Source organism: Zootoca vivipara, chromosome 6, assembly GCF_963506605.1.
Source record: "Zootoca vivipara chromosome 6, rZooViv1.1, whole genome shotgun sequence".
NCBI lineage: Eukaryota > Metazoa > Chordata > Lepidosauria > Squamata > Lacertidae > Zootoca > Zootoca vivipara.
This window is the reverse complement of record NC_083281.1, coordinates 84,674,917-84,819,095: the sequence shown is the minus strand read 5'-3', so window position 1 is coordinate 84,819,095 and position 144,179 is coordinate 84,674,917. Positions and strand designations below refer to the sequence as shown.

The following is a 144,179-nucleotide window of genomic DNA, read 5'->3' as shown; positions in this document are numbered from 1 at the left end:
TGGACTGCAAGAAGATCAAACCTATCCATTCTTAAGGAAATCAGCCCTGAGTGCTCCCTGGAAGGACAGATCGTGAAGCTGAGGCTCCAATACTTTGGCCACCTCATGAGAAGAGAAGAATCCTTGGAAAAGACCCTGATGTTGGGAAAGATTGAGGGCACTAGGAGAAGGGGACGACAGAGGACAAGATGGTTGGACAGTGTTCTCGAAGCTACGAACATGAGTTTGACCAAACTGCGGGAGGCAGTGCAAGACAGGAGTGCCTGGCGTGCTATGATCCATGGGGTCACGAAGAGTCGGACACGACTAAACGACTAAACAACAACAACAACAACAGCCAGTTTATTCCCATTATTTTAAGTTCTTCATATTCTTTTAATTTAATGTTTTCATTCGTTCCTTTTACCAAATCTCTGTAAATTGGCCAGAAAGTTTTCATGTTATTTTTTGATGTTGAGGTTGCCTACCTCGACATGGGGAAGTCTACCATGGAGTTATTTCTATAATTCTCTCTTTTCTTCTCTCTCATACCTCAAATAAGGCCTTTCTCACTAGAGGATTTGTGAATCATTTATGCATTTGTATTTTTCCGTAAAATAGATATCCATGCCAACCATGAATTTTGTCCCAGCCCTCCAATTCCAAGATTTCAGTATTTTTTAATAGCATCCACTCTTTCTGCCAACTCCAGCAGGCCGCTTCAAAATATCTTCTTAAATCCGGGACCTCAAAACCCTCGGATTTTTTTGGGCCCCATCATGGTTTCTAATTTTATTCTGGCTTTTTCCCCTTGCCAAATAAAATTGGCAAGGTCTTTTTGCCAGTCTTTCAAATATTTTGTCCCAATTATTATTGGCATAGTTTGGAATAAAAATAAAATTTTCGGTAATATCACCATTTTTATCATTGATACTTTTCCCCATATTGAAATTTTTAATCTTTTCCATTTTCCTATATTTCCTTTAATTTCTTTCCATTTTTTAATATAATTAACTTATAACTTGCCACTTGGCCAAATTCATTTAGTCTCTCTAATGCTTTTGGTAGTGATTCCAAAGGATTTTCTACTGTTAAAACTAAATCATTTGCAAATGGCTTCAGTTTATATGCCCTCGTTCCAATTGTGATGCCAGCATTTAGTATTTCTGACCATGGGATCTCACCCAGAACAGTGGTGAGGGAAATGCACCCTTTTTGTGCTCAGAATGTCAGAGGGATTTCCTGGGAACTGGGAGGGAATGAGGTTCCTTGTGGCTTTAACAGATATGTGTGTCTGGGAGAAATTAACAGGTTATGCTTTTCATAGAATCATAGAATCATAGAATCATAGAATCATAGAGTTGGAAGAGACCACAAGGGCCATCCAGTCCAACCCCCTGCCAAGCAGGAAACACCATCAAAGCATTCCTGACAGATGGCTGTCAAGCCTCTGCTTAAAGACCTCCAAAGAAGGAGACTCCACCACACTCCTTGGCAGCAAATTCCACTGCCGAACAGCTCTTACTGTCAGGAAGTTCTTCCTAATGTTTAGGTGGAATTTTCTTTCTTGTAGTTTGAATCCGTTGCTCCGTGTCCGCTTCTCTGGAGCAGCAGAAAACAACCTTTCTCCCTCCTTTATATGACATCCTTTTATATATTTGAACATGGTTATCATATCACCCCTTAACCTTCTCTTCTCCAGGCTAAACATACCCAGCTCCCTAAGCCGTTCCTCATAAGGCATCGTTTCCAGGCCTTTGACCATTTTGGTTGCCCTCTTCTGGACACGTTCCAGCTTATCAGTATCCTTCTTGAACTGTGGTGCCCAGAACTGGACACAATACTCCAGGTGAGGTCTGACCAGAGCAGAATACAGTGGTACTATTACTTCCCTTGATCTAGATGCTATACTCCTATTGATGCAGCCCAGAATTGCATTGGCTTTTTTAGCTGCTGCATCACACTGCTGACTCATGTCAAGTTTGTGGTCAACCAAAACTCCTAGATCCTTTTCACATGTACTGCTCTCAAGCCAGGTGTCTCCCATCCTGTATTTGTGCCTTTCATTTTTTTTGCCCAAGTGTAGTACTTTACATTTCTCCTTGTTAAAATTCATCTTGTTTGCTTTGGCCCAGTTGTCTAATCTGTTACGGTCATTCTGAAGTGTGATCCTGTCCTCTGGGGTGTTAGCCACCCCTCCCAACTTGGTGTCATCTGCAAACTTGCTCAGGATTCCCTCAAGCCCATCATCTAAGTCATTGATAAAGATGTTGAACAAGACTGGGCCCAAGACAGAACCCTGTGGCACCCCACTAGTCACTACTCTCCAGGATGAGGAGGAGCCATTGATGAGCACCCTTTGGGTTCGGTCAGTAATCCAGCTACAAATCCACTGAATGGTAGCATTGTCTAGCCCACATTTTACCAGCTTCTTTACAAGAATATCATGGGGCACCTTGTCAAAGGCCTTGCTGAAATCAAGATAGGCTACATCCACAGCGTTCCCTTCATCTACCAGGCTTGTAATTCTGTCAAAAAATGAGATCAGATTAGTCTGACATGACTTATTTTTCAGGAACCCATGCTGACTTTTAGTGATCACAGAGTTTCTTTCTAGGTGCTCACAGACTGTTTGCTTAATGATCTGCTCTAGAATCTTTCCTGGTATTGATGTCAGGCTGACTGGGCGGTAATTGTTTGGGTCCTCTCTTTTCCCCTTTTTGAAAATAGGGACAACATTTGCCCTCCTCCAGTCTGCTGGAACTTCGCCTGTTCTCCAGGAATTTTCAAAGATTATTGCCAGTGGTTCTGAAATCACCTCTGCCAGTTCTTTTAATACTCTTGGATGTAGTTCATCTGGCCCTGGAGACTTGAATACATCTAAACTAGCCAAGTATTCTTGTACTACCTCCTTACTTATTCTGGGCTGTGTTTCCCCTGCTGAATCATCTGCTCCATATTTCTTTTAGGAGATTCAGTTCTGGAGAAAAGGTCCACCTGTCCTCAATCTGTCTACAAGGTATAAAAACTATCAGTGTGGATAGACACAGGGATATTTTTGGGCCCCCAATGCACCTTAAAAGGAAACTCAACTTTGAATATGACATGAAGCATTTGCAAATTCTCTGCACATCTCTGCCCTCTTTTTAGAGTATGTTGGAGGGCCCAGTATATGGGTGCACCTCTAGATAGACATCTTGTAGGTTCACATTCAAAGACACTAAACAACAGGATTCAAGGCCATGATTTATTTGCAGTTGCTGGTTTTTGACAGGTCCCTTGAGGCAACTGGGGTGACTGCCCATGAAATCTGGATTCAGGGCTAAAGGAAGACGGGAGTGGAGTGGAGGTATCAAGCAGTGAATGTGTGCCTTTGAGATCTTTTGGTGAACCTGCTGAGCATCTGGGTTGAACCCAATCTGCTTCTCAGTTTTCTTCAGCCACAGCCACCTCTTCATCTGTGAAAAGAAAGTAGAGGGCAGGCGATTCATTACTCTGAAAGATCAGCCCTCAAAAAGGCAGGAATCATAGAATTAGAGATCTGAGAGGGACTTTGGAAGTCATTGAGTCCAGTGCAGTCCCTTTCATTATAAGCAACCCCAACATGTGGCTTTCTAAAAAAGGGAGGGCAGACTAGCTCTCTCACTCCCAAACATGACTCTGTAAGGATTGGGTCCATGGTAACACTGTATTTAACATCAGGAATTACTAAAATCTACCCTCTGGTAACTTAAGCCATAAGACCAACTCCTCTCCTCTGGGGCAGCAAAGGATGATTTTTTGCCATTTTCCAATTGACAGCCCTCCAGGGAGGTAAAGAGTGCTCTCCTCTCCTCTCCCCCCTCACCCTTCCCTTCTCAAGGCTAACCCAACTCTGTATTGTTTACCTGCATTCAATGTTAGTCATAGTTCAAGTAAGGCCATTGAAATTAATGAAAATGCCTAACTTACGTCCATCATTTCCAATGGCTCAGATCGGAATAGAACTCAGTTGGATATAACCTTTCATTGCTATACCATTTCCACCTAGGGCATTTTTCTGGGGTCTCTGCTCATCCTTATTGCTTGCCCTCCCCCAAACTCATCCCGAGTCCTCTATTGATTGCCTTCTCATCTTCCTAGAGCAGCATTCACCTTGTTGAATATTTGAGCAAAAGACAGGCATTCAGCAGGTCAGTAACTTCCCATCATAGATACTTCTTTGTTAGCAAAGTTACACCTGCTGAATTCTTGCCTGCTACAATTAAAGGATGCGGGTGGCGCTGTAGGTTAAACCACAGAGCCTAGGGCTTGCCGATCAGAAGGTCAGCGTTCAAATCCCTGGGACAGGGTGAGCTCCCGCTGCAAAACCTTCCCCTGCTCTGCCATGAGCCCTCAAGACAAAGATGTGCAGTGCCCCATGAATGGTGTTGATTTCATTTTTCAATGAGGAAGGACTTTTAAAAAATTCATTGAAGGAGAAAGGAAGGTTTACAAAACACAGAGACTATCCAAAAAGATCACCATCCTTTTGCCCCATCCCCCACAATCTTCTGGTCCATACCAACCATTTCTGCGCTTTCTGTCTCCTTCCGGAAATGTTTCCTCAGCACACCAACAATCGTTTCCGCCCTGGAAATAGAAAAAGATGCAGCTTAAGATCTGAGTATGAATCTCCAGCACATATTTAAAATGACTGAACATCTATGAAGCTTCCTCCACCGCAAAAACTGTGCCTCTGAATCCTGCTTTGATTGTTTGGATATCAGCCGAAAAAACTATCCTTAAAAATTCTTTAGGGGAATTCATGACACTAAGAACATGACTAAATAGATTCTATGAATCTAAGCCAACTTTTTTCAGTGAGTGTCCTCTGAGGTGGATGTAGGCTTACAGTGAAGACGTCGTCCATCATTGATGAGCAAGAAATCAACATCCATTGAATTAGTTGGTATGCAGGGGGATTAGCCACGATCTTACATGGATGCAGAGTGGTTGATTGTACAATGGCACGAGCCTTCCAGAATGTACAAAGTGCCCTCCAGATGTTTCAGACTACAGCTCCAGCCAGCATGACCAACAGCCAGAGGTGGTGTAGGATCCAAGAATCTGAAGGGCATCAGGTTAGGGAACCTGGATCACACTAATAACAGTAATCATCATGATAATAAAAGAGAATAAAGAATAGCTTCCTGCTTTGAGTGGCTCTAAAACCAGGAGAGCCTCTATATGTTTTCCCTGCTGAGAAATTTCCAGAAGGTCAACTGGGTGCCATTTCCTGTGTCCCTGACCCTCCACCCTCTTTGAACTGCTCCTTGTGGGATGCCAGCCTTCCTTCATTTAGGATATTATGATCTGCTACACACCAGTCTGCCATGCCTCTCCAGGTACAAGGATGTGTTCTGAAAAGATTTGCTTTCCCTTTCATACTTACGGACATCTTTCTACAGGGCATTCGATCCGGGCAATCAAGAGCCCTTGCACAGCAAATGAGTGCCATAACAGACAGCAAGATCACAAGATGCTTCATGATGGATGGAGTGGGTACTGGCTTTGATCAACTGAAAGGAGAAGGGGGAGGAACTTGTAATTATATTTTTACTGAGCTCCAGAAAACATACACTAAGCAAGAAGCAATAGAAGCCACTAGAACAATATCTACAGAAGCTTTTAGAGTTGTACTACAAAGTATAATTATCACAAAACATCCAAGGAAGTGAATCAAAATCAGAGAATAGTAGAGCTGGAAGGGACCCCAAGGATCATCCAATCCTCTGCAATTCAGGAATCTCAACTAAATCATACTTGACAGATGATTTAGACTAAGACTTAGAGCACATCTATGATATGAGCAAATGTTCTTGAGGAGCCTGTAGGCTACTGAGAGATGCCCTCCACTGTGCAGCTGGACTCATTGGAGGTTGTAGTCAATGTTCATTCTTGTTCACGTAAGTTGGCCAACATACTGTATCAGATTTGTCTTTAGAAACTTACTCCTCAATCCACCGGATTCGGATTAATTAATATTTCTGAGAATGCCACGCCCCATGTTTTGTCCAGCCACCCAACCCTTCATAGAAAGTCCAGCTGACTTCCAGCAGCTCTCTATCTCTAGCAGTGCCATTGCTCCCCCAAAGGGCCTTCAGGCCAGAGGGACAGAGCTGAGAGTCACCAGGAAATTGAATCATTCAAAGTGCTAGTGCTGGATCAGGTGGAGAGAGTTTCCTAAACAGGCAGCATCCCCTGAACTGACCTGATGCTGTGCAACTGTCACACTGAGCTTAAAAAAACCTGGCCTGGGCTGCTCTTCTGCTTACCTAAACTCCAGGGAGAGTCAAAGTAACGTTTAATCTGCAGAACAAAACACAACAAGGGGTTGGCAAAATGGAGAAACTTTTTGTTGCAGAGAATCACAATCCTAATTGCTGCTGAAAACAGGAACCATAAGGAAACACACAAACACCCTCTTTTGAATGTTTTTTAAAGATTTTCTTGGATTAGTACCGTATATTTATCAGGCAGGTTCTCTTTCTTTTCATTTATTAGTTTTCATTGGCATTGGGAGGCGTTAGTGGGGCTAGGGCATGGTTGATGGCCCCCTTCTTTAAAAAAAATACTGACCCTCTTCTGGAGAATTCTCAGACAGACATGCAGACAAAAATTGACTAGGTGCTTCCCTAAGCAAAAGGGACCATCTTTCATTAAGGAGTATCAACAAAGGCAAACTTAAAAAGAAGCATACATAACATATTTAAATAAGAAGATGTTTGAAAGATATGCTGTTATCCACACATTTAAAACACAATTATACATATAGTTCCATGATAAAATCATTTTCAGATTAAAAGAAAGGCCACTAATAAACACATCTGGCATTTGTTGTTGTTTAGTTGTTTAGTCGTGTCCGTCTCTTCGTGACCCCATGAACCAGAGCATGTCAGGCACTCCTGTCTTCCACTGCCTCCCGCAGCTTGGTCAAACTCATGTTCGTAGCTTCGAGAACACTGTCCAACCATCTTCTCCTCTGTCGTCCCGTTCTCCTTGTGTCCTCAAGGAGAAAACTGCCATAAAACCAAACACTCCACCAAGGAGATACTGGCCCAAATTTCCTCAACCCTCAGAGGATTTCTGTCTGCAATTTCATTTTCCAGGTATTTCTGGTGGTGATGGCAAAGAGAAAATGGGATTCTTACCAAGCTATTGGTCTTTTACTCTTCCTCCCAGGATGGAAAAAGCTCTCTTTCAGAGAAGTCAAGGGATGCTTTGAGCAAAAGAACCCCTCTTTGGCTGGTTTAAATAGCCAAGCGATTGGTTGGTATCTGTACTTGAAATCAAGATTAAGATGCTCATTGAAGTTTGGAATTCACACCCTCTTTCCGCCAGGGACAAGGCATTACAGGGCACAGGGAGTTACTTCCCCAATGCATTTAATAATTTTCATCACCTCATTGGTTCTCCAATGACAAGAGACGTTAGTCATGCAACTCTGTCCTTGAGCACAAGGTGGGGGTTAATATTCTCCCACCAATTCACAAATTGTTTCAAATGCAGCATGAGGCACCCCTGATCTGAAGTGGGAGATTAGTGGGGAATTGTGAAGATGATGTCAGGAGGTTACGAGTTGGTGTTTGGGGCTTCAAAGTCCTGCATTGGAGAGTTTCCCCTGCCCCTTTCCAAAAGCCCTTTGCTTCTCATTGAAGCTCAGCACTAGGGGCTTCCAGAGGGCCACCGAACAGCTGAGCCACTGTGGTGTAAAGGTTAAGAGTGGTAGACTCATAATCTGGGGAACTGGGCTCGAGTCTCCGCTCCTCCACATGCAGCTGCTGTGTGACCTTGGGCTGGTCACACTTCTTTGAAGTCTCTCAGCCCTACTCACCTCACAGAGTGTTTGTTGTGGGTGGGGAAGGGAAAGGAGAATGTTAGCCGCTTTGAGACTCCTTCGGCTAGTGATAAAGTGGGATATCAAATCCAAACTCTTCTTCTTCTGATCAGAGACCCCTTTTGGCCCTGCCCAGCCACCTTTGCGCCTGACCACACCTGACCTCAATAGGATGTCAGGTGATCGGGAAGTGTGTGCAGTTTGCCCAGAATTGTCTGGTGGGCGAAATGGGAAGGTCTGCTGGCCTCCTTGGGGCCTCCTTGGCGCTGGCACAATAATGTTTAGAAGAGAAACACACGTTTTGTGGCATGGGATGAGATAGCAAAATACCCTGCAAAGTTTAAAGTGAACAAGTAGGGAAGAGCATGATGCAGGCACACAAGGATGCTTTACAAAGGCAAGATAGGCCCAATCTCTGTGTGAACTTTGTTGGAGGCAATTGGGAAGAAGCCTCCCCGAATGTTTCACCTGCAGGAGACCCCTCATCAAACTGTCATTGGAAGGCACCAAGGAGTCCATGCCTGTGGGCTTCCTGGAGGCATCCAACCGATCCCATGATGGAATGTAGGTTCCAGTTCATCCATGCTCTCCTCAGTGCTTCCCTTCACCACCATTGAGTGTCAGGAAATGCCCTGCTCAATCCGTGAACAGCTCCAACCAGTCCAGGCTCTGATACCCAACAGAGATTGGAGGGGGAAATGGATACACTGGAACATACATTCCAGCATTGGGGGGGGGGGTGGTTAAGTTGAACCATGTGTTCCAGCTTATCAATATTCATCTTTAACTGTGTATCCCAGAGCTAGACGCCATCCAAGAGGTCATCTTGGTCACCCTCCTCTGCACACATTCCAGCTTATCAATATTCTTCTTGAACTTCCTGAACTAGACACAGAACTCTTAGTGTGGTCTGGTCAAGGAAACATAGAGAAGTGCTATGACTTCCTGTTATGTATTGAGCTTTCAATTTCTCTGCTGCAGCAGCACGCTGTTGACTCTAGTTAAGCTTGTTGTCTACTAAGACCCTGAGATCCTTTTCACCTGCACTACTGGCAAACCAGGTGCTCCCTGCATCTCATGTTTGTGCAGCTGGTTATTCCTGCCTAAGTGTAGAACCTTAGATTTGTCCCTATTTAAATTCTTTTTGTTAGTGTTTGGCCATGTTTGCCAATCAGTTAAGATCATTTTGAATCCTGATTCTGTCTTCCTTGGCATTCTACCTCCCAGTTTGGTGTTGTCGGCAAATCTGATGAGCATCCCCTAAGTTCCTCCCCAAAAGTCATTTATAAATATATTGATCAACAACATGCCCAGGACAGAACCCTGTGGCAGCCAGGCATTGCCCTTTTCCCAGGATGATGAGGAAGCATTTGTTTGGTCAGTCAACCAGCTACAAATCCACCTGACAGTTACTTTATTCGGCCCAACATTTACCAGTTTCTCCACAAAAATATCATCGGTGATTTTGTCCAAAAGCTTACTAGAATCAAGATACACTATGTCCATAGCATTGCACTGATCCACCAAGCAGATAACTATTAAGAAATGGAAAGAAATATATGAGGAATGGAAAGAAGCTCGCTTTCAGAGAACTCAAGGGATGTCTTCAGCAGAAGAACCCACCTTTGGCTGGTTTAAATAGCCAAAAAATTCGTATCTTAATTGTAATCAAGATTCAGATGCTCATTGAAGTTTGGAACTCACACACTCTTTCCGCCAGGAACAAGACATTACAGGGCAGAGGGGGTTACTTCCCCAAAGTACTTATCATTTCTCTTCACCTCATTGGTCCTCCAATGACCAAGAGAGATTAGTCATGCAAGTCTGTCCCTAAGTACAAGGTGAGGGCTAATATCCCCCCCCCCCTATTTATGATATTTCAAATGTAGCATGAGGCACCCCTTATGTGAAGGGGGGATTAGTGAGGATTTGCACGTATGATCATTTCCCTTTTATTTCCATTGCTTTCATACTACTTTTTGTATCTGCGTTCATCATCTGATGCCCTTCTCTGCGTGCCTCCCCCATGTGAGGTTCTGAGGGTGGGAACACGAGAATGGGCCTTCTCTGTAGTGGCTCCCCAAGGTTTGTCTGGCACCTTCATTATATATATTTTAGGCGCTGTGCCAAAAGGTCCCTCTTCAAGAATGCCTTTAGCGGATCAATATTCTACAGCCTTTTTACATTTATCTGTGGGAAGGTGAGTTTATTGTTTTGCAGTTTTGTTTTACTTATTTACTGGTTTTTAACCCTGTATTTTATTCTGTGAATTGCCCTTAGATCTTACAATGAAGGGTGGTATATAAATCTAATCAATAAATTATAATAATAACAATAATGTTACTGGTTTCTGCAGCCACAGCAGGCACTGTGATTCTCCAGCGGCTTGGCTTTACAAGTGATTTGAATGTGTTGTTTGGCCTTTGGGGTGCAGAACCAACAATGAGAAGACCTTTAGACCAGCAAGTCATGGGAGGCTCCCGATCATGTCTCCCTGGTTGAGTCAGCACCAACCTTTGGCAATAGTATTTGTTTTGATTTTCTGTAGAGATAACAATTGCTTGGCTATGGAACCCAGCACTTTGGTCTTCCAAAGGGCCACTGATCAGCTGATAGTTGGACCCCTTTTGGACACACCCAGCCACCTTTGCACCTGCCGACATCTGACCGCCACAGCATTCCACTGATCTACCAAGCTTACTCATGGTGGATCTTAGTAATAACAATATATTTTTCTAAGACCAACCATATGACTATCTGTTCTAGGAACTTTCTCGCTACCAACATAATGCTGACCGTTCGGTATTTACATGTGTCTTTCTGAAGATGGAGATAACGTTTGCCCACCTCAAGGATCCCACATGTCAAAACTCAAAGAATATAGACAGAAGAATATAGAGAATACAGACTGACATTACTTAAAGTTGAGATCATCCTTCTCTCTGTCATCAATAACATTCCCAAATCTTCTTCATGCAGAGGACCTACTACTTGCGTTTTCTTCTTCCAGCTTGAAACATAACCCCAAAACTGTTATTATTATTGTTCTTAACCTCTATTGCAAGCTTGAAGTCATTCTTAGCTTTAGCCCACCGGACTTTCTCCATGCGACTGTTGGCTACTCCATCGCGATTTCCCCCTTTTCCAATTTCTTATACATGCCTTTCTTAATTCTCATCTCATCTGTAATTTCCTTATGAATCCATCCTGATTTCTTTCTATGCCTCCCACTTCTTTCTTGTCAGAATTGCCTGCATTCGTGTTCTCAGTAGTTCACCTTTAAGAAATTCCCATCTATCTTGGACTCCCTTCTATTTAAGTACAATGTTAGCTGGGTTTCCGAACGTAAACCATTCCAGAAAACCGTTCGCATTCTGCAACATTTGAAATCTAAGCTGCGGTTTCCCAGCTGACAGGACTAAACGGGCTACAGTATCATGCATTTAGCAGAAGCCATGTGGCATGTTCGACTTCCGAGGCATGTTTGAAAACTGAAGCATTTACTTCTTGGTTAATGGCATTCGAAAACCAAAATATTCGCCAACAGAATGTGGCCTTTTCTACCTTTTACATACCCTGTTTCCCTGAAAATAAGACATACCCATAAAATAGGCCATAGCGGGATTCCTAAGCATTTGCGCAATATAAGCCATACCCCGAAAATGAGACATAATGATAGGCACAGTCCTGGAGGGCGCCAAGGAAGAGGTGAGGCTGGACGCGTAATAAAAATAAGGCCTTCCCTTGAAACTAAGCCATAGTGTGTCTTCTTGAAGAAAAATAAATATAAGACAGTGTCTTATTTTCAGGAAAACACAGTAGTGCATGTGCAAGGTTTTGGGCAAGTGCCATGTGGATAGGTTCTCTTTCCTTTCAGTTATTAGTTTTCGTTGGCATCGGGAAGCGTTGGGGGGGCTAGGGCATGGTCGATGGCCCCCTTCTTTAAAGAGAATACTGACCCTCTTCTGGTGAATTCTCAGACAGGCATGCAGACAGAAATTGACTTGGTGCTTCCCTAAGCAAAAGGGACCATCTAAAACCATTCATTAAGGAGTATCAATAAAGGCAAACATTAAAAAGAAGTATGCTCAACATATTTAAATAGAAAGATGTTTAAGTAATATGCTGTGAATCACTCATTTAAACACAATTATGCATAAAGTAACATGATGAAAGCATTTTCAGAATAAAAGAAAGGCCACTAATAAACACATCTGGCATTTGGGAGATTCTGGACCAAATTCCCTCGTCCGTCAGAGCACCTCTGCCTGCAATTTCTGTTTTCCAGGTATTTCTGGGGAACAGCTGGGACAGCACTGGGTTGAATCTAACTGCTGCAGGGGAATGAGAAAACGGGATTCTTACCAAGCTAGTGGTCTTTCACTCTTTCCCCAGGGATGGAAATAAGTTGGCTTTCAGAGAAGTCAGGAGATGTGTTGAGCAGAAGAATCTACCTGTAGCTCGTTTAAATAGCCAAACAATCAGTATCTTAATCTTAATCAAAATTAAGATGCTCATTGACGTTTGGAACTCACACTTGTTCCGCCAGGGACGTTACAGGGCACAGGGAGTTACTTCCCCAATGCACTTAACATTTCTCATCACCTCATTGGTTCTCCAATGACAAAAGACGTTAGTCATACAACTCTGTCCTTGAGTACAAGTTGGGGAAGTGATCGGAAGTGGGAGATTAGTGGGGAATTGTGAGGGTGATGTCAGGAGGTTACAAGCTGGCTTTGGGGGCTTCCAAGTCCTGCATTGGGGATTTCCCCCTTCCCCTTTCCAAAAGCCCTTTCCTTCACACTGAAGCTCAGCACTTGGGGCTTCCAACGGGACACGGATCAGCTGATGCTTGCTCCAGAGACCCCTTTTGCCCCCGCACAGCCACCTTTGTGCCTGCCCCCACCTGACCTCAGATTGAATGTCAGGTGATTGGGAAACTTCCCAGAATTCTCTGATGCTAATGAAACAACCCCTGTGTTGCAGACTTGAGTCAAAGTACCAAAAAAAAGAGGCAACACGTCGACCAATTCCAACTGGTGAAATGTCTGTTTTTATCTTCATAAACTATAACGACTTGCGAGACAGTGATCCAAGGTAATCATACTGTTTCGGTTTGGTCCTCTTCAGTTTTTTAACTACAAAAAATAAATAAAATATATATCATTAATTATGTCATACATTATATTAAGGCCAATGGCCAGCATGAACATGAGTCTATACAGTCCACAATATCTTAACATTGAAAAAATACAGACAAATACAAAAATAAAACATACCTTAGTGTTTGTATACAATCTGCGGAACAGGGGTCATACACATTTGTAAATGAAAATCTTAATATACAGTTCCACCACAGGTAACACCCTGGTTAATCAAGGCTATTGGAATTTTTAAAGTTACATGCAACCTCACGATCCTGAAAGTAATATAATTAGATGAAACAATTCAAATCCAACTCAGAGTTCAATCCTTCTGAATGAAGTGTTTTGAACATAAAAATGAATTGTGATTCTTTTTGTCATAATAATTTTACATAGTCATGTTTAGCATTCACCTTCCTCCTGTTAATCCACAATACAGTGTAAAGCAAGTCCGAGTCTGAATGATTGTTAGCTAAAAAATGCTCAACCAGGGGTGCTTCCCAAACCGCATTCCTAATTCCTAGTTCTTAAGACAATTAAATTGAAGTCCTATCAAAGGAAAATCCGAGCAACCTGGCACATTCCAAAGGATGTGCCAGTGCTTCCGTATCAGTCTAATGATTCCGTATCAATCTACCCTGTTTCTCATATTTTAAGACATTCCCATAAAATAAGCCATAGCAGGATTTTTAAGCATTCAAGGAATATAAGCCATACCCCGAAAATAAGACATAGTGATAGGCGCAGCAGCAATGCCAGCCGCGGCAGGAGGAGGAGGAAAAAAATAAGACATCCCTTGAAAATAAGACATAGTGTGTTTTTTTGTGGAAAAAATAAATATAAGACGTGTCTTATAATATGAGAAGCACGGTAATTGTGAAGAAGGCGCAGCAGAGACTGTATTTTTTGAGAATTTTAAGGAAAAACCATCTCCCCCAAAAGCTGCTGCTTGCCTTCTATCACTGTGCCATACAGAGCGTGCTCACGTACGGTTTATGTGTGTGGTACGGAAGCTGTACTTCCCAGGACAGAGCAGGGCTGTGCAGAATTATTAAAACAGCAGAGAGCATTATTGGCTGCTCACTCACCACCTTAGAACAAATCTACACCACCAGGTGCCATAGAAAAGCACTAGATATATCAAGAGATCCAACGCACCCTGGTCACCATTTCTTTCAGCTCCTGCCATCGGGACGGAGATATAGAACAATGCAGGCAAGAACGAGCCGTCTCAGGAACAGTTTCTTCTCTAGAGCGATTTTGGCCTTAAATGGAAAGCCTGGACTTTGAAGTCATCTTATTTTACTTGTTATTTTGTATTATATTTACTGTTTTTAAAATTTTGGATTATGCGGAATGCTTTATCGGAGTGGATGTAGCAACCGAGTAATTTCGTTGTTCCCGCAAGGGGACAATGACAATAAAGATATCTTATCTTATCTTATCTTAATTGTCTTAAGAACTTATTAGTGCATACTGACATCAACAGACCATCTTTTGATTTACTTATTTACTGGTTTTTAATCATGTATTTTATTCTGTGAACTGCCCTGAGATTTTACAACGAAGGGGGGTATATAAATCTAATCAAATGATGATGATGATGATGATGATACACGTTTCTGCAACCACAGCAGGCACTGTGATTCTCTAGCAGCTTAGCTTTCGTCCCGAACAGATACCAACAAGTGATGTGAATGTGTTCTTTGGCCCTTTGGGTGCAGAACCAACAATTAGAAGGCCTTTAGGCCAGCAAGTCATGGGAGGCTCCCGAACATGCCCCCCTGGTTGAGTGAGCACCAACCTTTGGCAATATTGTTTGTTTAGATTTTCTGCAGAGATGACAATTGCTTGACTAGGGAATCCAGCCAAAGGTGCATTTATTTTTTTAAGAAGTCTGCTGGCTTCTACCAAAGCGGTCGTGTTTAATCCCTAGAGAAACAGCGCTTGCTTGGTAAGAAATCCTTCCTTCCTTCCTTCTGCTTGCTCAACTAGTGCTGTGCTGAAAATTCCTCCTGCCTTCCACCCATCCCTATCCCAGACATTCCTCAGAACTGCTGAGAAAAGGAAATCGCATTAGAAAACAAAGGGGAGATGATATTATGATTATGATTATATTATTATGATTATGAGTATTAATATTAGCATTATTTTGCCAAAACCTTTCATTTCCTTACTTTAAAAGTGGCCCAGTGGCATTTGGTAAGCTTCCTTTTCTTCATTCTGCAAGCCCTTTTATAATGCTGTGATGTTTTTATTGATTTTATTATCTGTACTTTAACAGATTTTGTTTTAATTCTATTGCAGTTTAATTGCTTGTTAATGATAATCTTTCATATGTTTTAGCTCTCCATATTTTATTTGTATTTTGCATTTTTATCTGTAAACTGCCTTGAGTCTTGGGGGAGGGGGGGAGGTGAGATACAAATCGCCATATGAAGACTCCCCCCACCTCTCCCTCTTAGCTTCCTTTCAGCTGGTCTGAGGCAGGATCCAGTTCCACCCACCATGGAGCATCTGATGATCTTGGTATTTGTTCTGGCTGTCATATGCAGTGTAAGGACTCTGGTAACCCCAGAGCCTGTGGCTTTGAAAGAGAAGACATCAGTAAGTATGAAATAACCAACCAATCTTTCAGACTAATGGTTGGGGCATCCATCTTCCTTGAGAGGCACAATATTCTTTTTAAAATATAATTTTATTTTTCAATTTCAGTTTTTACAAATATTTTGACAATAAAAACAGAATCTTTCCTTCTCCTTGACTTCCCTCCTCTCCTTTCTGCCTTTATTTATTTCATATATTTGTATTACTGCATATCCAATTCAAATATATTTACAAATTCACCCTTATCCTTCCCTTAAACCGATAATATTTTAATTTGTTTACAATGTGTCTTCAAATAGGCAATACATTTATCCCATTCTATTTAAAGAAGTCTCTCTTCTAGATTTCTTATTCTTCCAATGAGTTTTGCCATTTCTGCATATTCCCTTAATTTTAATTGGCGATCTTCCTTGAGAGCCACAATGTTCTGGTGTGTAACAGGTTAAACAAAACTCCAAACTCTGGACACTAAAGTGTTCTGAGGAGTTGTCAAATAGAGCTTCCTGTGTTTCATCTCCAGAAGAAATGATTAAGAGGAGCAGCAGTAGCTGTCTACAGGGTTTTTTTGGGTGGTCAGTCTAGAATATGTCCATGGGTCCCTTCCGGGCATGTGATTCTGTACACAATGAAGATTAGAATCTAGAAGAAGAAGCTGGACCAGTCAAACCATCTTTAAATATGTGACTCACAGGTATTAAGTGATATCTCTCCTTACAAAGGGTTGTCCTTTTGGTACTTACCGAAGATCAGCTGCTGAGGGAGAAGATATGAGTGACATTTCAAGGGCTGAGAATGACAAGGACCTCAAGTTCTGATGGGAGCTTGGAGCAGGTTGGTTTGGACTGGTAGATTGTTCGGAATGGGATACAAGGGTGATGAGTTCACTGGATAATCCCCATGCATCCGTAAATCTTCTGTCACCTCCCATGATTAAAATTGAGGCCAAAAATTGTTCCTTGAAATTCTAAAGGGCAAGAGTGCATCTCACGGGGTTAAGTTATTGGTGGGGGGTGATTTTGATGGAATGCTAGGGGGCAATGTGTGGTGGTAAAAGCAGTGAGACAGTGGATCCAATTCCCTAAGGATGGATGTTTGGGGATGGGAGGGCGAGTCTGCACATAGTCTGGTTGACCAGCTGTGAGTGAGGGTATCATGCTACAGATTTCTGCCATGGGAAAGCATTAGACTAAAAGTCCCTCCCAGATCTCAAATTCTGTGGTTGCTGCTTGCTTGGTAGAGAATGTTTCAGCTGATCTCTTTGAGGTCTGTCTCCCCTCCCCTCTTCTTTCTCCTCACAGGTGAAGAGGAGAGTCTGGTCATGGAAAACTGAAAAGCAGACTGGAATCAGCCCAAATGCCAAGCAGGTTCACCAAAATATCTCAAAGGCCAAATGCATGCCACTTCTGCTCCCGTATTCCTTTAACCTAGAACCCAGATTTCATGGGTGCCCCAAACAACACCCCCATTGCCTCAGAGGACCTGCCAGAACCATGAAGTTGCAAATAAATCATGATCTTCAAACCTGCCTTTTGGTGTATTGAATTTAAACCTACAATATGTCTGTCCAGGAGTGCCAACAGGTTTTTCTGGACCCAATATGTGGGTTGGGCCCTTGAACCCACTCCCACATCAGGACACAGATTTTCCTCAAATTTGCTTTTCCTTCGTGTCATATGGAGGTGGTCAGGGGAGGTGGACCACAAGTTCCTAATTGGGCCCATTGGCATAGCTGTCAACCCTCCCTTTTTTGCGGGAAACTGCCTTATTCCAAGCCACAGCTGTCAACCTTCCCTTTTTTGCTGGAAATTCCCTTATTCCAGTGCCGTTTCCTGCTGCTATCGTGGATTGTTAGATATACCGTAGACGAGGCATAGGCAACCTTGGCTCTCCAGATGTTTTGGAACTACAACTCCCATGATTCCTAGCTAACAAGGTCAGTGGTCAGGGATCATGGGAGTTGCAGTTCCAAAACATCTGGAGAGCCAAGGTTGCCTATGCCTGCCATAGACTGTCCCTAGGACAGGTGAGGCTGCTGATCCCTTAGTTTCAAATCCGAAAGTTGACAGCTATGCCCATTTTGGGCATCCCCTCTGGGTCATCAGACCATTCTGAGCATGTCACATCCAGCTGTCAATCACTTGACATCACATATGCACTTTTATTCTGTGTAACTTCCCCAAGGAGCCCAGGGAGAGCATCTCCTTCCCTCCCTTGCTCTCCAACTCCCTCTCCCACTCGCTTGGCCAATCCCTTGCCCTTCTTTCCTCTTTCATTGATACCCCTGTGAGATTAGGCTAAGGGCAGCAGGAGATTAGGCTGAGGGCTGACAATTGTGCATCCTTCTTTTCTTGAGGTCTCCTTCTGCTCTGGCTGGTCTCCTGCACTCCTGGTTGGTTGGCTGTGTGCTAATTCAGAAAGAAAGGACCATGCGCTGGTGATGTGGCTTGAAGCAGGGTGGTGATGTGGGGACAGAACTGGGGAGGAGCAGATCTGAACCGAATTCCGTATCCCTCTAACACCACAGCTACACCACAGAACTTTGCATCTGCTCCACAGAATCTCCTTAACATTGATTGCCTACTGCAGGTACCCATGAAAGAGTTCTAGAACAGGCAACTTGAAACGTACTTTGTAAAATGGGCAGAATGGGTGTGTGCATCAGGTGGGTTGGAAACTTTTGCAATCCCACCTACCATTGAACCCAACATGTTTTGACTCCCTCCCATTTGACTTTAGGCACTGTCACTGGAACTTATCCCCATCATAAGTTGAGAGTCACCTGTACCTCCAAATGAGACATGACATCTGCTGAGGAGGTCTCATTCCAAACAGCAATGCAATTTAACAGACAAACCATAACACAGGTAGAATCAATAGCCAGGACAACCTTGGCAAGATGGGGATGATATGGGGTGTCTGTTACAGAATGTTTTTGCAGCTTCATTGGGCCAGAAATCGGGTTTGTTCCCTGCCTTGTGGTGCTTGAATGAGCTGGAAATTGTCTCCACTTTGCTGCACACAGGGAAATCCAGCAGAACTGAGAACACATTGTCTTCTTCCTTGTCACCAAAGAGAGGAGCAGAGGCTGTGTTGATAGATACCCCATGGACTGCAGGTGGGGGAGGACCTTGGGGTGAAGGAAGACTCCAGCCCTCGATCCTATACATTGCCCCTCTGCCTGCCTTAAGTGCCCATGAGGAGAGCTGCTCAACAGCTCCCAGCCAATTCATGGACTCTCCTTGGTGCCTGCCAATCACAGGTTGGTGGGGGGTCTCCTCCAGGTGATGCATTCAATTGGGGCTTCCTTGCAATTTCCTTCCACAAAGCTCACACAGAGGTCAGAGGATATCTGGCATTTATTAAGCATCCCACTGTGGTCTAAACCATGTCACCTTTTGCAGGGCATTTTCACCACAGCTGTCAAGTTTTCCCTTTTCTCGAGAGGAAGTCTATTCAGCATATTGGAATTTCCCTTTTAAAAAAGGAGAACTTGACGGCTATGATTTTCACATTGCAGTTCTATCCACTAAAAGTACATTTCTTTTCTAAAAGTTGTGTATGTGTGTGTTTGTGTGCCAGGGCAAGAGCAAGGGCAAGGGAACATACATTCCAGCTTATTGATATTCTTCTTTAACTGTGTTGTCCCAAACTAGACACCGTACTAGAGATCATCTTGGTCACCCTCCTCTGTGCACATTCCAGCATATCAATATGTTTCTTGAACTTCATGAGCTAGGCACAGTACTCTAAGTGTTGTCTGACCAAGGAAAGATAGAGCAGTACTATGACTTCCCTTGATCGGGAATATTGCACACAAGGATATCATTCACTTTTTCTGCTGCAGCATCACACTGTTGATTCATGTTAAGCTTGTTGTCTGTCTTCCTTGGCATTCTCCCTCCCAGTTTGGTGTCGTCGGTAAATCTGTTGAGCATGCCCTGGGTCCCTTCCCAAAAGTCTTATTTATTTATTTATTATAACAAAGAAAAAAGGGGGGGGAAGAAAATACAAAACAATACATAACACTGTACACAATACTATATGCAGACTTATATACCTATTTTCCGCAATAAATTCTAAAAAGATGATAGCAAAAGACTAAGAAGTGGGAAAAAAGAAGGAAAGGTGGATAAATAGACGTATGATATACAAAGGGAGAAAGGAAGGAAGGAAGGAAGGAAGGAAGGAAGGAAGGAAGGAAGGAAGGAAGGAAGGAAGGAAGGAAGGAAGGAAGGAAGGATAGAAAAAGAGAAGAAGAAGAGAAGAAAGGAAAGAGAAAATGGTAAGTTACTTCTCTTCACCAAAAACCGTTCTGTATTCATACTTCAGTCACTTCAATATATATATCTTATTTAAACTCTTAGTAAAGGACTTCCACCGCTTTCCCGCACAGTTCTTAGCTATCTTATTCGAAAAAGCATCTCTCATTCATTAATTTCTTTTCCTTATACAGTACTCTTTCCTGATCTGTCAATTTTTGGGGTTCTCTATATTCTTCACAAGGTTAATCTAGACACAACCAAATTTTTGTACTTCAGCCCTGTTTGCATAAATATTCATTCAAGCATTCCCATTTTTTTCTGAATTACAGTCTTTGGTTTTTGCCTCATTAAGTCTGTCAGTTTTGCTAACTCCAAGTACTTGCATAATTTACTTAACCATTCCCCCTTTGTTGGAATATAATTTCCTTTCCAATGGCTTGCTACTCACGTTCTCGCTGCCATTGTTGTGTACATAAAGATATTAATTTTATCTCTGAGGATATCATTACTCAAAATTCCTAATAAATATGCTTCTGCCCTTTTGGTATATGATGTTTTTATCAATTTTTTAATCTCTTCATGAATCATATCCCAAAAATTCTTGATTTCTGGACAGGTCCCCACATACCGGTATGATATAGTGTACCAGTCATTCTTTTTTTAAAAAAATAATTTTTATTAGTTTTACAAACAAAAGGCAATAATCTTTAGTTTTACACAATAAAGTACAACAAGACATACATTTCTTATTCTCTCGTCCTCTTCCACCCCACCCCCCCAGGCCCCCTCCTGCCACGAGAGGTTCCCATGAAGGCTGGACGGTCGAAGGTGTTTCATTTTATAGCCGGGTTTTATCTCCTCCCCCCTTCCCCCCCAGAGCCCCCCCTGCCACCAGTGCGCCCCAGGTCGATGAGAGAAGACAGAGGAGGACAACTGCCCAACTATCTATCCAGACATGTCTTTTGACCAAAAACAGAAATAAAAAGACTCTCCCCCTTGATTTTCATAGCTTCTCAAAATCATAATCATTCTATTGCATTTCCAGCATTTGTTACTAACTGATTTTTATTTTTTTTATTTTTTTGCCAATCTTGTTGTTTAGTCGTGTCCGACTCTTCGTGACCCCATGGACCATAGCACGCCAGGCACTCCTGTCTTGAACTGCCTCCCACAGTTTGGTCAAACTCAGGGTCAAAGTTAAATAAGCAGGGAGACAATATACAACCTTGTCGTACTCCTTTCCCAATTTTGAACCAATCAGTTGTTCCATATCCAGTTCTAACTGTAGCTTCTTGTCCCACATAGAGATTTCTCAGGAGACAGATGAGGTGATCAGGCACTCCCATTTCTTTAAGAACTTGCCATAGTTTGCTGTGGTCGACACAGTCAAAGGCTTTTGCATAGTCAATGAAGCAGAAGTAGACGTTTTTCTGGAACTCTCTAGCTTTCTCCATAATCCAGCGCATGTTTCCTATTTGGTCTCTGGTTCCTCTGCCTCTTCGAAATCCAGCTTGCACTTCTGGGAGTTCTCAGTCCACATACTGCCTAAGCCTGCCTTGTAGAATTTTAAGCATAACCTTGCTAGCGTGTGAAATGAGCGCAATTGTGCGGTAGTTGGAGCATTCTTTGGCACTGCGCTTCTTTGGAATTGGGATGTAGACTGATCTTCTCCAATCCTCTGGCCATTGCTGAGTTTTCCAAACTTACTGGCATATTGGGTGTAGCACCTTTGCCAATCTATCTGGTGCCAAATACCACCTGTGATGCATCTTCATATAATTCTCCCTTAATAGGTAACAGGCTGTGAAAATTATATTTTTTGTCCAGAATTTTTTCCAGTCTTTATATTCAGTTGTGTAACCTAAATCTCGTTCCCACTTTTGTATATTCTTTCCTTTAACTTCTTGTTCTGAATCAACATTATCTAATAATCTATACATTTTTGGAGAGTGTTTTTTGATTATTCTGAAGAACTTCTTTTTCTAGTTTTGATATTTTATTCCTAAACCCCCGGTCTTTATATCTTTCTCGTATGTAGCTTTAAAATAAAATATTCTAGCCAGTTTATTCCCATTATTTTAAGTTCTTCATATTCTTTTAATTTAATGTTTTCATTCGTTCCTTTTACCAAATCTCTGTAAATTGGCCAGAAAGTTTTCATGTTATATTTTGATGTCGAGGTTGCCTACCTCGACATGGGGAAGTCTACCATGGAGTTATTTCTATAATTCTCTCTTTTCTTCTCTCTCATACCTCAAATAAGGCCTTTCTCACTAGAGGATTTGTGAATCATTCATGCATTTGTATTTTTCCGTAAAATAGATATCCATGCCAACCATAAATTTTGTCCCAGCCCTCCAATTCCAAGATTTCAGTATTTTTTAATAGCATCCACTCTTTCAGCCAACTCCAGCAGGCCGCTTCAAAATATCTTCTTAAATCCGGGACCTCAAAACCCTCGGATTTTTTTGGCCCCATCATTGTTTCTAATTTTATTCTGGCTTTTTTCCCTTGCCAAATAAAATTGTCAAGGTCTTTTTGCCAGTCTTTCAAATATTTTGTCCCAATTATTATTGGGATAGTTTGGAATAAAAATAAAATTTTCGGTAATATCACCATTTTTATCATTGATACTTTTCCCCATATTGAAATTTTTAATCTTTTCCATTTTCCTATATTTCCTTTAATTTATTTCCATTTTTTAATATAATTAACTTAAAACTTGCCACTTGGCCAAATTCATTTAGTCTCTCTAATACTTTTGGTAGTGATTCCAAAGGATTTTCTACTGTTAAAACTAAATCATCTGCAAATGGCTTCAGTTTATATGCCCTAGTTCCAATTGTGATGCCAGGACTTAGTATTTCTGACCATGGGATCTCACCCAGAACAGTGGTGAGGGAAATGCACCCTTTTTGTGCTCAGAATGTCAGAGGGATTTCCTGGGAACTGGGAGGAAATGAGGTTCCTTGTGGCTTTAACAGATATGTGTGTCTGGGAGAAATTAACAGGTTATGCTTTTCTTTTAGGAGATTCAGTTCTGGAGAAAAGGTCCACCTGTCCTCAATCTGTCTACAAGGAATGAAAACTATCAGTGTGGATAGACACAGGGATATTTTTGGGCCCCCAATGCACCTTAAAAGGAAACTCAACTTTGAATATGACATGAAGCATTTGCAAATTCTCTGCACATCTCTGCCCTCTTTTTAGAGTATGTTGGAGGGCCCAGTATATGGGTGCACCTCTAGATAGACATCTTGTAGGTTCACATTCAAAGACACTAAACAACAGGATTCAAGGCCATGATTTATTTGCAGTTGCTGGTTTTTGACAGGTCCCTTGGGGCAACTGGGGTGATTGCCCATGAAATCTGGATTCAGGGCTAAAGGAAGACGGGAGTGGAGTGGAGGTATCAAGCAGTGAATGTGTGCCTTTGAGATCTTTTGGTGAACCTGCTGAGCATCTGGGTTGAACCCAATTTGCTTCTCAGTTTTCTTCAGCCATAGCCTCCTCTGCATCTGTGAATAGAAAGTAGAGGGCTGGCGATTCATTACTCTGAAAGATCAGCCCTCAAAAAGGCAGGAATCATAGAATTAGAGATCTGAGAGGGACTTTGGAAGTCATTGAGTCCAGTCCCTTTCATTATAAGCAACTCCAACATGTGGCTTTCTAAAAAAGGGAGGGCAGACTTGCTCTCTCACTCTCCCTGGGACAGGGTGAGCTCCTGCTGCTCGGTCCCAGCTCCTGCCAACCTAGCAGTTCGAAAGCATGTCAAAGTGCAAGTAGATAAATAGGTACCACAAAAGCAGGAAGGTAAACAGCATTTCTGTGTGCTGCTCTGGTTCACCAGAAGCGGCTTTGTCGTGCTGGCCACATGACCTGGAAGCTGTATGCCAGCTCCCTCGGCCAATAATGTGAGATTAGCGCCGCAACCCCAGAGTCAGTCACGATTGGACCTAATGGTCAGGGGTCCCTTTACCTTTACCTTTACAATTAAAGGAACAGGAGCACCTGGCATGAACAGAACAGCCAAAACAGTCAGCCATCTTGACCAGGAAGTTGCCAACAGGGTGCCGGGGCCTAGGTGTCCTCTTTCCTGGCCCAAATCATGCTTGAAAGGAGAATTCTACTGAAGCCCATAGAATGTGTTGCAGTGTGCAGGTGGCCTTCATTTGTGTGTAATGCCTGCAAAACCTTCCCCTGCTCTGCCATGAGCCCTCAAGATGTGCAGCGCCCCATGAATGGTGTTGATTTCATTTTTCAATGAGGAAGGACTTTTTAAAAATTCATTGGAGGAGAAAGGAAAGTTGACAAAACACAGAGACTATCCAAAAAGATCACCATCCTTTTGCCCCATCCCCCACAATCTTCTGGTCCATACCAACCATTTCTGCGCTTTCTGTCTCCTGCCGGAAAAGTTTCCCCATCACACCAACATGTGTTTCCGCTCTGGAAATAGAAAAAGATGCAGCTAAAGATCTGAGTATGAATCTCCAGCACATATTTAAAAAGACTGAACATCTATGAAGCTTCCTCCACCGCAAGAACTGTGCCTCTGAATCCTGCATTGATTGTTTGGATATCAGCCGAAAAAACTATCCTTAAAAATTCTTTAGGGGAATTCATGACACTTAGAACATGACTAAATAGATTCTATGAATCTAAGCCCACTATTTTCAGTGAGTGTCCTCTGAGGTGGATGTAGGCTTACAGTGAAGACGTCGTACATCATTGATGAGCAAGAAATCTGCATCCATCGAATTAGTTGGTATGCAGGGGGATTAGCCACAATCTTACACAAATGCAGAGTGGTTGATTGTACAATGGCACGAGCCTTCCAGAATGTACAAAGTGCCCTCCAGATGTTTCAGACTACAGCTCCAGCCAGCTTGACCAACAGCCAGAGGTGGTGTAGGATCCAAGAATCTGAAGGGCATCAGGTTAGGGAACCTGGATCACACTAATAACAGTAATCATAATAGCTTGCTGCTTTGAGAATAGCTTCCTGCTTTGAGTGGCTCTAAAACCAGGAGAGGCTCTATATGTTTCCCCTGCTGAGAAATTTCCAGAAGGTCAACTCTATACATTTTCCCTGCTGAGAAATTTCCAGAAGGTCAACTGGGTGCCATTTCCTCTGCAAGCAGGCCTTTAGCGGATCAATATTCTACAGCCTTTTTAAATGTATCTGTGGGAAGGTGAGTTTATGGTTTTGCAGTTTGATTTACTTATTTACTGGTTTTTAACCCTGTATTTTATTCTGTGAATTGCCCTGAGATCTTACAATGAAGGGTGGTATATGAATCTAATCAATAAATTATAATAATAACAATAATGATACTGGTTTCTGCAGCCACAGCAGGCACTGTGATTCTCCAGCAGCTTGGCTTTACAAGTGATGTGAATGTGTTGTTTGGCCTTTGGGGTGCAGAACCAACAATGAGAAGACCTTTAGACCAGCAAGTCATGGGAGGCTCCCGAACATGTCTCCCTGGTTGAGTCAGCACCAACCTTTGGCAATAGTATTTGTTTTGATTTTCTATAGAGATAACAATTGCTTGGCTATGGAACCCAGCACTTTGGTCTTCCAAAGGGCCACTGATCAGCTGATAGTTGGACCCCTTTTGGACCCACCCAGCCACCTTTGCACCTGCCGACACCTGACCTCCGCAGCATTCCACTGATCTACCAAGCTTACAACTATTAAGAAACTCGTGGTGGATCTTAGTAATCACAATATATTTTTCTAAGACCAACCATATGACTATCTGTTCTAGGAACTTTCTTGCTACCAACATAATGCTGACCGTTCGGTATTTACATGTGTCTTTCGGAAGATGGAGATAACGTTTGCCCGCCTCAAGGATCCCACCTGTCCTCCAAGAAATCTCAAAGAATATAGACAGAAGAATATAGAGAATATAGACTGACATTACTTAAAGTTGAGATCATCCTTCTCTCTGTCATCAATAACATTCCCAAATCTTCTTCACGCAGAGGACCTACTACTTGCGTTTTCTTCTTCCAGCTTGAAACATAACCCCAAAACTGTTATTATTATTGTTCTTAACCTCTATTGCAAGCTTGAAGTCATTCTTAGCTTTAGCCCACCGGACTTTCTCCATGCGACTGCTGGCTACTCCATCGCGATTTCCCCCTTTTCCAATTTCTTATAGATGCCTTTCTTAATTCTCATCTCATCTGTAAGTTCCTTATGAATCCATCCTGATTTCTTTCTATGCCTCCCACTTCTTTCTTGTCAGAATTGCCTGCATTCGTGTTCTCAGTAGTTCACCTTTAAGAAATTCCCATCTGTCTTGGACTCCCTTCTATTTAAGTACAGTGTTAGCTGGGTTCCGAACGTAAACCATTCCAGAAAACCGTTCGCATTCTGAAACATTTGAAATCTAAGCTGTGGTTTCCCAGCTGACAGGACTAAACGGGCTACAGTATCATGCATTTAGCAGAAGCCATGTGGCATGTTCGACTTCCGAGGCATGTTTGAAAACTGAAGCATTTACTTCTTGGTTAATGGCATTCGAAAACCAAAATATTCGCCAACAGAATGTGGCCTTTTCTACCTTTTACATACCCTGTTTCCCTGAAAATAAGACATACCCATAAAATAGGCCATAGCGGGATTCCTAAGCATTTGCACAATATAAGCCATACCCCGAAAATGAGACATAATGATAGGCGCAGTTCTGGAGGGCGCCAAGGAAGAGGTGAGGCTGGACGCGTAATAAAAATAAGGCCTTCCCTTGAAACTAAGCCATAGTGTGTCTTCTTGAAGAAAAATAAATATAAGAGAGTGTCTTATTTTCAGGAAAACACGGTAGTGCATGTGCAAGGTTTTGGGTAAGTGCCATGTGGATAGGTTCTCTTTCCTTTCAGTTATTAGTTTTCATTGGCATCGGGAGGCGTTGGGGGGGCTAGGGCATGGTCAATGGCCCCCTTCTTTAAAGAGAATACTGACCCTCTTCTGGTGAATTCTCAGACAGGCATGCAGACAGAAATTGACTTGGTGCTTCCCTAAGCAAAAGGGACCATCTAAAACCATTCATTAAGGAGTATCAATAAAGGCAAACATTAAAAAGAAATATGCTCAACATATTTAAATAGAAAGATGTTTAAGTAATATGCTGTGAATCACTCATTTAAACACAATTATGCATAAAGTAACATGATGAAAGCATTTTCAGAATAAAAGAAAGGCCACTAATAAACACATCTGGCATTTGGGAGATTTTGGACCAAATTCCCTCGTCCGTCAGAGCACCTCTGCCTGCAATTTCTGTTTTCCAGGTATTTCTGGGGAACAGCTGGGACAGCACTGGGTTGAATCTAACTGCTGCAGGGGAAGGAGAAAACGGGATTCTTACCAAGCTAGTCGTCTTTCACTCTTTCCCCAGGGATGGAAATAAGTTGGCTTTCAGAGAAGTCAGGAGATGTGTTGAGCAGAAGAATCTACCTGTAGCTCGTTTAAATAGCCAAACTATCAGTATCTTAATCTTAATCAAAATTAAGATGTTCCGCCAGGGACGTTACAGGGCACAGGGAGTTACTTCCCCAATGCACTTAACATTTCTCATCACCTCATTGGTTCTTGCCTTTCTTTCCTCTTTCATTGATACCCCTGTGAAATTAGGCTGAGGGCAGCAGGATATTAGGCTGAGGGCTGACAGTTGTGCTCCCTTCTTGTCTTGAGGTCTCCTTCTGCTCTGGCTGGTCTCCTGCACTCCTGTTACAGTTTAAGAGAGAATTATATGAAACTTCATTATCGCTGGTACCTGACCCCAGGCAGGTTAGCTAAAATAAATAAAGTTTTGAATAACAAATGTTGGAGGTGCCAGAACACGATTGGCACACTGTTCCACATGTGGTGCACCTGCCCAGTAATTCAAAGGTTTTGGGAAATGGTGCATGTAGAAATTCAAAAACTAATAAAAATATCATTCGTTAAAAAAGCAGAGTCATATCTCTTAGGAATTATAGGAGGTGATATTCCACGTGATAAAGTTAACATCTTTTTATATGCATCAACGGCCGCTAGAATAACAATTGCCAAAATCTGGAAAGATACATCTACACAAACAAAAGGGGAATGGTTAAGCAAAGTATGTGAATACCTAGAGTTGGCGAAACTTACAGCTATAATAAGACAGAAACCAAAAGAGAGGATCAAAAAGCAATGGGAATGTCTTAATGACTATTTAAAGAAGACGGAAATAGGGAACAGAATATGGTTATGTTTAGACTGACCTTGAGGGATATGGAAAGGAAGAAGATAATGTTAACAGATTAATTGACATATGTGAAATATATTATATATTATATAATCCAAGACCGGGGGGGGGGGGGAGTGAACTGTAGATTACTGTGTGGAAAGCGGTGGAAGTGTATCCTGCAGTGGATTCTTTTGCTGTATTCTTCATTGTATTTTCATCGTTTTTCTTTACTTCTCTTCTTTTATTATTTTTCTTATTTGTTTTACTTTTTCTTTATGTTTACTATTCTATATTTCAATTCTTTAAAGTGTATATATTCTTTATTTCTTACTTCATATACAGTTATATTATTTACATTTATATTATTTGTATGTATGTATTTGTAATGTAATTATTGTATGATTTTTTAAAATGTAATTTTATGATGTATAAATCGTTGCTGAAATAAATAAAATTTAAAAAAATAATAATAATAAAAAGCTCTGCTGAACCAAGAATCAAGATACACTATGTCCACAGCATTCCACTGATCCACCAAGCTGATAACTATTAAGAAATGGAAAGAAATGTATAAGGGATGGAAAGAAGCTCACTTTCAGAGAACTCAAGGGATGTCTTGAGCAGAAGAACCCACCTTTGTCTGGTTTGAATAGTCAAACAATTGGTATCTTAATCATAATCAAGATTAAGATGTTCATTGAAGTTTGGAACTCACACACTCTTTCCGCCAGGGACAAGGCATTGCAGGACACAGGGTTACTTCCCCAAAGCACTTATCATTTCTCTTCACCTCATTGGTTCTCCAATGACAAAGAGACGTTAGTCATGAAATTCTGTCCCTAAGTACAAGGTGGGGGCTAATATCCCCCCATTTATGATATTTCAAATGTAGCATGAGGCACCCTTATGTGAAGGGGGGAAATAGTGAGGATTTGCAGGTATGATCATTTCCCTTTTATTTCCATTACTTTCATACCACTTTTTGTATCTGTGTTCATCATCTGAGTTCTTCATCAGCTCTGCTGAATGAAGTTGATTGCGTCTCAGTTTTTTTTTGGGGGGGGGGTGGAATCCTGCGATGTGTTTAACTTTGTACTCTGCTGACTACACGTTGGGATTAGCTCTGGATCGATATGGAGCAGCATCATGAAAGGGCCTGCTACTTCACCTAAAGATAAGGTAATGACTTTGAATGTGACATGAAGCATATGCAAATTCTCGGCACATCTGTGTCCTCTTTTCAGAGTGTGTTGGAGGGCTGAGTATGTGGGTGCACCTCTAGATAGACATATTGTAGGTTCACATTCAAAACACAAAACAAGAGGATTCAAGGCCATGATTTATTTGCAATTTGCTGGATTTTGACAGGTCCCTTCAGGCAACTGGGGTTATTGCCCAGGAAATCTGGGTTCAGGGCTAAAGGAAGACGGGAGTGGAGTGGAGGTGTCAGGCCGTGAAGATGTGACTTTGAGATCTTTTGATGAACCTGCTGAGCAACTGGGTTGTGTGCAATCTTTTCAGGTTTCTATCGCTTTTCATCACTGAGGAGAAAGTAGAGGGCACGGGATTCATTCATCTGAGCGGCCAGTTACCAAGAAGGCAGGAATCACAGAATTTGAGAGCTGTGAGGGACTTTGGAAGTTATTTAGTTAGTCCAGCCTCATCCCAACACAGGAGTCTTGAAACTCCCCGAGATGTGGCTGTCTGGACAATTTGCAGCCTTGTTTTCTCACTCCAAAACACCACTCTGTTTTGGTTGAGTCCATTGTCCCACTGATTTTACTATCAGGAATTGCCTCCAAATATTCCCCCCAAATCAACCCTCCTGTAACTTATGCCTGCAAGATCCATGCCTCCCCTTTGGCCAGGAAACGATGATTTTTTGCAATCTTCCAACTGAGAGCCTAGAGGACGAGGATAAATTGAGATGAGCAGAGCAGTGCAAACAGATGGCCACATTCATCAAGATGCTACCATGCCTGGGTTCTGGTGTCCTTTCCAACGCCCAACAGTATGCTGAAAGGACATTTCTGCTGAAGCCCAAAGAATGGATTGAAGTGTGCCGGTGGCCTCTGTGAGTGTGTTATGCCTGCAACACTTTACCCTGCTCTCTCATGTGCCTTCAGGACAAATATATTTGGCGACTCATGATCAGGACCAGAAGGGTGGTGCTGATCTCATTTCTCAATGTGGAAGGGCACTTTTGTTAATATTATTATTATTCACTGGAGGAGAAAGGAGATATGCCAAAGCATGGAGACTATCCCAAAAGCTTACTATTGTTTTACCCTATCCCCTACAATCTTCCAGCCAAAACCAACCTTTTTCCACGTTCTCTGTATGTTACCTTCGCCATCAAGCAAATAGTACTTATCTGCACACCAACATAGGTCTGGAGGCTAGAGATAGAAAGAGACACATCTTAAGTCCTGAAAATGTAGGTTTACAGTGGATATAAATTTACAGTGAAGACTGATGAGCAAGAAATGGACACCCATCGAAATAATTGGTTTGCAGATGGATTAGCCACAATCTTACACTGAAGTCGAGTGGTTGATTGTGCAATGGCACCAGCCCTCCGGAAAGCACAAAATGCCCTCAAGATGTTTCGCGCTATGGCTCCAAACAGCTTAGCCAACAGCCAGAGGTGTTGTTGGATCCAAAGAATCTGAAGAGCACCCGGCAAGAGAGCATGGCCAAACTAATAGCAGTAATCACAATCGATGATAACAGAAAATAGTAGAGAATGGAGAATAGCTTCCTGCTTTGAGCACACATATGTCATGAAGACGGAGTCTTCCTGGAGCTCAACAAATCCCTACTATTGTCCTTTTCTTAGCTTTAAAACCAGGAGAGCCTCTGTACCATTTTGCTGCTGCAAAAGTTCCTGAAGGCCAACTGACTCCAGTTTCCGGAGTCTCTGAGCCTCTACCCTATTTGAACGTCTCCTTGCGGGACTCTGGCCTTCTTTTGTTTTGGATTTTATAATCTGCTACACACCAGTCTGCCATGCCTCTCCACAGTGCTGTCCTTCTAGAAAAAGAAGTGCCAGAACTCACCAAGAAGACCTCCCTTGTTCTCTTATAGTGGCAATGGCACCCACCTGAGAGGTGCCGAAACTGAGTTCTGGTGAGTTGTTGTTATTATTTATTTATTTATACCCCACCAATCTGGCTGGGTTTCCCCTGCCACTCTGGGCGGCTTCCAACAAATACCAAAATACATTAAAATATCACAGATTAAAAACTTCCCTAAACAGGGCTGCCTTTAGGTGTTTTCTAAATGTCAGGTAGTTGTTTATCTCCTTGACCTCTGATGGAAGGGCGTTCCACAGGGCGGGCGTCACTACCGAAAAGGCCCTCTGCCTGGTTCCCTGTAGCTTTGCTTCTCACAGTGAGGGAATCGCCAGAAGGATCTGGATCTCAGTGTCCAGGCTGAACAATGGGGGTGGAGACGCTCCTTCAGGTATATAGGACCGAGGCCATTTAGGGCTTTAAAGGTCAGCACCAACACTTTGAATTGTGCTCGGAAACGTACTGGGAGCCAATATAGGTCTCTTAGGACTGGTGTTATGTGGTCTCGGCGGCCGCTCCCAGTCACCAGTCTAGCTGCCGCATTCTGGATTAATTGCAGTTTCCGAGTCACCTTCAAAGGTAGCCCCACCTAGAGCGCATTGCAGTAGTCCAAACGGGAGATAACTAGAGCATGCACCACTCTGGCGAGACAGTCTGCAGGCAGGTAGGGTCTCAGCCCATGTACCAGATGGACCTGGTAGACAGCCGTCCTGGACACAGAATTAACCTCCATGACAGCTGTGAGTCCAAAATGACTCCCAGGCTGTGCACCTGGTCCTTCAAGGGCACAGTTATACCATTCAGGACGAGGGAGTCCCCCACACCCACCCGCCCCCTTTTCCCACCAAAACAGTACTTCTGTCTTGTCAGGATTCAACCTTAATCTGTTAGCCGCCATCCATTCTCCAACCGCCTCCAGACACTCACACAGGACATTCACTGCCTTCACTGGTTCCGATTTGAAAGAGAGATAGAGTTGGGTGTCATCCATATACTGATGAACACCCAGCCCAAACCCCCTGATGATCTTTCCCAGCAACTTCATATAGATGTTAAAAAGCATGGGGGAGAGGACGGAACCCTGAGGCACCCCACAAGTGAGAGCCCAGGGGTCTGAACACTCATCCCCCATCACCACTTTCTGAACACGGCATAGGAGGAAGGAGCGGAACCACTGTATGATAGTCCCCCCAGCTCCCAACCCCTCTAGACAGTTCAGAAGAATGTTATGGTTGATTGTATCAAAGGCCGCTGAGAGATCCAGCAGAACTAGGAAACAACTCTCAAATGTGGCCCTAGCCCTCCCTGATCATCAACCAGCGTGACCAAGGCAGTTTCAGTCCCCTGAAAAGGCATGAATCCCCATTCGAAGGGATCCAAATGGTCCGCATCCTCCAGGCGTGCTTGGAGTTGTTCAGCAACCACTCGCTCAAGTTCTTGTTAAAAAGGTTCCTGTTAAAAAAGACACCTGGCTCCTCAAGTACAAGGATGTCCCCACCAAGCATGTGAAAGGATCTCTTTTGCTTTTCATACTTACAGGTGGACTTGTACAGCCCAATTCCTCCCCCCCCCTCACATGTTATATTTGGCACACAGTTCACGAGTGCCAGAACAGACAGCAAGATCACAAGACGCTTCATGATGGATGGAGCTGGTGTTGGTGCTGACTTTGGATAATCTGAAAGGAGAAGCAGGAGGAACTTGTAATTATATTTTGACTGAGATTCAGAAAACAATAAACAAGGAGCAATGGAAGCCATGAGAGTAACATCTCCAACAGCATTTAGGATAATATCACAAAACATCTGAGGACGTGAATCAGAATCAAAGAATTGTAGAGCTGGAAGGGACCCCAAGGATCATCCAATCTTCTGCAATGCAGGAATCTCAACTAAATCATATTTGACTAATGATTTAGTGTAAGATGCAGGGCACATCTCTGATATGAGCAAATGTTCTTGAGCAGCATGTAGGATACTGAGAAATGCCCTCCACTGTGCAGCCTGACTCATTGGAGGTTGTAGTCAATGTCCATTCTTGTTTGTACAAAGAGTAGAAGGCAAATACGCTGTATCAGATTTGTCTTTAGAAACTTACTCCTCAATCCACCTGATTCCGGTAAGCTAATCTTTCTGAGAATGCCACATCCTATGTTTTGTCCAGCCAGCCCGCCTTTCAAAGAAAATCCAGCTGACTTCCACTGGCTCTCTAGCTCTAGCAGCGCCATTGCTCCCCAAAGAGCCTTCAGGCCAGAGGGACTGAGCTGAGAGTCACCAGGAGATTGAATCATTCAAAGTGCTAGTGCTGGATCAGGTGGAGAGCGATTCCTAAACAGGCAGCACCCCCTGTGCAAGGGTCGCCTGTGCAAGGGTCGCAACTGACCGTAAAAGATCTGGCCAGGGCTGCTCCTCTGCTTACCTAAACTCCAGGGAGAGTGAAAGCAACATCTTATCTGCAGAACAAAACACACTAAGGGGTTGACCCCTTGTTGCTGGAGAGAAGCTCAGTTCCAATTGCTGCTAAAAACAGGAACCGTAAAAAAAAACCCCACCCCGCTTTTCAATGTTTTTATTAAAGATTTTTTGGGGTTAGTGAAAACATAATTTCTGTTTTCAGATCATAAAGTCTGTTTTGCAGTTCAGTGATATTCTTTGTGAGACTTTAATGTATTCAGCATAAGTTGGGAGAGAGATGAAGGGGTAGTGAATCTTCCTTCTTTTACATAGTGTATGAGCAAGGTGTTGGGTAAGCATCATGTGGATAGTTTCCCTTAATTTTCATTAATTATTTTTCGTTGGCATTGGGGGACCTAGGACATGGTTGATGGCCCCTTCCATAAAGAAAAGACTGACCCACTTCTGGTGAATTCTCAGACAGGCATGCAGACAGAAATTGACTTGGAGCTTCCCTAACAAGAGGGACCATCTAAAACCATTCATTAAGGAGTATCAATAGAGGCAAACATTAAAAAGAAGTATGCTTAACATATTTAAATAAAAAGATGTTTAAGCAATATGTTGTGTGTCAGAGATGGCTGTGGCTACTCTTGAGTAAAGACGCTCCACTCCGTCTTGTCTTTCAGAGTTTTATTGTGCATACTATTTACAGTGCAAGAACATCAGCAAAGATGACTTCTCAGTCCATGTCAGAACCCTGCAATGGCTTCTTGCGGGTTTTCATCCAGCATAAAAGCCTGGGCACCCCAAAGCGCCGCCCCCTGGCCCTACGGGTGCGCGTGTGCCTCAGTTCGGGCATCTCTGTGCTCCTCCTCCCCTACCCCTCTCTCAAACCGGCGCTGGGGCTCTGGTACATGAGATAGCCCTCTCTCCACTCCGCTAACTTCCCCATTCCTTTCTCCTGACTCGCTGCTTGTGCTGACGCTGGGCAAGAAGCTGGTGAGGATGATTGGTGGGGGCTCTCTGTAGAGAGACCCCCTGACACTGTGAATCACTCATTTAAATAGAAAGATGTTTAAGTAATATGCTGTGAATCACATGCATAAGGTTACATGATAAAATCATTTTCAGATTAAAAGAAAACTAATAAACACATTTATTTAACTTATATGCAGAATTCATCATGCGAAAGGCTGGACTAGATGAATCCCAAGCCGGAATTAAGATTGCCGGAAGAAATATCAACAACCTCAGATATGCAGATGACACAACCTTGATGGCAGAAAGCGAGGAGGAATTAAAGAACCTTTTAATGAGGGTGAAAGAGGAGAGCGCAAAATATGGTCTGAAGCTCAACATCAAAAAACCAAGATCATGGCCACTGGTCCCATCACCTCCTGGCAAATAGAAGGGGAAGAAATGGAGGCAGTGAGAGATTTTACTTTCTTGGGCTCCTTGATCACTGCAGATGGTGACAGCAGTCACGAAATTAAAAGACGCCTGCTTCTTGGGAGAAAAGCAATGACAAACCTAGACAGCATCTTAAAAAGCAGAGACATCACCTTGCCGACAAAGGTCCGTATAGTTAAAGCTATGGTTTTCCCAGTAGTGATGTATGGAAGTGAGAGCTGGACCATAAAGAAGGCTGATCGCCGAAGAATTGATGCTTTTGAATTATGGTGCTGGAGGAGACTCTTGAGAGTCCCATGGACTGCAAGAAGATCAAACCTATCAATTCTTAAGGAAATCAGCCCTGAGTGCTCCCTGGAAGGACAGATCGTGAAGCTGAGGCTCCAATACTTTGGCCACCTCATGAGAAGAGAAGAATCCTTGGAAAAGACCCTGATGTTGGGAAAGATTGAGGGCACTAGGAGAAGGGGACGACAGAGGACAAGATGGTTGGACAGTGTTCTCGAAGCTACGAACATGAGTTTGACCAAACTGCGGGAGGCAGTGCAAGACAGGAGTGCCTGGCGTGCTCTGGTCCATGGGGTCACGAAGAGTCGGACACGACTAAACGACTAAACAACAACAACAATAAACACATCTGGCATTTGAAAAGTGCCGTAAAAACCAGCACTCCCCACAAGAGATTCTGGCCCAAATTTCCTTATCCGTCAGAGCACCTCTGCCTGCGATTTCTGTTTTCCAGGTATTTCTGTGGAACAGCCAGGACAGCACTGCGTTGAATCTAACTGCTGCAGGGATGGAAAGAAGTTGGCTTTCAGAGAAGTCAGGAGATGTGTTGAGCAGAAGAACCCACCTGTAGCTCGATTAAATAGCCAAACAATCAGTATCTTAATCTTAATCAAAATTAAGATGCTCATTGACGTTTGGAACTCACACACTCGTTCCGCCAGGGACAAGACGTTACAGGGCACAGGGAGTTACTTCCCCAATGCACTTAACATTTCTCATCACCTCATTGGTTCTCCAATGACAAGAGACGTTAGTCATGCAACTCTGTCCTTGAGTACAAGTTGGTGGGGGTTAATATTCCCCCACCAATTTTTGATGTTTCAAAATGCAGCATGAGGCACCCCTGATCGGAAGTGGGAGATTAGTGGGGAATTATGAAGATGATGTCAGGAGGTTACAAGCTGGCTTTGGGGGCTTCCAAGTCCTGCATTGGGGAGTTTCCCCTTCCCCTTTCCAAAAGCCCTTTGCTTCACACTGAAGCTCAACAATTGGGGCTTCCAACCGGACACGGATGAGCTGATAGTTGGTGCTTGCTCCAGAGACCCCTTTTGCCCCCGCCCAGCCACCTTTACGCCTCCCCCACCTAACCTCAGATTGGATGTCAGGTGATTGGGAAGCTTGCCCAGAAATGTCTGATGGGCAAAATGGGGAGGTCTGGTGGGCCTCCTTGGGGCTGAAGTTTAAGCATCCTTGCCATGGCACAATAATGTTTAGAAAAGAAACACATGTTTTGCAGCAAGAAATCAATGTCAAAATACCCTGCAAATGTTTTGCCTGAAGGAGTGTGGAATAGGAAGATGCAGGAACACTCTGCAAAAATATATATTCATAAGGAATGCAGGATGAATGCTCCTTGTCGTGTAACATCAACACAACATGCACACCAAGGATGTGTCATAAAGGCCAGATATGCCTTTGGGAAAACCAATATACGCAACACAATGGGAATCTTTATGGAAGGGGTCAATGAGATTTACAGCCAGCATGGGGATAAAAGAAAATATGCTAAAACTTGTTTATAGATGGCACCTAACCCCCGAGAAATTAGCAAAAATATATAAGAAAGAATCTGATAATTGTTGGAAATGTGACGAAAAAGGAGGTAACTACTTTCATTGTTGGTGGGGTTGCAGGAAAATTTTTAAATTCTGGGGAGAGATATATGAAGAGATAAAGAAAATGCTGAAAATTACTTTTGGAAAAAAACCAGAGTATTTCTTATTAAGCATAGTACCGGAAAATTTACCAGTAGGCAAGAGAAATATCTTCCTATATGCTTGCGCAGCAGCGAGATTATTGATTGGACAAAAATGGAGAAAAACTGAAATCCCCACAGTTCAAGATTGGCATATAAAATTAATAGAATTCATGAACATGGAGAGAATGACAGCCGCAATTAGGAATACATCTAAACAACGGTCCAAATTGGAATGGGGGTTGGTCGAAGACTATTTCAAAAAAAAAGGTATAAAAACGGAATTGATGATTTGTTTAAATTAAGGGGTCATGGGGAAATAGACAGAAAGTTGAGTTAAATAGAAATAATTTAGATTGGAGACGTAATATTTAGAGATAGCAACGCAAATTAATGAGAATTTGTTAGCTAAGCGATGTGGAGGGATTGGGAAGTTTTGTTTGTTTGTCATCAAATCTTATTATGTTATTTGTTTATGTGATATATCTGTTTATGTATTATATTTTAATAATTTAAATAAAGATTATTTTAAATTAAAAAAAAAAAAAAAAAAAAGGCCAGATATGCCCAATCTCTGTGTAGAGCATGATATAACAAATGCCACCCCTGATCTGAAGAGGGAGATTAGCGGGGATTTGCATGTGTGATCATTTTTCTTTTATTTCCATTACTTTGATACTACTTTTTGTATCTGTGTTCATCATCTGAGGCCCTTCTCTGTGTGCCTCCCCCATGTGAGGTTCTGAGGGTGGGAACACGAGAATGGGCCTTCTCTGTAGTGGCTCCCCAAGGTTTGCCTGGCACCTTCATTATATATTTTTAGGCGCCGGGCCAAAAGGTTCCTCTTCAAGCAGGCCATTAGCAGATTAATATTCTACAGCCTTTTAAATGTATCTGTGGGAAGGTGAGTTTGTTTTGCTGTTTTGATTTACTTATTTACTGTTTTTTAATCCTGTATTTCATTCTGTGAACTGCCCTGAGATCTTACAACGAAGGGTCAGGGCCGGCTCTAGGTAGAGCCCCGGTGGCGCCCTGTGAGGGGGGGGGGCGCCGGAGGAGGGGCGCCGGAGCAATCAGCACCAGGGCGCGCGACCTGCTTGAGACTGCCCTGCGAATGGTGGTATATAAATCTAATCAGATGATGATGATGATGGTGTTACTGGTTTCTGCAACCACAGCTGGCACTGTGATTCTCCAGCGGCTTAGCTTTCGTCCCGGACAGATGCCAGCAAGTGATGTGAATGTATTCTTTGGCCCTTGGGGTGCAGAACCAACAATTAGAAGGCTTTTAGGCCAGCAAGTCATGGGAGGCTCCCGAACATGTCCCCCTGGTTGAGTGAGCACCAACCTTTGGCAATATTATTTGTTTAGATTTTCTGCAGAGATAACAATTGCTTTACTTGGGAATCCAGCCAAAGGTGCATTTACTTGTTTGAGAAGTCTGCTGGCTTCTACCAAAGCAGTTGTGTTTAATCCCTAGAGAAACAGCACTTGCTTGGTAAGAAATCCTTCCTTCCTTCCTTCTGCTTGCTCAACTAGTGATGTGCTGAAAATTCCTCCTGCCTTCCACCCATCCCTATCCCAAACATTCCTCAGAACTGCTGAGAAAAGGAAATCGCATTAGAAAACAAAGGGAAGACGATATTATGATTATGATTATATGATTATGATTATTATTTTGCAAAATCCTCATGGGTGGGGTGCAAGGCTTTCATGTCCTTACTTTAAAAGTGGCCCAGTGGCGTTTGGTGAGCCTCCTTTTCTTCGTTCTGCAACCCCTTTTATAATGCTGTGGTGTTTTTATTGATTTTATTATCTGTATTTTGTTTTAATTCTATTGCAGTTTAATATCATATGTTTTAGTTCTCCATATTTTATTTGTGTTTTGCATTTTTATCTGTAAACTGCATTGAGTCCCGGTCTTGGGGGAGGGGGGGAGGTGAGATGCAAATCATCAAATGAAGACTCCCCCCGCCTCTCCCTCTTAGTTTCCTTTCAGCCGATCTGAGGCAGGATCCAGTTCCATCCACTATGGAGCATCTGATGATCTTGGTATTTGTTCTGGCTGTCATCTGCAGTGTAAGGACTCTGGTTACCCCAGCGCCAGTGACGTTGAAAGAGAAGAAGTCAGTAAGTATGAAATAACCAACCAACATTTTCCTTGAGAGGCACAATATTCTTTTTCAAATATAATTTTATTTTTCAGTTTCAGGTTTTACAAATATTTTGACAAGAAAAACAGAATCTTTCCGAATAAAATTTACCTTCTCGACTTCCCTCCTCTCCTTTCTGCCTTTATTTATTTCATATATTTGTATTACTGCATATCCAATTCAAATATATTTACAAATTCTCCCTTATCCTTCCCGTAAACCGATAATATTTTAATCTGTTTACAATGTGTCTTCAAATAGGCTATAAATTTATCCCATTCTATTTAAAGAAGTCTCTCTTCTAGATTTCTTATTCTTCCAATGAGTTTTGCCATTTCTGCATATTCCCTTAATTTTAATTGCCAATCTTCCTTGAGAGCCACAATGTTCTGGTGAACATCTAGATGATGTCCGTGGGTCCCTTCCAGGCATGTGATTCTGTACACAGTAAAGTTTAGAATCTAGAAGAAGAAGCTGAACCAGTCAAACCATCTGTAAATATGTGACTCACAGGGATTAAGTGATATCTCTCCCTACAAAGGGTTGTCCTTTTGGTACTTACCGAAGATCAGCTGCTGAGGGAGAAGATATGAGTGACATTTCAAGGGCTGAGAATGACAAGGACCTCAAGTTCTGATGGGAGCTTGGAGCAGGTTGGTTTGGACTGGTAGATTGTGTGGGATGGGATACACGGGTGATGAGTTCACTGGATAATCCCCATGGGTCCGTAAATCTTCTGTCACCTCCCATGATTAAAATTGAGGCCAAAAATTGTTCCTTGAAATTCTAAAGGGCAAGAGTGCATCTCATGGGGTTAAGTTATTGGTGGGGGGTGATTTTGATGGAATGCTAGGGGGCAATGTGTGGTGGTAAAAGCAGTGAGACAGTGGATCCAATTCCCTAAGGATGGATGTTTGGGGATGGGAGGGCGAGTCTGCACATAGTCTGGTTGACCAGCTGTGAGTGAGGGTATCATGCTACAGATTTCTGCCATGGGAAAGCATTAGACTAAAAGTCCCTCCCAGATCTCAAATTCTGTGATTGCTGCTTGCTTGGTAGAGAATTTTTCAGCTGATCTCTTTGAGGTCTGTCTCCCCTCCCCTCTTCTTTCTCCTCACAGGTGAAGAGGAGAGTCTGGTCATGGAAAACTGAATAGCAGACTGGAATCAACCCAAATGCCAAGCAGGTTCACCAAAATATCTCAAAGGCCTAATGCCACTTCTGCTCCCTTTAACCTAGAACCCAGATTTCATGGGCACCCCAAACAACACCCCCATTGCCCCAGAGGACCTGCAAGAACCATGTAGTTGCAAATAAATCATGATCTTCAAACCTGCCTTTTGGTGTATTGAATTTAAACCTACAATATGTCTGTCCAGGAGTGCCAACAGGTTTTTCTGGCCCCAATATGTGGGTTGGGCCCTTGAACCCACTCCCACATCAAGACACAGATTTTCCTCAAATTTGCTTGTCCTTCATGTCATATGGAGCAGGTCAGGGGAGGTGAATCACAAGTTCCTAATTTGGCCCATTCGGCATCCCCTCTGGGTCAGTCAGGTCATTCTGAGTATGTCACACCCAGCTGTCAATCACTTGACATCACATATGCACTTTTATTCTGCCTAACTTCCCCAAGGAGCCCAGAGAGAGCAATTTGAAAAGCAGAGCAACGCAAAAACATTCTAAAACAGTGAAAATATCACCCAGTCCTCCAATGCCCTGGTATGCTATGAGCCCCAAGCTTGTGGGTGGGGCAGTTCCCTTTCTCTCTGTTTATGCCAGGCATCCCCAAACTGCGGCCCTCCAGATGTTTTGGGCTACAACTCCCATGTTCCCTAGCTAACAGGACCAGTGGTTGGGGAAGATGGGAATTGTAGTCCAAAAGAATCTGGAGGGCCGAAGTTTGGGGATGCCTGGTTTATGCCATCTCCGTCCCTCCCTTGCTCTCCAACTCCCTCTCCCACTCACTAAGCCCTTCTTTCCTCTTTCATTGATACCCCTGTGAAATTAGGCTAAGGGCAGCAGGAGATTAGGCTGAGGGCTGACAATTGTGCATCCTTCTTTTCTTGAGGTCTCCTTCTGCTCTGACTGGTCTCCTGCACTCCTGGTTGGTTGGCTGTGTGCTAATTCAGAAAGAAAGGACCATACGCTGGTGATGTGGCTTGAAGCAGGGTGGTGATGTGGGGACAGAACTGGGGAGGAGCAGATCTGAACCGAATTCCGTATCCCTCTAACACCACAGCTACACCACAGAACTTTGCATCTGCTCCACAGACTCTCCTTAACATTGATTGCCTACTGCAGGTACCCATGAAAGAGTTCTAGAACAGTCAACTTGAAACGTACTTTGTAAAATGGGCAGAATGGGTGTGGGCATCAGGTGGGTTGGAAACGTTTGCAATCCCACCTACCATTGAACCCAACATGTTTTGACTCCCTCCCATTTGACTTTAGGCACTGTCACTGGAACTTATCCCCATCATAAGTTGAGAGTCACCTGTACCTCCAAATGAGACATGTCATCTGCTGAGGAGGTCTCATTCCAAACAGCAATGCAATTTAACAGACAAACCATAACACAGGTAGAATCAATAGCCAGGACAACCTTGGCAAGATGGGGATGATATGGGGCGTCTGTTACAGAAAGTTTTTGCAGCTTCATTGGGCCAGGAATGGGGTTTGTTCTCTGCCTTGTGGTGCTTGAATGAGCTGGAAATTGTCTCCACTTTGCTGCACACAGGGAAATCCAGCAGAACTGAGAACACATTGTCTTCTTCCTTGTCACCAAACAGAGGAGCAGAGGCTGTGTTGATAGATGCCCCATGGACTGCAGGTGGGGGAGGACCTTGGGGTGAAGGAAGACTCCAGCCCTGGATCCTATCCATTGCCCCTCTGCCCGCCTTAAGTGCCCATGAGGAGAGCTGCTCAACAGCTCCTGGCCACTACATGGACTCTCCTTGGTGCCGCCAATCACAGGTTGATGGGGGTCTCCTCCAGGTGATGCATTCAGTTGAGGCTTTCTCCCAATTTCCTTCCACAAAGCTCACACAGAGGTCAGATGATATCTGGCATTTATTAAGCATCCCTACAGGGGATGCTGTGTGGACAGTGCATGACAATTAGCATTCATCCCACATTCCTTCCCTTTTTTTTTTGCAGGGTATTTCTACACTTTCCATTTCCATTATTTGTCCATGTCACACTTTGCAGGGCATTTTCACGTTGCAATTATAGCCACTAAAAGTGCATTTGTTTTCTAAAAGTTGTGTGCTTGTGTGTGGGTACCAGGGCAAGGGCAAGGGTGGCTACCCTCCAGTATGGAAAGACATGTGAATCTGACCTTTGAAGAGTTTGCAAGTAAACAATTTTTAACTGTGGAAGGAACTTTGGAAGGAACTTGGTAGGGGGTATTTTAAAGGTCTAACAGCCCTTTTCATGCTTGACTTTGCTGTATATTTTGCTATTTTAAATCTCTGTTGGTATTCTCTTGCCAAAGACCTGGATCTAGGCATTCAAGGAATGCTCACTTTTATTATTTTAACAAGAATCTTTTTTTAAAAAAAAAAGCCAGCAGCAACAACACTGAAAACATACTGTACATCACAGGTGTCAAAGACCAGGGTAATAAGAATAATAAGAATAAGGGAAGGGAGTTCCACATCTTAAGGGCTGCCACAGAGAAGGCCCTTTCCCAGGCCACCACCCCACAAACCTCTGAGGGTGGTGGAACTACTGATACCAAGAGGGCCCCACTGCAACTGAGAGTTTCTGTAGGGAAGGAGGCAGTATTTCAAGTATTTGGAGCCTGAATCATTTAGGGCTTTAAACACTAACATGTGCACCTTGAATTGAGCATGGAAATGAACCACCAAACCAATGCAGCTGTTGTCAGATGGGAGTTATATGTGATTTAAACAGAACTCCAGCCTGTAATCTGGACACTGCATTTGGTTACACCCTCAACCCAGCCTCTGTCTAATGCTCCTGTCCTTATTATTTTTAAACCTGCATGTCAAATGAGAAAAAAATGCATTCAACTTGCTCATCTCGTCAACAAGAGCTTTCTTCCTCTCTTTTGGGAGGGGGAGTGAAGCAGCTCTCTCCAAGGTGCTGAAACGCTGTAATTTCAAAGACTGCCATCACATTGCCTTTGGGGCATCTTAACTGTGGGAGTCTCTTATCTTGACACTGCTGTGGAATGGAACAGGAGGCAATATGCGACACAACTGCACAAATCTGACTCTAGACTAGGGCTGGCTAGATTGACATCTGGTACAAAATAACATCATATCACAAAATCAGCATCACATTTAGTAGAAAGTTTTACCTCCAGTCTACTCAGTGCTTCAAATACTCTTCTTTTCAACCTTGTTTCACTGTGTTAAAGGATGGATGTTTGCATTTTCATGTTTGTTATAATTCATAAATGGCTCAGAACCCTGCTTTGCCATCAAGTGATATATACATTCATAAATTTATTGATTTATTTCATCTACCAAAATTTATATATGGCTTGGCTGTAAAAAAAATAAACAAGCCTCTAGGCAATTTGCAACAATATGAAATAAAACATTAAAGTTATTGATTAAAACAGGTATTAAAGATATCTAAAAGATTATTAAAATCGACAGTGGCTAAAAACAATAACAATGCAGCAACAACGGCAACAATAACCCACCATGTATCCTTTATATTTCTGGATAAAGGTAAAGAGACCCTTGACCGTTAGGTCCAGTCGCGGACGACTCTGGGGTTGTGGCCGAGGGAGCTGGCATACAACTTCCGGGCATGACTAAGCCGCTTCTGGCGAAACCAGAGCAGCGCACGGAAACGCCATTTACCTTCCCACTAGAGAAACTATTTATCTACTTGCACTTTGATGTGCTTTCGAACTGCTAGGTTGGCAGGAGCTCACCCCATCGCGGGGATTCGAACCCCCGACCTTCTGATCGGCAAGCCCTAGGTTCTGTGGTTTAGACCACACCGCCACCTGCGTCCTAGACATCTGGAAAGGCTTGCCTTTTTTAAAAAAGTTTTAGGTGCTGAATAAAACACTGTGAAGGAACCTGCCATGTGTCAATGGGCAGGGAGTTTCAAAGTGCAAGTGCTGCCACACTAAAAGATTGGTTTCTTACAACTGTAACAGTAATAATTTTGGGTTTTGTCCAACCAAATCTTACGCTGAAGCCCATTTAAATTAATGGGCATAAGTTAGCCATGGTCCATAAACTTCAGTGTGTTTACTCTGAGTACGATCAAAACTGAATACAGCCCCTTCTTAGCAATGATTCCCAAAGTCTTCATTCCTTATGGGTAGCATATTTTTTATATGCATTGAGCAATCCAATTATTTCCCCCCTGCTTAGCTGGGAGGCAAATTTGCAGTTGGTCACCCAGAGTTCCCCTTTGCTGACTCAAACAATAAGCTTGAAGGTAAGCCTTGCAATTAATTAAATATGCTAATTAACCCGCAGCCCTTCATCATGCCCGTTATTACGGGGAAAGGCGGGGTTCTCCAGAATCGCACAGCGTAGCTATGCAGTTGTGAACGAGCGAGCTTCCTGGTGCGTTGATGTCTCGGGAATTGGCATGCGAGAGGGATTCCCCGTAGCACACGGGTCGTGGCAGAGTTCCACATGACACATTCAGCCAAGCCAGAGGAAGGACTGAATGCTATGGCAGTGAGAGCACATCTCCATGCTTTAGCTGAAGGCTAGAAAAGACAGCAAATATACATAGGATGATATATGCTTCCTTTTCATATAACAGGCTCAGTATTATCAATAATAATAATAATAATATTTATTTTGTTTTTCAAATTAAAATTTTACAGAGATATATCAAACATAAATCATAAAAAAACAAGATTCCCAGGAATCTCCTGGACTTCCATCCACCCCTTTGGGGGGGTCCTATTATTTATCATTTCCTTCTGCATCTTTTATGATAGTCCAAAATCTTTTACATCTCCATTGTATCCAGAATTCACCCTTAAACTACAAGTGATATTCCAATCCAACTAACGGTTTTAACTGTTTACAATGGTCTTTAGGATAGGCTATACATTTTTCCCATTCCTTATTAAAATTTTGGTCTTCCTGATTTCTGATTCTTCCCGTCATTTTAGCCATTTCAGCATAGTACATCAACTTCATCTGCCATTCTTCTCTGGTGGGGATTTTGTCTTCTTTCCATTTCTGGGCCAATAACATCCACGCAGCCGTGGTTGCATACATAAATAGTCTTTTATGCTCCCTTGGGATTTCGGTACCAGGCCCAGTATTGTCTACATTGACTGGCAGCAGCTCGCCAATGATTCTTCCACAGCACTACCTGGCTGCAGACTACAGGTAGGTAGCCGTGTTGGTCTGAGTCGAAGCAAAATAAAAAAATTCCTTCAGTAGCACCTTAAAGACCAACTAAGTTTATATTTTGGTATGAGCTTTCGTGTGCATGCACACTTCTTCAGATACACGAAGAAGTGTGCATGCACACGAAAGCTCATACCAAAATATAAACTTAGTTGGTCTTTAAGGTGCTACTGAAGGAATTTTTTTATTTGGCTGCAGACTTTTAGCCTACCCAAGGGATAAGGCACCAGCAGTCTCCAGCCAGCGCCATATAGGTGACACTGACTGGTAGCAGCAATCCAGGGGATCAGACTGGGGTGCTGAAATGCTGAGGGTTGAACAGGAGACGTTCTGCATGCAAGGCAGGTGGTCTACCACTGAGCTCTGGCTCTTCCTTGAGGAGGCGTGTGCTGAATCAGACCATTGGTCCATCTAGGTCAGTTCTGTCTACCCTGGTTGGTGGCAGCTATCCAGGATTTCTGATCCTTATCCCAGCCTTACCTGGCAAAGCCAGAGATTGAGCCTAGGGCCTTTTACAAGCAAAGCAGAGGCTCTGCCACCGAGGCACAGTCCTTTCTCTGAATAAAGGAGGCTGCCTCCTCCTACCTACCTGAGTCCACCATTGGGTTTGCAGGAAATGTGGGTCGCCAAGAAGGCTGCAGAGTCCAAACCACCAGCGAGGCGGTTTATAGAAGGAAAGGCAGGACATTCACAAACACCCCTTGGCCATTTTGAAAGTAAGGCAAGTGCAACAAAAACTTTGCACCCACCCATAATAATTTCGCCAACATTTCCTTTCCCCTTTGATGGTTTCGGAATGCAACCTATTTTAACAGCAGTTGCTGGGCGGAGGTAGGGTTGCCACATTTCAAAAAGTAAAAGCCAGGGCACTCCTGGTTTTAGACAAACCCCAAAGTTGTTGAGCCAAAGAAATGTGATTTTTTAAAATAAAATAAAATAAAATTGACTTGCCTAAGATCCAGGACAAAGTGTCGCCTTTCGGAAATTACGTCTTTGAAATCCCTATGCAGAGGGTTGCAGAAGAAGGAGAATGCCGAGAGAAGTCTTTGGGCACAGCACTGTACTCCATCAATCCTCCTCTCCTGTGTACCTGTCATCCAGTAGCCACTTGCCTCCATAGGCTCTCGGTGGTAAGCAGAAGGCTCGTGCCACCAGCTCTTCTGAAAGACCACCTCCATCAGGGTCCTCTTGCTGCTCAGCTGGTTTCCATCTCAGCTGTTCATTACAAGAACTGCTATTTTACTTTAAGAATTGGTGCTTGAGTTTGATTTTTTTTTCCTCCCTGTCTCTCTTTCCTTTCATGCTGTGCCCTTTAGATAGTAAAACTGCAGAGAATTGTTTTGCTCAATTGCAGGTAGGCTGGTCTGGGAGTCTTTTTGGCTGAAGAGTCCAATTTAAGTGCTCTAAACAAATACCTTGTTAAGTGAAGGATCTTTCAGAAGCACAACTAACCCCCCCTTCAGACTTCTCTGGTTGGGACACGGCCAGATGAGCAGGCACAATATCAGGACTGGTGCCCCACTCACTGCAAGCAGATTAAGGTTTTGCACATGGAATAACTCTCAGAAGGCACTGCAATATCGTGTGTGTGTGTGTGTGTGTGTGTGTGTGTGTGTGTGTGTGTAAAGAAACTCAATTTAACATCCTACTGGGACATCTTAGGTAACTTCCTCTCATTTCCAGGCCTCCAGTTATTGAGTATTTTTAATATTTACATTGCAATCACGAAAAGGGCAATATTCTTTAAAACCTCTATTTATATGCAAGTGCAATTTGCTTTCATACACTCTCTTTTAATAATTAAAAAAACAATAACTTTAGCAGCCGTGCCTTGGATATCATTTGCTTCATTTTACAACAGGAAGCACAGTAGTAATTTTATAAATAAAAATAAAAAAATAAAAAGGTGTCATCATGGTGCAGATGAGGAGGGAAGCAGGGGCCAGTGGGGTGTTCATGGGTGCAGAAAAACAAACCTAGGCATTGCTCTCAAAAGATTTCCAGCCTAAGGGGGAGATTGACAGATTATAGAGCCTTTGTTGCACATTAAAGGGAGATGGTTTGAATTGTATATGGGCTTAAAGCTGTCTTCCCCAACCAACCTCCTTCCCTGGCCAGATCTTTTGGACTACTGCCTCCATCCGCCCCAGCCAGCACAAGCATCTGGAGGGTGCCTGATTACCTAAGGCTGATGCAAAATAATGAAATATGTTTTTCTCAGGAAGAAGAAGAAGAGAAGAGGAGTTTGGATTTGATATCCCGCTGAGTCTCTAAGCAGCTAACATTCTTCTTTCCCTTCCTCCCCCACAACAAACACTCTGTGAGGTGGGGGGGGGGGCTGAGAGACTTCAAAGAAGTGTGACTAGCCCAAGGTCACCCAGCAGCTGCATGTGGAGGAGCAGAGACGCGAACCCGGTTCACCACTACACCACACTGGTGGAGAGCGTTGTGCTGTGTCCCATTGGTGTAGTAGTGGGGGCACCTGCCCTTCTTCTGATAGGAAATGCTGTGCAGGGGGGGGGCAAAGAAATGAGGGTTGAGGGGGGTCAGTTGGGGGTGAGTGAGAAATGTCCCTACAGTGGTACCTCTGGTTACAAACGCTTCAGGCTAGAAATGCTTCAGGTGACAGACTCTGGTAACCTGGAAGTAGTACCTCAAGTTAAGAACTTTACTTCACGATGAGAACAGAAATCGTGCGGGGGTGGTGCAGTGGCAGCGGGAGGCCTCATTAGCTAAAGTGGTACCTCAGGTAAAGAACAGTTTCGGGTTAAGAACGGACCTTCGGAACGAATTAAGTTCTTAACCAGAGGTGCCACTGTATTTTCATCTGAGCAGTATTGGAGGGCATGGCTATGCGAACTCTTTCCAACTTCAGATGTATTTTAGGAGAGGCTAAGTAAAATAAAATGATTGCACATCTCCCTCTGTTGTTGTTGTTGTTGTTTTCCCTTATTCTTTCAATTCAAAATGTGCCCCTGGACTTGTCTTCCCTCCGGATCACTAGTCTTCACCCACGGAGAGGCTCGTGCTGACTATCCACCAAAGTGCCATTGGATTTGACTGCCTGCGTCACTCAGGCACCGCTCAGGGAGGGCTTTATAAAAAGCAGGTGCTGCATCCCACTCTTGAGGACAAGACCAGACTAGGGAACAGCTCTGTCCCTCTCAGCCTTAGAACCAAGGAGATTCCAGGGGAACCTCCGCCATGCAGCTGGTGGCCAGGCTCATCGCTGTTCTGCTGCTGGTGTGGAGCATGAGAGCATCCGCCTTGCCTGGGGAGGATAAGTTTTCTGTACAGAGCAGCAGGGTGAGTTGAAAAAGGACAGCTTTCCTTAAAAAAATTCTAGGGTTTTGTGCAGAAGACTTTTGATGTTTCTGGTGCTTTAAAAGATGGGCAAAGCCGCCTGGTGGAGGAGAGGAGACTGTACACAAGAGGGAGGCTTTTGGAGGGGATGGAAAGGGAATGGGAGAACGCACAGATGTAAATAATGGAGAGATCTGAGGAATAAAGAAAGTGAACAAAAGGGGAGTAAGTTAAATAGCAAAGAAGGGTGTTTTTTTTTCAAGGTTGTTATCTTTTTTCTTGAGTACATAATACCAAACTCAAACTAAGGACTAGCTGCGGAATGCAGAGAGAACGAAATATTTTGCAGTGCAACCCCAGAGTTCTGCCTGGCTCAATCAACAGGACTTATTCCCAGGTAAGTGGAGGCTGGATTGCAGCCTAAAAGGCAAGGAAGGAGAGGAGAAGAAACAGAAAGAAGGAGAGGGAAGGTGAGTGGGTCCATCAAAGCAAAAGAGAGGAGAGAAGGGCTTTTAGTTAAATGCATGCCTCTTGTTTAGAAAGGATGTCAACAGTGGCAAAACAGTCCTCTGGGGAGGTGCTGCAGCTGAGTGGAGTTCCCAGGTTCAATCTCCGGCATCTCCAGGAAGGGCTGGGAATATCCCCTGCCTGAAACCCTGGATAACTTCTGCCAGTCAGTGTAGACAATACTGAGCGAGACAGACCAAAGGTCTGATTCAAGATAAGGTGGTGTTCTCCTAATGGCTGCTGTTTGTTTGCTCCTTTTCCTGACCAAAATCCAACAGGCGTGGTTCCCCCCAAAAATTGTTTAGAGAGGTGGGGACTACACCTGTTACATTTCTCCCTGTGGTTAAATGCACTGCTAGGAAGTGTGTAGGAAGGGGGGGGGTACACAGTACAGCCCTAAACATGTCAACTCAAATGTCCTATTGAATTCAATAGGGTTTGCTCTCAGGTGTTTGAGATTGCAACCGTAATTTACGAAGGCACAAAGGGCTAAAATAAAAATTGACTCACATATACTGAGGGTAGTGATATTAGCTTACTGTTGTGTGACAGGGAACGAGCTAAGCTATTATTATTTCAATTTTAAATACCTTTTTCACTGTTACGCTGCACAATTTAGCTCTGACTCTTATGAGCTAGCATCTTTATTTGATCAGGGAGATTAAACCACTAGGCAGTGAAGCCTGCATTCCATTTCCCTTCCACCCCACATGCATTCTTTGCTAAGCGCAAGTCTATGAGCCCTTAACAGCAGGGTTGAAATGCAGAAAACCCATCTATGTAGCTTCCTGGGGCCATTGCCTGTGTCGAATCCCTGTCTGCTGTACTGTTCAGAAATTTTATTTATGTTTCTAAAAACCATTTGCATGTTTCTTCTCAGTCCAAAAAAGCAGCCCCCACCAAAGTGGCTCAAGTGAGGTGGGGGGAATGGATATATTCTATAGGATAAAACCAGAAACAGGATAAAACAAGCAAAGCATGAATATCAGGCACAAACGTCAAAGGAAGCTAAAAGCGAGGGGGGGGATGAAGTCTTGAGGGAGGGCTGTAGCTCAGTGGTTAGAGCAGAGCTTTTCAAACTAGAGCATCTGCTTTACATGCAGAAGGGCCCCAGCATCGATGCCTGGCATCACCAGGTAGGCCTGGCCCCTTGTCTGAAATTGCTTGAGAGCTGCTGCCAGTCAGTGCAGACAATACTGAGCTAGGCAGGCCAAGGATCTCACTTGGTATAAGGCAGCACCCAATGTTTCTGTGTCATCAGGGAAGGGCCATAGCTCATGCTTTGCTTGCAGAAGGTCCCAGGTTAAATCTGTGGCATCTCCAGGTATATCCTCTGCCTGGAGAGATGCTGCCAGTCAGTGCAGGCAGTACTGAGCTAGAGGGACCAACAGTCTGATGTAGTATTGCAAAAGGCTGCAGTTCAATAGTAGAGCACCTGCCTTGCATTAAGAAGGTTTCAGATTCTACCCTGGCACCTCCAGTTTAAAAATATCAGGCAGAAGGAGAAGTGAGCATCTGGTTGATGACTATTATGAGAATATATTTCAATCCCACCTTCCTTCCAAGTAGCCATACCTGGTTCGTCTCCCCACCCTATTTCATCCTCACAACAACCCTGTGAGGGGGGTTAGGCTGAGAGAAGACAGGTAACCTAGTGAGATTCATGAGCAAGTGGGAATTCGAACCCAGGTCGCTCACGGTCTTAGTCCAGCACTCAAACCACTACACCGCACTGGCTCTCAGCCTTTGTATGACCTGGCTGACCTTTCTGAGAACTGGGTGCCAGACTGTGATGGATCTTTGGTCTGATCCAGCAGCCAGACGCTTCTTATGTTCTCCATGTATTTTATTTCCGACGGTGACTCTCTGTTTTTAAAACACCTTTACACTATCCGGCAAGGGGGGGGGACTCACTTTCCTGCTTTCTCTTTGCCCTCTGCCCTACTGCTTGCTTTGTGATTGCAGGAGCAAACCAAAGCCCGAAAAGGTCTGATCCTGAAAATGCTGGCAGATCTACTGGACGGGGTGGACGTGGGCCGTGATGGGACGGCTTCCTCCGATGCGGAAGACCTGCTCGAAAGCAAACTGGAGGAAGAGCCCTCCATGCTGGGGAGGTTGCCGCAGCTCACCCAGAGGGATCGCAAAGCCCCCTGTAAAAACTTCTTCTGGAAAACTTTCACTGCTTGCTAACAACACCAGCACCAAGCACTCATTCCCTAGCCTTCCCCTTGTCTTTGCTCTTGGATCGGGGGGCGTGGCTCCAACTCTTCTCTCGCTGTGTAGGGTTGCCAACTTGGTGGCAGGGGTGGGTGGAGATTCATAGGCCTGGCCTGCTCCTGTCCCTTTAAGAGAGGTTTGATCTGCAGCTCTTCCACCTCCCCCCTAGTCCCTCTTTCCTTTTGTGCTATGTATTTAAGACTGTAAGCCTGAGGGCAGGGATTGCCTTGTTCTAATTAGTTCTATGAAAGCTGTTCTTGGAAGCCTTCTTGGCTGGACAATGCTCTAAAAAAATAACAATGATAATAAATTGTGTCCAACATTAACTCCGCCCAGAGCAGCTCTAATTTGCACTTTCCAAAACAATGTGTGACCCAAAACACAGTCGTCTTTCAAAATACGCACTTCCCTGAATTTTGGAAATGCAGTTCTCCAGCCAAGAATTCTTGCAAATACATTATATTGGGGCAAAGTGTGCATTTAAAAATGTGTTATGTTACTGGGGAATAAGCATATAAAAATATTAGGGACAATGCCTAAACTGGATTTCTTTTAGCTGGCATGCAGCAGAAAATAACCGGCCACATGTCAGTCTCTGCAGATCAAACAGGACTGTTGAAAGGGACATGGAAACAAGGGAGCAGTTGAGACACAGGCCCTTCCCCACACTGTGCATCATTGTTTTGAAAAGCATCTGTCCATCTTTTGCTCTCTCACTTTTTTTTAAGAAATAAAAAATCTTCATCAAATGTTTCAAACTTTTGGTTTCATGATGGTTCCATCCACAAATAAAGCATGACCTATAGGTGCTTTGGGAATATGACCTGATATTTGTTTTTTTCTTATTTTTCCTTACTACCGCGGCATGACCTTCGAAAGCCTGCTTCCCGGCTTGGATTCCGGACGGATCAAAATGCACAGAGTATAATGATAACATTTGCTCCCATGAGATGGCTTTAAAAGACATGACAAATTCATGGAGGAGGGAAAGGCTATCAGCTCTGGCTATGCTCTACTTTCCAAGGCAGTTGGACTCCATTTGTCTCACAGGACAATGGAGTACGCTTCTGCAGGTGAAGCCAAACTGCTGCATTAGCAGCACCAAAGTGACCTTCCTGGGGTGTGGGCCTGGGCAGTGTGTATGAAGGTCCTGGGCTGCTCAGACAACAAGACCCCCTCTCGGCCTCACTGATGTGGTCCAAAGGAAAGCAGAGCCATACATTTGGCACCAGCTAGGCTGCAGGACTTGCTGGGAGGAGGCGTACAATCATCTTAGGGACTCCACTCCAGATTTGTGAAGGTTTATGCATTAGTCTTTTCTTCTCCCGAAGATATCCCTCAAGGCAGCAGAGGTTTAGGATCAGAGTTTTCCTTCTTCTATTAGGGCTTTCCTTACCTTAAGGAAATCAGCCCTGAGTGCTCCCTGGAAGGACAGATGCTGAAGCTGAGGCTCCAATACTTTGGCCACCTCATGAGAAGAGAAGAATCCTTGGGAAAGACTCTGATGTTGGGAAAGATTGAGGGCACTAGGAGAAGGAGACGACAGAGGACGAGATGGTTGGACAGTGTTCTCGAAGCTACAAACATGAGTTTGACCAAATTGCGGGAGGCAGTGCAAGACAGGAGTGCCTGGCGTGCTCTGGTCCATGGGGTCACGAAGAGTCGGACACGACTAAACGACTAAACAACAACATTAGGGCTTTCTTCCCAGGTTGATGAGACCCATCTGCCCCCCACTTCCCTCTACAGCATGTTGGTCTTGTCCGCTCAATTCTCCAGAGACTGTCTTCACGTGCAGGGGAAGTCCCTAACTCAGAGAGTGTTTGAAACCCATCAGATACCCCTCACCTGGTTTAGCCGGCCACTCAAAGACATTCCCAGGGTGTGGCCACTGTCACATGCTAACAGCTTCTTGGAGCCATAGGTGAGTGAGAGCTGAGTGCAGGGTGATGGCCTAAAGTGGACCAACTACCCCAGAAGGAGCACAATGCGTCCCCCACCAGAGTTACTATCCCTCCCCTAACATCCCATACTGCCTCTGAATACTAGTCGCAGGGAGCTGTTGCACTTATGTGCTGCTTTCAGGCTTCCCAGAAGAGGCACCTGGTTGGCCACTGTGAAAATAGACTGCTGGAACCGGCAGCCAGGCTCTTCTTAAGTTCTTAAGTTGGCTGGCTTTTCTGAGCCTCTCCAGACAGAAGGCTGAAAGAGATTGCTCGTCCTCCCCCATGCTTGGGAGAAGGGCCTTCCAAGGTAGCTACCAGAAATAAATGGACCCTCCTTAGCCATAGGCAGCCCACCTCCAAATTCCAGTTGTTGGGAATCACAAGTATAGTGTTAGTTACAGGTAGGTAGCCGTGTTGGTCTGAGTCGAAGCAAAATAAAAAAATTCCTTCAGTAGCACCTTAAAGACCAACTAAGTTTATATTTTGGTATGAGATTTCGTGTGCATGCACACTTCTTCAGATACGTATAGTGTTAGTGTGACAAAGTTTCATCTTTCCCAACATCTGGGTTGCAGCTGCAAAGAGCTGCAAAAATACATAGTGTAGGGACTTTCAAAGCATATCCCGAGGACTAGGAAGAGGGAGGGATGGAAGAACACATTTTCAGCCATGGCTGGGATAACTTCTGGCCCTCCTGATATTGCAAAACCCGCCATCCCTGACCATGCTGGCTGGGGTTAATTGGAACTGTAAAGGGTGTGCTTATTTCACATGCATTTAAGCTCCAATTATCACTGTGGGTTAAACCACTGAGCCTAGGGCTTGCTGATCAGAAGGTCGGCGGTTCGAATCCCCACGACGGGGTGAGCTCCCATTGCTCGGTCCCAGCTCCTGCCAACCTAGCAGTTCGAAAGCACGTCAAAGTGCAAGTAGATAATAGGTACTGTTACAGTGGGAAGGGAAATGGTGTTTCCGTGTGCTGCTCTGGTTCGCCGGAAGCGGCTTTGTCATGCTGGCCACAGGACCTGGAAGCTGTACACCGGCTCCCTTGGCGAGATAAGCGCCGCAACCCCAGAGTCGGTCACGACTGGACCCAATGGTCAGGGGTCCCTTTACCTTTATCACTGACTGTAATTTTTGTATTCCATTGCCATTCATCTCCCACCTGAGTTTGCAATCAAAGTGAACGATACTGATGCCAACAAAGGAAACACACAGAATGTTAATTCACTGCGGACAATGAACCAGCAGCTGAAGACAAAGGACATTACACACACACACACACACACACACACACACACACACACACACACACCAACAGCAGCAGCAGCATCCCCACCACTTTTCCCTTGTCCCTATCATGCTTGCCTAAAAACCTACACAGAAACCAGTGCAAGGATGGGAACGCTCTCCAGCAGCCTCCTCCTGAGAGGCACAGCCAGAATCTTCAGCAGTCAACGATGCATCAAAAAAGCAGCCTGACAACCAGCAAAGTGCCAATGAGAAATGTGCCCTTTGCAAAGGAAGATGGGTGGTGTGTGTGAGGGGAGGTGGTCACATTAGTAGGAATTGCTCATCAGCCGAGGGTGAGGTCAGGAGCCTTGCAGCCAACGCAGATGACACTGAAGGTGACGGAAGCCTTGTGCCGACCCACCCCTCCCTTTGCCCAGTGCTGGGCCATAGGGCTTTTGCATAGTCAGCCTAGTTTCATGTGAAGAGAAAATGCTGAAGAATTTTTATTTATTTTTTAATATGCACTCCCAAGTTGCTTTCATTTTCAAAGTGAATTTCTCCAGATCATTGAACAGTTATAGCTCCCGTTGGTAGAGCATGATTCTCTTCATCTCAGAGTTGTGGGTTCGAGGACCACATTGGGCAAAAGATTCCTGCATTACAGGGGGTTGGACTAGATGGCCCTTGTGGTCCCTTCCCACTCTACAATTCTATTATTCTAAGAAAACTCAGCTAGTATCAGGTTAAATGTTTTTAGAAGCATTTAAATATGTAAGGGGACTGAACATAGAAATATAGGAAGCTGCCTTATCCCGAGTCAGACCATTGGCTCCATCTAACTCAATAATGTCAATTTTGACCGGCAGCAGCTCCCCTGAGTTTCAGACAAAGGAGTCTCTCCTAGCCCTACCTAGAGATGCTGGTTATTGAACCCGGGACTTTTTGCATGCAAAGCAGATGCTCTGCCACTGAGCTATTACCCTTCCCTGAGAAAAGACTTCCTCTCTCCCCATCACTGTATCCATTTCCAAACTCGTCATAGTCCCAGGTGAGCAAACGAATTACCAAAATTATAGGGGAGGGGGGCCAAGAATCTGATCTCTAACCTGTGCTTCAGCACAAGGCCTGCGAGAGGGCAGACTACCTGACCCACCCACCACTGGGAGCTGGCAGAGTGGGGAAAGCTGCCTGCTTGCAGAAACAGAAAATCCAGGCCAACACTGAGCCGGGATTCAGCTGGCAAGGATGTGGGTTGGTGAAATCCAGGAAGGGCTGAGCTGGGGAAGGCTGTGTAGTGTCCCCAGGAATGCAGCTTGAATCACAGGCGAGGGATCCAAAGGGAAGTGCACAACAAAGACATAAACTTCTGCAGCTTGTGAACGCAGCAGGATGGAGGGAGGGTGGAAGGGCGCCCCTTCGCGTTATTTTTCCCCCAGTATCATGGCTGGAGAGCCGGATCTGAATAGCAAAAGGCTTTCCAGATGACACAGGAGTCTCCCTTTTGCGGGAGCAGGAGAAAACAAGAGACTTGGGTTATTACCGAAGTCATCCTGCTGATCTGTTCTCGAAGCTACGAACATGAGTTTGACCAAACTGCGGGAGGCAGTGCAAGACAGGAGTGCCTGGCGTGCTATGGTCCATGGGGTCACGAAGAGTCGGACACGACTAAACAACAACAACCTGCTGATCTGAAAGGCTGCACGCAGAGCGAGCTCCAGGCATGATATAAGACCAGAAGAGGAGCCCTGCTGGATCAGCTCGGAGGTCCAGCATCCTAGTCTCAAAGCAGCCAATCGTGGGGTGGCCCAGAAGCAGAAGCAGAGTACAACCGCAGTGCCCCTGCCTGCTGCTTGATGCTCCTTAAAAGTCATAAGAACCTAAGAAGAGGCTGGTCGATCAGGTCAAGAGAACATCGGAGTCCAGCTTCCTGTTCCCACAGTGGCCCACTAAATACCTCCTGAAAGCCCAGAGGCAGAGCATGAAGGCAAGAGCCCCTCTCCCACAGATACCCATAAGAAGAGCCCAGTTGGCCCATCTAATCCAGCATCCTGTTCTCAGAGCAGCCAGCCAAATGCCCCCCAAGGGAAGCCATCAAGCAGGACCTGAGTGGAGGGTCACAGATACCCCCATCCTTACCCTAGAGAGACTCATTCCCGAGGGTAACCATATTAGATTTCTGCAGCGAGCACAAACACCTTTTTGCCTCTCAAGGAGCAAAAAGCTTATTCCTCCCTGTGTATGCATGTTTGCTCCTTTGGATAGTGGAAAGAGGGTGGAAAGAGGGTGTCATTTTCTACCAGGGATGGGACAAAGGGGGGGTTTGGAAAAAGAGAAGAGGAGAAGAAGCAGCTAGACCATCATTCTTGTTGACACCAGATTAATCTCTCCCCGCTTCTCATCTGGGCTCTACTTAACAGCACCGTAATGACCAGAAATTGCCTCTGACAAATCAGTGGTGAAGTTTGCCTAGTCGCAGCTGCCATGCCAATGGACGAGTCATTATTCTTTCAATTTAGCCCCCTGATGCCTCTTAGCATGCCTTTCGGGCTCCCTACATGGTGCTCCTTAGCCTAGCTTGCAGGGCAACTGCCCAAGGCTGACCCCCTCCACCCACACCCTGGAGAATGGCCTAATGAGAATGAATGGAAAGCCCTTTCACAGCAAATGGGAAGCAGATGACTCAAAATGGCTTTTTCTCTTGGCCACTTTAAAACCGGGAGAGGGGGGAGGGGGCGGGAGGCAAAACTATTCACACCATAGATTTGAAGCACTCAGATACCACTTTAACCAGCAATGGCCTCCCGCCCACCCCCTGAATTCTGGGAGCTGCAGTTTGTAAAGGTGCTGAGAGTTGTTCAGAGGCCCCCTATTCCCCCACCATACCCTCCAACATTTCTCTGCTGAAAACAGGGACGGCCTAAGGAAAAGTGGGACATTCCGGGATCAAATCAGAAACTGGGGTGGCTTCTGTAAATCCGGGACTGTCCCTGGTAAAATAGGAATACTTGGAGGGTCTGCCACCCCAGAGCTACAATTCCCATAGTGGTTTAACAATCAATCCCTCTTCATGGGGAACTCTGGAGACTGTAGCTCCATGAGGGTCTCCTAAGAAAAGCACAAACCCTCACCTATGGATCATAGCTGCCAAGTTATCCCTTTTTTTAAGGGATTTTCCCTTATGCTGAATAGGCTTCCTCGCGAGAAAAGGGAAAACTTGGCAGCTATGCTATGGATTTGTATTAATATGACTAGCTCATCACCAATGAAGTTTTACTCAGCATAGACCCACTGAAATAAAAGGAACTAAGTGAGGACACATTCACCCCATACATTTAAGGCACTATACCACGTGTTCTCGAAGCTACGAACATGAGTTTGACCAAACTGCGGGAGGCAGTGGAAGACAGGAGTGCCTGGCGTGCTCTGGTCCATGGGGTCACGAAGAGTCAGACATGACTAAACGACTAAACAACAACAACAACAACACGTTAAACAGCCATAGTTCCCTGCTCCCACAAAACAAAACAATCCTGGGAGCTGTGGTTTATCAAAGGTGCTGAGAGTTGAGGAGACACCTATTCCCTGGAAAGAGGGATTGACTATTAAACTAGTCTAGCTGCTAGTCTAGGGAGCCATGGCTGTTCAAAGTGGTATCGTAGTGCTTTAAAAGCATGGGGTGAGTGTGTCCTGAGTTCCTCAAGCGTCCCTAGATTGCTCAGCTCCCACAAATCCTTTTGGCAGTCCAGCAAGCAGCACCTAGCACATGCCTAGCACAGGCTCCTTTTCAACAGCAACGGGATCAACAGTCATTTTGTGACACAGAATCCCCAATAGCTACGGAGTTGAAGCCCATCTTATTCCTCCTGCCTGTGACACTTCATTTTCATCATATATCTATATATATTCCCTGGGAAAACTTCTGCATCGAAGGTGCAAAATTGCAATTATACACTTCAGAAGTTGTTTTGAGCAGCAGCAAAGTGTGTGTGTTGGGCGGAGGGGGGACGGACGATGGCTCTCAAATCTTTCAGATTCCATTATGGTCCTTCTGTGAAAACACATCGACTCCCATTAGAGAGATGCCACTCACCCACAGAACCTCCATTTCAAGGCTGAGAAAAGTGATTAAGAAAACTTGAAAGAAACAGCCTCTCTCTCAGCCAGTCTGGATCTCCTCCTTGACCTGCCAAATGAAGGTGGTGAGTGGTAGGGTAGTGGAACTTTCAGAAGTGCAGAGCCCCTTGAGGGTGATTTTAATATTTAAATGCCGCCCATCTGACTGGATTGCCACAGCCACATAGCCTTACAGGTGAAGCCAAGACCAGTCCTGCCATTAGGCAGTGAGATGATTGCCTCAGGTGGCATATGCTGGGAGATGGTGGTGCTCCTCAACTCTTCATCCTGAGCTCATTAACCATACCATTCTGTTGGAGAAGAGAGCTGTGTCTTGCATCTTGCCCTCCACCTCCAACTTGCTGATCTCCCTTCAGGGGCAGTCCAGTGCCATGCTCCTAGTATTGAAGTAGGATACACAACTATAGGTGCGAGTGGGGGGGGTGTCATTCTTTCCTTTGCCTCAGGCAGCAAAATGTATTGGGCTGGTCTTGACTGCACCCTTTCATAACTGCACCCCCTTCTAAGATTATACAACCTTCAAAAATTATACAATATTCTTAGAATTATACAATAACTAGGGATGCATTGCAACAATCAAAGCAGATCGCCACGTGTTGCCTTTCGGCTACAGCTTTTATTTTTCTCTGCGCACACATAGGCAAATGATTCTGAGTGCCCCAATATCTTCTTCTGTTGTGAATTAATTTGTGTTTTCCATTAAATGCCATTGTGCATAGCAGAACTCACACATCATTTTCTTGAAACTGAAGGATCCTGTGTTTTCAGTGTCCTTAATTGCTTAGCTTTGGAGCAAAGCTTTGTTCTAACTCTTCCTCAGTGTTTTCTCTGCACACCTATTCCCCTCCCAGAGCTACAATTCCTAGAGTTCCCTGTGAAGAGGGTTTGATTCTTAAATCACTCTAGGAACTGTAGCTCTGGCAGGGGAATAGGGGGCTCCTAACAACTCTCAGCACCCTTAACAGACTACAACTCCTAGAAATAGGTGGAGCAATGGAATGTATCCAATGCTAGCCTTGCTTAAAAGCAGGCCCATCAAAGCTAATAGACATGGCTAATTTAGTTCAATTAACCTCAGGGGTTCTACTCTGAGAAGGACTTAGTTGGATACAACCAAGTTGCAGGCGGGCGGGCGGGAGTGTGGGAGTGAGTGATATGAAATCAGGCACAAGTGTTAGTCTGAATCCTACCTCCTTTGAAATTTTGCACTACATAGCCTGGCTTCTCAGGCAGTGATCTATAGAGTTTGCACATGAAGTATTTATGTGACCATCAGGTACTTGGCACTCCAAGGCACATCTTCCACATGCTTCAATGTTACGACTTGCTATCAAAAGCATCCATCTGTTTAAAACCTGGATGCCAAGTCTGGTGTGGAAGCCAAGTCAACAAATCAAATGCAAGTGTGATGTTTGCTCCTCTGCTCCACTTTATGATGATGGAACGATTGGGATGAAAGCTTGCAGAGCTGGATTCTGACTTACAGTAGCAGATCATAAGAGTACAAGGCTTAATTTGAGTCCCCATGAACTCAGAACCCAGAGGAGAGACAGGACAGGCTCAGTTTCTAGAGTCTGCAAGCGCTCTGCTATCTTGGTTGCGTCTAGAAAGGGCAGAGATTTCAGTAAAAATATATAGAGGATTTAAACTACATCGGGAGGGAGGAGTTAGAAACAGAATCAATAGCAAACCCCTACCTCAATAACAACTCGACAGTTTGGAAAATCTGGAGTAAAAAAAATAATGCACATCAATCTCTGACTTTTGTCTTCTGGGTTTCTGGGAGTTTCCTGTTGTTATTCTGTCTCTCACAGCTACAACAAACTTACCATTAAAGTTATGGACTGGTCATTTCTTCATCAGAGGGCAAACGGGCAAATTTAGCAGGGGGTCAAATACTTTTCCCCCCTCCCTGTAATTCTAAAGCTAACAAGCTGTTAGAAACCTTGTTAAGGAATAATACAATTACCAGGTTTCAATTACATCAAGTCGAACATTTTATAACAATACCCAGTAACAAGCCGAGCCACTAGACCTCCTCTCAACTTGTGAGACATTTATTGCTCAGCAGACCACAAAGAATGGAAAGGGTACAGTTTCAGCAATCTATAACATTTTGTTGGGTGAAAGTATAAGCATTCACAATGGATTTTAAGTCGTCTGGGAACAGGAGTTACAACTAAACACTGATGAAACTTTATAGAGGTGTAGAAGGGGAAAGGCGCCATTTAAATCTGTCTCTGCCAGTTGAGAGAGAATGCCTTAAAAACAGTGTTCCTCTGGGACCTCATTCCCCACACTCTGAGCAGAATAAACAATATGCTTTCCCCCCCGGCATTGGAAGGAGGTGTGGGGAGCAAGGTGGGGAACGAGGTATACCTTTTTCCATATGTGGTAGTCATACAATGGCATTCTTCCATTCCGGAATGCTGTATGTGAAGAAATCAACAAAGTCGCCAGTCAGTCACTGCAGCTATATCCACAACTAGCTTTGCTGCTTATATTTGATGGTAATCTAAATCAGCAATACACAAAGACTTGGTACTCTGTTAACTGCTGTAAGACTTTTTATGGCCCCAAATGAGAAAGTCCTTGAACTGAACACGCTATTCCCGGTCCCCCAACTTTGGAAATGTCATTATCTGCATGGGACCTTCCATGTTAGTTTCCACCATCACCACCACTACCCAGTTTGTGTGCGGTTTGCATGTGTGAGCGGAGACTGTGAGCGATGATGGAATGCAAAAGAGACAAAGTTTCGCATTGCAAGTTTCCTACACTAGAGTGGTATAGTGCTTGCAATGTTTGACTAAGACCTGAGAGACTGTGGTTCTAAGTCCCCTACTCAGCCATGAAGCTGGGTGACCTTAGCCCAGCCTCTCTTAACCCTAAACTTATAGGGTTGTTGTGAGGATAAAATGGGGAGAGGAAAAACATGTATGCCTTTTTGAGCTCCTGGAAGGAAAGGTGGAATATAAATACAATGAATGAATGAATGAATGAATGAATGAATGAATGAATGAATGAATGAATGAAACAAAACTGGTGCCAATAAGCGTGGAGATCAGCACTAACACATAAACCAAAAGCACTAATCAAATGAACAGAGGCAAGCACATTTCAGAAGACTTGTTATTGCTTTATTACTTGTGCAAATAGGGAAGAAAATAGTTGGCAGCCACTGGCAGCTCATGGACAACTTTGGCTGGGAGATCAGGGGCGATTCCTGTAAAAACACAAAGAGATGCACATGAATTTCTAAACTGAACTTTTGACGCAACAAGGTCATGCCAATGTTACATTGTAAGTCCCTCTCTCATAATGTGTTGTTGCTGTCAATGTTACAATTCAGATAAAAACATCCTCCCCCCCCAAAAAAATTTTTTTTACTATGTTCTGTATTTAATGTAGACCCGTTGAAATTAATGGGCATGACTAACTTAGGTATATTAGTTTCAAAGTGTCTATCTGAGTAAAATTTAGATACAACCCAGTATCTGCCCAAAAACCCACAACTGAAAACTGCATCCTTTCACAAAAATATTGTATATGGGCTCTATTAGCTTCCCCCCCCCCCATCACTAGTTGCCTTTCAAAAGTAATGCAATGCTACAAACAGCAAAAGCAAATAAATGAATCAAAACCCAATATAGCAAGACACGCAAAATAAAATTTAAAATGTGCTTAGAAATGTACTTTGAGAAAAAAACATTTGAAACACTTTCTTTTTAAAGGAAATGTCTTTATTGCTTCAACAACAGAACAGAATAACAAAACTTAAAATGCCCACATATCTCATTGCAAATGTTACAAATTCACAGATTATTGTATTGTCGAGGGCTGATGGGAGTTGTAGTTCAGAACATCTGGAGGGCACCGGGTTGCGAAAGGCTGCTTTAGGCATGAAAATTATCTGGAAATGTATTCCTCTGTATGCTTGTAACGGAATCTTCTGCTTATCATCGGCATCATTATTACGGTAGCGATCAGTTCTCAAATATTTTCTCTCTGGTGAAAAATATCAACTTACTTCTCCGAGTTGAAGGGCAGAGGAGGCTGGCACAAATCTGCAGGTGACAGGCAGTGTTTGCTGCCTCACAAAACAGACACCTCGGATAACAAGGGCTGACTGTGATAAGCTGGAAGTGTAATTACAGGATATCTCGGTGCAATTCATCTTTGGAGCAAGGCGGTAGCTGTCACTGTAAGTCAGAATCTCTCTCCATCGGACCTTCTGAGCATGTGGGCGTAGAGAGGAAACAGGCGATAATGCACAAGAGATTATGTTCAAGTAATTAGAAACGTGGCCTCTGTAAATAAGAAGGGGTGTGGGGAGAGTGGCGGAGGAGCACCTGCTTTGCATGCAGAAGGTCCCAGGTTCAATCCACAGCATATCCAAGTAGGAGTGGGGAAGTCTCCTGCCTTAAACCCTGGAGAACCATTGCTACAAGTCAGGAAAGGCAATACTGAGGTGGACGGATCTACTCAAAGCATGGCAGCTTTTTGACATCTCAGGGGAAGGATCATAGGTGTCCTGCAGATCACACTTTGCACATAAAAGGTCTGTGGTTTGATCACCAGCATCTCCATGTAATGTCCACTGAAGAGCCACTGCCAGTCATTCAGGCAAATGGATCAATGGTCTGACTTGGTATAAGACAGGTTCCAGTGTTTATTGGACGTATCCACCGCTCAATGGTAGAACATCTCCTTTGCAGGCAGAAAGCCCCAGATTCAATCTCCAACATCTCCAAACAAGACCTTGGTCATCCTTGACTATTGGCCACAATGACTGGGGATGATGGGAGTTGTAGTACATCAACATCTGGAATGTACCAGGCTAGAGAGGACTGCCACAGGGATGTGGAGCCTCTGACATGCAAGAGAAATAGACTAACATATCCATCCCTACTCAGTATAAGGCAGAACTAATATTTTCACTTTACCTTTTCTTTTGTAAGTATGTACGCATATAGACATGTAATTATGCTTAATTTCCAGCTAGATTTGTGATCAATGGTGAATAAAGTAGTTAGTACATTACATGTAAAAAGGAACTGTTAATATTTACACTGTCTACTCAGTTTTCAAAACCCAGATCATAGCTATACATTGCCAGTATCACTGCATAGTTCCTTATTAGTTCTAGCTTAATACCAACTGATAGCCCCAAATACTACCAAGTACACTACAAGCATAATGTAGTAAAGTGTCATATAGGCCAAGATTATAAATGCAATCATTGGACGTAACAACCCATTAATACTGTTTTAGTTAGCTTGAAGAAATTATGGCAGTTAGTATCTATTCCATATCTGATCGTCAAAAAGTTTATAAATCAGGCCCAATCACCCTTAAAGCATTGGGAAGGGAGCTCCCTGCTACCTTGTAACTGAATGTGCTCTGTATCTTTTGCCATTTCAACAATATCCCAGGGTTTAACCAACCCATTTTTAATGATGGTGTTACACTGCTCCTATGCTTTGTAGCCTTAAGACTTTTTGCAGCTGATCAGAGGTTCCATACTAGTTCATCATGTTCTTTATTTACTGTCTTTCAAATACACTGTCAGCACATAATTAGGGGACCTAGTGCAGAATTGGGGAAACCTTTTTTCAGGCTGAAGGCCACATTCTGTTCTGGGCAATGCTCTGGGGGGGCCACATGTCAAGCAGTGGGTGGGGCTAGAGGCAAAAGGAGGTGGAGCGACAAATGTAAATGCTACCTTCATACAACAGGCTAGTCTCTAAACACACATACACACAAATCCCCCTCTGTCCTCCTTCCAGGCAAGCAGGAGGCATTATCAAAGTTCAGGGACACATGTCCACTCGTGGAGGGTGTGAAGCTGAGGCAGTGAGGAGCATGGCCTGAGGTTAATTTTCAGGCAGGTTTGCCCTGTGTAGGAGAAATTAGCCATGGTTTGCATCCAATCTTGGGTCATACGCAGAGCAGACCAATTGAAAATAATGGACATGACTTAGTTCCGTCCATTTCAATGGATCTGCTCTGAACCGGTGCGGTGTAGTGGTTAGGGTGCTGGACTAGGACCTGGAAGTCCAGGGTTCAAATCCTCACTCGGCCAAAAAGCTAGCTGGGGTGTCCTTGGCCTGGCCACTCCTTCTCAGTCTAACCTACCTCACAGGGCTGTTGAGGGGATTACTTGAGGAGGGGGGAAACCACATACACCACACTTGGGCTCTGTGGAGAGAGAAAAGAGAAGATACAAATGTGATAACTAACTAACTAACTCACAGCTGGATTCAATCCCTTTCTTCCTTTTTCTCAATTCAGGGGCTGAAAGTACTCTGTTTAAAATAGTTAAACATGCAAAGTCTGCCTTCCAGTTGTGAAGAGCACAGCTGAGGCTACACAATCAGCTTCGCCTCCCCTATTGCCCATTAAAACAGAAAAGTCATGGTGGTTGAAAAGATCAGGGCTTTATTCCCAGGCTGCGTGAAGGGAGTCAACTTCTTGGGTGTAAGTGCACAGAGAATCAGATGTCAGGTATATTTGTCTCTTTTCCTTCATTTTTTTTTCTTTTGCTTTTCCTGTACAGTACTTGGTTGCAGAAGATTGGATATATTTCTCCCTGTATTTACCCACATTGCACAAGAATGGGGAAAACCCGGCTGGCGAAACACAGCTGCTATTGCCTCATACGCCTCTGCTCTTGTCGTCTCTCAACCAACCACCAGAACAAATAACATCTCTCCCCACCTTTTTACCCTTCTGACTCTGCTTTCCACTCCAACACAAACAGTGCTCAGCTCAACTTTTCTCTGAAAACTTTTTAAACTCGGCACTTGCCCTTCGACTGTGTCCTACCTGAACTTTTCATTTTCTAAGAGAGAGAGAGAGAGAACAGATTGAGGAGTGCACATGCTTACTTCCAACTATCAATCATGTTTCATGGAACCTATTGGGAAAGGGAAAGGGAGCCTGATGGGAAAGGAAGAGATAAAGGTTGGAGTTCAAAAGAAAGATAAATAACTGCTGAACAAACAGAAGGGTGGTTTGGTGTGTGTTTTCCCCCCAAACAGTGCAAACATACAAGAGACAGCTGTTGATTCAAGAACACAAAAGGACATAAAGAGGGGCATTGCAAGAATGAGGTAAGTTCTATCCTAGATGTAATTTTGACAGCAAAGTGGAATTGATTCTTGTAGGATTGCCAAAAAATTATGAGACAATCAGGACTTTGCAGTCTGCTCTGTAGCAAATTGAAGTATGGGTTGCACGGTTTAAATTCACTCAGATTTCTTGGGCAAACCCTTAATCTGAGAATCCTGCAGAGCAGTGGTCTGTTTCTTGAAGTGAAGGGATGGACTGTATCTCTGCTGTAAGAAGCACACTAAAGAAAGATCCAATTTCGCAGCTCAGCATGCAGTTTGCAAAACGGAACTGGTAGTTCAAATCTTTTTGTTATCATTATAAACATAGTTCATCAGAACCCACTGACCAGATGTTTACTTAAGAAATAACCGACATAGCTCCTTTTTTTGTGAAGTAGAAGCCTATTAATAGCTACTACTGGTCATGAAAATTATGGTGTATGCATCTGAACACCAGATTCCCCACAGTTGGGAGACTTGTTGCTGTTGTGCTTAGGCCCTGCTTTGGGGGCTGATCCAGAAATCAGGTTCTTTTAATATTCTTATTGCTCACCAAGTTGGGCCCTTCTGCTTTTTTTTTAAAATCATAGTCACAAAACAATAGAACAATATTTCAACTTACAGAAGGGCAATATATGGCAAAAACGATAGGTTTGGTGGCAGTTGTAGTCCAACATGTTGGCTACTCCTGGTGTAAACAGTTCCAAAGAAATGCACGTGCATATAAGGAATGAGGAGCAAATCCATTTGGTTCACATTTTAATTGTTCTATAGATTTCACAGGTCTGTAGGTCGGGGCACTGCATTTTGGGCAGCCACCATGGGTGAGAGCTTAGCTCAGCTTCCACTTAAAGCAGCACTGCTAAAAGGCTGCCGGGGGGGGTGGCAGGGAGGGTGAGTGGGGGGTTGTTGCTGCCATTGCAAGAAAATACTGCATGGTCATGTGCCCATGAAGGGCCCTGCAGCAGCACCATGCTGGGGAGCCCCTGAAGTCCGTTGTCAACTCTGCCGAAGTCTGGGTACAATTGTACGGTGTTGATAGGCCAACCTATTTGGATGTGCATCTTGGGTTGAGTCAGTTTAGCCTCACCACTCTTTCTTCATTGTCTCCCCTGCAGACTTTGCCTCTTCCTCTTCACCTTTTCCCATGGGGTGCTCAGTGACCTCGTCCATCTGGAGAAAATGTATGGAAGGATTGCATCCCCCGACTTCCCGAACGTATACCCCAATGGCAAGGAGAGGACGTGGAACATTACTGTGCCCCCTGGCTATGGTATCCGCCTCTACTTTACCCACTTCAATCTAGAGCTTTCCTACCAGTGTGAATATGACTATGTGAAGGTATGTGACGTCACAGACATGTGAGCATGCTTTTAACAGGTAGTGTCAGGATTGCTGCTCAGGAAGCTCATTCAATTCAGACCCAAGCAAGCAACCAAAGTGATATCCTTCAAGCCTGGTTAATTTCCAGAGGACTCTTGCTTTCTCTGATATCTTGAGTTCTTGCAAATTCATCCCCCTTCAGGAGCACCCTCTTTGTGTGCAGAAGGTCCCAGGTTCAATCCCAAGCAACATGTCCAGGCAGAATTTGCCTTGCCATCTGTAAGTGTAGATTATTCCATGCTGTATGGTCCAATAATCTAACTCAACTTCTTCATGCAGCACGTATTTAAACTGTGGAACTCGGTCCCGCAGGAAGCAGTAATGACCAACCTGGATGGCTTTAAAAGAGGATTGGGCAACTTCATGGAGGTGGTCATCAATGGCTACTAGCTATGCTGTTTATGCTCAATCTCCATGGTCAGTGGGAGCAATGCTTCTGGATACAAGCTGCTGGAGACTACAGGAAGGTGCTCTCATGCTCAGGTCCTCCTTGGTTTCCCACAGGCATCTGGTTGGCTACTGAGAACAGGATGCTAGACTAGATAGGGCATTGGTCTGATCCAGTAGGCTCTTATGTTCTTATAGTACAAGGCAGCTTCCCATTTTCCTGGGATAACCACTGGCAGGTCCACTTAAGGGCAGGCAAAGAATCAGCAAAAAGGCAGTATCATTGCATTTATATATAGGTATGTATCTCATTCATCTCCCTGCTTTCCAGTTGCATTCAGGAGGGACAGTCTTGGCCACCCTGTGCGGACATCAGAGTACAGACACCGAGGAAGCCCCAGAGGACAAGACATACCACTCCATCAACAACAACCTAGCTGTGACCTTCCGATCAGACTACTCCAATGAGAAAGAATTCACCGGCTTTGAGGCCTTTTATGCTGCTGAAGGTGAGAGGTTGGAGGTGACATTCCTCTTCCATTCAAGCAAGGCAGAACGGGCATGTCAACGGCAAGAGGTCATCATAGCAGTGGTAGAGCACATGCACTGCATTTAGGAGGTCCCATGTTCAGTCCTCAGCATCTCCAGGAAGGACTAGAATTTTCTTCTTGAAACCCTAGAGTTTCACTGGCATCTTTAGGTAGGGTTGGAAGAGACACCAATATGAAATCCCAGATTTCATCAGCGTAGATTTCATCAGTTCGTCAGTGTAGACAATACTGAGCTAGATGGACCAATGACATGACTCAGAATTCAGTACTCAGACCCAGCTTTGGGTGTTTGTATATTTTTCTTTGCCCAGAAGAGGCCTGATTCTGGCATTACCCCATTTCCAAAGGGACCTGAGACACTATTCTCATGTGGTCCGAGACGAAAAGATGCATGCACCATGTTTTCCAGGGCTAATGCAGATCTAAACGTGCAAAAAATGCCTCAACTACGTACATTTTACAGAGTAGACCCATTGAAATTAAAGGCCATTAGCCATGTCAGCCCTTAGTGGGGCTGGCATTAGGTGCAGTCCTTGGTCTTTGCACCTGTGGCACCATCTCAGCCCCTGCGTCACATGTGTCCACACCCGCTCCCAGAAATCCCACACCAAAATGGTTGCAACTTGCTTTGGGAGAGCTACATCCAAGCCCCTGTTTCTCCTCCCTTTCCTCCAGACATTGATGAGTGTGGACAGCTCCCTGACAGCAAGCCACTTTGCGATCATCGTTGCCACAATTACCTGGGCGGCTTCTACTGCAGCTGTAAAATCGGCTACCGTCTACACAAAGACAAAAGGACCTGTACAGGTGAGTCTCTTGGAAGCTGGTGAGAGATGCTTACAAGAGGGGTTTAAAAAAAAAAACACAACCTGTTTCCTTGATCAGCTTAAGTTAGAGCTGTGCTTTAATGTATTTAGGTACTTGCCGGTTGTTTACTTGTTTTGTTTAAAATTAAGGTGAGGAACTTTAGACCTGGGGGCTAAATGTGGCCCTCTTGGCTGTTCTGTCTGGCCCTTCAAATTTTCCCTACACCTCTCACTGGCCCTGCCTTGCACAGCAAGTATATTTGCGTGGCTGGGATGTATTGTTGGATTCTGATAATGCCTTTTGCTTGACAGGATGGATAGAGACTGGGGTGTGTGAATATGTCTATAACCTGGCCTACTGTACTAAAGTCAAACATACAGTTGTTGCTCCACCCACTTTTGCCTCCAGCCCTGTGTGGCCCCTGGAGGGTTGCTCAGAAGGAAATGTGGCCCTCAGACTGAAAAGGGGTTTTCCACCCCAGTTTCAAAATTGTTATATGGTGCCCCCCAGCAGAGCTTCCAAGGCGCTCCACAAAATTCAAATAAACTAGCACAAATAAAATCTTAGCATTTAGAAAGAAAATACATGAAACTACACTAAAACCCACAGGTGCATTACCAGTTCCATTTTTGTTTTATAAATCTAGTTTCTAGGCCTTAAGACTGTAGGGATATTTTGAATACCTGAGGTCCAGAAAAAGAGCTTTGAATTGTGTCGGGAAACCAATCAGCAGCCAATAAGTTACATCTTACAACAGCCCTATGTTTTAAGTCTGCAGTATGCTAGGTGCAGTCTTTGATTTTTCTGCCACCCACTCAGGAAGCTTCACTAGCTCTTTTTTCTCTTTCCTTACTTCTCCCTCTCCTCCCTTCTTTATTTTCCAGCATGAAATAAATAAATTCGCTTCTTCGCGGCTTAGGGAGAGATGGAGCTAGACGTGTCAACATTCCCTCCTGAACTGCCTGTAGCCTCGTGCACAATCATACGGAGCGTTATGCTTGATCCGTGACTAGCTTGTGTCCTCTTCCTCTTCCTCCTGCCTAGCACTGTCTTCTGCAGCAAATAAAATGGCTTTCTGTGTTTCTCCCAAGCTTTCTGCAAACCTTTCCTCTGCAGCCTCCAAAAGAACATAGGAAGTTGTAATATACTGAGCCAGACCCATTGGTCCATCTAAGTTAGTATGGCTTACACTTACGGCTGTTCTCCACTGTCTCAGACAGGGAGTCTCTCCCAGGCATACCTGGCACTCTCTTCCAGGAGCTATGATTCAGAGGCAGACTGCCTCCAACAGTGGAGATGGAATGCAGCCATGGTTAGCAGACATTGTTTGCCAAACTTTTAAAGTCCATGGGCACACTGGAATTTTTGACTGCCTTGGGCATCACTTTTCTCCCCCCCCCCTCCCCTGGATAAGCCACCCTACAAAGAGACAAGTGTACAAGTACAACTTCATTTCCCCAAGAGATCTGGGTAAAAGTTGTATCCAGTAGAATTAATCTAAGCCTTGAAAAACACAAGGAGCCAAAAAAAGGAAGTGGGAAAGGGCATCATTTTTTCAACTTCCTCTTTTGCATGCAGGTGGTCCCAAGTTCAACCTCTGGCATCTCCAGCTAAAACAGGGGTGGTGAACCTGTGGCCTTGTTGGGTCCAGCAGTTAGGGATGATGGGAGTTGTAGTCCAACACCAGCTGGAGGGCATGAGATTCCCCTATCTGTGTTAAAAGGATCAGATTAACGGAAATACTATTCTGATGTCCTGGAGGGTCCACTGCAAGCTGGAGTAAGTTAATGCTCGCCTATATGAACAAAAAGTCTGGTCTAAGGAAGCTTCTGAGTAGCAGTGACCCTTTTAAAAATGTAAAATGTGATCATTTTAAAACTTTGCTCCTTTTCATGAATTGGTCTTCAGGGCAACAGGTGGAGAATCATGTCTTTAAACAGAAGCGCACACACATAGAAAAGTAGCATGTCAAGGAGAAGCCTTTTATATGCACCAGCTATCTATATCAGACAGATAATTTAAACATGGAAGTTCTCCCTGCCTGCAATGAAATGGCAAAAGCCATGCACGTCACCCACCCACTCCCACTTTGCTTCCACTCTTCAAACTCACAGCAACTTCCCAGTTACTCACTAATGTAATTCACAGCCTACTGTTAATTTTGGACCTAATGATCCAGCCATCATGAGTTCACCAGTTGAGGCGGGCTCCTTCCTCAGAGTTCAAGTCTCTCGTGGGCAGTATAGCGTTACTCTAATAAAAATATAGGCCTAAGTGTAATTGAACACTCTCCCGGTGCCCCTAAAGCCCAGCTAGAGTTTACAGCCGAGGACGGCATGAAAAATTGTCCCATTCCTCCTGCGCAAGCCATTTTTTCTTTTTCCTTTAAAAAAACTGCTTTATAGATTTTTCTCGCCTGAAGATCTGTGAAATAAAAATACAGCCCTTAATAAAGGCAGCTCCCTGTGGCCATATCCAAAGAGCTATAAAACATAGGAGAGTCAGTTCAAGCCGTTCCATTGTCATGACCGCAATAAGCTGTCTGTTCTCACTGCGTAACAGTCGGGGAGAGCTCGTCCCACTTTGTCCCATCAATTGTGACAAGGAGTGCTCTACAGAGCATGGCAACATGAGCATCACAGGCAAATATGGGGAATGCTGTGACACCACTTGTGCCAACTGGGTAATATCTGTGATGTCCCTGCCTTATTAGTGCCGGTTAAAGAATGACTGTGCTGGAACAGGCATGTATTGCACAATTGCTACAAACTATGATGGCTATGTTCTAACGCCACTGTCAGAGGTAGAATACCCTCTGAATACCGGATGGTGGGAATCCCAAGTGGTGAGAGCTGATGTTGCACTCAGGACCTGCTTGCAGGCTTCCTATTAGAGCATCTAGTTGGCCACTGTGAGAACAGGATGCTGGACTACATGTGGTTCAGGCCTTCAGGGCTCTACTTATTATCAGTATTGTCTACACTGACTGGCCAGTGACTTCTTTAAGGTCTGGCTGGAGAGGCTTTCAACCCTACCTGAAGATGCTAGGCATTGAACCTGAGGCCCCCGGAAAGTTGCACAGAACAGAATGCAGCCCTCAGGGTGAAAAAAGAGATTCCCAAACACTGCACTAAATCCTCTTGTGATGTTGGCAGCATATTTGAAAGTCACAGTAAAGAAAGAACTGTCTGACTGTCGACTGTCAGAAAGTCAGAGACAAAACAGAAGCTAACACCAGCATTTAAAATGTGGTTGGGTAAAGCTTGTTGAAATGGCACAAGTTGCAGAATACATGCAGTTACGCAATAGCAGGGGGGGGGGATCTCAGAAAGTTTGAAGGACTATTGGGCCTTATTTACAAACGCTATGATGAATAGATATGGATTAGATATCAACTGCTACAATTCATTGAAACTAATTCAAAGCAGTATTAATGAGTTGCTATGAAGGCCAGTGTTTGCACTTACAGATTTCAGTGCATATCTGCATTGTGCCAAGTTGCTGGAGGAGCTACACCCCTACCAACAAGAAAATGCAACTTTTTCTTTCCAAGGTTATATGGTTAAGGGGGAAAGAAGCAAAATAGAGGGAGTGGGGGGGGGGAGAGAAGAGGCTTAGTACTTGAATGCCTTTCTGATTTTGAGTCATCTCGAGCTGCACCACTGCGAAGGCAAAAAATATTCCTGGCCTACGTGTCAACCCCTCGCTCCATCCTCCTCCATAAATCAGCAAGGAGGTTGCTGCAGATCAGATTCAGAACCTGCAGCTGCCTGGCCCTAGCCAAGTACCAGGCGCTGTCAACAAGCAAGAGTTCCTTCAGGCACTTGGTAACCGATCAATCCTGCCTGCTGTGTCCAGCGGGAGATGCCATGGCTCTGAGCATGCCAGCCAGAGTTACAGCTGGATTTTGCAGAGCAAGGATGATTTCCACTCCTACACACGCCTGGCGACCAAGAGAGCCGCTGAGGGGCGGGTTGTATTTTTGAAAACTTTGGGAAGGAAACAGGGAGGGCAGCTGCCATCAGAATTGCACATGTAAACCAGAGTTGGGGAACCTTTGGCCTTCCAAATGTTGCTGGTCTCCAACTCCCATCAACAACCCCCTGCCTGCCAGCATGGCCAATGGATCAGAGATGATGCAAGCTGTAGTCAGACCAAGATTTCCCCCCCACACCCCTGATGTAAAGAGAAGGCTTTAGGAACTGCATTATAGAGTAAGACCACTGGCCCATCTCAGTGCTGTCTACACTGAATGGCAATGGCACTGTGGAGTTTCAGACGGGGGGGGGGGTCTCTCTCTGTCTACCTGGAGATGCCAGGGATTGAACCTGAGGCCTTCTGCAGCCAGAGCAGGTGCTCTGCTACTGAGCTACAGCCCTTCCCCTTTAAACAAGTGGAAGGCCGATTCAAAGATGACAGCCACATAGGTAGCAGGGTTTGCAGCTATAGGTGCTGGTAGCTGGTGCCCAGCTGGAAAAGGTGTACCAGAGGTCAATTAAATTGGTCAAAGAATTAAAGCACCTTCCCTACATGGGAGATGCTAAAAGCATCTGGAGCATTTTAGTTTAGGGAAACTTTGAGCAAAGTCGGATAGCCCAGGTCCACCATCGTTGGAGCTGATGGTGTAGATCACAACTCCCACCTGGCAGTCGTGCTCCAAGCCAATTGGAAAGCACAAGTTTGGCAGAGGCTGCTGTAAGTGTTTTTAGAATTATGAAACTTTTCTCCTCCCCTCCCATTTTAAGATTTGGATTGGGATGTGCTCAATCAACTGATAGGCAATAAACTGGGGGTAGGGAAAGTGACATCCTTCGCACAACTTACGGAACTCGCCACCAAAAGGTGTTGCAGCAATGGCCATTGGTTAAATTGATTTTTTTTAAAGGTTTAGGTAAGAACTAACTGAAACCCCATTGAGAAGCAGTATATTTCTACCCTGTGCTAAGGCCAAAATGAGGAGGACTGCTTGATATGCCACACAGCACAGCTATCTCAGCAAACGCTTAGTTATCTTATTGCTACTGACTGTTTGGCATGGGGTTATTTATGTGTTCGTTGTATGTTTTGTTGAGGGGGTAGGAAAATAGGGAGTCTAAATTTCAATTAGGGAGAGGGTCCCTAGCTCAGTGATAAAAGGATCTGGTTTGTATGCAGGAGGTCCGAAATTCAATCTGCAACCTCAGCAATTTAAAAGATCGGCAAATAGATGATGGGAAAGGGTGGCTGGGGAAGCCCAGCCAGATGGGCAGGGTAGAAATTATTATTATTATTATTATTATTATTATTATTATTATTATTATTATTATTATATTCTCTGCCTGAGACCCTGGAGAATCGCTGCCAGTCAGAGTTGACAAGACTGAGCTAGATTATCTAGTCACCATTATTAAAGAATTTATAAATAATCATTTACCGGTACCTGCATCTCAAGGTGATTTCCAAATATACCATTAAAACAGATGAAATTGTTTGAAAAGCAGTACAAGAACAACTAGATTTCAGAAATTCATCAGACCTGCTATAATACTGAGGCCTAGCCCAATTCTTCAGAATTGAATTAACAAGTTCATAGCTTTCTCCCCTTTTCCTTACATTGAACAATTATTTGCTTATTGTGGGGTCTTCAGATGTTGTTAGACTACAGCTCTCATTAACTCCAGTCAGTGTGGCCAATACTTAGGGATTTATTATTTTTACTGCCTTTCATCATAAAATAGCAAGGCAGCTTTCCAAATGAAATCAAAACAATGTAACTCTCAGATATTTTTAAAAAGGAATGGTACATATCCAGGAACTCCCCAAAGAACTAGCACTAAAAATCAGTGCTTGGGCATGCCTTCAAGATTAAGGGAAAATGAGAGTTGTAGTCTGATAAAATCTGGTGGGCATTAAATTCCTTGTGTTCAAAACACATTCGGAATCCTTGAATACATTTGTACAAATGCATTTGAACTGATGGAAGACACCATGGGGGGGGGTGTGCAGGCAACAGAAAAGCAGGGTAAAAATGGCCTTATTAACAAACTGCTCTTTTGATAAATAACTTTATAAATGCATTTGCTTTCCTGAGAAGAATTTGGGATTTATTTATTTTCTCTCTCTTCACTTTTCAGCCAATTGCGTAGATAAGGTGCTGACTGCAAGATCTGGAGAGATTTCCAGTCCACTTTACCCCAACCCATATCCCAAACTCTCCCAGTGCAATTATGAGATCCAGGTGGAAGATGGATACATGATCGTCATTGAATTTGTGGGAAGCTTTGATGTAGAGACCCACCCAGAAGTGGAATGCCCCTATGACATCCTTAAGGTCAGTTGGAGCTGCTCAGCACGTCTTCTACTACTAAAGAAACTTGTTTTCTGTACAGTCGGCACCAGTTAAGTTGCATCCAATGCTAGTAGTCCTATTCAGAACAGGCCCAATGAAATTAATGGGCATGGCTAACTTAGGCCCAATCAGTTTCAATGGGTCTACCCTGAGTAGGACCTGGCTGGATACAATCCTACACCAATAAAGAGCTGAGGACACTGCAATGCCCCAATGCATGGCAGCAAATTGCAGTTACTTCTGGGGGCACCTAACTGGAATGCTTGAACTGTTGTCGGATTTCACATCCATCTCCCATTCCAAAGAATTCAGATACTCTTAGATCCACACTAAATCCCCATCCAAATAAAATACTATCCCATGTACTGAGAAAGTTGAAGTTGGTTGCATGTATTTATGGACCAGGTAGCTACAAAATTGACTTGGGGTAGATGGCTAAACTGGTACTTTGTGCCTCCAGCCCAATATCTACTCTAGCTGGTAGTGGCTCTCCAGGGCAGCAGCCCCCAAGCATTCCCCTCTTGGAAGCCCAAGTTATGTCCTACCATAAAGTATACCCTGGACCCTTTAAGCTAGTCTGCTGTCCCCTCGGGGGGAGGGGGGATACTGTCCCACTGCCAGTGTTTCAAGATTTGGGTGACAAAACAGGAAGTTTCTATATTTGGAACTAGTAGTCTCATCCCCGGAGTTGCTCAGGAACTTTAACAAGAAAAAAGAAAAGAAAAAAACACAAAAAATCAGTGCAGGTTTGAAGGGCTCAGTCTGCCATCTTAATTCAAAACAGGCACCCAATTTTATCTAATGTAAAACCCTGCTCATTAATCTCAGGAACCATCGTTCAAAACTTGGTTATGATATCTTAAGAGGTGCCCAAATGCATAGCGAACAAGCCACTTTCCAAAATAAACAGTAGATCAAAACGGGGGAGGGGGGATACTATCCTTTGCCTCTAGCAAGAAAGTACTACTGGGTCACCCCTGACTGCCTGACAACAGCTGTGGGCCTCTTGAGGCATGGAACTTAAGAGCCAAACAGCTGGTACTTGATCAGCCCATGATGGAAGAAAGGTTGGGATGTTTCCCCTTTCACTGTTTCAGATCAAAACATCCAAGCAAGAATTTGGTCCATTCTGTGGGGACACCCTCCCTATGAAAATTGAAACCCATAGCAACACCGTCAACATCCAGTTCACCACGGACCTCTCTGGAGATCACACAGGATGGAAAATCAGATATACCACAACAGGTAAGATTATCACTTTTAACCAAAGAGCAGGCAGCAGTAAAAGTTCTATTGGGTACACATATCATTTCCTGGCTCCTAGGGTTCCCCTGGGAATGGGAGCTCTGTGAGGGGGCTGAGTTATGGTCCTCCAGCTCTGGGGCACAAGGATGCCAAGCTGCAGGAAGCCAAAGGGTCCTCAGGAAGCTGCTTCTTATTAGCTGTTGGCCAACTGGTTCAGTACTATCTACCATTGTGACTGGTAAGACAGGAGGTAGGGATACCAGCAGTAAGTGCCAATGGCAGGCAGAGCCACCTGCTAACTAGCTGTACGTAAGGAGGAAGGCAGGTGTGGGCTGACTGAGAGCAGACCGAAGCTGTTGGGGCTGGGCCCTAATAGATCAGCTTCCACTATCTGTTATCAGCTCTCCAGGCTCTCAGGAAGATGTAGTTACCCATCATGGATGTTTTAATAATGCCAGCTGGAGACTTGTCTCATCCCTGCGCCTTCTAAGGATGCTCATTTTCCTCCCCAGTTCTTTAACTATCAACTGGTATAGGACCTAAAGAAGTTGTCCTATATCCAGTGCTATTTTTCTAGAAAAGAGGTGCCAGAACTCACCATCAATGCCTTCCTTGTTCTCTTAAAATGGAAATGGCACCCACCTGAGTTGCCAGAACCTACCTAAGAGGTATCAGAACTGAGTTCCCCCCAAGTTCTGGCTGTAAACCCCCCTGGCTGTAAACCCAGTCAGAGTTTATCAAGATTAGTAATGTCTATGTTGGGTGGCAATAGTTCTCCAGGGCATGCCCAGGAATGAACCTGGAACCTTCTGAATACGAACCACGTGTTACATAACTGAGCTAGGTCCTTCCCTACACAGTCCAAAGTCCATCTAGCTCACTATTGTCTAATCTGAGTACTGTAGTGGGCAAGCTCCAGCAGGGCTCTTATTATTTATATTTGCTCCTGCATTTTTTGAATTACAGCTCCCACCATCTCTGACCATTGAGTCATGCTGGTGTGGTTGATGGAGTCCAACAACAGCTCAAGGGCCACAGGGGAGCCGCAATCCAGAGCTAGGTGGACTAATGCTCTTCTAAGGCACCTTCCTATTCACAACACAAGCAACCACAGGAACAAATTAGCCACTATTTCAACTATGGGATTAAGCAGGATGTAGTGTGAGAACACCACCTCCCCCACATATTAGTATGGAGGCAGGAGATTTGAATTCACTTTGACAGGAAATGGCAAAAGGATTTTGTTGTTGTTGTTCAACGTTCTGCAGCACTGCCATGCCCCAACCCTGAAGCGCCACCCAATGGCCACATCTATCCAGCGCAAGAAAAATATATTATGAAAGAGTCCTACAATCTCTCCTGCGATATCGGCTACGCACTCTTGGAAGTAGGTAAAACCATCTCTTGCGGTGCACACATGAGCATATGGGTATACTATTCATCTGAGGAACCAAAGCAGTTTTATGTACTCACAGCAAATATGACTCTCTGAGTGCCATGGCCAAAACAACGTGAGGGAACGCCAGCCTTGGGAGAGGGGGAGAATACTTAGTGGGCAACTGGGGGTGGAAAATCAGGGGGTATGGAATGGAGTATCCTGGAAGAGAGCATGGCTGGCTAGATAGCATATCTGCACCTAAGACTGATGCATAAAGGCTTGCACTGGCTGCACGTTACCAGGCAAGGTTCAAGTTTCTTGCACTAATTTGCAAGGCCCTTAGCAACTTGGATCCAGGATACCTCAAGGACCGCCTGATCTCTTATATCCCTCCCAGATCTCACGAGATATTTTGGGGAAATCGCTGTTAGCTGGTCTCCCCGTGGCTCCAGGGCCGTAGCTAGGGGGTGGCAAGGTGGGCCCTTGCTAGGGGCGCAGGCAAGGGGTTGCACAAAATCAGCTAAAAATATGTCCATTACTATGTCTATAAATAAAAATATTGATTGTTGCCTCGTAAGAAAAGGTTTTTAATAGAGGGTGAACTGAAAGGGGGGGTTGGAGGAGAGGCGGAAAGAAGAGCTAAATTGTCAGTGGCTAGGGGGCCCAATCTGGACAGTTCTGCCAAGGGTGCAAGATCAGCTCTGAATGACTCAGAGGAAAAGCTTGCAACTATCGCAAGTCACACATTTAGTATTGTGGGCCCAAACCTATGCAACTCCCACTGTGGCTGAGTTTGGACAGGCTCTCCCCTGCTGAACAAAAGGCACTTGACAAACCCCCTCTAAGTGTTTGTCATATTGATCCAACCAAAGCATATTTAGAGTAGAGCCATTGGTTCTAATCAGTGCTTTTTCCGGGGGGGGGGGGGGGTTTACACTGGTGGGCAGTATTTCAATACGAGTAGGAAAATGAAAGTACCCCTAAACATTTGGGAGGAACACTGGTTCTAATACAGGCATCCCCAAACTTCGGCCCTCCAGATGTTTTGGACTACAATTCCCATCATCCCTGACCACTGGTCCTGTTAGCTAGGGCAGTGTTTCCCAACCAGTGTGCCTCCAGATGTTTTGGGACTACAACTCCCATCATCCCTAGCTAGCAAGACCAGTGGTCAGGAATGATGGGAGTTGTAGTCCCAAAACATCTGGAGGCACACTGGTTGGGAAACACTGAGCTAGGGATCATGGGAGTTGTAGGCCAAAACATCTGGAGGGCCACAGTTTGGGGATGCGTGTTCTAATGGGTCTACTCTGCATTAGGGGTGGGCAAATACTGTTTTCTGTTTCTCATTTTTTCAGTGTTAAGTTTCAGTTGGTGATTAATTTAAAGGCCATTGGAACATTCATCAGCATTTAAGTATGAATTTCCCAATACACACATTTTTTTTAATGCAATTAAACCCAAATGTGCATTTTGCAAAGTTATTTTCCTAATGCAACGTGTTCCTTTGCATTATTTTTTAGTAATTAGTGTATAAGCACCCTTTACATTAGTCTGTGCATTTTATTGGCTGGAGAACTACATTCCATAATTCAGGGAATTTAAAGGAGAGCCATGTTTCAGTTCACATAGTGCTTCAGAAAGTGCAAATCAAGTAAGTCTGCCATTAAATGAAAAGTGAATCAAAATTCTCTCTGAACCCTATCTTGGACATAACACTGAATATCACCCATTACTGAAAACTAACGGCAAACACATTCTCGCAGGCTGAACTAGCATATTTCCCCACCAGGGAAAATCCATTTGGGCTGTCAAAGCTATGATTGTTTTCAAGAAAATAAATAGGATTTCTGTTTTCCTCTTTCCCTCCCACAGAATGAGATGGTTGTGGAATCCTTCATGGCGACGTGTCAAAAGGACGGTTCTTGGAACAAGCCAATGGCTCAATGCATCAGTAAGTCAATGTGAAGGAGTGGGTGGGTGGAGGTCTTTGGATTTGTAATATTCTGATGGATTACTGGTTTAATTATTTCTTGTGGGAATCCATATTGTGTTTGACAGAATGAAGCAGTCTTGCACACAAAAAAAGCGTGGGAGGCAAAGCATGTTTGAATCAGAGCAGAATAAAATTTGTTTTAATTGGAATATTCTCAGTGGGAGTACAGATCAACAGGCACCCAAAATTCAGCTGTAGAGTTGCTGTCAGGGCTTTTAAATTTTCCATCGTTTTCTTCTGGCAGGGCTCCTACGCTTTTAATGGAAAAACCTGAATTTTTCCACTTGTTTTTCTTCTTTGATTTTAATATCCAAAAGCCACCTTGGAGATGGGAAAAAGTAGGAAGTTGTAAACTATTTTATTGACAATATTTATAGGCTGCCCAGGAACAATAGTTCTCATTGCAGCTCCAAAATGTTTTATATTTTAAATACTTTATGTAGGCTTGCCATATGTCTGAAAAATTCCTGACATGTCCTATTTTGGGGGATAAAAATGACGTCGGGGGAATTTTGCAGCATCAGCAACATGATGGGAAAAGCAGCAGAAAGAGCTCAAAAAGTTTAAAGGTAAAGGGACCCCTGACCGTTAGGTCCAGTCGCAGACGACTCTGGGGTTGCGGCACTCATCTTGCTTTACTGGCCAAGGGAGCCGGCGTACAGCTTCCGGGTCATGTGGCCAGCATGACTAAGCTGCTTCTGGCGAACCAGAGCAGTGCACGGAAACACCGTTTACCTTCCCGCTGTAGTGGTACCTATTTATCTACCGTTACTTGCATTTTGACGTGCTTTCGAACTGCTAAGTGGGCAGGAGCAGGGACCGAGCAACGGGAGCTCACTCCATCGCGGGGATTCGAGCTGCCGACCTTCTGATCGGAAGCCCTAGGCTCCGTGGTTTAGACCACAGCGCCACTTGATGTTAGGTTTCCCCAAAAAAAAGCTCCAAAAAGCAGGTGTCAGGAATTTTACTTTTTGAAACATGGCAACCCTACTTTATGAACTGCAGCCTTAAGAATGAAGAAATCCAAAGATTTTGGGTCTTTAGAATATATCAGCGGATTCCCCTTTGCATTTGAATTCTACTGGTTCAGTTGCTCTGTAAGGACAGGACTCCGGGGTAGACATCAAGGGCACAATTCAGCAAAATGAGCAGGAATAGACAGAGGTTTCTCGAATTCCCATCCAGAGCATGATAAACAAGAATTGAGGCAAACAGGCCCCACCACCAGCACCTGGGTCAACATGGGCACACTAAGAACCACTAAGGCTAACATTGATTGCCATATATTTCCCCCCAAAATGTTTTATAGTTGAGGCAGCCCTCTGGGCATGTGCATGGATGAGTATAGATACTTTAAAATATGTTTTAGCCCTCCCATCAACAAAATGGCTGTTTATTCAAGTTGAACGTGATTAGCATGAGAGCAGAAGCAGCCAGCTCCTCCATTTTATTCCTGTAGTCATGATGGTGCTCACTGCAGCAAGTTTAAACTACATGTGCTCAGTGTTCCATTAGGTTTGGAAAACTTTTTTAAAAAATCATAATCAGAGATGTAGGTGTTGTTGCAAAGCATGAAATGGCAGTGGAGAAATGTTAAGTGTGTACTTCAAGACATGACCCTTCAATTGAGAGTCTTGTAAGATCATTGGGCAGTAAGCAATGAAGGAGTTCCATTAGCCTCCTCCCCTCTTGCTGACTAGCACTTCGCCCAGTGAGAGCAGCAGCAGTGAGTCAGGTGAGGGGAATCAGGAACTGAGCGGGACGGAGATGTCAGGGCTCAGCGATGTTGGAGAGCCCCTGCGCCGCCAGGACCAAGAGGTGCAGGGGAACAGGCAGCCTCTTCCAGTGCCCGAATTAAGGCGCGTCACCAAAAGAAAGGTCAGGAGGAGGCGTTTCAGGGTGCCCAAACTCTTATGCTGGTCCCGGAGCCGGAAACGTCCACTTCCGGATTCTGCGAGTGACTGAGACGTCATGTTCTTTGCCATCTCTGCACTGTAAATACTATGCCAGGCATCCCCAAACTTCGGCCCTCCAGATGTTTTGGACTACAATTCCTATCTTCCCCAACCACTGGTCCTGTTAGCTAGGGATCATGGGAGTTGTAGGCCAAAACATCTGGAGGGCCGCAGTTTGGGGATGCCTGTACTATGCACAATAAAACTCTTAAAGACAGAGCAGTCTTGGACGTTGTTACTCAACAGTAGCCACAACAGCACCCTTACAGGTAACTTTAGACAATGGACCCTAGGGGTAGTATCTAACTGTACCACTTTCTTCAGAAGACTTTTAATCTATTTAACTTGGATGTGTAGCTCACACTGCAGAGAACAGTCTGCAATGCTAAAGGATGTGCTTGCAAGAATACAATGGTCCCACAAGCTACGCTCACTCACACACGCTGGAGGTCTACTTTTGAATTCAAGGGTTGACCTGATAACGTGGTAAGTGCATCTGTGAACCCACCACAAGTGTAGGGAGTGAATGCTCACATAAAATGTGTTTGTGAAATTGCATTTTTACTAGCACCAGTTCATACTGTACTGGTAAGATACAGGTTGAGTTAAAAACATAGGAAGCCACCTGATAGTACTTCTGTTTATCCATGTAGCTGAAGATTCAAGCAAGGATATTTTTTGTCAACTGCTATCTGATTACTTGCACTAGGACAGCTTGCCTCTATACAGCATCCTCCAGAGGTTCTGAACTACAATTCCCATCAGCCCTGATCAACACAATATGGGAGCTGTAGTCCAAAACATCCATAAGGTAGCTAAGATGCAGAAGGCTGTTCCAGATACTAGGGATTGAATGCACATACAAAGCAGGTAACCTGCTACTGAGCTTTGGTTCTTTACCAGTCTAGCTAGTCCTAGGTTTCCCTCACCCAGTCTTACAAAGCATTTTAAAACTGTTGCTGCTCCATTCTTTTCAGTTGTTGACTGTGGTCCAGCCGAGGACACAGCAAACGGTGCACTTGTGTACATCACAGGACCTGATAGAACTACATATCAAACTGAGATCAAATACAAATGCGAGAGCCCCTACTATGCTCTGAAAGCAGGATATTCTGGTAAGAGAAATGAGTTTTAGGGAGCATGGCCTTGATACACACATCTTTAAATGTAAACCCCATTGTCCCAAATGGGACAATCACACTACGGTAGGACCTACTGCACCATTCTTGTTTAGCCAGTCAGTATCCTGAAAGAGGTCATGTGTTCTATCTCCCCCTGCAGTCAGCCAGCATTCCATGCCCACTGAGCCTTCTTCATTGGGCTGTTTTACGGTGATTTTCCATTTAGAGCAGGCATCCCCAAACTTCGGCCCTCCAGATGTTTTGGACTACAATTCCCATCTTCCCCGACCACTGGTCCTGTTAGCTAGGGATCATGGGAGTTGTAGGCCAAAACATCTGGAGGGCCGCAGTTTGGGAATGCCTGATTTAGAGCTTTCTCCTCGGTTTCTGCCTACTTCTCCAAACATTTAGTCCTAACAAGCCTCCAGCTACCTCCTTCTCTTGAGCTTGTATGGTGTCATTTTGGCTACCAGTAAATCAATACTTGAGAGCAGAGTTCTCTATTGGCCTTTTATGATATTGCATCAGAGTTTAGTCATGCCTCTTGACTGAAAAGCAAAGGGCCATAAATGTATTTGTAATGGGCTCAACAGTGGCTGACATTTGCATGCATACCCTCTACCCAGCAAGTGGTTGTGCTGCTATGATGTCACAGCATGTTCACACACATAATCCAGTGTCACTGCAGCATACCTGAGTATTCCTCAACCAAGCAACTCAAACAAGACACCTCACAGGGTTTAGGGAAGATAACGGGTAGGAAATAGATTTACACACACAGGAACAGCAAAATGTCTGAAAGAGCTGGATTTTTCAGTGATTTGACAAAGCCAGCTGTATATTGGGGGCGCATTTAACAACATTTATATACCTCTTGATTGTAGTAAAACCTCCAAGTGGTTTTATTGTAAAGTGCTTTGCTCTGTGCAGACATCTCAACTACTTAACTTTTTAATGTAGGCAGGTACATGTGCACCCCTGATGGCTACTGGAGAGATTCCATGGGAAACAAAGCACCTCCTGGATGTGAACCAGGTAATGTATGAAACCACAGGTTCCCCACTCCTGCCATACATAGCCAGACAATCCTTCACATGATAAATGGCCTGGAAACATCTTGTTCTCACCCCCTCTCCAAATTCACTTCAAAAGTCAGAATATTTTTGACTGATATTGAATGTATGAAGTACTGTATCCCATTTTGTCACCCTCCCTCCCGCCTCAGTTTTGACCAGGAATGGAGAACCTGTGGTTCTCTTCAGCCCCATCCAGCATAGCCAACAGCCAGGGACAGTGGAAGTTACAGCAGCTAGAGGACCTCAGGTTCCCCATTCCTGACTTTTGTCTTCACAGAATTTAAAATGGTGCAAAGTAGCATTTGTACCCTATTCTACCCATCAGCCCCCGTTCTCTTAACCCGTCCAGAGCTAGAGGTCCAACATCTGGAGGGCTGCATCTTCCCCATTCTTGACCAAGGACCATGCCATGTCCCAAAAGAGAAAGCTACAGCCGTGAGTTAAGAGGGAGATGTTGCAGGCCATCTAGCCTAGTGCAGAAGATCAAAAGGTAAAGCATCTTTAACAGATGGCTGCCTGGCCTCTATATGAAAGACTTCCAGCAAGGGAGAATCCATACCCCTCCAGGGAACTGGTTCCATTTTTAAATTGCTTGTACCATCAAAGAGCAGTTGCTTAATGTTCAATTAAAATCTACCCGCCAGTATAACATAATACCATTAGATCTAGCCTTGCCCTCTAGGGTAACCAAGAACAAATCTCCACTCTTCTATACAACCCTTCAAGGTATCTGAAGAGAGCTATCATGTTCCACTCAGGTGGAATATAGACCATATAAACACTGTGAAAATGCTTTTTAAAAAAAAGTTTTGAAAAAAATATATTGAATTTGCCATAGCTTGCCATCACCATCTAGTGTCACATTTCTATAATGCAGTTTACAACACACTCAAAATGTTATATTTGCAGCTGTATGTATAGCGGACTCCATAGTCTTCTGCTGTTCAGGCTAAAAAGTATTCAGTTACCAAACAGTTCTAGGTAATACAATTTTTCCCCTGCAAAAAGGGAGAATGGCCTCTCTTAAATTGTTTGTGTGCCACCTTTCATTTCAAAGCAATGCCAAAGAGATCTACAACAAAATGAATAGCATATATCAAAAACATAATGAAAAAGTCATCACCAAAACTGCAGTAAAACACCCATTGCAATCAGTTAATTAAAGTAGCCAAAAATGCCAGGAACTGGCATTAACACGATAAGGATGTTACTACCAACAGGAACACACAAAAATCAGTATCTCCCTTATCGCCAAGAGATTATTCTACAAAGTAGATGCCACAATGGAATTAGCCCTTATTTTACATACTACAGTGGTACCTCTGTTTACAAATGCTTCTGGTTATGAACGCTTCAGGTTACGAGCTCTGCTAATCCAGAAGTAGCTGCTCCTGGTTGCGAACTTTGCCCCAGGATGCGAAAGCGCGCTTCAGGATAAGAACGGTTTCAGCTTAAGAACAGACCTCCAGAACAAATTAAGTTTGTAACCAGAGGTACCACTGTACTGCAAAATTGACAGCTTGAGGCTGGGTTTTTTGTTTTGTTTTCAGGCATACTGCATCTTTTAAATGAGATCAACCTTCCACAACTTGCTGCCCTCCAGATGTTTTGCACTACAGCTCCCATCAGCCCCAGTCAATCTGGACAAGGGTCAGGGATTGTGGGAGTTGTAAATTCAAAATGGAAACGTGGGATTACCATGAAGTGTTCTTCTGGTCAGCAGGGAGAGCAGAAAATGCAAGATATGATTAAATCCTCTTCTAAAAGACAGAATCAACAACAGACAAGAGTTTACTGTGGCCCTCAGGAAGAGGGAACCTATTCCCCAGTCCTATCTTGGCCATAGCTTTGAGGAGAAAACCTCCACACACTAACTACAACAAACACAAATTAAAACCAGAAGAGAAACAAAAATGAAAGTCAGAAAATGCCAAGACCCTAAATAAAGAGGAACTGTGTACTGTAAATTTGAGCATATAAGGCAATTTACGTTACATGAAGTTTAACTCAGATCTATATATTTCACTGACTTCTTTGCCTGCAGAGGTTCTGAGATTTAAGCCCCAACACATCCAAGTAGATATGAGAAGCCTCCTGACAGAAACCCTAGAGTCACTATCAGACAATGAAGGTCTATACTAGACTAGACGTAGGGAAACTGTTTTAGGCTAATGACCATGTAACCTTTGGGTGGGTGCACTCTCATTTTGACCCCTGGCCTTGATACTCATCCCTGCTCCAGGCAATATTGAGTTAAATGGACCAAATGTCCAGCTGCACACAAGGCATAAATATTATTCCTATGAAAATATCCCAAACCCACACATGATGCAGCCCTCCCACAATTGTGTTGAACACAGGTAGGGAAAACACCAGGGTTGACTACTCCAACTCAGAAGCTCCCAGCATAGGGTAAACTAGCCTGTTAAGAAATTGGCCTGACATGCCAGTCTTCTCTGGGCAGAAAATTTGAAAAGGATAGAGCACAGGCTGTCCCTCACCCACCCAACCTACTCCCCCCTTTAGATCAGGCTACCGTTCTACAGCTGTTCACTTCAAATTCAGGACTTCTTTCAGAAACACATGCATTTAGAACTATAAGCAATATTCTTGAGTTAAAAGTCTTACTTCTCTAATGACACCCTAACACTATTCGCTCTCTCTTCCTCCCCCCCCCCCTCAAGTTTGTGGAGTCCAAACTTCAAAAACTCTGAAGCGCATCTTTGGTGGAAAGAGGGCACTGCCTGGCCAGTTCCCTTGGCAAGTTCTGATCACTGATGGACAAGGAGCAACTGGGGGTGGAGCTCTTTTGTACGATAACTGGATCTTAACAGCTGCCCACGTCATCCCAGATTCAGCAGCTGCTTCGTCCTTGATGCTGAAATTGGGGCTTCTAAGAAAGAGAAGTACTCGCTACCACCAGGCCTGGGCAGAATCTGCTTTTGTGCATCCAGGGTTTACCAACGATGGCATCAATTTCAACAATGATATTGCTTTGATCAAACTGAAGCACAAAGTCCCCATTAATGCAAACATCACTCCCATTTGCTTGCCAAGACAAAGCAGCAGGTTCCACATAAACACAACCAACACTGGTGTAGTAGCTGGGTGGGGAAGAACAGAGAAAGGGATGCCGTCACACCACCTGATGTACACTGAGCTAGATGTGGTTGATCCAGAGAAGTGTAAAGCTGCTTATGCAAACCAGACTTTGGAGGGGAAGCAACTAGTGTTGACAGAAAACATGTTCTGTGCTGGATACGAACGAGGAAGAGATTCCTGTAGTGGTGATAGTGGTGGGTCACTGGTGTTTTTTGATGCCGAGACAAAGAGGTGGTTTGCAGGCGGCATTGTGTCCTGGGGTCCTACAGAGTGTGGTTCTGCAGAGCTGTATGGCGTATATACTAAAGTGATCAACTACATTTCATGGATTGAAGACATCATTTCCCAAAATTCTTGATTATTTTTTACCATTTCATTTGTATCACGTTACCAAGAAAAGCTTTACATAAAATTACAATTACACAAGAAATAAAAAAATAGCACATTAACTGGGACTTAAATTTTAGGTAAATATCCCCAAGATCAAGCAGTAAAAGCTTCCAGGTTATTCAATGTGCAGCAGAAACCTGTGCATGTTTACTCAAAATCATATGCTACCGAGGGAATTCAGTGTTGTCAGCTACCGAGGCAGGGAAGGTGTTAGGAGATTCATTCCCCGTCTGCAGTCATAGGGTTATTGTGTATCGTATGACCGTACGAGTTTTCATTCCCACAGAGTGGAAGTGACGTAGACAGGATGTTTGTCTTACTGTGTTCCTAAGTAGGACTGTTGTTCCTTTGTTCTTTCTCTTTACTGGCTGTTATGCCAAAGAGAGGGAGCCATGATGTAGAGCTCCCAGTTTGTTTATATGTAAATAAAGCAGTTAAGCCTTATTTACTGACTTGTGTGTTGTTCCTCAAGTTTGTGAGAGCAATCGCATATTTGGCCTGTGGGACCAGTCTAACAGCTGGCCCCCCGAGATGGCCGAATTCCTGACAGAAGGCAGCATGTATTCAAAGAAAATGAAACACACTCCATGTAATATATTGATCATCTAGAACCAGATGGTTCATAGAGGTGGTAAAAGAATCCAGTCCCTAAAGTCACTTAGTATCTCTTAGTGACATGCTCGAAGATTTTAAGTTGTGTTTTTTCTACCACTTCAATTGCCACTGACAATACTACCTTCTACAAATTCCTCCACTCATTGTCCAAACTGCAGGCATTGGTCCTAATGGTATTAAACTTCCTTCCGTAGCCCAATCTTAATCACCAGCCGAGGCCTTGGTTTTCTGTTTTGTCAATCTACATCTAGTACTGTAGCTCCCCAAAATTATGCAAACTCTGACAAAGCTGTAGCACCCATGGAACCCCCCTGTGCCCTACCTACTACTGAGATGATTTCAGAAACTATTCTGTTCTTATAAGCAAGATGTACTGACAGCCAAAACAGATACATACAGCTCAGAGGAATAGGACAAGACCCCCAGAGGTGCTGTTTAATCAGCTGCAACATTACATTTGCAACTGCTGAGACCAAAGCATTCCAAGACTCAATTCACACCCACACAAATTTGGACTGCAAGAAGAAATTGTCAACACTACATCTATTTGAGTAGCATCGCCTCAGTAATTAAGAGATGCTCAGTAGGTAACCGAAACACACAAACACATTTGCTCACATAGGGCCTTTGTTAAATTACTATGCTGTTTATTACTAAATGAAGCTCATTAGCAATATAATCCTTCTAGCAGTGTTAAACTGACTGTGCTCCTTATTTGACACTTTAAATCACATTAGCATAATAGATACAAGTCTATTGAAAGTTAAAGCAAAACAAGACTCCAGACACTCAAGTTATGAGAATACCTTTTATTAACTTGCTTTAACACACTGGTGGAAATAAAAATTAAAGATATGAATAATGTTTCTTAATACACTTAGGTATTAATACATTTAGGTATCTGAGGGAGGGGAGAGAAGAACCCTTAGTGATCTAATGGGATTAAAATATCACAGCATGTGTTCCCCCTTGGCCCTAAACTTTTTTAAAAAAAAACAAGTTAAAAAAAATTTAAACCATGCCAGTGATGTATTAAACTTACCCTTATGATCCTTCCCGAGATGACAGTTTAGCCTTTGGAGGTCCGAGAATACCATATTAAGTGTTACTCAGCAGCAGTAGCTGGTATTATTGCAAGTGCTAAAATGCAAAATTCAGATGGTACAGAGTTTGGCAATGGATGTGACTTAGGTGCAGAAAAGGTTAATCAATTTACTCAAGAATATCTGTTCTCTGGAATAGTCAGATTTGTTTTACAATGAGAGGCAGGTGCTGGAGTATATGTGGATTTTAGCATTAAACAGCAATGCCAGTATGAACACCCAACAACACGTTTTAAGTGTCCACATCAGTCTTTTAAAAAGAAAGAATATAAACTGCAGATTGAAGGGGAAAATGGAAGCTAACTTTCCAGGGTTTGGGGGAAATTCACAATGAAACAGCACTATACCAGTTTTCCAGAGTCTGCAAAATGGAAGCTGTAAAATTTAAATCAAGTAATGGAATGACCCTCGTGATTTAACAAATTTTTAGGACTACTGAGTCGACAAACTTGTCGATTCTGCTCCTTCACACAGGAAAACCTAACACTTCTACTAACACATGGTTAAGTGGATGTCCTTTATGGTGAAACCAACTGAGGACTTAATACTGTAACCCACCAATTCAGTCACATAAACAGAATACACTGGAGCCTCAATACCACAGGTATGCTGAGTGTTTTGGCTCTTGTCTCCAACACTCAGTCTTCTAAAGGGAACTGATCAGGGATGGGATACCTCATTTGGCAGAACCGGATTTCAGATGTGTATCATCACAAAATGCTACGCAGATGGGACTTGAGTGGAGCTACAGGGTTCAACTACATTGATGGAACAGCAAACTTAAAACAGCAAATAATTTTTTACAACAGTTTTATCCCAACATAAGATATAAAAAATGAAGTTAACTGCTATGAACTCTTTGCATTTGGGGGCTGTCAAACACACACACATATTACTTAAATCAGTTTTATTTAAGAATGTCCTACATTGACAAATCTTATAAAAAGCATCCAAACACAGAACTGCAGCAAACAGCATTCATATGGATATCTTACAGACAGAAAAAAAAAATCTTCCACCCATAAGGGAACCCCCAAGCTCGGAAGTGAGCTCTGCTACAAAAAAAAAAAAAGACCCACAAAGCACACAAGCTGGATGTTCCCATCAAAAGCCCCACCTTCAGTTCACGTTACCACACTTACAGGATCATTAAACAGAAAAGAACACACACCATACAGCATTCACAGCAGAGTTGACATAAAGGAGAAAAAATATATATACAGATATTCATTTCACTTAACACATCCAACTAATCGGTTAACTAAGTAAAAAGCCCCCCCACTTAAGTTCTTCCGGATCACGATGTCCTTCTGAATGAAAGAAAAACACTCGTACGTCCGCTCCCAATGCTCTCTCCGCACACTCTCACCAAAGCCACAGGATCGAGGGACATCGTGCCAAGAATTTTTGTTTTTATTTTTAAAAAATCCCAAAATGCACCACCAGGTCTCTCTCTTGCATGCGCCTCCTCCTTTTTCTCGCACATACCAAGCCCTCACATGCCTCGGCACCACCAATCCAATCCAATCCCACACAAGGTTTTTCAAAAGTTCAAACAAGCCTTCTGGTTCCATCTCACAGCCTTGCGTTCATAGCGTTGAATACGACTCCATGAAATAAAAAGAGTAGCGGATAAAAATGGAACACCCACCGTCTTAAGACGTAGCATGTGCAGTGTGATGAAGGAGTCTTGGATGAGGAAAGCATGGAGACAGGAGTATTCCTAAGGCAGGTTTTTTTTTAACTGCACTGCTTTCAATGAAGTGCTTCTTCCATACACATTTGAAATGAGATGAACTGCAAGGATTAAATGAGGTCTTCATACCGTACTTTAGTATGAGGAGGGGAGACAGTGTTAAAAGGAAAAAAAGCCGACACCAACATTGCATTCTCCACACAGGACATTTGGGGGAGGGGGAGGGAGAGAAAGAGAGAGAAAAATTCTTATGGCGGGGGATCAAATTAAATTTTTAAAGAAAAAAAAACTAACAAGGAAAGGATGCTGTTTCTGAAAAATGGCTTCCATTTTTGAAACATGCAAAGATCTCAGCTGACTAGGAAATGAGGAATCAAATTTTTACGAATTCCTATCAAATTGCAGAGCGTCTGTTTACCAGTCAGGCGAACAGCAGTTCACTTTCAAACCACTCAATATCCCAACTCATGTATTCCAACTCATTGTAACAAAACCTATAAAACTCCATTTAATCTTACTTTTATTCCCCATTAGAAAAGAAAAATTTGTCAAAAATATTGTTGAAATATACTACACGCTGAACAAATTTGGATTTTTTTTGTTTAGTTTTGTTTCAGTATATGCATCTTATAATATACTTACCAGGAGCTCTAGAAAAAAAATCTGATTTCCCACCACAGAGTCAGTTATTAGGTTGCCTACATTCCCCAGCCAGATGATTTGGATTCCATGCTTGAGCCAAAACCTCCATTAAAACCACTGCTAGAGCCTGTATTTGATGAGCCCCACCCTATTGCTGCACCCGAGTTAGAGCCTCCGTAAGAGTTACTCCCTGAACTGAAGCCCTGGCTCTGCTCCCTCTGCATGTTGCCTTGTGGCTGGTTGTTCCCCGATGGCCCAGACTGGTTTTGCTGGCTAGCTAGCATGCCCATCATCCCCCAACTGCTTTGGAGCGCTGCCTGAGCTGCTGCCATCATGGCTGGGTTGATACTAAAGGCTCCAAAGTTCATCCCACCACCCATGTTACTGCCCTGGTTGTTCCCCAACCCTCCACCTCCACCACCTCCCCCCCGGTTAGGAAATCCACCCTGATTCCCAAAGCCTCCTGGATTACCACCAAATCTTCCACCTCTTTCTAGTTGTCTACTGCTATTATGCTTAGGTTCAGCATTGGATATATGGACGCTGATTCCTTTTATGATCAAGTCCTCGCCACAAAGGGACTGGGCAACCTATAAGAAATAAGGTATACAAACTGAGTAACTTTGAAAACAAAAATCAGGCACAAGTAACTTTAAGCAGAAGCAACATACAAAACTATAGGGCTTAATTTTATGTACACGGCACCACTTCAAAAGTAATATTGGTCCCCTCATTGCAATGGACAATTCAGTTCTCTTAAAGAATGATGCTGTAGAACGAGAACATTCCATTTTAAGTGCCCTGGACCTCTTTACTGTTTCTGCTCAATATGAACAGCCAAGGAAAGAAGCAGCACATTTGCTCACATCAACATTGTATAGTTTACTGTTCAGTAAGATTACTTTGCACAGACTTGTAAACAGTGACTCAACAGGTGGTCTGTGGCAAGAACATACTGCTTCTCAGCAACAAGCCGAACAAAAGGTTCTGAAACTACGAGTTTTTTTCCTCTTCACCCCTCAGTCTCCTTTCAATCAGTTGGTGTGCTACAAATGTGTAATATGTATACTTAGACAATTAAGCTAGTAAGCTTAGAGACTACTAATTCTACTGGACAAGGCTTGCCTCGTGTCTAGCTCTGCAACTGAACACTGAGACAAGCTGGAGCAGTATCCAGCTGCATCTGTTAAGCAAGTCAGTGAACAGGGGTACCTCCAAGGTTAAGCTTCCCAAATTTCCAACTTAAGAGTGAAAGTGATATGCACCCAATAGGAATGCTATTAATAGAATCATAGAACTGTAGACTTGGAAAGGGTCATCTAGTCCAACCCTCCGCAATGCAGGAATCTCAGCTAAAGTATTTATGAAAGATGGCCATCCAATAAGACAACAATTTTTTATCACTCATAAGCCTGCTGCACTTAAGTTTTTATACACAATAAGTAAACGGAAAATGAGCAATGATTAAGAACAAGTTGGCCACACATCAGTGAAAAATCAGGGCCCTGGATGAATACCTGATCATCAGCAAACGTAACAAAGGCAAAAGCTCTGAAGGGTTTGGGGATGAAGACATCAACCACTTCTCCATACTGGGAAAAAAACTGACGGAGCTCATCTGCAGTCATGTCGTCGGTGCAACGCCCAACAAACACCTTCCTGCTACGCAAAGGTTCATCTGGACTTTGCTGGTGTCAATGCAGAACAAAAGACTTTAATTAATACAAATGTTTTTGCCTAGCTATTGTAATAACCAACAATCCAATGCACAGTTGTACAAACTAGACCAGGGGTAGGTAACCTAAGGCCCGTGGGCCGGATGCAGCCCAATCGCCTTCTCAATCCGGCCCACAGACAGTCCAGGAATCAGCGTGTTTTTACATGAGTAGAATGTGTCCTTTTATTTAAAATGCATCTCTGGGTTATTTGTGGAGCCTGCCTGGTGTTTTTACATGAGTAGAATGTGTGCTTTTATTTAAAATGCTCCTCTGGGTTATTTGTGGGCATAAGAATTCATTCATTTCCCCCCCCCCCAAAATAATATAGTCCAGTCCACCACATGGTCTGAGGGACAGTGGACCGGTTGCTGACCCCTGCACAAGACAGATTTTCCGGCTAAAAAACAGACAGAAACTAACCATGAAACCCATTCTAGATACTATAACTGTATCTTTTGATGCTCCAATGTATAGTAACATAGGATTAGAAACAGACTTGCAAACAAGGAATGTTACAATCTAAACACAGAACTTGTGTCAAGCTTAGAAGACAGAGTTAATTATACTGTAAACATTGAGAAACTGGGAGAAGCAGCACAGCCATTTCTTGTTTCATCTGCACTCCTAGACAAACACTGCAAGAGATTAACATGACACGCTGGCTGAAATGGTAAGAACACTTCCTTGAAGTTCTATTTCAGAAGTGGGGAACCTCAGGCTTGGAGATCAAATCAAGCCTGGTCCTGGAGATCTCACCATGCCATACCCGTACTTGGCAGCCCATATCCTTCATCAGCCTTGCTTTGCACCCAAAACTGAGCATTTTTACTCGGCTGAAATGTGCGCTTCAACTCTTGATAATGCCTTTTGTTTGCCTGGAATACAGGAGGCTCTGTGAGATGTGTAGAAACTAGCCCATTGAAAAAGGCAACATTAGAATACTGTACCCAGGCTGCATTTGCCACTAACCCCTCCTACCACAAGAATGTGGCCCCTGAAAAGTTGCTCAGGTGGTCTGAAAAAGGTTCCTAAGCCCTGTTCTGTATGGAACAGTGAGTGACTAGCCAGAACCCAAAGAACTATTTCAGGTGTAATCAAAGGCACTTGTTTGCTGTTCCTCTTTAACTGATTTTGAAAAGTGCCATCAGTTTCAAAAGTGATCTGCTATGTGGCATGGAGTGATGATGCTTATGCAGTATTTTGAACCCCAGCCAATGTATTTAGAACCAAAGAGAATCTCATTTTATATATTATTTGGGACTCGTTCTTGACAAGTTTGGCTTTACATACTTACAAAGCCTAGAACAAGTTACATTTAGTACCTTAGAATTTGGAAGTTTGCAGTCGCACCATCTTCCATCTATCATGTGGCGCTGAGACATGACTTTCACCTGGGTTTCATAGTCAGTGAATCTTACAAAACCAAACCCTTTTGAGTGGCCAGTTTTGATGTCCTTCTTAACCTGGAGTTAAGAGAAGAGATTACATGGCTAGAACAATCACAATGCGCTGGCATTTATGTACTAATTCTATTCAGCTATTTTATAGACTGAATTTCAAAATGTAGTGCAAAAAAAAGTTCAAAATATTTCATCCTGCTTTAATCACCTTCCCTTGCTAACAGCTACAGCATAGAAACCAGGTTCCTCTGTCCCTCCTCAACAATCTTTCTATCTGGCTACAGCAGAGGGAGACAATGGAGAAGGGGCCACTCCATCAGCTCTACTGAGAAACCAGCTCAGCTTGGCTCTTTCTGGACTGTTTCCATTCAAGCTGATCATTATATGAGCTTTGTAACTTTAAGAAGTGGTGTCCAAATTGGCTAGTTTGCCTCTTCCTTCCTCATTCATTGTTACCTTGAATCATGCATTTTATACTGTAAGCCTGAGGGGAAAGAACTGGCTTGTTTGTTACAAATCTTATGTAAGCTGCTCTGAGCTTCTCTGACTGAAGAACAGGGTATAAAAAGCTTCAAATAATGTTATTTTGACAATCAAAAAGTTAAATCATGGTGTGCAAATTTCCATTCAAGCAGAAAGGTTATATTTGTGGCATATGCCATTTAACTTTCAAGGTTCACACACAAACACATGACTCGGATTTAGACGAACAAGTCCAGCTACCAGCATGAAAAAGGTCAGAACTATTCATTTTCACCACATTGAATTCAACTGACAAAACTCAATACTAAAACAGACTAAAACCAGGAATTGAGCCAAATTCTGAAACATTTATAGCCGTTCAGTCCCATTGCCTTGCCTCAGAGGACAACACCAAGGAAATCAGATGTCTGAGGATAGGAAATGGCACCTCAACAATTCTGTTACCAAAAAGAAATTTCTGTTCTCGATACCAGGTTGGGATGCAATTTTCATTGTGAAATTTTTAGAAGTCGTTTTGAGAGCCTCTCAGCACTATAAAGTGGGAGATAAGTATTCTAAGGTAAATAAATGTACAACATCTTAATATATTTGAATTAGGCAATCCAGCACTTCAGAGAACTTAGGCAGGGTGCCAAGTTGAAAGGGAAGAAAATAGGAAATCGCTAACTTCACCATTTTTGCAGTGGGTCAAGCAATATCTGCTTAAGAAACTCCGACACACAACAGTAGTTGCACTTCTATGGTTCAACTAATTGTGGCTCATACCTGTCGCCAGCCTAAATGCAAACGGAAGGAACAGACTGCATTCTCTTCCTCCTCTGCATAACCAGAAGCAATGGTCAGTTGTTTTACTTAGGGACAGCACAGCATTCATGATAGGGAGTACAACAGTTACCCTACAGTCCAATGACATAACTGTTTATGGGAAAGAAAGCTAGATACCTGCACCATAAGAACTTCTCCGAATGTGCTGAAGTACTCCTTCAGGTCTTGTTCAGTCGTTTTCCACGGAAGACCCAGAACTATCAAATCTGATGTTTTCTGTACTGCTCTTTTCACCTTAACAGCTGATGAGGCATCTGCCTCATCCATTTTCCTCTTGTTGTCTAAAGATAGATGTGTCCATCAAACAGTCAGCACTTTTAAAAATAACTAAACAAATAATCCCATTAGTTGCAATGAAACATTTTAGTGGAGCAGATCATTCTAGAGCTACATGCTGCCCAATCCTAAATTTACTCAGAAGCCAACTCATTAGAGTTCAATGTAGGGCTTTTTAAATGTTTCCCTTAAAATGCATGTACTCAGAAGTACCACTGTGTTCAATGAGGCTAATTCCCTAGTAACCGTGTTTAGGATTCCAGCCTTAAAGTGTATTTGCTATAAATACACCAATTGCTCCCACTTGCATTTTGGGGGAAGTCTTATATTAATCCTTTTCACCTTTTAAAGTGCTGCCACCGGCAACTTGTATCTAAAAGATTTGGGGGGGGACGTATACTACTATTTTATTATTAAAAAGGCAAAGGTAACGGGACCCCTGACCATTAGGTCCAGTCGTGACTGACTCTGGGGTTGCGCGGTCATCTCGCATTATTGGCCGAGGGAGCCGGCGTACAGCTTCCAAGTCATGTGGCCAGCATGACAAAGCCGCTTCTGGCAAACCAGAGCAGCACATGGAAACACCGTTTACCTTCCCACTGTAGCGGTTCCTATTTATCTACTTGCATTCTGATGTACTTTCGAACTGCTAGGTTGGCAGGAATTATTATTACTATTATTATTATTATCATCATCATTATTATATTTATATACTGCCCTTCCTAAACATCACAAGAAAAAATAATAATTTAGTTGATCAATGTGGGGTATAAAAAATAAAAGTTGCCCAACTGCCTAACAATTTGAGCAACTTATAGGGATTTAGAATTCTAGGGCAAAATAAGTAGGTAGCTGTGTTGGTCTTCAGATACCTGAAGAAGTGTGCATGCACACGAAAGCTCATACCAATAACAAACTTAGTTGGTCTCTAAGGTGCTACTGGGAGGAATTTTTTATTTTGTTTAGACTACGGCAGACCAACACGGCTACCTACCTTGTAAAAGAAAATAAATTATCCATATATAGGTTTTTATTTTCAAAAATAATCCATGCTTCTTTCTTTTTTAAAAGCAAAATAAATCACATACAAACAAAGCACACACCTTTGGGATAGTTAACAACATACACCAGATTTCCCCAGCCATTATCCGGTGCATGCAGAATTCCTTCCACTAATCGGACCCCTCTCATACACTGAGACACGGGGTTCCTGTAACGCAGACCACATGCTCCTGGAAACTGAGCAGTAACTGTGGAGAGCAAGACAGTCCCATCATCCTCTGAAGGAATCTCAATGGGTTCCTCATTTTCATCTTCGGTAACCCGAATGTATTCTGACATTTCTGCCGTGGTGTTGCTAAAGAATAAAAAAAGAGAGAAGCGAGTAATATCTAGTTTTTAAAAACTGTAATTGTTGGTAGTAACAAGTTACTGTAGAAGTGGTTTACTATATGTACGCCTCTCTGAAGGAAATGAAGGAAATGTCCCTCCATTTCCCCAATTAAGCAGTACAGATAAACAATTATTATAGTTCTGTGGTAGAGCACATGCCTCACAAGCAGAAGGTCCCAGGTCAGTCTGTAGAATCTCCAGCCAAAACAACATGGTATTAGGTTATGTAATAAGACCTCTACCTGAAAGACTAGAGAGTCACTATCACTCAAATCTACTTTTGAGCTAGATTTGCAAATAGTCTGAACTGGTGTAAGAGAGCTTCCCGTATTCTTATACACATTGTGAGTTATAGCCACCGAAGTCTTACTCAGAGTAGACCCACTGAAATTAACGGATGAGAGTTGGTCGTGTCCATTGAGTGAATCTGCCAGCTCTTATTTTATTCTGCTTTACAGATGAAAATTGTCTCCAAAATCAGTTCATATCAATCAGTAATCTTCAGATCCTGATCTCATCTTACAAATGGAAATAAAATTAAAAACAAACAAGAGAAACGTATAGAAATGAGCTGAGCAAAGCCAAAGGAAAATGGCAAGTAGTACAAGCATTTATATCTAGTTTAAGAGGTTCAACTACCTTGTGGCCTCTGCCACAGCACTTTCTCTCACTTCAGCAGTCCCAAGGCAAGTGGTAGTTGGAGAAGAGTTCCTCCTGCCAGGGAGGGAGGAGCTCTCTGTAATTAATTATTGTCTCCAGCAGATGGCTGGGGCCAGAATGACCTCATGTGTTTTCTCTAAAGTACAGAATACACCACCTTTCATTGGCCTTACTCCTGTCTAATGGCAGAATCCAGAATGTGCTTCCCCCTTCAAAAAATATTAGAAAACAAGGATGAATATCCCTAGAAAAGTTATTTTTGGAATTGTCAAATTGAAAGGGATTCTAATGATCATCTAGTCCAACCCCCTGCAATGCAGGAATCTCCACTAAAACAGCCATGACAGATGGCCATCCAACCTCTGCTTAAAAATCTCAATGGAGTCTACCACCTTCCGAGGAAGTCCGTAGCTCTTACTGTCAGAAAGTTCTCCTTTCTTGTAATCTGAAGCATGTAGAATACTTTGAGATCATTAGAGGGAATGCACCTTTATTTGTTTCAAGTTGTGCATTTTTGTATATTTTATTGAGATTAGAGGAAATGCACCTTTGTTTCAAGTTGTGCATTTGTTGTATATGTTATTGCTTATAAGCCTAAGATAGCTCTGTTAGTAGAGCATAGGACTCTTCATTTCAGGGTCATGGGTTCGAGCCTCACACTGGGCAAAATATTTCTGCATGCAGGGGGTGGGACTAGATGACCCTAGTGGTCCCTTCCAACTTGACAATCCTATAATTTTATGAAACCCACCCTGGGATGTACAGATGGGGTGGGTTACTCTTTTAAAAAGAAAAAGAAATCCAGCCAAATGGGCAGGGTATAAGTAATAAATTTGTTGTTATAAAATAAAGGTAAAGGGGCCCCTGACCATCAGGTCCAGTCGTGTCCGACTCTGGGGTTGCGGCGCTCATCTCGCTCTATAGGCCGAGGGAGTCAGCATTTGTCCGCAGACAGCTTCCGGGTCATGTGGCCAGCATGACAAAGCTGCTTCTGGCGAACCAGAGCAGCGCACGGAAATGCCGTTTACCTTGCCGCCGGAGCAGTCCCTATTTATCTACTTGCATTTTGATGTGCTTTCGAACTGCTAGGTGGGCAGGAGCTGACCCCATTGCAGGGATTCGAACCGCCAACCTTCTGATCAGCAAGCCCTAGACTCTGTGGTTTAACCCACAGCGCCACCTGGGTCCCTGTTATAAAATAGTAACCTATAAATTATTATTATAAAGTAGGAACCTATAAATTAACATAATAAATAACCACCACGACAAATATTGGGAGTTAGAAATAAATCATTATCCACACCTAACAAAATTATAATTGCAGTAAAAAAAATCTACATCAGTAACATCAGGATTTAATATATTTAAGAACACATTTGTTGCATCGTTTTTGTGATATGCTCAAGATATACCTCTTTAACCTGGCCCAACCTTCTCTCTTGATTGCAGTGTATTTTAACATTTTTGATATTTTATTTTTAAATTATTGTAACCCATCCTGAGACCTCATTGTGTAACATGGGTAAGAATAAGAAATCATCAACATAATATTAACACTTACTTCCGAGTAAAAACACACAGAACATTCAGCTGTAAAGACGTGATAAATATGCTTGCCCTTAAGAAAGACTGTGCTTAGAATTAATAATAAACGCAATGTTTACAATTAATAATTAAGATTGTGCTTGCCATTATTAAGATAACGCTTTCTATTAATACTAAATAAAAATCTTACCAATAAATTTAATGCTTACCACTACCGATAATAAAGATTATATTTGGTATTATTAATACTGTAAAGAATAAATAATAAAGGATCGACTCTCCCCTCCCCCAGCGCGTTTAACAGGAAAACCCTCTGCGCTCGTTTACTCTGAGGTAAGCTGCGCTGCGGCCAACGGCCTTTATACACGTATGTGTGTGCACACACTGTATATTTATATATGTGCTTCGAATCGTCCTGAGCCTAGTTTATTCCACGAAAGATACACCGTGTACGACAACGGCCCTCACCACGTTTCACCGCTCACTTTCCCGGCCTTCCCGCGCTAGGCCCGAAAGCCATTCTGAGGCCTCCGCTAGGCCACCTCGGCCCACCCCTAAGCCAGCTCAGGAGCGGGGCCCAAGTTTCTCTCAGCCTCCGATCCCGCTCGCTTACCGTCGGCGCGAGGCCTGAGGGAACAACCGACCAAAGGACGACGACGACGACGGCGCCGGTGACTTCCAGCCCCTGCGTGTGCCGCGCGAGGAAGAGGAGGGGGACTTTCGGATTTCCGCGGATTTTCCCTCCCTGCCGACAAAATGGCGGCGCCCTCCTTCCCCTCAAAAGCAAGAGGCTCGAAGGCGCGTTGTCGGAACGGTCCATCCTGACCGCGCGGGGAGGCGACAGGGGTCTTTTCGAGACGCTGAGAAGTTATCCGCTTCGAGGAGAACTCCGTAGACTGCAAATAGGGCTTTCGGATTGCAAATGTGTTGCTTTTCCAGCCCGTGCTTATCGGGGGCGGCCCCGTTTAAATAATGTGTTCGAGAGGAAAGTGGATGGCATTCCCCTTCCTCTAGCCATAAACCGAGAGTGGTATGGTCCACTCGGCTGCGTACCGCGCATGCGCTCGAGGAAATTGTGAGCTAAGGAAAGGGAGGAGGAAAAAGGAGACCCGAGCAAAGCTCGCTGGGTAGCGGTAGTTGGTAGTGCGAGTGCGCAGGAGTTGTCAGCGAAGCGTGAGAGAAAACGGTTGCCGGGGCGGGGGAGGGAAAATCTATGTTGAAGCGCATGCGCAATAGCCGCAGCGTTTCTGTGAGGTAATTAACCCCCCCCCCCAAAAAGAGTTACTTTTTGTTGTCCAAAGTTGATTTTGAGGTATTTTGTTCTGTTTCTCCTCAGCACCAGACAGGCCAGGAAACCTCTTTCAAAACCCTTGAGGAGTTTACACAAGTAGAGACGTTACTTATATTAGCTGCCTCATAAACTTGATACAGGCAAGGAACAGATTCAAAAGTAATTGATACAGTAACATGCAACATTTAAAATAACTGCATTTCCGTTTATTTGTTCATTCTTCCAAAACAGCAAATAATAAATCTCCTCCTCCACTGATCCATCAATGAAAATAGCTCCTTTAGTTGCAAGTTACATCTGGCAGGGACATCCCAGAAAGCATTTTTCACCCAACTATAATGGTCCCAGCTCCTGCCAACCTAGCAGTTCAAAAGCACGTCAAAGTGCAAGTAGGTAAATAGGTACCACTACAGCGGGAAGATGAACGGCGTTTCCGTGTGCTGCTCTGGTTCGCCAGAAGTGGCTTTGTCATGCTGGCCACATGACCTGGAAGCTGTACGCCGGCTCCCTCAGCCATTAACGTGAGATGAGCGCCGCAACCCTAGAGTCGGTCACAACTGGTCAGGGGTCCCTTTACCTTTACTTTACAATGGATTCTAATGCATCCTGTCGGGGGGAGGGGAGTGCACACTCTCTGGATTCTGTGGTTTTACATATTGGGACATAATAACAACCCAACACCTGTTCCTTAGCAGTTCTTAAAATAGGTAAATACAACCTCAAATGAACAACAACACATGACCTGGGTCACGATGTATTTAACAAAAATAAAGCCAAAATGGAGAAGCCATGTGTGAAGAACTAAGCTACATTCAGTAGCTCGCAGAACTGCCTTTAGCAGCAATAACTCAAAGCAATTGTTTTCTGTATGAGTAAAAAAATATTTTTATTAAAGATTTTCTTAAGTAAATAATATTTTAAAGTCATAACAAAAACGATTACAGTACTTCAAATTATCACTACTAAAGGTGGTTCTACAAGCTACTGAATGTAACTTAGTTCTTCACACATGGCATGACTTTTATCAGACGTTCACCTCGTTGTGTGGAGGCATTTTGGTCCACTCTTCTTTACAAAGTCGCTTCAGTTTATTGATGTTTGCTCATATGAAAAGTGTGTTTTCAGTGCTGGAAAAATCGGGATCCTCTCTAACTATATTACTATGAAGAGGAGACCCGAGGGTCCCATCATGCTCAGAAGCCCTTCCTCCTCTTTGTAATATGAGGTGTTACTCAGAGGTGAATGGAAAGCAATCATAAAATGCTCAAAGGAGCCCTTTTCTTTATAATTTGGTTCCAAAGCTCTGAAGTCTTTGCTTTGAAAAGGGGGGGGAGGGGAGGGGTGAGCCATGTAGTGTCCATGTAGAAGCTCAAATTGTAAATTTTTGCAAAACTTTGTTGCCACTGTGGGCACATTTCACATATACACATCAAATTTTGTTCTGTAAACATTTCCTCCCCCTTTTTCCACAGCATGCGACAGAAGCAATCTCTGTCTAAGGAAGATGGTAGTGAGAGGACCTGGCAGTGAGAGGAGCCAACTAACAACACTTCAGAAGAGAAGTTTTCACACAGGTCACACATCTTCCCAAAAGGTAGCAGGCACTCTCTGCATTTCAGCTTCTTCTAGTCTGTACTTAAATAATAACAACAGAAAGGGGGAGATCAACAACAGTTTGGCTTCAAATGTGCACACACACTGCATGGCAATTCATGTTTTGTACTGATCTTAACCTTTCTTCAGAGTATTTTTTTTAGTAACACAATTTTAATACTACAAAACAATCCCCTCCTCACCTCAGAGAGGAGACAAGGGGAGTCTAAAGTAAAATAAAAGACACACCAAAAACATGAATCTGTCCACAGCCCATCAGAAAGTATCAAAAATCAAGTCCACAATGTTTGTCACAGCCAGAAGGTTGTGCATATTTTGTGTTTCTTGTTTGCTTGCATAAACAATAAAAAAAGTGCCAGCCTGCCACGATAGAATCTTTTTATTTTGTTCCTTAGCCAGGCATAGTTAGTTTGTTAGTTTTTCCACCAAAGTGACTTACAAAACCATCTTATACCAGTTAGCTAACATAGCACTTGTTAGGTCCTTCCAATATTGAGCAACAACTAGCTGGGCAGCTTCAAGAGGATCAGTTATTAAAGGTTTGAAATGCCAATCCCCACGGTTCTTTTGAAAAATGTTTTCTGCATTTCTGGAGATTCCAATTGTTGCTGTCAAGTCATTTTAATAATTTCTGCAAAAGTTGCAGTCTAAAAATGACACTTTTTCACAAGTCCACATTAAGCTCGACTTTTGAGTTCTTTTAACAATTGTTCCGCAGTACCATTGCTTTCTTCTTCACCATATCCTCAACCTACCATTTTAAGCTGAGCAATTAAGACAAACTAATTCTCTTGGCCTAACAGCACTGCTGGGCACACAAATATGTGCTTTGCCAGCTTACCCTCATGCCATGGAGAGAGTTCAGAGAGTGTCCGCTGGGTATAAACAAAAGCAGCACTTGTAGCCGCCAAGTGTGCTCAGCTAAGTTCACCCGCCAGCACAGTACATAACACACTTCAATAATGATTTGTTGCCCCAGGTTAAATGTGCCTGTGTGGGCAAGCAAGCACAGTGTAATGATTAGCCACCAACCCTCATAAAGGTTACACTGGAGTGGCAAAGGAGCTCTAATGGGCATCTTAATATAGCTTTGCGCTAAAGAGGTTAGCTACAGGTAACTTCCTAGCATGGCATATTTGACTCTTTAGTTCACTCTTGGTTTTTCTCACATATGAAGTAGAGCTAACACCTTTCCAAGGGTTCACTAATAAAATGATTATAGCCTGGGGAATGTGGAGATGAAAAATGGGCATACGCTTGGGGCTTCTGGGTTGTAGCTCTGCTCACCTTCAACATCTAGCCTCCCCTGCGCTGCACTCTTTCCTATGGCTGACCTACCCAAAATCTAAAAAGGAACTACCAGCATTCAAAGTTCCTCCTTCTTTCTCTTGTTAATTAGTTAAAGCGGTTTACATAAAATTTTAGATAAACATTAGGATTACCTACTTCAGACTAAGTGAATGACTCAGGCAGTGCAGGGGTCGGTGTGCACGAGGTGTGGAGGCAGAAAGCAGTCCTCACTAGGACTGCTGCAAGCACACTCTCTTCTTCAGCCATTAGCTCCCTCAGCACAGCAAGATATAAGCAGCTAAAAGATCCCAGTCTAAATAACATATAAGAGCTGGCAATTACCACAGCAGGAGAGCGACAGCAGAGCTGCTCCAGCGCAGCTGTTTTCTCATTAAAAGCAGAAAGTCATTTGCACTCAGGGACTCATAGCAGCAGCAACATCAACAAAGAGGCCAGGAATAAATGTCTCTTAGTTTTCCCTGTAAAGGGGGAAGGGTGAATGTTGTCCAAGTGGGCAAACAGTGATTATTAGAGACTTTTTTAATGGTCTGGATGGAGCCCTGTGTTGTTGTTGGTTTTTCTCTCATACAAGGCTGTTCTTTGTGCAGGAACACTGATGAGCCACCAAGGAACCTTGGTTCATTGTCCACACAACATTGTAAAATGTTTGCAGGTGATTGGCAATGCCTGCAATCCCCCTTTTGACCTAGCCATACCTTTACCTGCTCCACCCCAGATGTCATGTATGATATTGGGTGTAGGGTAAGTAGGTGTGGCTTGGCCAAAATGGCCTTGGTGGGTCAAATGTGGAGTCCTTGTAGACCTAGTTAAGCCCACAAGCCAGATGTTCCCCACCCTGTTATACTAGTTTCCCAACTTTGTTATAGTTATTACTGTGGGTGTTCAGTCCTAATCCTCACTACCTATCCAAGAACAACACTGCAGTGAAGGCTTGGCTAGAAGCTGCAGTGGAGTGAGTTCCATAAGTTACCCAGACAGCAAGGGTTTGTGGCAGCATCTTCTCTCTCTCTCTCTGCAACTTCAGCTGCCGACCAAAAATGCCCAGAAGCAGTTCATCAGGTGGATGTCCTGAACCCCAACATACCCAGAGTTATGTCCTGATAGTGCACACAGTCCCAAGGGCAACACTAGAGAGTAGCCAGACTGTCCAAATGATAAAATACCAGTCCAGGTCCAATACAACAAGCAAGGTTCAATCTGCAGCATCAGGTTCCCACCTCTACAGAAGATCCAGGGTTGGAACACCTGGGGTCAGTCCTGAAGTCCAGTGGAGTTCCCTAAACAGCCAAGCTGTGGTACATTAACAGGGAAAGTTGAGCAGAAACAGAGTCTCTGACTTGCTTCCAATCTTGATTGCTGCAAATGAGTTTGCTCCAGCTGAGCAACTCTGCCTTGCCACTTGATGAAGCATATGATCCTCACCTGCTCTCAGCTTAATCCACCTGAGTAACCACAAGACTCCATCAGACCTAACAGCCCCCATGATCTCTGCCTGGTCCACTAGTGAGCTGGACTGTGTTCTTTTGCCTGCCCCCCCCCCCTTGGCGATCACTTGTAATCGAGTAAGATTGTCTTCCATAAACACGGTTTTAACAATGGATCCGTAAGTGGCTGTGGAGGCCAATTCTGGATCCACACGTCCTTCCACAGTGGGGACATTGGTTTCCAGGCAGGAGTTGATCATGGTGTGGATTTGCCAAGCATGCCTTCCTCTTAGCACATTTCTCCCTTGCGTCCTGAGATCGAGTTTCTTCAAAGCCCATGACACCTTTGGTAAAGGCTGTTCTCCAATCAGAGCGCTCGCAGGCCAGTGTTTCCCAGTTGTCAGTGTTGATACTACATTTTTTAAGAACCAGGCAGAGGGCCTTCTTGGTAGTGGCACCCACCCTGTGGAATGCCCTCCCACCAGAGGTCAAAGAGAACAACAATTACCAGACCTTTAGAAGGCATCTCAAGGCAGCCCTGTTTAGGGAAGCTTTTAATGTTTGATTTCTGTATTCCAATAATGTTTTATTGGAAGCTGCCCAGAGTGGCTGGGGGAACCCGGCCAGATGGGTGGGGTATAAATAATAAATTATTATTATTATTATTATTATTATTATTTGCCATGAGACAGTCTTTAAACCTATTTTGTTGACCACCAGCGTTACGCTTTCCATTTTTAAGTTCGGAATAGAGTAATTGATTTGGAAGATGATCATCAGGCATCTGCACAACATGACCAGTCCAACGAAGTTGATGTTGAAGAATCATTGCTTCAACACTGGTGATCTTTGCTTCTTCCAGTACACTGATACTAGTTCGCCTGCCTTCCCAAGTGATGTGTAAAATTTTTTGGAGACACCGTTGATGGAATCTTTCGAGGAGTTGGAGATGGCGTTTATAAGTGGTCCATGTTTCACAAGCATATAGTAAGGTTGGTAGTACAATAGCTTTGTAAACAAGCATTTTGGTTTCCCTTTGAATGTCCCGATCCTCAAACACTCTGCACTTCAATCGGGAGAAAGCCGCACTCGCAGAGCTCAGGCGATGCTGGATTTCGGCATCAATGTTGGCCCTTGTGGAAATGTTGGCCTAGGTAGGAGAAGTGATCAACATTTTCCAACGTTACACCACTGAGTTGGATTTGTGGCGCTGCAAAGGGGTTATTTTGTACTTGGTTTGCACTTTGGTTTTTTGGATGTTGAGTGATAGGCCAAGCTTTTCGTAAGCTTCTGCAAAGGTATTTAGGATGGTTTGGAGGTCATACTCTGAGCGTGCACACACTACATTGTCATCAGCATACTGAAGCTCTATGACGGAAGTTACGGTAACCTTACTTTTTGCTTTCAGCCTGCTCAGATTGAAGAGCTTTCCATCTGTTCGATATATAATTTCTACTCCGGTGGGGAGCTTCCTGTCAACAAAGTGTAGGATCATGGCAATGAAAATAATGAATAGAGTTGGGGCAATAACACAACCCTGTTTAACACCTGATACCACTGTGAATGGTTCACTTTGAGAGTCATTGTTATCTGCAATTGTTGCTGTCATATCATGCAGGAGCCGAATGATGTTTACAAATTTATCTGGGCAGCCAATTTTCAGAAGGACAGTCCACAGGGCATTACGATTTACAGTGTCGAAAGCCTTAGTCAGGTCAATTAATGCCATATACAAGGGTTGGTTTTGCTCTCTGCATTTTTCTTGAAGCTGTCGAGCAGTGAAAATCATGTTCACTGTCCCCCTAGAAGGCCAAAAACCATTTTGGGATTCAAGAAGGGTCACCTCGGATATTGTTACCAGATGGTTTGCTAAGATCCTTGCAAGAATTTTGCCGGCTGCAGCTAATAGAGAGATGCCTCAATAGTTTCCATAATCAGTTCTGTCACCTTTTTAAAAGATATTGATAATTTTGGCATCCCTAAAGTCTGCTGGGATTTCTTCTCTTTCCCAGATTTTTTCGATGAGCTTGTGAAGTTGTTGTGTGTTCAATTCTGCCCACTTTGAAGATTTTGGCAGGTATCCCATCCATAGCTACCAAGTCTCCCGTTTTCCCCGGGAAACCCCGTTTTTAAAAGCCGTTTCCCGCTGTCATCCTGAATGGCAAAATATCCTGTAATTCCCCCGGATTTCTTCCGGTGCCGCTCTGCTGGTGTCTGGGCACCAGAAATCGGGCACCGCCGGCGCCGGAAGTTGCTGATCCCGTATTTTTCTAACCGGGACTTGGCAGCTATGATCCCATCAGGTCCACTGGCTTTGTTGTTTTTCATTTGGTGAATAACTGTACACAACTCTCCCAGATTTGGAGATACTGCAAGCTCATCTCTAACTCCTGGAGTGCATTTCCACTGTTCCTGATGTCTCAGAGACCCCTATGTTTGCAGAGTTGGGGGCACCTCTGGTTCTGGTGATGTGCCTCTCTCCCCTGGCTTCCCTGAACTATCAGTTGCTGCTGCAACATCTTCTGATGCCCCGTGAGTACCTCCTAAGTCCCCAACCTGCCCTCCCACATCTTTAGCTTGTCTCAGTGTGTACCAATCATGGCTACACCCTTCACCAGGATCCTCTTCCCCTTCCTCAGTGTCCCGTCAGTTCATGACAGTGGCCCTAAGCATAGTCAGTAGGTGGGGAGTGATTGTATATGGATGAAGACGGTCCCCTAACAGCCCTTTAGTCCAGGCCATGGACAAAATCTGGCTTGGGTGAAGAGTCTTTGTGTCACCAAGCACAACGCAGTTGTCAGTACACAAGCCCCACACTGGCAAGTCTATGCAAACCCTGAAATGTCTGGAGACATCATCAGCTCCTCATCAGGTGATCAAACAAGGGTCGCACAGAAATGTTTACACTTGTGGTGTTCATAAACATTGACATAGCTCCAGTATGATACTTCCAGAATTAAACATCTCCTTTGAAATGAAGTTATAGACTTCTTCTGAACACATACAGAGTATCTTTCACTCGCCACTCAGTGCCCTCCACATCTGGGTGCTACAAGGGTAGAGGTGACCAGGTAGCCAAAGAATGACCCCTAACATCTCTTCTTCTTAGAAATGTGCACCTCATCCCTAGAAGACACTCAAGACCACTGGGTTTAAAAATAAAACCAAAGTACATGATAGCCATGAAAGCTACATCCTTTTAAAAATGCCCAACAGCCATGGAGAGTGTTCATTGCTGCTATAAAGTCATTTTGCTGGAGAACCTTGTCTATAATTCTACCCAAGTTAGATAGTCCTGGATAGTAAACAGTTATGTTCGCCACCATTCCCCATGCACCTATTGTGAGGAGGTAATTTCAGCTTCTTCCTTAGAATCAAATTACAGAAGCCATTACCTTCTCTTTTTTATGTGTAATGATGGTCCACAGTCTCTTTGAGGAGCAGAGTTGTTGCTTCCAACCCCCATCTCTCCCCCAAGCCAAGCATAAAAGAGCTGTAAGGAGACAGCATGCATACAAAGAGCAACCCTGACCCCTGCAGGGCAATTGTCGATAATATGATTGGCCAGGACTGCATATAAGCTATTCACACAGTAAGAGAAATGTTTCCTCAATGCAGAAAGAGGAATCAGCATTTGGGGGACTTCATTCAGGATGAGTGTCAGCACAAGACAACTGCTGGCTCCCTTCTGTCTCTTTGCAGCTTGTGGGTCTGAGATATAACGGCTCTGAACATGGATGTTTCATTTGGCTATCATAGCAGGCAGCACTAGCCTCAGGGTTTGGCATTGTTGGGTACCTGTTGAAGCCCATACCCAGCGAAGTGGCCTACTGCTGACCCACCAGAACCTCCTGATCTATATTTCTCTGTGTTTGCTGCCCTCTCCAAATGTGCAAGCAAAAACATCTGGAAAGCAGTTCTTGCCTTGGCCTCTTTTTAGGGCAGTGGTGCTGATTTAGAATCAATGCAGAGGGAGAGGGCAAATGAATGGGCAGTGGTGACAGTGGCAAAGAGGTGGGCCTACCAAGAGCATTTTGGCCAATCCCATCACCACCCCTGAATTGAATGTGGAGGAGGAGCACAGGAGACAAGAAAGCGAAAGGGGCAAAATGTATAGAACCAATGGGTGGTATCCAGTGTTAGGCCTACTCAGAGTAGACTCATTGAAATTAGTGGGTATGTCTAACTTAAATTCATTAATTACAATCGGTCTACTCTGAGGAAGATTTAGTTTGATATAACCCCATGGCAAACAAATGGCGTTTTGGGTGGAAGATGGACTGCAGCAGAATGGAAACAGGGCAGAACAGAAAATGGTGCCTTATTGCATCCCAAAATGGCAAGCCCTGGGGAGTAGGACATGAGGAAAACCTACTCAGTGAAAACCCATACAGTGGAGGATAAGCTGAGATGGGAATGACTTGCCCATGGTTCCCTAGCGAGTTGGGGGCAGAGACAACATTTGAACCAATAACTTCTGGAGTCATAGCTCAGCTTTTTAGCCATTATGAAATACCATCCCTCATTAAAAATGAACACATCCTCTTTGGCTTTATCCAAACAATCCAATTTGTTTATAATTCATTCCAGTCAAGTTGCTAATTCCTGGCATTTGACTCAGCCAATATTGGGGGGGGGGGTAATACTTGTAGAAAGGGACCAGATGATATCGCCCTGTACTACATTGTTTCATGCTTCAGTCCTTGAGTTGTCTGAGGAGATTTATTGGTAGTTCCTGGATAGCTCACCTCTCTCTGCGCAAACTGTAAATGATGAGGTCCCTAAGATGCATGAGAACATAAGATGAACCTGCTGGATCAGGCCAATGGCCCATCTAGTCCAGCATCCTTTTCCCATGGTGGCCAACCAGATGCCTGTGGGAAGCCCACAAGCTGGGCATGAGCACAACAGCACTCTGTCCAACTACACTTCTCAGCAACTGGTCTTCAGAGGCATGATGCCTGTGACAGTGGAGATGGAATGCAGCCGTTGTGGCTTGTGGCCATTGATAGCCATGTCCTCCATGATTTTGTGTAATCCTCTTTTAAAGCCATCCAAGTTGGTGGCCATCTCTGCCTCCTGAATCTTCTAGCATTCAGCTTAATCAGATATCCAGATGTTTTAGTGGTATTAGAGAGGAGGGGAACTTTCCCTTATCTACTTTCTCCACGCCATGCATAAATTTTATAAATTTTTATCGTGTCTCATCTTACATTTTCGCTAAGCTGAAAAGTCCCAGATGCTGCAACCTTTCCTCATAGGGGAGTCACTCCACCCCATTCATCCTTTTGGTTGCCTTTTCCTGAACCTTTTCCAACTCTACAATAGCCTTTTTGAGTTGAGGTGACCAGAGTTGGATTATGGTACTCCTGCTCTAGACTGAGCAAGGGTCCTAATAGATATGGGGGCACGGGACCATGCCACAAATTTGCATAGCATTGCATGTGTTTATTTATATGTATAGGTGCAAATTTATGCCAGCCTTTAGAGGGAAACCACCCAGCAAGCAAATGACAAACAGAAACAAAGTTTTAAAAATACAGGGTTTAGATGTTTAGGATTGCAGCTTTGGACTGCAATGCATAAGAACATAAGAAGAGCTGTACAACCAAACACTCATCCAATCTTACTTCTTGTTTCTGACAGCAAGCCAAACACATGTCACAAGCAGGACATTTCATTTCATGTCATTTCTAAAAGTATGTATATGGAACCTTTTTAGGCATAGGTGGCTCTCAATATCGTAAAAACACAATAAACATACAGTATAAAAATAACTACCGGTAAAACAAAAAAGGCAGAAACATTGCCCCTCCCCTTTTTAAAGGCCTGTTAAGCCTTAGTTAGAAATAGCGGTCCTAAATCATTGGGATTTTGAAACCCATATAAAAATGCACAGCATAGGGATCTTGAGCACTGTGAGGGGAAATAATTGTATATTGTGGGGGCCACCATAGGAAAGGGCTTGTCTCTCATGCCTACCAACCAAGTTGACCCCATGGTAGACATGAGGACAATAGCCCTTTCTCGCTGTTTCTCAATCTGTGTTATTTAGCGCATACGCACCAGCTCCTAGGGACTGAGCCACTCTTGACGCCCCCATTTTTTAAGGAGGCCAGCCCCCTCAATGTTCAGAGGGTGTTTGGCTCCACCTCTTGGCTCCTTGCGGCATCAGGACACTGCACAATGTGAGGACATTGCATCAGGCCCCCTCAATCATCTTGGGAAGAGGGCTTCTCTAAGAATGGGAAATGTTTATTATGTATTTACAAAAGTATTATAAACAGGTTAATACATTGGCAGAATTTTAAGGGTTTTAAAAATAATACAGGAAAGTTGAGGTAGAAAAATAATTTGGAATAAAAATGATATGCAGTTGAAAAAGAAATTTAAAGAACCAGGAGAGGGGAGTGAGGGAAGTCAAGGGATTCGCAGAATCCCATTTTATGGATTAGATATCGCTTTTGTGTATATTTTTCTTTGTTTGTGGTTTGTTGTTGTTTGTTTTTTATTTTTGTTATTTTTGTTGAAAATTTAATAAAAATATTATTTAAAAAAAGAGAAGATGACTCTTCTGATTCAGAGGCAAGCTGCCTCTGGTCTTAGAGGCAGTACCTTTAGCCATGATGACTACTATTAATAGCTTTATCTGCCTACAGTTACATAAACCTCACTGAGTTCAATGAGACTTACTTTGGAGTATGTGTGCATAGGATTGTGCTCCGAGTCTCTCTTGGTCCTTTGATCCCACCACAAATCTGTGGGATTCTCACTTTGGACATGAGGGGGCAGTGTTAACTGTTGTATGACTCCACCGCTGGAGGAAATTCCTTTTAATACTGATATTGAGGAAGGAGTAGTTTGTTATCTTTTACTAATCCAAAGTTTTATATGGCAAAACATAGAATGCCATTTTCTTTTCCAAAACAGCACCCTCCACACATGCTTTTCGTGCCAACAGGGTCAAATCTCAGAGGACTGGCCTTTGGAAGGATCATGGGGGTAATATCAGTCGAAACTGGGACTGTTGGCTCTTGCAGAAAATGAATATTATTGTGGTAGTTATGAATGCAGATTTAGGAGGTTGCTGCTGCTGTATTGAGAGCTTCATAATAAGTTTTAATGTTCACTGAGGGGACCATAAAACATAAGGATGAACATTTCCATATTTGAAAATGTCCTTGATTGGCAGTTTTATTATCTCTGAAAGGTGCATAGCTTTCAACACAATCAGCTTGTGGGTTTTGTTTTTGTTTTTTTACTTATTCTTTGTTTTTTGCTTTTTCAAAAGCGAAAATGATTTTGCTGCTTAAGTCATGCACACAGCTAATTGTATTTTAATAAGTCTCTTAAAATCACTCTGCATTTCTTTTATATCCTAATATTAGATCAAGTGATTGCTGGGAGACACTAGAGGACACTGAAATTTATGAGGGTGAGAAAGAGAGCACTGTAATGAAGCTTTAGTGGCAAAAAAAACCCAGTGCCAAACTATTGATGCAATAGTGATACTTTGTGGCTTGGATCAAGACCCAAGTATTCCTCCAAGAGCTGACTCATGCACTAACACACCTATCCAACTCACATCTCTGACTCAGAAAATGGACACTCTCTAACACAGAAAATGGCTTCCTTCCACCATATCTGGAATTGCCTCGTTTTCCATATATTCCGTATATTCCAGGCTTGCAAATAGCCACTAGTAACAACTAAGAATGTCAGTTCTTTCTAGCAGCTGAACATCAAGGGAGTTTTGTAAAGAGGAAGGGACTTTGTTTGTTTCAGGCAGATGGGTGCCAGAACATGGTAACATAATTTAGTTTCAAATAAGTCGCATCGCTGCATATGCCCAGGTAGGATAGCAAAAGTATTTGCGGATTTATTTGTAAGGCTGGCATCTGCTAGCCAAGGGGAGTGGGGACCTGGAATGCCTCCCTTTAGTGTCCCACTCCCCCCGCCGCCCCACAAGCAAGCTGGTAATGTATGTGCATCTACCACTAAGCATATAGGATTCTGCTTTCACTTCTTGCCACTTCCCAACATATGCTGAGAGCTGAATCCTATGTGTGGGGGCAGCATATACATGGGCTGGGGGACCTCCGCACAGAGATTTCCCCAAAGCCGCCAGCTTCCCAACTGGGTCTGCTAATAGCTCCTTAACATTAGCTACTGTTCCAAAGCAATTTGTTATACTGTAGCCGGTTAATTTCTCACTTGGAAACTGGTTCCTATATGACTGGTTTATCTTCTAACTTATTCTATCACTAGATACTGCTACTTCTTTTCTTCTTGTACAGGCTGCTGGCTTGAATGAATATTGTTGCCTGATACTGGATGGCTAACCCTACAGTACTATTGCCTGAGATGTTATGAATATAGTGGGCCTGCTTATTCAGCATTCATCCTGATTTGTTTGCAGAAAGCTTACATAGTTGTTAGATTATGTCTGAGCTTTATTGAGCATTCATTCTGATTCGTTTACAGGGCAGTTATATGACAAAGAGCATTCATCATCTTGATTTGCTTGGGTCATGTTTACACATCTTCATTTGTTCATTAATCATTCGTTCATCCCACACTTTTAAGTGCATCTCCCCAACACTTTCCCTATTGCAAAAAATCTAGTGGCTGGTTGTTGTTTTTTAAGCACTTGAATCCACTTCACTTTGCTTAAATCCCTCCTGCAAAATAGTGACAGTCCGGAGGCACTCAGGTCAGATCCACACCATACATATAAAGCACTCACATACCACTATCAGTTATGGCTTCCTCTAAAAGAAGCCTGGGAACTGTAGTTTGTTAAGGGTGCTGACTGCGCAGAGCTACAATTCCCAGCATTCTTAACAAACTACAGTTCCAAGGATTCTCCATATAAGAATGCTTGATACGTGTTGTTTAGATGTGACCGCCTCAGTGCCATCTATGTGCAATGGCATTTACAGAATACAAGAAGACAGGGCCCTGTCTTGAGTAGCTTACAATTTAACATTAGATTCAGGAGAAACAACAGAGGAAGGAGAGAAAAGTGAAGGCAGGAGTAAGCCAAGAATACCTGGTGGTTTCATTTGCTCACTTTGTTTCATTTCATGCTGAGTGCTAAAGGCTTCATGGAAAAGCTGGGTTTTGAGGAGGGACCTGTAGGAAACAAGAGAGTGACATCACACAGGTGTTCTGTGAGGCCGTTCCAAGCATGCCAGTCATTCATATCCTGCTTGTGGGCTTCCATCTGTCTGGCCACTGTTTAGAACAGAACAGGGACAGCCTACCCATAAGGCAAGATGAGGTGACCGCCTCATGCAGCAGGATCCAGAGGGGCATCAGATCCCAATGTAGATCTTTATTCCCTATTTGTTCCTAACATAGATCTTCACTCGCCGCTTCTTCTCTGGTGGGATGGGAGCATCATTTTGCGGTTTGCCTCAGGTACCAAAATGTCTTGGGGCTGCCCTGGAACACAATGCTGCAGTAGATGGACATTTGGTCTGATCCAGCATAACTCTTGGGTTACATCCATGCCATACGTTGAAAGCACATTGGTCCCCCTGAAGAGTCCTGGGAATTGTAGCTCTGAGGGGTACAATCAAGGATTCTTTGAGGGAAGCTATGCACTAGTCCCAGGTACAGGCAGGGATGTATCAGGACATAAGTGTGGGGGTGGGGGCAGACATGTTGCCCTATGACCTCTGGGTCCTTGCAGTACACAGGCCCTTTGTCCAGCACCCATTACCTGTCATAATGATGGACAGATATATTTCTGTGGCACTTTTTTTAAACACATTTCCCAAGGCAGTTATCTTCCCATATAGCTAGAAAGCCGTAGACCTAATTTGATCATTTCATCTGGTGTCTGTGGCCTAGGTTGTCTGAAAGTCTCCTTGGGACAAGCATGAACAAAGGCATATACATCTATATATAGAAATACATAGATGGATCTCAAATATATTTCCTTAGTTCCACAAAAAACCAAGAGATGGAGATGTTCGTGAAAGGTCCCCTTTCTCAACAGCAGGCTCCTGGGAGGCACATGTTCCTCTCAAAGTTCTGTGTCGGAAGTAAATGTCCAGCTATTTAGCCCCTTTTTCATGTGGTTCCTTTAATCCCCCAGATTGGGTTACGGAGCCATTTTACAGTTTCAGTTTTACAAAGCAAAAACCTTCCTTTAATGTTGGCATTTTTGAAGAAAAAAGGCTTCAATCAAAACATGTGGGACTGGGTTCCCCCCCTCTCCTTTTTTACATTCACCAGATGTGACATGTGGAAAGGGAATGAGCTAAAATGTGGCGTCCAGGTCCTGCCTCAGTGACGAGATAGGAAAGGGGAAACTTAACAGGTTTTTGCAAAAGGTCCCCTGTTCATTCTTGGGCTGCAATCGAAGGCACACTTATTTGGGGGTGGGGGGAGCTGCCAATAACAGCCAGATTTCAGATTCAGAGGCCTGCAAGATTCCCCCCCCCTCCATATAGGCTGCAGCACAGTGATAATAGAGCTCAAGGATAATAGAGCTGCAAGGTTCAATCTCTAGCATCCCCAAGTAAGGCTGAGAAAAGACTCCTGTCTGAAACTGGAAAACCACTGCCAGACAGTGTAGACAGCATAGAGCTAAATGGATCCATAGTTTGACATAGTTCTAAGAACATAAGAAGAACCAGGCTTCTGGATCAGGCCAAAGACCCATCTATTCCAGCATTTTATTCTCACAGTGGTCAAGCAGATACCTGGGGGGAGCCCACAAGAAGGACTATAGAATAGTTCAGGCAGTAGAGCAGGGGTCAGCAAACTTTTTCAGCAGGGGGCCGGTCCACTGTCCCTCAGACCTTGTGGGGGGGGGCGGACTATATTTTGGAAAAGAAAAAGAAAAAAGAACGAATTCCTGTGCCCCACACATAACCCAGAGATGCATTTTAAATAAAAGCACACATTCTACTCATGTAAAAACACCAGGCAGGCTCCACAAATAACCCAGAGATGAATTTTAAATAAAAGGACACATTCTACTTATGTAAAAACATGCTGATTCCCGGACCGTCCGCGGGCCAGATTTAGAAGGCAATTGGGCCAGATCCGGCCCCCGGGCCTTAGTTTGCCTGCCCATGCGGTAGAGCACAAGACTCTAAATTCTGTGGTTTATGCACTTGTTTGAGGATTGCTTTCTTCTGCCTGTCCTGAATCTTTCAGCAGCTTCTTATGTTCCTATAGAGCCAAATAATTTGCACTGTGAGATAGGCTAAACTTAACTTCTAGTTGGCTGTACCAGGGTTTGCCCATATACCTGTTGTACACAGTAGGTGCTGCCACCTCACTCCTACGGCATCCCTTTGGGCACCCATTTGCTTTCTTCTCTATAGGTTAATGGCTACCAATCACACCTACCAGACAACTTTTTGATGACAGGAAAAACCTGCCAACCATTCTTAAATGTGGGTGACCTGCCTCCCCAACCCCCACTCAGTGTCTCAGCAGAGCGTAGAGACATAACGATGCACAGTTGTGCACACTTCAGGCCTCCTGCAATGCAGGCTCTCCTTCCACAAACTCCACATTCCGTATCAACTGGCATTTTGCTAGGAAATGATAGAAATAGTAGCTAGAATCTTATCCCTCTCTGCTCTTATGCACGTGATCTCTCTCTATGACAGCTCTGCAAAAATCTTGGGACCCGCTCTATTTTCTCTGCCATTTAAAAAGCAGAAGAAACAAGTGATTTTTCCTCCCTTCCTGGGGCTTGTTGTGGTTGGAGGGTGGTGGGGGAATTGAAAACAAAAGTGGCACCAATCTCTGTTGGGTCCCCATCTTGTCCAGTCTCCTTTACATCCACCCTTCCTTTTCTGTTACATTTCCTTGAAGTTGTGCCTCCCCAGAGAAGCAAGGGGGATTGCAGAGTTTTGTGGCACTTGGGGGAAGAGAGAGAGAGAGACTTGGAAGGAAAAGGAAAAGAGAATTGCAGCTGCAATGTTAAGAATGAGAAGCTAATCAAAGGCAGCCCAGGCGGGCACTCCTTTCATCTCCCGTCTTCAAAGAGGCACAAACAAATACTGATTGTGTGCCATGCAACAGCCTCTGTGGCAGTGCTGCTGACAACCTCCCCATCCCCTTAAGATGGCACCCACTTCCATAAGCACATACACCATTTCTAATATTATCGCTATTAGTCATTATTGCATTTTATTATATAACACTGTACAGTGCTATTTTAAAGCACAGCATGGGGTCTGGGTGCAGAAAGGCTCCTTCTTCAAGGCACTTAACATACAGTACATATTTTGCCATGTGGGGTGAAAATGAGCGGGGAGGACAACAAGCAAAGGAGTTGTCAATCAATCAATCAATCAATCAATCAAAAGTTTATTGTATTAACCAAAGGTCATAACAATTTCAACCATTACAATTTGCCACACGACAAACTATACCATACAGCATGCAACAATTACATAAAGAAAGGGAGTCAGAATTCGTAAATATCATCTGTTCGCACATACCTAGCTTAACTTCCATTAGACCTCTGAATCGCCAGCACAACTTGTTGCAATACTGTCTAGCTCTCTCTTTCTAACCTTTCTTGCAGCCAGAGCATGAAGTGCCACTCTGTGTGTCACAAATCTCTTAGTGTAACACACACAAAAATGAACCATTTTCTGACATAGTAAATCCTGCTTCCTGGAGTTAGCAAAGGTTTCAGGAATCAGTATAAAAGACAGATTAACAAGTAGCATATGATGTCCTCCACCTGAGGTTAGCCACATTTGCAGAGTCTGTCATCATATGGAACCCTATAGTAGCGGCCATCCAAAACTGATGTGGGCATCACTTGGAATCTGAGCTCCATGAAAGCATTTCTTTAATGTGGCAGGCATGAGTTTGATGCAAGGGAGTTGTGGGGATGAATGGGAGAATCGAGGGCAGCAAGTGATAGATAGATGCAAGCCAATGCAATGTGCATTTAAGCTCAATTTCAGTCCTGTGCCTTGGTCTCAGCTTGGAATTTTTAGTTTCTCATTTCCCTTGGCTTGAGATTTGGATTTCAGCTTTGGTTGCTGTGTTGCAGTGGGGAGGGGCAGCCTTGCTCTCACCCAGTTACCTATTTGGGGGGGCGGCGGTAACCGTGACCTTTTTGGCAGTGTTAACAGTAGCTGTGGTGGCCTTTCTCCCCCAGCAAGGTCAGCCACCCACAAAAGCCTCTGAAGGCCTCTTCTGTACAAACCAAGATTAGATCCATGTGTTGGCTTCTTTCTAATGAGGAACGCCTGCCTTAGCTGGGGAAGAATTCAATTAGGAGGCTGGAACAGCTATTGATAGGGGTGGGGGTAGAAATGTGCACTGGAGTGTTTGGAGCCGAGGAATTACATGCATGCACAGAGCATGGAGTAATCTGGGCAGAGAAATCTGCTCCCATAGAGAGCCCATCCTATCTCTTCCACTTTCAACTCCCGCCCTCCCCCAGCCCCCGCCCCACCAGCACACACAACAAGGCACCAATTAGACCGTTCTACTCGTGGAAAGCCACAGCGTCGGTCTCCCTTTATTATGGACAGTAGCAGGAAACTGGCAGATTGGAACCAAATGGGAGGCCTGACTCATACCAGATGCAGCCTTTGCAGAGTGCTGTGGGGAGGATGCAGCAGAGAAAAGGGAAGAGGCTTTAGAAAGAGAGCAATTTCACTTTGACATATCTGCTGGCACTGAGGAGGATGCAGAAGAGGGTGCCAACAGTTTTTCAAAGGTGGTCCAGTCACGCCACCCCAGCTGAAGAGATAGAGTGGATGCTCAGCAGCCAGACCTCAGTACAGAAGAGGCCAGATATTTCAGGCAATAAAAAGGCATCTTCAGGAACTGTGTACCCTTGTGTTCGGAAAGCAATTTGCTATTCTTGTATAAGAGTTTTAGACTGTGATCCTATACCCCTGGAGTCCCCAACATGGCATATGTTGGAACCATGGTACCCTCAGACAGTTCTGCTGGCACCTGCCAAGGCCCAGTTTTTAATTATTATTATGCTTTTTGGTCATTGTTGCTTGGTGGATGGGTTGCCTGTTTTTTGGTGGTCTGTATCTTATCTGCTGTGTAGATGTTGTCTGTTTCTTCAGAGAGCAACACAATTTTTCCTTCTTCAAAATGGGCATTTGGTGGTCCTTGTAATAGTTTATTAGATTTCAAGATATGCCCTGTCAAGCACATTCTGGGGGACCTCTCCTATACCCACTTATCTGGGTATGATCTCTACTGGACTCCATCAGACTTCTGAGTAAATATTAATGTGATTGAACTGTTAGAGGAGCAATGGACAGGACCCAGAGGGACAGGGTTTACTTTATTTTAATTCATAAAAATATTTATACCCCAAACTTTCCCTTAATACCCAATCAAAGGGGGCTTACAATAAATATTAAAATAAGACACAAGAAGAAAATAAATAATTCACAATTTTAGAAAGACAAGAGGGAGAACAGATGTAAAAAAAAGGAGAACAGAGGATCAACAAAGCAGCAATCAGCTCAGCAAGCCAAATCCCTACTGGGGAAGAAAAGCCTTTGCAAGATGGTAAAAAATGGCCAGAGAGGGGCAAGGCAGGCCATAAGTGGGACTAAAAAGAAGGCTTTCTCCTGTACCCTTGCCAAATGCAACGCTCATATTGGTGGGACATGAAGGAGAGCTTCTCCAGTATAAAAGGGTCAACTCACATGGGAAGTGGTAGTCTCTTATGTGCCCTAACCCTCAGTTAAGAGGCAAAATCAAGACTATGAACTGAATTGTAGTTTGGGGTGGTTAATGAGAAGCATGTTAGCTGCCCACATAGACCCCACACCAGCTTTTAATAGGGCATCTGGTTGACCACTCTGAGGACGATACAGGACTTGATGGGCCATTGGCTTGATCCAGTAGGGCTCTTCTTATGTTCTTACCCAGTGAGTCTGGGTTGCTACTCAATGCAGCAAGTTGCTCCAACTGAGGGTTCAAGTCTGGATCAACAGTTATAAAGGGTCAATGAGAAACCCCTGCTGGGTCACTGTGTCCCACAGAGCATTGTCCTTTCTGGCCCTTAAAAGGGTGATGCTGCAGCAAAGGATGAAGCAGCCACTGAAACCTCCAACCTGCAGCCTTGGTGGTGCAGGGAGTAGGGAACCTGGAATGTACTGTCTGAGTTGCCTGCTTTGACTCCCCTGGTGTATTACACTGGTGTAGTGTGGACAATGCTGCCTGAAATTTTAGTTATCTGTGTCCTTCCCTTCCTCAAAGAACCCCAGAGCAGCAGCTTTCAGATTCCCTGTGGTAGGTGAAGCTTAGCAGGGGAGCAGCGACTCAGTCCTGAGTCTTCCATATCCAAGTCTTACTCTAGCCACTGCACCACACTGACTCTCAGCATTGGAAACAGCCGGTTCCCCAGGATTCCGTGGCTGGAGCGAGCACTTTAATGTCACAGAGAATCTTGGGTAGCCTGTGGATAAGGCCTGTAATTTAAAGGCATGGCAGATTATCAATAAAGCTATTAGAGAAGGGAGGGTACTGTCTAGCCCAGAAAGTCATTCCTTGCCTCATGTACCTCCACCACCAGCCAAACGAGACAGTAGTTCAGGAAGGATCTATAGGAAGCAATTATGGTGGCCACCTGTCCCTGGAAGTGGGGGAAGAGAAAGGGTGGCAGGCTTCAACCATCATTTATTGAAATTTATGTTAAAAAGTGCCTTTCCTGCTGCTGAGCCTGGGTGAATCCCGGCAGGTGATCTCGATCTTCAAATGTGAGTGGTTTTCTACATGGGGAAGTATTTCTGGATGAACGTATGTGACAATCACCCAGGGGGCTGTTTTCCTGGGAAACTGCTGTGTCCCCAACACAACTTTTTCAATAGAATGGGGGCGGGGGGGGCAAAGGGAAATGAGATACGCAAAGGATATGTACAGAGATTCCTCTCTTGCACACAAGTGGTGCGGGCGGGAATGTGAGGAACACAACCCTAAAGCTACATCCAGTGCATATTGCCAGAGACCTTGTCAGCACCCTTGTGTTTTACAATTGTATTTGATCCACTTGGGGTGGGAGGGTTAAGTCTCAGGCATGTTTTAGATTACGCCAGTTGGGATGTGGTGTCGACAGGACTCAATGAGGCTTACTGCAGAACCTTGTTAGCCTGTTTTCCCAGGCACAATCCCACCCAGAGACGGCATTTGCTAGCTGGCAAAACAAGCCCAGCGCAGAAATTGTGCAAAACTCTGTGGTTGCTGCACAGTGGCTATCCAAGGGACTCTGTTGAGGTCAGCACATCATTGCAACAGCTGTGGCAAACCAAAAGATTGTCTCTGTTCTCGTGTGTGCAGTGAGAATGGGCCGGGGCATTGCTAGACATACTTTATGGAGGCTAAAGCCATAAATTTCCTTTTAAGAGCTGACGTCCCTGCACAGAGCTGGCCCTGGCAATAGAGCCACTTTGCTTATAGTGCAGCCAGCTATCAGGCTCTTCCACTTTTCTTCCATCCCCATCGCTTAGACTTTAACTTCCTCTTTTGCCTCCAGGGGTGGAAATTTCACTTGCTTTCCTCCATAACTAAACACATGACAATATTCACTATGCCACGTTGGCCAAGGCAAGGAATCTCTTCCCTGGAATTCTTAACCCTGGACCAGTTCTGAATGGCAGAGATTAACATTCAAAGAGATCCATGCAGTCCCCCCGATGGGAAGGCAAATCTGAGCGTGGGATGGTCATGTCAGGAATAAGAGAAGTCAGGGTTTTAAGGACTCTACAAAAATAGGCAGAACATCTTTGGGGGACAGCAAAACCAGGGCTGGAGGGCTGAGGATGACAGCTAGATAATTCATTCTGCATGTTAAATCCTCTCTTTGGGGTAAAGTCACATCACATCTGCTAAAAATGCTTCTTTGAGAAAGGGTGTATTAGATTATTATTCTTTTAAACCAGGTTTCTTGTAGATGTGTGTGCATATGCTAGCAAATCCAGTGAGTGCCTCATAAAAGGATTTCTAGAAAGCACCAAAAAAAAACTGGGTAGATTTATCTCCAAAGGGGAGAAACAGTTTGTGGTCACACACTCATAGGACTTTGCTGGGGCCTTGCATTTTTGTTTGCAGTGTTTCCAGCGGCTCTACCTTATAACCAGATTCCTCAGTGAGAACGTATATTTGGGACAAAAGCAAATTTCAGTCAGTTCGGGAGAACTCATCTCATTTTTTTCTCCTTTGGTTCCTGAAAACATGCTATTATTAATTAAAGAGCACAAATACTGGAGCGGGGGGGGGGTTGCACCCGCCTTTCGTTCTCTGGCCTCAGCCGCATGTCTCTCTCCTTTCGTCTCCTCTTGCTAAATTTTTCAGTGTTTTTAACATCAGACTGATGTTAGGTATAATTACCAACTTTGCACCAAAATTATATTTGACATGGCTTGTGTGGGGAAATTAGAGCATTTCAGAGACCGCAAATTCACCTGGGAAGACGAGCCAAGCAAAGACAAGGCGGCACAGAGTGGAAGTAATTTGAATATTACATGTGCCCTCCTGAAAATGCCAAAATCATTTAAATTGCTAGAAAGGATATTTTCCCTAATTAACCGTGTGTGCTGGAGGGTTCATAACAGCGCTGGGGAGACAGAGGCTGGACCAACCAAGCAGAGATGGCACACACACCGCAGGGGGCAGCAGAGTAGTGGTTGCGGTGGGAGGGAATGGGGGGCGTCCTCCCATGAAACTGTGGCGAGTTAATTGCCACCCTACAGCTGTTTGCTCTTCCAAACAGATACTTGGTTCTACAGGGAACATGTCACACTCCTAGCAACATATTCAGGGGTGGAGGGCTGTCCGGTCCAACCTGCCGGCCGCAATGCACATTCATCGAAACATCCAGCCAATGCAAGATGGTGGCGTTTGGCTGCCGTTAAGCACAGCAGAGCAAGAGGCAGGCCGATCTGACCCCCAGGGGCAAAAGACCTGTATAGCTAAGCCCCCCACTGTGACCTCCATCTCCTGCAGCTCTAAAACAGTCAAGCTTTCTGGAGGTTTCCCTTGCCTGCGGCTGTGAAAACCGCACTGGGTCTTTGCGCTCCCTCTAATGTGAGGGCTTCCACCTGCGATGAGATCCATCTCCCCTCCTGCCATTGCAGCTCCTGTGGTTTCGGCTTCGTTACATATTCATCTTTCTAATGCAATGATTAGCTTGTGGGGAAGGGGGGTGGAAATTAATAAGGATGCTCTGATTAGCTCCTTACAGCGTTGTTGTTGTGCGTGTGTGTTATAAAGGGCCTTGTTAACTGGGTTCAAGAAGACCATTGCGGGCAGAGAGGTTTTCCAGAAGAGCTGCTTACACTGGTAGCAGGGACCTTAGCTGGGGGGGGGGGAATGCACAACAAGCTTATGGTTTATATATGTTGTGTTCACAGCACCAGTATTCCCCCCCTTTGTTTTCTCCAAAGGTGTTTACAAGGAAATGCTGACTCAGGGTTTATCCACACTTCCTCTTATCCTGCTGCTTCTCGCCCCCGTCCGCCCCGCCCCCCTCGGAAACCGCTCATTTAAACTCAGTCTGGGCTAACAACAATTTGGGTTTTCTCTAGGATTAGTTGATTAGAAATGTCATCAAATTTCTGCGCAAATGGTGTCAACAAGGTGGTCCAGTCACACATTTGGGCTTGGCGAATTCGGTTTGTGTAGGCGTCTGAGTCTCTATCAGCCTCCACAGGCCCGGCTCTAGGGGTAGTCTCGGTGTTGTGGGGCACCAGGGCGGGGGCGCCCAACCTGCTTGAGATGGCCCTGAGCCTCCATAACTGCTTCCACTTTCCTGCCCTTTTGCAAGTGAGTGTTCATTAGTCTGAGGACTTGCCTGAGTCCTGAGATATTGAGCCTTCAATTTACTCTTTTAAAAGTAAATGTGCAGACTTGCTATTAAAACCTTGAAAGCCTATAGTTGTCCCTCAATGTGATTTTCACCCCAACATGTTCAGAAACATAAGATCATGTCACCATACCCTCCAACATTTCTCCGATGAAAATAGGGAGAGATTATTATTATTATTATTATTATTATTATTATTATTATTATTATTACCCACTCATCTGACTAGCTTGCCCCAGCCACTTCCAAGATATATGAAAACATAATAAAACATTAAACATTTTTTTTTAAAAAAATTGCTATACAAGGCTGCCTTCAGATGTCTTCTAAAGGTTGTATAGTTACTTATTTCCTTGGCTCGGAGGTTGCATAACTCCATACCCATTTCTCTCATGAAAATAGGGACATTTTAAGAAAAGTGGGACATTCTGGGATCAAATAAGAAACTGGGAGGCTGCTATAAATTCAGGACTGTCCCTGGAAAATAAGGACATTTGAAGGGTCTGTCTCAATGTGATTTTCACCCTGCTGTGTTCAGAGACATAAGATTATGCCGCCATTTAGCTTTGCAGCTAGCCACCCCCCCCCCCCGGTTTTCTCCAGGATTGATGTTTGCTCCAATTTAGAGCTAAATAGTGGGTTTTCCCTGGGAAAGGAGTGGGGTCAGGGGGAAACTACTTGGGCCATTGTCTAGAAAGCACAGCTCAAGCAGAAACCCACTTGAATCTGTGATTTCTAGGCACAGGACAAGTGGAAGTGTGAACGATCCCTCAGTTGAAGCAACATTCCAGGTGGAGCTGGGTTTGGCCCAGGAGGACCTAGCTTCCCACACAATGTTCTTCACTGGGAACATGAGGCCTATTCAACCTCTCACCTAGCATGTGAAGCAACAGCCTGAGGTGCTTCCTTGCAAGGTGATTTAGTGGTGGTGGTGGAGAGTCCATCAGTGGCAGTAGCAGCCCATATCCTGGAACAGAGTGAAGAGATCTGCTGCCAGCTGTGGGCTAAGTTAGATCTGCAACTAGGCAAAGTTCCATTTTCTGCTGCAGCACCCTCTGCAGGGATGGCAGAGAAAGACTCAGTTTGCAGTTAAAGGCAAACCACCTCATTCACACTTCCCAAAGCAATAGGCAAAATTGTATTCGAAATTTGCACAGCTCTGAATTTTGCAGAGCTGTTCTCCAGCCAAGTAAAGCATACAAAAATGTGTGTGCCAGGGCAACATATCACTAGAAATGCATTTATTAGTGAAAACAACATTAAAAATGCATTATGTTAGGACAAATTTCATACAAAAATGTGCATGATAGGGAAAAGGTAGCATTAAAATGCTGGTTCGTTTTCACAAATACTTTTTATTTCTTAAAAAATACAAACGGAATTTAAGATTGGAAAAATTAGAAACTGGGAGAAACCAGCATTGACAATGTCACCCATCCATAGCTCCTTGCCAGTGGATCTGCTCATGGGGAAATGTCCATAATTCTGCTCCTTGAGGATATGAACTTCATCACTGTAAAGAGCAGCACCAGAATATTCTGAGAGGAGGAACTAGGAAGGTCAACCAAGACCTCCTCCTCCCATTAAAGGACTGCCTGCAGCATTAAGGCGCCACTTTCTTATTCATTTATTTACTTATTTGTTGCATTTATATCCCACGTTTTTCTCTAAGGAGCTCAAGGTAGTGCTCATGGCTCTTCCCACCTTGTTTTACCTCCCCTTCCCCCCCCCAACAACCCTGTGAGGCAGGTTAGGCTGAGAGGCTGTGACTGTCGCATGCTCACACCTAATGAGCTTTATAGCCGAGTGGGGATTCAAATCCTGGCCTGATGCGTCCTTGTCCAACACTCTGAGCACCACAACACACTGGCTTAAGTGGTGTACAGGGAATCTTTTTTTCAGCATGGTTACACTGGAGTTAATGTGATATAATCTCCACCCAGTGCTGATCATAGCTGCCAAGTTATCCCTTTTTTTAACGGATTTTCCCTTATGCTGAATAGGCTTCCTCGCGAGAAAAGGGAAAACTTGGCAGCTATGGTGCTGATCTAAAAATGTACTTACTTCACCAAAGTCCATGCACCTATCATCAGCAGCATTTTTTAAGGATCTTCCTTATATTATAATTTGTTTTAACTGATTTTATGTTGTTGTTTTTTACATTGTTGCAACCCACCCTACAACCTCATGGTGAACTTCAGTTAAGAAATCTATATGGTGATGTTGATAATCTGGTTGCATTCAACTACATCCAACTCAAGAGTAGACCTTTTAACATTCGTGGACCTAAATTAGCCGTGCCAATTAATTTCAGTGGGTCTACTCTGTGTAGGATTAGCATTGGGTACAAAAGATCATTACAGGTATTACTTGTCACCCAATAGCAAAGTTCTATGGGTGGCTTACAATAACGACCCCTTGGCTTTCATCATTGCCCCCACAAAATATTTGAATTAATGAGAAAAACCTTGGATATGATTAGGCTTGCCTCTTCCCAGCTACAAAGAGATTATTAAATGTGGCCCAAGACAGAGTGAGATTCTAGAGCACGGAATTCCAAGTACTGTATCACTTATTTACAAATTCCTTGGCGGTCCCCCTCCCTAATAACCCATGTAACTGCTAGCTTCTATTCCTGACATGCTAGAGAAGGGGAGGCAGGAAGATTAGCGCGCCCTGCCGAGTGACATTTCCCTTGTTCAGTTGAGGTGTGATTATTGGGTGATAATTACACCCTTTGCCTCGACTGCTCCCCACCTCCCTCCAGACTAGGCATCTTTGTTGTTTCCCCACTTCCTCCTGTAGGCAAAGACCTTTCATCCCACAATGGATGAGGGTCAAGAAGATACAGAGATGGCCAAACTAGTCTTCTTCTCTGTTTATTCTCAACTTTATTTCCTTAACCCAGAACTCCCTGCCTCTTCCCTTCCCTTCCCTCCTTCTTCCCCAGTTCCTCTCTTTGAGCACCTTGGGCAACAGAGCTATCTCAAGGGACAAACTTGTGAATGCAAAAGGGGGAAGGGGATAACTCTTATGATGGAACCACCCAGGCTTGGAAGAGCAGAGCACAAATATTAACTCTGCTGTTGGCTTGTGCTGGGTGGCAAAATCACTCCCTTCCCCGTATGTAAACTGGACAGCAAAGTGGTGCCATTATTATGGCAGAGAGAATTGCTGCTGCCACCCACCCCTCCCCATTCAAGTTCTGGCTCTTTAGGAGCTATGCCACAGTCAGTATGTGACTGTCCCGTCCCCCCTCCAACTACTGAATCTCCATGCTGGGGAAATATACACCTGTTGAATTTCTGTCCGTCATGCAGCCGGAGACAGAAGATAATTTTCTCCCAGTGATTGAAGACTGCTTGGAAGAGGGATTGCATCCAACTAAATTTTACTTTGAGTAGACCCATTGAAATGAATGGACTAAATTAGCCATGTCCATCAACTTCACTGGGTCTGCTTTGAGTAGGATTAGCACAGGATACAACCCAGGGTCCACAGCCCCTTATGTAGCATGCACTTTCCGCACTTCTACTTCTGCTCGAACCAGGTGTTTTTACTGCTTCTGAAACCTGTTCTTTCGCAGGGAGGCAAAAATGAAAACAGGTAAATCTGCACTATGGGAAGCAGAAGCTCTTTGAAACCACTTCTAACCAACTCCCTTGATACCCATGGTCTGTCTCAAGCCTCTGTCAGGGAAGTAAGCACAATTAAGTTAACGATTGTGCGGCATCGGGAACATTGGAAGCCGTATAAATTATGAACTATTTATTGCCATCTCTATAAATGATAACATTAGTATTAGTATGAATAAGCCCACTGCATCTGCAGTTATCTCATGCTGCCTGCAAGAACTGTACTGTTCTATCACAGCACTAGGTGGCGCCAGGAACCCTTCCGCAGACAGAAGACACTTTTCAAGAACTTTCTACTCTCCTTTGTAGATAGCCGGCTGTTGATCAGTAGACAAGAGTGATCTGTAAATGTTGAGGATGCTTCCAGAATGGGGCTTTTAACACTACCCCAAACCAGTCATTTCACTTCCGTTAGCAGCTATATGCTTTCCTCATTTTTGGCTGGCATGGCACTTTCCTTGCAGCAGTGGGGCCTGCAACAAAATGTTGCAACATTGAGTACTGCTGGTTAGAGTTCCAGTTACTCCATTGCATTTGCCCTCTCACCTCTTTCCCACCACCCCCAATTCTCTCCTAGAGTTCTTCCCCCCAAAAGAATATTTGCAGTTCTGCAAACCCTGAAGTTCCTTGAAGGTTGCTGGTGCCTCTCTCTTGTGTGAGGGTGGTGCCATTTTGGGTACATAGGCAACCAACACTCACAGTGAGAACATCAGAAATACAAGGAATTCTACCTCTCACTGTGTTCCGTTCACATTAGTTGGTGCATCACCATCTTACGGTTGGGTAAGGAATGATGCACCTGAGCATGACACTTTAGAAGCATACTTTAAGACCTGTTTTTAAAACATTGCATTAAAATGATTTCTCACATACATTTTTTAACAAATTCATGCAATAGCACTTAATTGTAATTCATCATAGAGTTGTTTAACTTTTTGGGGGAAATGTTGGTTACAATTGCTGCATGGCGAACACACGTTTCCCCCAGCCTTTTGCAAAGAAATGAACCACAATTTAGTAATCACTATTTGTGCAGATATTTTAATTTTTTCAGTGCAGGTGGCAAAGCATCTGGGGGCAAATTAAAACCAATGCAAAAGCAGGAGGAAACACAATATGATGTGTGATGATGAAATCATAGAGTTGCCTTGTCAAAAGTGACTGAACAAGGAGTGGCCATATCTAGTGTGGAGGCTAGGGTTGCCAGACTCAATAGAGGACAGAACTTCTGTGCCTTTAATTGCCCTGCTCTCTTTTGAGTCTGGAAACCTTAAAGAGAAACCAGCAGACCCTTTGCTTTGAAATTAAACAAAGGGTCTGCTGGTTTCTCTTTAAGGTTTCCAGACTCAAAAGAGAGCAGGGCAGTTAAAGGCACAGAAGTCCTGTCCTCTATTGAGTCTGGCAACCCTAGTGGAGGCACTCTTTGATTATGAGGAAAGCATGACTTATTTCATTGATCATGCCCCTCCTGCTGCTTTTCCTTAATCATTTGGGCAAAGAAAGAGGGTTACACTAAAGAGAAGGACCTCTGAGATCAGCTGTCTTGGCTCACCACCTATTCCAAAGGGGAGGGGATTGATTAATTTAAATGCAGTATGCCAATTTTAAAATTGCCCACTGATTACTATTAGCCAGAGCTAAGGGATAGTGGTGGTGGAAATCACACACACATATAACCTTATACAATGGGTTAGTAGAATAAAAACAACAATTGTAATGCGTGTGTGTGTGTGTTTTCTATAAAGTCACTTCCGACGTAGAAGGAGGTGAGGTTGTGGGCGGGCCACGAGCCCGAGCACGTGCTGGGAGAATGGGGTGCCATTCTCCCAGCCCATTGGCTGGCTCCCAGACGCGGTGCTCCCTTGGCGTGTCCAATCTCGACACTCCAGGGGGGTGTGGCTCGCTAATTTAAGCGAGCGCGCGGCTGGGATTCAGTCTCTTTTTTCCTGACCCCAGCCGCCACGTTTTTTCCCGCCCACCCTCCCATTAGGCAGGGCCCTTCCTTTCGAAATTGCTTTGAATTGGCTCTTGATTTGGCTCTTGATTTGGCTCTTGATTTGGCTCTTAATTTGGCTCTGGAATTGCTTTTGAATTGGCCTTTGAATTGGCTTTTGAATTGGCTTTTGAATTGGCTCTGGCCTGGTGGTTTTAATAGCCTCCACACTAGATATGGCCACTTCGTAGCAACTCGTCACAACTTTGGTTTTCGGTGGTAGGCATTGGATTATCTCTGAAAGGTTACAGGTGGGGGGGAGGTTGCTGCCATCACCTCCCCCAAAATGCTGAAGGGTACTCCCTTAAGGAGTCCGGGGCGTGGCCAAGTCCGAAGCCGTGGTAGGTGAGGGCCAAAAGGCACGCCCCCTAGCGGTGGCCCCAGGGTGAGTCCTAGTTGATGTGCATCGCAGGACTCCCCAACGGTGGTTAACCCTTCTCAGACTGCCAGCAGAGCGGGCTGGAGTCGGATATAGACGGTTAGGTTCAATGCCTATGCCAATACCTCTCTACATCCGTAATCAATAAAGTTGTGGCCTTTAACGCCCATTAACCTTATGCAATTTGTCCAGTGTCCTTATTTACTCTGGGAGGGATCGGGGTATCGCCACACAATACACATATATATTTGCAAAACAAAAAAACAAAAACACAGACTTATGACCAGACACATGAATCTGACAGGGAATAAAAATAGGCTGATCTTTCCATCCCTAATTTGGGCAGTACATGGCCTATGGATCAGTGAAGCCAGGATGGGAGATGGAATAGGATTCACTGTAAAATCTTTTAATGCAGCACCTGTAGTATATAGTGGGGAACCTTTTGTTGGACTTTGGTATTGTTGGACTGCAACCCCCACCAGCCATAATCACTGGCTCTTGCTGATGGAAGCTGTAGTTTGGCAACATCTGGCGAGCCAATGATTCCCCACCTCTCGTATATAGGATACTAACCATTTTGAACCGGTGAAGTGCAAACCTGAGCAGCAGAATAAAGACATGTGAAACTGAGCGAGCAGGAAGCAGAAAAGGGTGTGAGTCCTCGACTGTGGGTAGTTTAAATAGCCCAAGCCACACACCCTGACTGACCGGATTGGTTGGCCCAAGGGATGACGCGGCCAAGGACTCCCAATGGTGCAGGGGCTATCCCGTCCCGTGCACACGAATCAGGCTTGTGACCAGCCCACAATGTCATCCCTCTGAGAACTGGAAATGGCTTTTTCAACCAAGGTTGGCTCCTAAAATGCTTAAAATCCATCGTAAGATCCTGGATAAGAGATATAGTGAAGGAGTTGTGGTTGGCAGAGGAGATGGTACCAGTGTTTGCAGCTCACAATTTTTGTTGCTCCTCTTCTTCTTTTCTTTCTTCTCCTTCCAGTCTGAGTTGCCCTTGCTATAGTCTACTTGGCTAGTTCATTCCTTTTATTTGTTTTTATTAAGTCTTGTACACTAGTCCAGTACACCAGGTTCACATGATCACCGGCTTGGATAAGATTAGCATTCTTTCTGCATACCCTGTTTTACTTTATTTATTTATTGGAAAGAGTGGGTGGTGAATGAGCTGTGGGAACAAAGTGACCCAAACAATCATCTAGTCCAACCCCAAGCACCGAAGCAAGATCCTGCTTGTCCAAATGTTCCTCACATAAAACTAATGATTACTTTGGTTAAGCAATATCACATAGAACAGAAGGAACATACTGTATCTGGTGTGCTGTTCAAGATAAGGGATATAATCAAGGATTTGCTTGCAGTGGAATATCATAGTGATTAGCGTGTCAGGCTCAGTCCTGTGCTGGGGATGTGCGGATGCAAATCCTCATTCAGCCATGAAGCCCTCACTTGGACCAGTCACTGTCTCTCACTCAGCCTCATCTTCCTCACAGGGTTGAGGATTAAGCAGTGTGGGAAGAACCACAGACATTACCCTGAGCTCCTGGGAGTAAGGATAGGATATGAATAAAATTAATCAGTGTAGAGTTTTATATTGGGCATGGAATTTCATGTACGGAGAATCTCAGTACCACTGTTTTTTAAAGCAAGTTTTCAGCCCTAATGGATTCCAATGTGGACTTGAAAATGTGTGGCCAATGTTTCCTGAAGCCTCAGAAATGAGGGCAGTGGCTGAAGAGAAGATTTTGTGAACAAAGTTTAGTGCCGGCCCTTCCATTAGACTAAGTAAGGCATTTGCCTCGGGCAGCAGGTCCTGAGACGGAGGCAGGGAAGCAGCAACAAGGTGTTGGGAGGACAGAGTTGTGCATGCCCTGTGAACTTGTTGCACCCAGGTGTGACTGAAGACACTGTTCCATCCCTGCTGCTGAAGATTCAATGGCTGGTCTGAATGGGAAGTGGATGCCAGTCATGACACAGATGGAGCGCTAGTGAAGGTTGCTGAAGTTATTTTCCCCTCCCCTTGAAGAGCAGAGCACAATTAGTACATGTAAAGAAGCACTGAAGTGCTAAATGCAATCAGTTTGAATAATATCAAAAGCCAGAGAATTCAGCTTTTTGTGGTATAAAATTTACATCATGCCAGTGCAGAATTCAACCGTATACATATATATATATATATATATATATATATATATATATATATATATAGTGCATAATCTGGAACTGGAAACAATAAGCTGAATATCTATAATAGAACCAAAATACAGTCGTCTTTTTGCTCCATTTTTCTGGGCTCTTTAATTACATTCCCTCTGGGTTCCATCCTTCCTCTTGACATACATTCATCCTCCTCCCTTCCCTCAAAAAAGTACTTGTCCAGGCTCAATCTGTCCCCTACATATGTCCTCTGTGGCCCCGCCACATTATTCTTTATAATATAAAGTGACAAAGCTGAGGCTACCATGTACGGAAACGGCAAATAAAACTCCCCCTTTCCCAGAGGACACCTGGAAATGGTAGAAAATGAAAGGTACTCACTGACTGTTGTGGAGAAGAAGGGAGCGAGGGCTGGAATCCAGATGTTTGGAAGGCTTTGGATCCAGATGTCAGCTGAAATATTTAACGTGAACATTCTCGTTGTAGAAAGAGGAATCTTGCCGGTGGGCCCACCAGCCCTCTTTTTACTGCATTCCCAGGCTCTGCAGACTCTCTAAACTTCCTTGCATTTCAAAGAGAATTGGCACAATCAGTGAACGCTGCTCTAGAATGGCTTTAAAAGACAACAGTCCCAGCCCCCAAAATCCAGGGCACGAAAGCACCACCACCCCTCAGTGAATCCGTTCTCTGAACTCTGGAAAGCCAGAACTCTTCATACTCCTCATCTGCCTTTGCTAATTTCTTTTTGTTTTAAACCATTTATTTAAATGATAACAGCAAGCGGCACCACACACACACACACACACACTTTTGAGGATGGGCAACTTACTTTTTCAAAAGGCTCAGGGTACTCAATGGAGAGGAATACCTGACTTCTCCCGCCACCCATCTCCTCCGCCTCCATCCAGCATCAAAAGCACTCCTCTCCACATACTTTCCTCTTCTTACCTTTAATTGGCGGTGGCAGAAGCACCAGCAGAGGCACTGGCAAACTCAATTACTATATGTAAAATCAGGCTGTTATCTAGTGACTTACCTTGTAGACTTGTTGCAACGATGATGATGATGGCGATGAAGAACCGATAATATTGAACAGCTGCAGAATGGAATGGAGAGTACGGGGTGTGTGTGCATTTTTGTTATTATCTCTGCATTTATTTCTGCCTTGCTGACACCCTATTTACCTGCAAAAGCTGGTCACATCATTTCCATAATGTATTTGCACTTTTTCAAGGCACTATTTCACATACATCAAAAGACAGTTTATTGATAAAGTTAATAAATAAACAAAAAGGTTGCTTCTGTTTTTGATACTGTTTGTGTTGCTTCTGCTTTTGATACTGTTTGTGTCTGCAAAAGTTTGGGGACAAATTCATGGCTTCATTTCCTGTCAGAGTGTGCCCCGTAACTCATTGCTGAAATCTTTTCATACCAGAAACATTTCAGCTTATTTTATCTTTTTGGTTCCACTTTTTGTTGCGCTGTAGTGGAAGAGTGCCCCTTTAGACAGCAATAATGCGGCAACATCAGGGAAGCATCACAGAACAGCTAAGAAAGCTGAATGATGTGCGGATGGTCCAGTATAAATCCACCATTAATGCAGTATCATCATGCCAATGGTGTTTTGCCAAGTACACCCACAAACACTTGTTTTTCCATTAAAGATAAATAAATAAATGAGGTGCTGTTACTCATATCTTGATAAAACTGCTGTGAGTACCAGTCACATCACATACATGCACATAAAAAATGCCAGTGGAAAAAAAATCTCCCACCAGTCTAGGGCCCTTTCCGAGTATCTTGCTGGATACCCATCATATCCTAAGTATTATGAATAATTTATCACAGATTAAATTAATAAATAAAAGGCATCATGCATTTCCTAAATAAAAGGATACACCAAGAACAATCCCATTTGCTTCTCTTCTCCTGTAAGGTCTTTGGCGCTTTCACAGCAGCTCTCCCTTTCTCACCATCTCTCCTTCCCTCATCCCACGCCAAGTAATGAGAAGGGCAGCCGCTAAAATGCTGCAGAGACCCTTGCAAGTCTCTCATTCCATCATTTCCCCTAATACCTTTTTGATTATCTTAGTGGCCAACATTTATATTAAGGCTCCTCCAGCTTGCTACCTCCATATACTTTACGGTGGTTGTGTTGTGCTGTGTGTGTGTTGCTTTTTTGTTTTTGCATTTGCATTTTCTTTTTAAGATAAAAAATGACTGCTGATGTTTATGCCCCTGTAATACATTATGTATTATTTTGTTTTAAGCACTGTCTTTTGCAGGCTGACAGTAACAATAAAATGTGAGGATGGGATTCTTAATACAGACAGAGTAATGCTCACCGTGAATGCCACCCCTATCATTTCCCCTCCCCTTTCTGCTCTCCTAAGCACTTTTTGAAAGGCTCCCTTTTATAATCCAAATAAAATTAGAGCAAATACATCGATTTACTGGAAAAGAGGTATGTGTGTTTTCCCTACTCCCCCCCCCCCATGTTAACTGGGTTGGGGAAGTTACTTCCCCCTCTTTAAGCCTTGGGTGGATTCTTTTTTTTTTAAGTTGCAGAATACTAAACATTTTTGCCACCTTTGACCAAAACGTCCCCGTATGTATGAAATTCGTACCAATGATATGAATTTGAAAGGATCAAAATGTTTCATTTTACGTCCATAGTGATTCTCACAACAGCCCAGTATGATTCCCACCTTGGTGTTTATTCAGAACTCCAAAATGCAGCCAGCCTCCCAGTCATAGCTAGAGAAGGGAACAATTCTATCCAGTTCACATTTCAAGGAAACCTACACAATTCACGCTTTCCAAAACAATAGGCAGACACAAACATAGCCATACTTCTGAATTCGCTCTTCTCCGCATTTTTCCAGACAATTTCTCTTTTTTAAAAAGGCAATGTGTAAAAAAAATGCATACATTGGTGAAAATGACATCCCAAAATGCTTTATATCAGGGAAAACAGCTTTGCAAAATTGTGCAGATTTTGTATGTCATGCAAAAATGTGCATATTAGGATAAATACGCTATAAAATGCCGCTGAATTTTCATGAGGACCTTTGGGGGGGGGGGAATTGCAAACTGATGTGGAAAACTGAACGTGAGTTGGGGAAAAATTAGAAACTGAGAGAAATGGAAACCAGCATCCTCACCCATGCCTACTTTGAGCACATTTATTCCAGGAGAGTTATTCCTCCCCCCCAAAAAAAAACCCCACCCCTGACTCCCACCTCTTTGGCTGACTCTTCCCTGATTTTGTCACTTGCAGGCGCCTGCCTGTACTTCCACTTAAAAGCCATGAAGGATCTGATTCCGTTGAGGCTGCTTATTCTCTGTGTAATTTGGAAGCTTTCAGAATCTGGTCGCTGTGCTTTGGGGATTTTAAATTTCCGGGATATTCACTTAGTTAAGGAATGGAATAAAGTCTCGTCACACTGATTTAATGAGAGAGAGAAAAGAGACAAGGTTGAAATGGCAGAAATTAGGAGTGGGGTAGCGAGGGGGAAGCAATTTTCTTCGTAACACTCATGTTAAAATATTGATACAGGCACTTGGGCAGGGGAGAGAATTAAGTGGTCGGGCTTGCTTTGAAAATATAGTGGGGTTGATGAATTTTCTGTGGTGAAGGAACCACCAAGTCAGGGAACTTCTGCTGAAGAATTCACTCCAACCTTGAGTGATATGGAAGATAGCAAGGGGTTTTTTGTGGGTTTTTTACAGGGATAGTGGCTGAAATCTGAAATGGGCTCCTTTCCAAATCAGGCAGGGCTGCTGAGAAGGAGTAAGAAGCTACTCTCTGCTTCCCAGAAACCTCTCCTGACCTCCTTGGTTCACCATTCTCAAGACCAATGGGATCTGGAATACATCTGACTCATTCACTGGAGCATCCACATCCTGGGTGCATCCAGAAATTTGAATATTCTGAATATGCAGGCAGAGGCGTCTTTCCCATAGGGCCTAGTGGCTCGTTCCGCCAGGGCACCAGCCTCACAGGGGCGCTCCAGCAAGTGGGGGAGCTGTGCGGCTTTGCCAGTGGCCTTCCCTTTCCCTGCACGCCGCCAGATGGTTGGCGGGGCGCAACGAGCCACTAAGCACTATGGCTCCTCCTCTGCCTCCGCCTCCTCACCCTCAGCTGCAGAAATCCCCTTTTAAATAGATGTTTTAAAAGCCTCCACTCCAGTATCATAGAAGCTGCTTCTGCCAGCAAAAGGCCTCTTCTCATGCTTAATCCAGCCAACTCTAAACTTCATACAACACTCTTTTTAAGCCAAATATGACAGAGATTGGGGGGGGAGGCATTTCACATCAAAATTTGGCCTTTGCCAAATGAATTCCATAGGCACGTGTTTCAGCATTTGTTCAAGGGGAAGGGACTATGAAATAGAGTGAAGATGCCTATTCAGAATGAGGGCAGGAAGCATGGCCTCCACTCTGATTCAGCTTCATGATGCTGTCATGAGGCCAAGTCTAATTGACAGTGTGATGACATGGCACAACTGGGCTCCCTTGGTTGTGCAGAATGTGCAAATAATACTAATAATAATTGCAGAGGATTTTATTGTAAATTGCATCTTATTGTAAACTGCCCAGAGAAGTGGTTGGATGGAAGGTATATAAATGTGACCAATTAATTAAGATTAGAGAAAGAGGTACCTTGCAATTTGAACAGGTGGTGCAAATTGGGGGTGGGGGCAGAATTATGCAGCAGAAAGTTTCCATGAAACATTTTGCCTCCTATTCTCTCTCTCTCTTTCACTTACACACACACACACACACACACTGATATTTCAGAGATGAAAAATTTGCACAGGGCCTTAAAAAAATGATTATTTTAGCCAGGCATATGAGAGCTGAGACAATCTCAAATCTTGCAGTACAACCCTGTTGTCCCTTATCAAGTGCTAGGCTATGCACAAATCTAAAGACTGAACCCCTACCCTAAATAGCTTGAATGGTGTAGTGATGGGTTCCACACCATCTTCATGGCAGCCAAAGCATGGTCATTTGAATACAGAGAATTGTAATTTGCCTGCCTTGCCCATGTGACCCAAGCTGGGATTGCTATACTCGAGGTCTCCTTTTCAAATTAAAATGAAAAAAGGGATTTAATTTTAATGAGGCCTGTTTGCATGACTGTTTTGCCCTGGCCAGAAGCTGCCTGTGGCATGCACACAGCATGATCCCCCTTTGTGTCACTGCTGTACAATCAAACTCTTTCCAAGAGGGGATTCTTTACAAGCATTTCTGTGTCACTTTGAGAGTCCCCCAAGACCTTTGCCAATCCATTAAGAGCCCATGGAGCTGCACTGGGAAAGAGAAAGAGAAAAGAAAAGTGGGATAAGGGAGGGAGGAAATGGTTGCAAGAGAAAAGATGCATTTGAGCAGCAATTCAGTGTCAAGCAGCCGCACTTGAAGATTTGCAGCTTTCTTGAGTATCAATGTCTGTGTGGAAGCTAAAACTTCCAAAAATTGTTTTATTTGGCAGGAGGCAGAGCTGACCTAGGACCTTTTCGAATTGCCTAGACCAGTGGTTCTCAAAGGATGTGGTGCACCACATTGGTGTGGCAGGAGAGGGCGGCAAGTGTGGCAGGAAGATTCAACGACAATCAAAGAAACATTTAAGTATTTCATTGTAGTATAGTATCAAGATAATTTTCTTTAACTTGCAGAATAGGAATAGATATCTTTTCAAAATCAGGCCCTGCCAGGAGTTGTTTCTTTTTGTTTTCCAACCTATTTCGTATAAATAAAAAAATTGTTGTGGTGCGAGGGAAATTTTTATTCTGAAAATGTGGCCTAGAGGAAAAAAGTTTGAGAACCACTGCCCTAGATGCTAGAATAAACATTTTAGCAGCCATCATGAAAAGTTTAAGTGCCAACTGGAGGAAAACACAGGAAGATGTGTCAGGATTCAAAGGGCTATTCCAGGGGAATAGGGGCGAAAATGCGCCTGGCGGCTACAATTCATTCACTCAGGAACTATGTCAGCCCTTGTGCTGACGAATGTTCGCTCTGGTCCAAATGGGCCAGCCGTTTCAGCACAACAACTGTGGCACAGAACCAGCAGTGATTGCAAGTGCCAAACCATCATGCCTATATGTGAGTCATCTTTGAACCATCTTTGTTCTGCTATCTGTTTTGGCACAGCCATCACTGGGCATGCTCCTGCTGAGAAGCACCCTTTTCTGCCTGTGCCTTAAGAGCAGTCTGAAGTCTGGTTGAGATGCCCACTAGCAAAGGTTAGGCTGGCACACGGGTCAAGGCTTTTTTTCAGTAATGGCCTCACAATTGTGGGAAATGCTCCCACATGATATTCAGGCCCCATCCCTGGATATTTTTAAACAGGTTTATAAACCTTGGCCTCCAGAAACTATTAGCGACTAGGGATCTGATTGTGCGGCCTGCTTTTGGTGGTTGTTTTATTCTGGATTACTAGTTTTAATAATATGACGTTGTATATAGAGATGTTTTTAAATGTTATTTGCTGCATTTTATATGAACTGCCTTGGGAAGAATTTTATTCTTGAACAGGTGTGTAGATATATATTAAATAAATAAGAATTGCATGCTGGTCAAACCAAAGTCATAGTTTCTGCGACTTTAACTGCTGAGTAGCAAGTAGAAATTCAACATGAGCCACTTTTCCTGATTTGGAAACACAGTGATCTGTGAAGCTACACCTGCTGAACTTCTGCTTCTTGCTCAGCTGCCCCTGAAAAGCTGTCCATGTCAGCACTTGAGGGGAGCTTTCTGTGGATGGAGGGGACAACTGGAAAGCTTGTCACCAACCTCCAAATCTCTCTTGGGGGGGACACTCAAAGAAGGGCCTTGGATGATAACCCTTGGTGCCTCAGGGAAGTTCATGTTATAACAGGTGTTACATTAGGTATTGGGGCCTCAAGCCAGCTGCACAAAAACTAATAAAGTATGTATATTATAATGCATTAAAAAGAAGTCTGTGCAAATAACATTTAAAAAAAATAGTGTAAATCCACCTCCCCAAAAATCAGCAAAAAAACCCAGACCACCCTGATGCTGCTCTTCTTGACAATGAACTTCTACCAGTCATAGGCAAACAGGATTCAGAAAGAACCTTCTTCCATACAGAAACAGTTGGCAGTTGTGTGCCCATGGCCAAACTGGGCTTATAACTCAAGTTTTCTTTGAGAGCTTGAGTCCCTATTCTGTTCCTGCCCCCCTCTCCAATCACATCTAAACCTCCCCACTCTGCTGCTCCATCCAGATCATCACCTTATCCAAATCTATATGGTGAACAGCCTGCCCCCCTCTTCGTGCTAGACCTGAGAGCAAAGAAAAACCTCTGCAGTGCAATTTCCAACCAAGAATTTCCTTCCTATTTCTCTCTCTCTCTCTCTCTCTCTCTCTCTCTCTCTCTCTCTCTCTCTCTCTCTCTCTCTCTCTCTGTGTGTGTGTGTGTGTGTGTGTGTGTTTATGTGTTTCAAATAAATAAAAAAAAGCATTTTGGTTTTGTGCACTAAGCACTTTTGAGGGCGGCACAGGGCCCCGTAATACGGAGGTTTATAACCTCCTCGGCTAATGCTCTCTGACACTCTGTTTTGATATCATTACTACATTATACCCACCATTTTTTGAGTGAAAAAATACAGTACTTAGAGAGTCGAAATTCATAAATAAATTCATGTCAAACCGCACTTAATATTGATTTTGTTAGTGTTCAGATTCAATAATAAGGTACTGCGTGCATGAATATTTAAATATAATCATCATTTCTGCATCTCCTAATGGCCTCTGCTCTTCTACACTCAATTTAAACACAATTTAAAAACTATAATGTATTGAAAAATACTAGGATTTAGCAATAAATCACCATTGGGTAACTCCAAGCCTTTTATAGGAGGGCTCAATATCGGCTCCTCCAGGGACAGCACAATTAGATTCATGTTTTTAAACTTCTCAATTATCCATATACCATAATTTTATGTGAAAGTTTGTTTCCCTTCCTTCCCTCCTCCCCAACCCCTCACTATCTCTCACTCTCATCCTCCTCCCCCACTTTGCCCCATCCAGATTCTCTCCCTGTAGATCATGGATAAATCACTAAGTGTTCTCTTAGCCAGGTTAGTATAGTAAAAAGGAGTCAAAGGTCACAGTCCTTAAACTGAATTAGAGCCAGAGGCTGCTGGGGGAAGAGGCAAAAGCTGACTCACTCACATTTTGGGGACCGGGAGAGGAAATAAAAAGGGAAAGAACGACTCAAAATGAACTCAGTGCTAAGGAAGTGGAGAGCATTGTCCGCTTTAATATTTACTTTAAAAGCGATGTTAGTCTTTATCAAATAGACACTGAAGGAAGCTTGGAGAAGAATGTTTCTTGACCAGACTTTGGCCTGCTTGCCCATAGGCAGTGGCAGACTTTGGGCTCTCAAATTTCAGCGGTGTCCTGTGCGATGGTAAAATTTGGCACACGGCCTGCCTCTTGCGCTCTGTTCTACACCATTGTTTTTTAGTCCACTCCAAATGTCTCATGAGCAGCACTGCTTCTGGTCTGCTGCAGTTCAGCTTTTGCAAAAATGAAAAGAACCATCTCAACATTGTTTCGCTGCCTGCGAATGTAATTATGTAACTGTTACGCAATAGCTAAGTGGCAGAGCACCTGCTTTGCAAGAGATCTCAAGTACCTGGCCTCTGAAACTCTGGCGTGTTGCTGCCAGCCAGTGTAGGCAGCACTGAGCAAATGCACCAAATGCAAGGCAGGTACCTATGTGTTTACGGCAGCCTAATTCAACCTTCTTCAACTTAGTGCCTTCTAGAAGTTCTTTGGCTACAAGCTCTCATCATCCCTGTGCTGGTTAGAGCTAATGGATGCTTACCTTCCAACATTCCTCAGATGAAAATGGGGGCATTTCTCACCCCCCCCCCATTTTTTGGTCCCCTGCCCCCAGCAGAGCATTTCCTCTCAGAAGAAGTGTCAGTGCCGCTGCCACCATACCAACAGGACACAGCACAAACAGCCTCCACTTTCCTGGGATTCCAGGCTGATAAGTCACTTTCAGACTACCTTGCAGGGTTATTGTGGGCCTGAAATAAACTAGTCCCAATGAGCCGACGGGGTGGGGACATAGCTCAGCAGTAGGTCCAGCTCTCAATGTTGCTTCTGCCAGTTAGAGTAGATACTGGGACAGATGGGCAATAGTTGGATCCTCTGTATGCCACCTTGAACTTCTTGGGGGAATGGGGAGGTGATACAAATGTGGTGAAGGGACATGGGTGGCGCTGTGGTCTAAACCACTTAGCCTCTTGGGTTTGCCGATTGGAAGGTTGACTGTTTGAATCCTCTCAATGGTGGTGAGATCCCGTTGCTCTGTCCCAGCTCCTGCCAACCTAACAGTTCGAAACCAAACCAGTGCAAGTAAATAAATAGGTACGCTGCAGTGGGAAAGTAAATGGCGTTTTCATGTGCTCTGGCTTCCGTCATGGTGTTCCGTTGCGCCAGAAGTGGTTTAGTCATGCTGGCCACATGACATGGAAAGCTGTCTGTGGACAAACGCCGGCTCCCTCGGCCTGAAGTGAGATGAGCGCCACACTCCATAATGCGGCTTTTGGCTGGACTCAACCATCTAGGGGTCCTTTACCTTTACCTTTACCTACAAATGTTGCCTTTCCTCAGTCATCCATCAGTATCTTAAATCCCACTTCTATCTGATGCTCATATTTCCACTCCTCATTATAATTTCCTAATCTTTTTTCTTACAAGCCAGTCTCTTTCATTGTTATTTTTATGGTTTTCATACAGGTTTAATGGAGCTGATATCTCGTGTCAGAAGCATCACCGCCATTATCCCCTGACTGAGCCATGTCACGTCTTACGTACAAGTACTGGCATTACATAGGTAAAATCTCTATTATTTTCAAATCTCAGTATGAGCTCCGTTTATATATTTGTTTCCACATATCTTAAAGCTAATAGAAGAGACCAAAAAGGGTGGGGGTGGCTAACAAGAAAGATAACTCTGTAAATGAAAATGAGACTTATCTGCATTTATGTATCTGGCCTACTGCAGCATGTAAGCTAGTTGGGTCTCTGAGGGACACTTCTCACTTGGGTTTGAATGCACAGGGCAAAATGCACACACTTATGCATCAGTATAAAGAACTGTGTTTTCTGGCAGGAAACATGGGCATGGCAATTAGGAAAAGCTTGCCATCATCTTCCCTGTCTTTCATTAAGAAAAATGGCAATTTCAAATGCACATGTGTCATTCAGAGTTTGGCTGAAGACATGTGTAATTTTAGAGTCTGATATTTACTTGCTTGCTTACTTACTTTACCTACTTACTTCATTTATACCCTCCGCTCTGAGTGCCAATAAAGCTCTCAGAGCAACTTACCAAGAAAATCAGTTCTTAAGAGATTCCTCGCTCTTGCGCTCACAGTCTAAGAAGCCATGACACAAAAGGAAAAATGGAATGGGAGGGAGGAGGGACAAGTGAGCTCAAGCACAGGTTTTTTAAAGTTACCATTCTTAAAGTTAAAATCAATGTCCAATCAAGAGATCTGGCTCTTTTGTCCTGGGTAAAAAGTAATCCCCATCCAGAAGTGCTCTTCCCTAGATCAGATCCAGGGCCAGAGCAAGTGACAATCCCCAAGCCAGGAAGACAAGGCAGTTCCTACCACTGCAGTAGGTTCAGTTTCGCCTACCCTGTATAGGGAAGTTTTTAATGTGTGGTGTTTTACTGTGGTTTTATAATTTGCTGGAAGCCACCCAGTCAACCCAGTCAAATGGGTGGCATATAAATAAGTTGTTGTTGTTGTTGTTGTTGTTGTTGTTGTTGTTGTTGTTGTTGTTGTTGTTGTTGTTGTTGTTTCACCCTGTCTGGTGCACACACAGATACACATGCAAACTTTGGTATGTGCACGAATACACATACATACACAAAGTGGTCCTTGGTAGAGGAAAATTGCAATGGTATTTCAGCTCATAGCAAAAGAAAATAGTGCCTCTGAGCATGTACAGTGTCTTTTCTTTACCATCAAAAATTAGCTAGCATGTATCTGGGATAAAGAATTGTGTTATCATTATTTTTATGCCACCCTTTGGGCAAAAGGGCCTGCAAGGTTAAAATCCAAATTCAAGTAATATAATAAAATGCCTCCACTGTCGGAGGCAGTGCGGAGAGGGCTCTGGTGCTCAGGTCCTGCTTGTGGGTTTCCCACAGGCATCAGATTGGCCACAGTGAGAGCAGGATGCTGGACTATTTAGGCCCCTGGCCTAATCCAGGAGTATTGGCTTATGTTTTTAATACAATTCATAACAACATAATTAAAAAGAGCAATATCAGAAATATTTTTTCTCAAAGCCAGAGATATATAAAGCACCAAGATAAAACCAATCAGCTCACCTAATGTGAAAAGCTTTGCACAAGGGAAAAGGGGGGGAAAGAATAGCGTGACTCGCAATTGGCTACCCTTTAATGATGCATGTAATCTGCTTTGCAAGTTGGCTGCCTCACTCTACCTCATGATAGGGCTGGCCCTGCATGCGA

The 144,179-nt window shown here is 43.8% G+C and overlaps 3 protein-coding genes across 11 annotated transcripts; 2 read left to right on the top strand and 1 right to left on the bottom strand.

Annotated features, from left to right (window-relative positions):
- Positions 1–48,599: 48,599 nt before the first annotated feature.
- LOC118087955 (somatostatin-2-like) lies at positions 48,600–51,463 on the top strand. The gene is made up of 2 exons (XM_035121048.2): positions 48,600–48,769; positions 51,239–51,463. The coding sequence occupies exons 1-2, from the start codon at positions 48,668–48,670 to the stop codon at positions 51,461–51,463; spliced, it is 327 nt and encodes a 108-aa protein (XP_034976939.1). The 5' UTR covers positions 48,600–48,667.
- Positions 51,387–100,791, bottom strand: TARDBP (TAR DNA binding protein). Of its 8 annotated transcripts, XR_009557814.1 has the most exons (9): positions 100,606–100,791; positions 97,499–97,752; positions 96,237–96,400; positions 94,734–94,874; positions 93,211–93,381; positions 92,166–92,283; positions 61,951–62,029; positions 56,350–61,232; positions 51,387–56,219 (listed from the first exon to the last, which is right to left on the bottom strand). XR_009557814.1 is itself a non-coding variant. In XM_035121043.2 (8 exons), the coding sequence occupies exons 2-8, from the start codon at positions 97,734–97,736 to the stop codon at positions 61,202–61,204; spliced, it is 942 nt and encodes a 313-aa protein (XP_034976934.1). In that variant the 5' UTR covers positions 97,737–97,752; positions 100,606–100,791; the 3' UTR covers positions 51,387–61,201. The 8 variants fall into 8 exon arrangements, 5 of the variants coding, with proteins under 5 accessions (XP_034976934.1, XP_034976935.1, XP_034976936.1 ...); XM_035121043.2 differs by having other exon boundaries at positions 51,387–61,232; XM_035121044.2 differs by having other exon boundaries at positions 51,387–61,232; positions 92,181–92,283.
- MASP2 (MBL associated serine protease 2) lies at positions 65,502–88,081 on the top strand. 2 transcript variants are annotated; one of them, XM_035121039.2, is made up of 11 exons: positions 65,502–65,918; positions 67,037–67,259; positions 68,020–68,197; positions 68,915–69,046; positions 75,160–75,356; positions 76,472–76,619; positions 77,888–78,006; positions 79,873–79,951; positions 82,926–83,063; positions 84,030–84,104; positions 86,830–88,081. In XM_035121039.2, the coding sequence occupies exons 1-11, from the start codon at positions 65,914–65,916 to the stop codon at positions 87,603–87,605; spliced, it is 2,070 nt and encodes a 689-aa protein (XP_034976930.2). In that variant the 5' UTR covers positions 65,502–65,913; the 3' UTR covers positions 87,606–88,081. The 2 variants fall into 2 exon arrangements, with proteins under 2 accessions (XP_034976930.2, XP_034976931.2); XM_035121040.2 differs by lacking the exons at positions 75,160–75,356; positions 76,472–76,619; positions 77,888–78,006; ... (2 more) ...; positions 84,030–84,104; positions 86,830–88,081 and adding an exon at positions 69,931–72,140.
- Positions 100,792–144,179: the final 43,388 nt, after the last annotated feature.

Excerpts from the sequence above, each read along its gene's own strand:
- LOC118087955 (XM_035121048.2), top strand. The coding sequence starts at position 48,668 with ATGCAGCTGGTGGCCAGGCTCATCGCTGTTCTGCTGCTGGTGTGGAGC. Across the intron at positions 48,770-51,238 it reads TTTCTGTACAGAGCAGCAGG|GAGCAAACCAAAGCCCGAAA; the intron begins GTGAGTTGAAAA and ends TTGTGATTGCAG.
- MASP2 (XM_035121039.2), top strand. Across the intron at positions 69,047-75,159 it reads AGACAAAAGGACCTGTACAG|CCAATTGCGTAGATAAGGTG; the intron begins GTGAGTCTCTTG and ends TTCACTTTTCAG. Across the intron at positions 76,620-77,887 it reads AATCAGATATACCACAACAG|CACTGCCATGCCCCAACCCT; the intron begins GTAAGATTATCA and ends AACGTTCTGCAG.
- TARDBP (XM_035121043.2), bottom strand. The coding sequence starts at position 97,736 with ATGTCAGAATACATTCGGGTTACCGAAGATGAAAATGAGGAACCCATT. Across the intron at positions 94,875-96,236 it reads GAGAAGTTCTTATGGTGCAG|GTTAAGAAGGACATCAAAAC; the intron begins GTATCTAGCTTT and ends TCTTAACTCCAG. Across the intron at positions 61,233-61,950 it reads TTTCTTCCCTATTTGCACAA|CATTCCGGAATGGAAGAATG; the intron begins GTAATAAAGCAA and ends CTTCACATACAG.